This window comes from Triticum urartu, chromosome 7 (assembly GCF_003073215.2).
Source record: "Triticum urartu cultivar G1812 chromosome 7, Tu2.1, whole genome shotgun sequence".
In the NCBI taxonomy this organism is placed as follows: domain Eukaryota; kingdom Viridiplantae; phylum Streptophyta; class Magnoliopsida; order Poales; family Poaceae; genus Triticum; species Triticum urartu.
Window position 1 is genome coordinate 26,587,454 of NC_053028.1, and position 144,179 is coordinate 26,731,632.

Consider the following 144,179-nt stretch of genomic DNA (forward strand, 5'->3'; position numbering starts at 1 on the left):
GGGTTGGTCATGTTCTTCGGTGCATGACTAACATCGGTTACCGAGTACCGTTGATATGCATTGTTCCTTTGCTGTTAGTTGGTCAAGTGTTTACTCGTTTATGTTATTGATGTGTTCTTGCATGGTACTTATTGTTGATGCTAATGGTTATGTCATGCTATGAGTAGTGTTGTAATTGTAATATTCATGCTCGTCATTATGCCATGCTTAGTTGGATATGATTCATTGTTGATATGATTGATAGTTATGTTGTACCCTCATGCTTATGTTGATATCATGCTCATGCATTGTAATTGCATCATGTTATTTTATCATGGCTCAGCATATTGCATTCAAGTTTAACCAGATTAAATTGAACTTGAACAACTGTTGGCTGAGTCATGGTGCCACCATATCGAGCTGACCAGTGTAACCACATTTACCTTTTATGGGAAGGTCCTAACTGGGTCTATTGGTGTGCCTCTCGCCGGTGCCTCCAACGAGGGAAGGTTATGCGCGGGCGCTACCTTGGCTAGGTAGGATGGCATAAGCCTTGTGAGCCCGAGTTTGGTTATGTGCACATGTCCCCGTTTGGGACCGTTTATTGTTTTTGCCAAGACGGTGGCCGTTGGTGTCTTTGGTAGGCACGTGGCCACCCAGGACTTAGCCAAGTGGGGAGTGAGTTGGAGTGGCCGGGAGAGTGTCATGGCAGTAGGACGGTTTTGTCGGAATGCCGTTAGTCCACCCGAATGGGAGTGCGAGGCCATGGGTTCCGTGGTGTGGGTACAGTGCACTACCTCTGCAGAGTGTATACTAAATCTATCGATAGCCGTGCCCGCGGATAAGGGCCTAGTTCGTAGTTGGTCACACTATGGGTCAATAATAATAATAACGATGTGCTTAATAACAACCCCGGTTCGATGATGAGATAAGTTGGTTATAAGATCCGTGAATGATCACCGTTTGGTTACGAGGTAACCCGTTGAGCCCAGAGTGGTTCCGTTTGTGATCCGTGATTGATCACCGAGGTATCGAGGATACCGAGCTGTTGGATATTCGTGATGTTGTGCGAGAATCATGGGTAAAGATCAAGCTCCTTGTGGTCATTTAATGATTACTACGGTATTGTTTATACCAAGCTTGATTTGATCCTGAGATGATCGTGTGATGTCCGAGGTTGGTAAGTGATGCATGTGATGGTTACGAGATAACCTGAGCAGAGTAAGTGTTGCATATAGTGTCATCATGTTGCAAGTTCGTATCGTCAGATTTATATGTTCATGCCATGCTCGTATTGTTCTAGCTGTACCATGTTCATATTGTTCATGCCATGTTATCCTGATGATCTCATGATAATTCTTTCTTAACCTGTAATTGCTATGCTGTTGTTTGTCTTGATTGCTTCTGGTTATTGTGAGATTGCAAGTACATTCAATGTACGGACCTGGCGTGTCATGCCAGTTTGCAGGTCATGCCGGATTTTATAGCTTGTTTGCTTGTCGTGGTTTCTATTCGTGCGAGCTAGGATAAGCGTTCTAGCCAGAATCCCGGCGGAGTGGAGTTCATCACCGTCATCGTTGTTCCGCTGCCAGTAGATTTTCCGCTGCTTCGAGTTGTTCTGCTGCTTGCATAGAGCTACCGCGGCAGGCATAGTGTGGCCGTGCCGATGTAACCCTGCAAATAGATTGTAATAAAGAGCTGATTTGTTCTATGCTAAGCAGTGCCGTATTCCAGAAGCCTTCATCTCGATCTCTGGGCTGGAATACGGGGCGTTCCGGTTTCTCTGAGCCGGGGTGCCACAGGCTTGGTATCAGAGCAGGTCTGCCTGTAGGACGCCCTAGTCAGCGTGAGCAGTAGAAACCGGTAGAAATCAGTAGTTTAAAGTCCGGCTTGTTTATTGCATTTGGTTGCTGAATAGCATGCATATAGCCTTTGTAGTTGTTGCTAACAGTTTATCTGGTGAGTGTAGCTGGCATCGGTTCGGATCCACTACAGCTTAGCCTTTGCATTTCTCCAATTTTATTTTCTTGCTCGTTCTTCGGTGTTTGGTGCCATTTCTATCCTAGCAGAGTGATGCCAAGTGATCCCGACACTATTTGTGAAAATGGTGCTCAGGTATCTCACCGATATCCTCCTTTCAGCCCGCCTATTGTTTCAGTGATGGACATGCTTCTATCCCGAATCGCTCTTTCATTTTGTCATGTTGGCAACCCTTAATGATCTTAGTTATCAAGAAAGGGCAATGTCAGCAGCCTCAGTTTTTCCCCGCTATCCTATTTCTTGGGTGAGTACGGTATTTTTTTCTGTCCACTTGATAATAATGTGGTTGCGACCTTCATGTCCCACTGCATGATTACCGAGTGCGTCCTAGCCTCCGAGCTAGTCCAGGCTGCTACCTGGCTAAGCTAGCACTTGGTGTAGCGCTGTTTACATAAATTCTTCCACACATTTATTCGTCCTTGTGCACATCGTCACAACATGCTAGATCGTTGAACCGGAGATCATGTGAGATTTTTGTGCTTAAGTAGGCATGCATATTGTGTGACTAGCAGTACTATGTGACTTTGTTTGAGTGTGTATTGATTGTTGTTGTGTGCTTTGGTTTTGTTGAGTTTTCTTTTTGCTACTTTCTTTTTGGGCCCCGGTGTTACATAATTTTTCGCCTATAAAGAGTTGCTCATCAACTGACACCGGACTCGAAGAAGTAATAAGGAGTTCAGATATTTGGAAACTCAGCTAAACAGAATGGAATTCTCAGCCGACTGCAGTGAAATGGGGAATATCTGGTTTTGAGGCTGATAATCAATTATGCATTAGTGTGCACTCCTCACAACAGTACTGATAACTCAAGTCTACATCAGTATAAAATCCTCACAGCAGTAATGATCAAGTCAGCAGCAAGGCAAGTCAGGTACAAGAGCAACGGTATATTTTCAGTCAAAGGTATGGATCATATAATAAATTTTGGCTCAGGAATGCATGATGCTTGAAATATTTTATCATCCCAAATAAAGTCGGAATGTGATATGCTCAAGGAAGACAGTCAAACAAATTTTCTCATGCAAATAATCAGCCACAAAATAGTATGGGCATGTGTGTAGATTTCAGTCTGCATATTAATATGAAGCTTCGGATGTAAGAAACTCAGTCTTCTACCACACGTTATCGGAAGAAATTTATGATGCAAGGCTCCCCAATTTTCCTCAGCATGACATGTGAACAATTTCCGGTCCAAGATACCTGGTCTTTCTTAGAAAGATACCTCGGTAAAAGCTTGTGATAGAGGAAAATGAATTTTTCTCAACAAGCAAACCCGAGGATAAGCTTCTCAAGTACAGAACTCAGGCTTATATAGTACAATAATCAGACTAAGTTTCGTGTGTAAGCTATAGAGCCTTCTTCTGCACGATACCTAGACAAAAGATTTGAGCAGAAGTTAACAAGTCTTCCTCAGCAAGCTACTCGGATGGCTTCTCTCGACCGCTCAAGAATCGGACTCGCAACATTTTTGTCAGAAGCCCAAATCATTCAGGGCATGTGTCTTCTTCAAGAATCAAGTGTTTGGTCGCATATGGTTCTTATATATGGTGAGCATGCATTCCTAGCCATATCAGCCACTCATACGAGATGCGGCAAGGATCCAGCAGATATACCTAAGGAAAGTAAGGATCCCACAACCTCATGAGTCAGGAAAAGGAAAATAAGAAGAGATACATCTCATGAATTACAAGGATCGACAAGATCTGGGGATGACATCACAGAATCAACAGTCTTGACAATGGCAATCAAGGTCATTATTCCCGCAACTGACAAGGAGATGTCCTAAAACCTTGTCACCTTCTTGTACGATTGGCCTCAACAATGAGCTCCGTACAGCTACAAACCCCGGGTACATGTCATATGTGTGCAGACCCAAGTCAGAAAACATGCACAAGGAATAATGTCAAAAATATTGCACTAATCACGTCCCTGGTCATACGATGAATCAAGGACAGGTGTGGCCAAGTTATTTTAGTAAGGTATCCTAACAAAGAAAATCATGACCGTTAAAGGGTGAGACAGATAGCAAATGTATGATGATTTTTGCACAACCATTAGGTCCGGATACCCAAATCAGTTGGAGGTCGTAATTCCATATGGATCCACAAAGGCATACTCTCAGCAGCCTACTCTGTTTCACAAGGATTCATATCCCGCTGACCCCCTTGGAATGGTTAGCGTGGAAAATCTAAATGGGTATACCGACAAAATGAGAAAGCCAAAAGCCGAAGGATCATCTTAGACACGGTATACTTACCGAGAAATCAAGTACACGGTAAGTCTGTCAGGAAAAAGCAATTGTCCGTCAGCCCCCTGTTAGGCCAGTCTCAAGATGTGAAGGTTTGAGGTATGACACAGCTATAACTCCATACCCCGTTATATTGCTCCCAACAAAAGGCAGTCGAATCTTTGGTACATATGTCATGCTCGAGCCAAAGGAATAAATCAAAATAAATCAGTACCACCTATGAGCAGTCAGATCCCGTCAAAAGATGGCCATGATTAATTCTCAGCATTTATTGAAACCAGAAGGCCTCCATTTATTTGAAGCAACCTCATGACAGAAGTAAAAGGGTTTTTCATGAACAAAAGAAAATTTATGCTCATATCCATTAGATATCTCCACAGGTATGGAGAATCAACGTCAGTAAAAAGGAATCAGTATATGAGCAAAGGCCTGTCAGAATCTGGGGAAAGGTGAAGCAAGCCACCCCAGAGCAAGGAAGTTAATCATCTGAAATTCTTGGGGGAACAATAACTAAAGGAAAAAGGAAAAATTGATCACCGTGGTATCGAGGATACTGAGTTGTTGGATATTCGTGATGTTGTGTGAGAATCATGGGTAAAGATCAAGCTCCTTGTGGTCATTTAATGATTACTACGGTATTGTTTATACCAAGCTTGATTTGACCCTGAGATGATCGTGTGATGTTTGAGGTTGGTAAGTGATGCATGTGATGGTTACGAGATAACTCGAGCAGAATAAGTGTTGCATATTGTCAGGACCCCGATTCCAAGTCACATCGATCTAGCCAGTAAGACCTCATATCACTTTGCGGCCTCACATACGGTATTCCCACGGGTGTCGCCTTACCATGGCCCGGGACCGTTTGCGCCTTTTGGCTCACGTATATGATAGTGTCGCTAGCATCCATATGACAGAGAACCCGGGCCAACATGACTAGTCGTGAACCCAAAGTGGCACTAACTTACGGGGACAGGCATACATGAATCAACATCGAGCATGTCGGTCAGCAGCGTGCGAATCCGGGCTGTAGCACTGGGCTAACAGGACTCCGGTGAACCGGGCTGTAGCAGGCTAGGCAGGACTCCGGATGTCACCGCGTGACATTTCCCCGAAGGGACAGACACATGAACGAAGTGAATCACATGCCAGCCAGTCAAGTGTTCCGGAGCAGTAGTGCTGGGCTAGCACGACTCCGGTGAACCGGGCTGTAGCGGACTACTATGGCTCATGGAAGCACAAGACTATATTTCACCATAATAGAGGCTACCAAGGATAAACAACTAGGTTGTCGGATCCCACACATACCAAGCATTTCAATCATACACACAATATGCTCGATATGTGTAAATACAACATGGCATCACAACAAAACTCTACGACTCAAAGTATTTATTCATTAGGCCCCAAGGAGCGAGATATTACAAAGATGGGTCTCATGACCCAACATACAGAGCATACCAACAACAAGCACATGCGGAAGCTTAACTTGTATGAGTACAGACAACTACAAATGAAAAAGGCTGAGAAGCCTGACTATCTACCAGATCCTGCCGAGGGCACAAGATCGTAGCTGAGGTATCAAGCTAAACGTTGAAGTCCACACGGAGCTACTAGCGAGACTGATGTCTCTCTGCAAAACATAAAATAGGCAAACATGAGTACAAATGTACCCAGCAAGACTTACATCAGAACTAGTTACATATGCATCAGTATCAACAAAGGGGGTGGTGGAGTTTGACTGCAGCAAGCCTGCTTTGACTCAGTGGCTATCCTAAACAATGACTGCAAGTAACTCTTTTGAGGTGGCGCACACGAGTCCACATATTCACCATATCAATACACCACTATGGATCCGCTCCCGTCTCCCTATGAGAACGCCATCCAAAGCACTCACTCTTATCTTGCGCATTTTAGAGTATCCACTTTCACTTGTCTATGAACTGTACGGGCAACCCAGAAGTCCTTTACCGCGAACACGACTATTCGAATAGATGATGTTAACCCTGCAGGGGTGTACTTCTTCACACACGCTCTCGCCACTTACCACCATGTACACGTCGTGTATCTCGGCAACCTTCAAGCGGAAGCCTGGCGAGGGAGTCGGCCGTGACCTGACTAACCACACAAGTCTCTAGTCCAGATTTATCGCCTATTCGGGTTCCATCCGCAAGGAGATCCGGCCGGGGTGTCGCTCACGGCCCCAAACGATGTGAGCAGGGTTCCCAAGCCCACCATCCGGGTGCCACTTGGTACACCATGCCACTGTGCCTAGTCTGTCCCAAGCCCACCTGTACCGGGTGCCACTTGGTAGACTACTAGCACTACCTACAAACACCAGAAACTAGTTGCAACTCCTGGACAGAGATCGAGTTGATTAATAAGTCGAGAGGGGCACTTAAGCATTCCAATGTGTGGTAGTAGCTGTTCATGGATCACAAACACAGAACTCAGTTCCTGAGGACGGTTTCAATGAGACAACCCACCATGTAATCCTACATGGCCTCTCACCGCTAACTTTACCAAATCACGTTCACACACTTAGCTCTCAACAGTAGGACATGTTCACCACATTCCAATTCATCCCCGATGAATCAGACCTGACTCAACTCTAAGCAGTAGCAGGCATGACAAACAAGCATGAATGAGTAGGCACATCAGGGCTCAAACAACTCCTACTCATGCTAGTGGGTTTCATCTATTTACTGTGGCAATGACAGGTCATGCAGAGGAAAGAGGTTCACCTAGCGCAGCATGTAACAGTTGAATCGTTGTTGTCCTAATGCAGTAAAAGAGAGCAGGAGCGAGAGAGTGGGATTGTATCGGAATGAACAAGGGGGTTTTGCTTGCCTGGCACTTCTCAAGATAATATAGCTCTTCATCGGTGTCATCGATCTCATCGTCGGAACCACGTCCAATGAGAGGGGACAAATACCGGCAACAGAGAAGAAACACAATCAATGCAATGCAACAATATGATGCATGATCATGACATGGCAATATGATGTGATTTAGGCTAATGCAACAAGAACAGAAAGGTTTGAGCTTATTTGAACCAAGGGTTCAAATTCAAACTCAAGTTATGGATTCAAATAGTGCATTATCATGTTTTGAACTAAACAGCAAGGTTAAGTTGCTTAGTCATGCATGAAACAAGTACAGATGGAAAGGTTGGATTTTTTTGATCATTTTTCATATATAAATCACTGCATTTGGAGTTACAGATTAATTTCTATGATTTTTAGAAGTTTAGGGCATTTTCTGGAATTCCTGAATAAGAATAAATCCCGAAAAAGCCATTACTGCATCAGCATTGCGTCAGCAGGTCAACTGCGCTGACCCAGGTCAAACCTGACCTGTGGGTCCCCCATGTCAGTGTTACAGTGCATGTTAGGGTCACTAACAGGTGGGGTCGGGTCAACAGGTGACGTGGCCAGGTCAAACTGACCTATGGGGCCTGGGGGTTTTAGTTTAATCTAATCAAAACTAACCATGGTTAATTTGGTAGTGGGGCCTGGCTGTCAGTGGCTCTAGGAAGGGTTACCTGGCCGTGATTAGCGCTAATCATGCGGCCACGTCGGCTCTCGGCGGTGTTCAGCCGATGGCGACCTCGAACCACGGCGGAGCCCGCTCGGAACTCTCCAGAGGCCACGGGTCGACGCGCCAGGGGCACCAGAAGGAAGCCCGTGCCCGTGCACATCCGGGGAGACCAAGGGGAGGGCGCAGGGTGGCCGGAGTTCGCCGGAAGCGAGCTCCTGGCGGCGGCCGGAGCTACGGGCGTGCTCGGGTTGGAGCTAGGGGGCATGTGGGGAGGAGCTGGTGGTGGCTACGGGCTCCTGGGCTGCGTTGAACACTCTGGCGTGCTCAGCTTTGAGCTTCCGTGGGTCTAGCCACGTCGGCGACAAGGCACGGCGGCGGCAAGCTTCGGCCACGGTGGTCAGCAGGGCTAGAGGAAGAAAACGACGGCGGGGAGAGAGGGGTTCGGTAGAGGAGCTCACGGCGAGGTCGATGAGTAGATCAGCGTGCTCGGGGACACTCGGGGTCGGCGAATCGACGACGACGATCTTCGGTGGCCGACGAGGGAAACGGCAGCAGTGGCGGCGTTGCAGCACGTCCGGGGCCTCGTGGCTCGTCGAGGAGGTCGGGGACGTCGAGACGGAGCTCGCAGGCATGGCGAGGGGTCGAGGGTGAGGCGCTGGACGCGGTGGTGCTCGTCGGCGACGGCGGGTGTGTTCGATGGTGCCGCGCGAAGAGAGCAGAGGGAGGGGGAAGGGGTCCAGAGAGAGAGGGGAGAGGTGCAGAGGGGTCAAGGCGGTCCAGGGCAGTGGATCAGGTCGAGGGGAGCAGCTGTGTGGCTAGCAGGAGGTGGCCGCGGCTCGGCTGTGCGCGCGCCACGCACAGTGCCAGTAGGCGCGGGGAAGACGACGCACAAGGAGGTGGGCTGGGCCGTCCGGATGGGCTGCACAGGACCTGGGCCAGCTAGGTAGGTTTCCTTTCTCTCTCTCTCTTTTTCCTTTTGTTTCTGTTTTTCTATTTCTTTTATTCTGTTTTTTTATTTAGCAAAAATACTAAACCATTTCCAAAATTCCTGAAAATATTTGTGGGCACTGTTAAAAATTATTCCCAACAGCCCTCAACTAGTTTTAGAATTATTAGAGCATTTAAAATATTAATAGCATTTAAATGCCCCAATTCAAATACTTTATGATTTAATCCAATGATCCAAAATATTCCCCAAAAATGTTCACTATTTTTGGTTTGGAATCAAAGCCTTGCCAAAATTATCAAACATTGATGAAGGCATTTTGGGTTCATTGAATGCATTTGAATTTGACCCTAGTTGAATTCATTTGGTGCTAGGGTTTGATCATCCCCATTTCAAGTTTAAAAAGAATTTAAACATGATGCAACAAACAAGTGCTAGCCTAGTGCAAGGTAGAGCTAGGGCTGTGACACATATAGTGTCATCATGTTGCATGCTAGTATTGTCAGATTTATATGTTCATGCCATGCTCGTATTGCTCTAGCTATACCATGTTCATGTTGTTCATGCCATGTTATCTTGATGATCTCATGATAATTCCGACTTAACCTGTAATTGCCATGTTGTTGTTTGTCTTGAATGCTTCTGGTTATTGTGAGCTTGCAAGTACATTCAATGTACTGACCTGGCGTGTCATGCCAGTTTGCAGGTCATGCCGGATTTGATTGCTTGTCATGGTTTCCGTCCGTGTGAGCTAGGATAAGCGTTCCAGCCAGAATCCCTGCGGAGTGGAGTTCACCACCGTCGTCGCTGTTCCGCTGCCAGTAGATTTTCCGTTGCTTCGAGTTGTTCTGCTGCTTGCATGGAGCAACCACGGTAGGCATAGTGTCACCGTGCCAATGTAACCCTTGTATCCAAATAGATTGTAATAAAGAGCTGATTTGTTCTATGCTAAGTAGTGCCATATTCCAGAAGACTTCATCTCGATCTCTGGGCTGGAATACGGGGCGTTCCGGTTTCTCTGAGCCGGGGTGCCACAGAATAAGTTTGAAAGTTGGTCGTTGGATGAAGCCAATCCGACGGTAGAGAGATGGCAAATCCGAGCACTACTGGCCGTTGGATATCATCTACATTCCACTAGATTTTGCCACATGTACAATCTAGAAGACTCCATGTTAAACTTAAGCATAATGCAAAAACCTCAAAACACAAGCACTTCTCCTTTGTTCTAGAATCTTCCATATCTTAATTGCCCAAACTTTTTTCCTAAATGAATTGTCACTATTTATTTTTACTTTATGCTTAACAATGCACAATTTCATGAATCTTAAAATAGATTTTTTATAAAACTAATTGATTTGAATGAGATGAACTATAAGAATTAAACGGACATCTATATCATGCATATATGACTCAAAGCTTACATGCTATAGTGTGGTATTTATTCATAATTTGGTTACCAAATCTCTTGCGTGCAATGCACGTGTACCTTACTAGTATCAATAGGAAACCATCATGGTCAAACCCTTCTCGTTGTTGGGTCAAAGGGATAGATTGTGTGGGCCTCCATCGTTATCGCTAAAGGATAATATATATACCTCGGGGAGCCCACAAATATGTGCAGCGTCTATAAATCGCACAAGGGAGACATGCTCGATCAGAACACCATGCCCCCTATACCCTGCATGCGACCTGAAAAAGTTATATATAATCGCCATGACATGCCACTATAGAGTCAATCATTCTTTAATTATTTTAGAGCAAAAAATAATCAATAAAAACATAGTCTACAAATTAGCAAAACAAAGATCCCAAGGTTTATATAATCGCCATAACACAGTCATTATAGAGATAAATGAAGCTTGAGATATGCAATTTCCCACCGGGTCACCCATCCTTAGACTACTCCAGCACGAGCACGCTTAACTTCTGCGTTCTATTCGACTAGGCTAGCGGATGGGAAGCAGCCCCTTGCTGATAGGAATTGCCTCCTTGCCTTTAAGGCGTTTCACACTGGTCACCCTATGGGACCTACTCCCTCCTATCACGCACATTTATGCTTTTAGAAACTGTGTGCGATATTTACCTGGCCAGTGTGTCACCGCCTAGCCTTCAATGAGTAGTGACACTAGTAGCGAGAAAACGATGGGAGAAGAGACGGGAAACCGATGAGAGGAGTGGCGGGAAATGGTAGCCTGTTTAGAAAACATAGTAGAGAAGGAAGCATGAGCTAGCACGACGCTTGCGCACAATGCTTACCCATGTACTGTATGTGCTGTCGAAAGGGCTGAGGGTTGCCGTTCGATCTGGGACCATCCAATGGTGCAGACGTATGATCTGTGGGGTTTGGGTTCTGGCCAATCAGAACGCACGACTCAGATCGCGTGCACAGCAGGGTGGGGGGCATCGGCCACGGTTTGGTAGGCACACGGCTTTCGTGAGTGAATCGTGTGCTATTTGAAAACATTTCGTGAGAAGAATATCAATTTTTAAATCCCCGTAAATCGAAAACTCACCCGAAAATCTTGAAACTTGGCATGGTGTCACGACATGCCACATATATGTCGAGGATTTGTTCTTGTCCATTTTGGTGCAAGTTTTATTACAAGCCTCTTACAAACCGGAGCTTCTCTCAAAGAAGCCTCGTGGTTCCGATAGGGAAGCGTGTCCCCCTAGTGGGCGAAACGTAATCACTGTCTCTTTTCGCCTTGTATTTTCTTCTACACGCAACATGGAACGACAGGATATATGTGCTGAAATTTAAACTTATTCAGGGTTCGTTTGGCCTTTTTATACACTAATTGAATTTCCTAGGCATTTAATGTCCATAATTCAAATCTGAACATCAAATACATGCTCCAGTTCATCAAAATGGCTAGAAAAATTATACATGTGTCCTTGGGTGCATGTTTAGGTCCCATGCTAGGAAAGGGAACGAATTACAACCGTACCGGCATCCTGGCTCGTCCTCAAACATTTGGAATCTCGATTTTAAATCCCAGTAAATCCTAAACTCACCAAAATGTCATCAAAGGTGGCATGGTGTCACGTCATGGCACATATAAGTCGTGGTAAAAACATTGTCCAATTTGGGCCAAGCTTTATTACAAACCTCTTACAAACCGGAGCTTCTCTCAAAGAAGCCTCGTGGTTCTTATAGGGAATCGTGTTCCCCTTGTGGGCGAGACGTAATCACTGCCTATTTTCGCCTTGTATTTTCTTCTACGGGCAACATGGAATGACAGGATATCCGTGCTGAAATTTAAACTTATTCAGGGTTCGTTTGGCCTTTTTATACATTAATTGAGTTTCCTAAGCATTTAATGTCCATAATTCAAATCTAAACTACGAATACATGCTCCAGTTCACCAAAATGACTAGAAAAATTATACATGTGTCCTTTGGTGCATGTTTAGGTCCCATGCCAGGAATGGGAATGAATTACAATCGTACCTGCGTCCTGGCTCGTTCTCAAACATTTGGAATCTCGTTTCTTAAATCCCCGTAAATCCAAAACTCACCAGAAAGTCATCAAAGGTGGCATGGTGTCACGTCATGGCACATATATGTCGTAGTAAAAACATTGCCAATTTGGGCCAAGCTTTATTACAAACCTCTTACAAACCGGAGCCCGTCGCAAGAACCTCGTGGTTTCAAAAGGGAAGCGTGTCCCTTGTGGGCCAAACGATAATCGCTCCCTCTTCTAGCCTCGTATTTTCTTCTACACGCAACACGGAACATCAGGAGATTCGTGCTGAACTTTGAAATTTTTTAGTGTTCGTTTGACCTATTTTATTCATTAATTGAGTTTTCTAGGCATTTAATGTCCATAATTCAAATCCGAACTACAAATACATGCTCCAGTGCACCAAAATGGCAAAAAAATGTACATGTGTCCTTGGGGTGCATGTTTAAAATTTTCATGTGGTTTATCCACAAGCGGGTGATCCTTACCAAAGAAAATCTGCTAAAGCAACGATTTGTAGGTAGTGCAAGATGTTGTTTTTGTGATCGAAAATAAACAATACAACACCTTTTCATAGATTGCCCTCTCACGAAATTACTTTGGCGAATCATCCATATAGCCGTTAACATTACTCCTCCAGCTAGCATTGATGCGTTGTTTGGGACGTGGCTAACTGGAGTGCAACATGATATTGTGTCACGTACTCGGATTGGAATATATGCATTACTTTGGGCTATATGGACCTGCAGGAACGATATGATATTTATCAGACAATATACTTTAAATTTGTTGCAGGCTATTTTCAGAGCTACGGCATGCATCTGTATGTGGTTGTTACTCACTCCTATAGACTCCAGGGAGCATTTGGTTACTGGGTGCAACCAATGGGAGATGATAGCACAGGCTATCTTCAACCGGTTTGGATGGCGGTCTCATAATAGGGTAGGTGGTTAGTCACTTTGTCCTATTTTCCAGCCGGTTGTGGCTATGAGTTTACTATGTTTTCATTTTTTTCTCTTTGCTTCGTTTGCGAGTTGTACTTTGATATCATACATTGTTATTTGTTTCCTCTTTCTTAATAATATGACCGCATGTATCTTGCGGATGCAAAGGCCATAGGTAATCCTCCTTTCATAAAAAAAGTGGAGCAAGCTCTGATTCGATGGTCTGGATTTCCAACCTCACTTGCCACCTGGGAAGACTTGGTGCCACTTCAAGCACGTTTTCCCAAATCGATGGTTGGGGTCAAGCCAAACATAAACGGCAAGGAAATGGCAAGGAAATGTTACGCAAACTAAGGCCCTGTTTGGTTATAGGGACTAGATTGGAAAAAGGCCCTTTTAGTCCCTATGTAACCAAACATGAGGGACTTTTTTTTTAGGGACTAGAAAAATACTATACTAGAGGGTCTTTTTTCTTTAGTCCATGTGACTAAAAAAAGTCTAGTCCCTTGTAACCAAACACCCTCTAAATCGGACCTCGACCAGAAGACAGCTCAGGACGGGCGACCAAGACCAAGAGTGAGACGAGGCCTAACCCACACTACCAAGGCCCAGATTGGGTCGAGTGAAGTCAGATAAGTATGTGAGGCAGCAAGTGAGGGCAAGAAAAAAAAGAACTACCTTGTTATAGATAATTCCAGTGCTTGCAGAATATACCTTGCTGAAAACCGCTTGTCATTTCCTTCTGCTCCTTGTTCGGACACTCTTAGTTATCGAAAAGACTACGATTGATCCCTTATAGTTGTGGGTCATCACACACACATAGGCAAGGTGACGGTTTAAAACTTCTTCGCGAAAAGGGGTGAAAACCTTTTGTGCAGTAGCTCGCTGTACTAGTGGCCCTTCCTAATTTTTTTATTTGCTTATAGAAATCAGGGGCAATTATATGCCAACAATTCTTAACGAAGGCCCCATTGAATCCATCTGGACTTGGAGCTTTATCAGAGGAGAGATGTTTAACTACCTCATCTATTTCTTGCTTAGAGAAAGATCCTGCAAGCCATCAAGTCTTTGGATGAGAGAAGACACATCCATATGATTGCTGGTTTCTGTGGTTTGCCCAATCTTGTCTTTAAGTGCTCTCCAGGGTAAAGCATCCTAAGAGAAATGCTCAGTATGTTCATTGCCATATTCATCCTGTAGCATTTGGATGATCTTGTGCCCGTATTTGATGGTGGCTTTGGCTTGGAACAAAATTTGAATTTTCACCTCCAAAATTAACCCGTCTAATTGGTGCTCTTTGTCTCAAATAGATCGTTTGAAAAGGCAGTATCTTCAGCAAATGGTCCTTTGGAATATCTTTGGCATTAGTTTCAATATTGGAAAGCTTTCTAGATTCTCCAAATAAATCCCACATTAAGATCACCTCATTACTTGCTTTGATAATCCCAGACATATTGGATAAATTCTTGCTCCAAATTTTTAAGCCTTTCCCGAGTCTCTCGAATTTTGCAGTAATGAGTTTGGCCCTATTTGATTCTCGAATATGTTGGGACCAGATGTTCTGCACTTCTTCTTTGAAATTTTGGTGTTCCAAGCAGAAGTTCTCGAATCTAGAAGTTTGTGATTTGGGGATGCTAGTGCCAATAGAAATGGCAAAAGGAATATGATCTAACACTGACTTTGGAAGGACCATGGTGTTTGGATAATTGGTAGACCAGCATTCAGAGGTAAAAACCTAGTGTATTTTTTCTAGTAAAGGTGCTTGGTACATATTGCTCCAAGTGAAGTTTGTGCCCTTGAGAAAATTTCTACAAGGGCCAAGGTACTGATACTTGGGGGATATGCGTATTCCCGCATATCGGGCATATCATCGATGTTTTATACGCGGACACGGCAGACTTGGCCGTATCGGTGGTTCAGAGCTCTCAGTTCTCAAAGGATCCACCTGGCTCCAGTGGACGGACTTGGGCTTGGGTGCCACAACGGAAGCCACGCGACGAGCCGATCCCGAGTAACAGAGTGACTGCCAACAGGGCCGGGCTTGGGCGGCCGCCATAGCTACTCCTTGCATATGTTGTTGGCATGTGTCTCCCTTGTCATTTTTTTAACTTTTGCCGCACCTGATCATGTAGTGTCGGTGGTTTTCTCGGTATTTATTGGCTGAATGCAGTAGGATGCGAGAAGGAGAACTCAAGTCATACAAACACCACGAAATGTTCCTCCTTTCCTAGTTTTGGTGTAATTCGTTTCATAGATCTACTTTTAGTTTTATTTAAATCTCAGTCATCAATTTTTGTGTTAACATAAAATCAACGGATATAAATGAGTGACTGAAGGATTACGTAAAGAAATGGAAGTAAGACCTGTGAGATTCTAGATACGAATACGAATGTGCATATCCTGGTCACAAATAGAAGTGAATACTAACGGCAATCTGTTAGGAAGGATGTTTAGCGGTTGATATGTGAAGAGTGAAAGAATACATATCACATATCTAAAGATAATTCTTAAACTCTTAACCTTAACTAATTACTAAATCTTACTAGCTTTCCAAAGTCAAAGGTCACTCGAATGATTACAGTTAATGTAGCTTTACAATATTTTATTTGTGCGGGTCACTTTGCTAGTTCGTATGAACAAACAATCAGAGTGGACGGAAGATAGAAAAAAAAGGCAGAGGATTGAATCAGTATTTTTTATCCGGTGCTCGTCGGTCATTCTTCTGTCTTCCAAGGACCCGAGACATCTGCAGGCCTCTACTGAATGCCTGGTTGAAGAGCATCCTGGTCTGGAACTCCGAAACAAACGGGAACCAAGCGAGGAACGCAACGGGGGTAAACAAGAGTAGGCCCATGACAATGTCATATCGCCGTGCAGTTATCCTGGTCAATCGCCAAATCCAATGACGAAAAATGACTGGCTTGATAGCCTGTGCGACCTGAACCAACAGCAATACAACATACATGTAATAAATTACTTCTATCATTGGCAGGCTTAATAAATTTAAAATAGCAAGTTGGAAACACAGGAGACAGGCTACATATTATTACTTACCAAAAGTAAACCCCATCCCGTTGGCACGAAGGCAAGGATGCAAATGAACAAATCTTGAACTGTCAGATGGGCGATTACTATTAAGATGATCACGATGCAGATAATAGGGATATATATTAGCCCCTTAAACAACCGGAAGACAAGATAGAAGTTCCCACTTAACATCCGTCTCCCAACTGCTACAGTCTATGAAGAAGAGAAGTGTTAGCACGGCAGGACGTCCAATTTCTAATACAGTACATGCAAACAAAATAATTTCTAGTTACAAGCTCGAGAAAAATAATTATGACATTAAGCAACAGCGGGCACAACAGTAGGGGTTTTGCCAGATCTCCGGAGAGAGTAAAGACAAGGAATTGGAATCTGGAGCCATACAAATATACAAAGAAAAGTATTATCTCACAAAATTCAATAATAGGGTAGTACAGCGGCATACCCAAAGTTATAACAATAGCCCGATATAGCTTTTGGAGGCATTCATGCTAAAACTATGCAGTTTTAGCGCTAAATTGAGATAATAGCTTGCTAAATGACTAAAAGTTAAGCGCCGCTAAGCCATTACTGCTAGAGGAGGGACCCAAGTGAGTTCCACAGAGCCGCTATCTGCCTTATTCTTCCTTCTTGTCTTTGATCTTTTAGGATAGAGGATCTGCTAGCTTAGACCCTAAAGCCGACGCCCTAGATGCAATCGACCTCAATGCGGGCGCCCTAGCTACACACCTTAGATAAGCGGCTGCCATCTACCAGAATTGTAAGGCAAGCCTGACAACATAACTTTAGAGCGGGTGCCCATCGAGAAGGAAAGCAGCACCTTAAAAACCATGCTGCCAAGAACCGCTCGTGTCACCTCCAGGGGGTGACTCGGGCGCCCTAGCCGCCGCCGCACTCGACCTCCCTCCTCCCCTGCTTGCCCACCACCGCCGGAGCAGGCCGGTGAGCGAAGCTCGCCCGGCGGACGGCGGACGGTGGGCCCTCCTCCTTTCTTCACGAGGGGATCTTCTGGCTGAGATGTGATGGCGCCCCTGGGCGTACGGCATGGAGGCGGAGTTGGCGCGCTGGAGCGGCGGCCCGATGGGATCCCGGCGGCGCCGCGGGGGCTGGTGGTGGTGGATCTGGGGTTTCCCACCCCAGATGGGTTCTCCTCCGAGTTGTCGGGCTCGGGCGCCGTTCGGCGACCCTAAGCGGTGGTGGGCGCGCGGATTGGCTGTCCTCCTTCACCGATGAGATTTGGGGTGGCCGGAGGCGTTGGCATGGTGCCGGATCCGAACACGGTGGTGGTGCTGTCTGCTTCATCACGGATGATGGCCAGGTAGTGGGTCCTTGTGGCGGCACCAGTGGCGGCGGATCATGGGATCCCACTCCTGGGGATGTCGTAGGACGCGGTGGCCCGTGCACGAGACATTGAATTTCTTCGAACAGATCTGGGTGAAAGCATGCTTTCGGCTACTGCCAAGGCCGGCGGTAGCGGCGCTGTCTACGTCATTCCCTTAATGAAGGCAACGCCGTGGGGAAGTTCAAGGCCACTCTCTGCTACCTCCGGGGGAGACCCTAGATTAGTACATCGGATGATGGCAGCGCTCTGGTGTCGCTTCCCTCTTGGGGGCGTCATTCATGGAGGTACACACGGGCTCGAGGGAACAAAGGACAGCTTCTTTGGTGGAGCGGTGATTCATCTTACACATTGATGGCGGTAGATCTCGACGGCGTGGCGTTGTGGAGACTCGGAGTCCGATGCGCAGAGATGGACTCTCGTAGGAGGAGGATGATGTCTGGTGTCATGGTGGCGTCGATGGCAGAGAGGCTGGCAAGGTTGGTGCATTAGTTTCTGCTCTGAAAATGGATTGGTGGAAGCTGGCGATGACGACACAGAGAATGCATCAGACAAGTTTGCCCCAAACCCAATATCTGGCTTGGTTGGGGCCTCTGTTTTTAGATGTTAGGCATTTGTGCAATGTATGTTTGGTATTAGGCTCGGACTATCGGCACCCCTTTATCAGGTGGATAGGAGTAGCTACAGTTGTTGCTAAGATAGTGGCTTCAGACTACCTAATGTATTACTTTGTAAGGTCTTTCTGAATAATTAATAAAATGGCTGCATGCATCCTCCAGATGCAATGCAGAGGCCGCGGGTAATCGTCCTTTTCAAGAAAAAAAAACTGCAATGCTGCCATCTGCCTAAAAAAAGTGAACCTTGCGCTATCTATCCCGAGTGCTATTCATGCGCATCAAAATTGACGAGTAAGCATTATAGTAATGGGTGATAGTGCTTACCATAATCACCAGCAAAATTACAAAGACAACAATCCACGACATGCAATAAACCTGAAAAGAGCGTTAAATATGATTTTAAGTTCATAACATCCTTTGAATGAATTGTTAATATGCACTAATCAGTCAAATATGGAATAAAAAAATGAGATTAACATATTACCAGGACACCATTTCTGTTTTTGGCAATGTTCAAATGATAAACAAGACCATACTGGTAGATAAAAAACCGTAACGCAAGCAGTATTTCAAGGACAGTGCCGCGCTTTCCTGAATGTCTAAGAGGCTCCTGCTCTATCTCCCACCACGACTCCCAACTTTTCTCCGGTGGTACACCAACACCACCACGGTTGGATATCCACTTATTCCAGTCGGTCCAGTCATCCTTAATCTTCTGCCACTCGAACCCAGAAGGATTAAATAGGAATGGTGCAAATAGCCAGGTGAAAACCATAAACCACATGGAAAATGTGATGAAGATGTTTGCTTTGTCTCTTTGATATGACTGCCCAAAGATTCCATACACAATAAGCAAGATCGTCAACTCAAGACCCTTGACAAAATGGCTTCGGGAGTATAGTCGATAATGCTCAGAGAATTTGGTATGGAACACAACTAATCCACGTCCAGTGGCTTGATATGCCGCTCCTCCATGAAGCAGCGTCATTCCATAGTAGTGACCTCTGGTCCCAAGTGAGAATGTGAAGAAAACAGATGCGAACTGAAGCTGCATAAGTATAAATTCTATGACTGCAGTTCCGAATCCTCTTTCTAAACCAATTTCCATCATCATGGGCAGTAGCACTAAGAACCCAAGATGCACAAAAGACTGTGAAGCAAGAGCAGCCTGGAGCGGTCCACTGAGTGTAAACCTTAGTGCTTTATTATCAAGGCCACTGAGGACAAGATACAAACGTCCATAGAGGAATACATATACTGTACATATTGTTATCTAGGAAGGTACAAAAGAAAGATAAATATTAGGACTAACACATGACTTAGAAAGTTGAGAATAATAGTGCAAGATCATTACCACTGTGTTAAAGTAAAAACCAATTGTTGTACAATAGAAGGACAACATTCTGAAGAAATCAAAATGATGTCCTAGTCGGTATACGTCGCGGCTCAGTGTTTGTTCCCCATTCCCACGAGCTATTTTCGCCTCAAATAGTGAAATTTGATTGAAACCGACATCCCTTCCCTTGCCAACTTGCATGTATTCGTGATGTGTAACATGTCCGTCCCGCAATGTTGAATTATATCCTATCGAAGAAACATGTATTAGCGTCAATACTTGCAGGTATCTAAGAAGGAAGCAACAACTGGAATGTTTGTTTTGCGCTTTTCCATTTAACGGGAAATATTCACTAACATACCAGCAAAAATGTCGTCATCAAGGTTGATACATCTAGATGCTTTGCTTATTCCACCCCTTGTGAGGTGGAAAAGTCGATCAAAGATATCAGGGTGCCCATAATGAAATCGAACTCTGCACATATAGATGATCAGGGGATAACATAACAAATGGCAAAATTGTATTTAAAAATGAGTATTACGTTGAGAATCCAGAAACATTTTTGTCCAGTGTGAATTTAAGAAATTATACTGATTACATGGAAACAATCATGAGAAAATTGACCAAATTAAACCCATTAAACATGAAGTTCCACCAAATATATGCCAATAGTTATACGGCCAGTGCAAGAGGTGCGGACCTGAGAATGTGTTGACTGTGGCATAGTAAGATCAACCCTAATCGTTCTTGGGAAGGCCTTTGACCTGCAACTCAGTGATGTGGATTGAAGCTTGTTCTTCGAATCCACCAACATGAATGTGGGGCACAGAGCTACATTTTGTCTTCCAGAATGACAGCTGGATTAATGGGCTTGAAGTGAGAGAAATTGTGCATGTGGATTATTTTATTTTTGAAATTTGAACACGCAGGACAATTGTGTATCATTATATTAGAGAAGAAGATAAGGTAGAAAGCCTGAGTACACTGACATCCCATACGCTCTATAGGCTACAAAAGTTCGTTCATGTCATGCCACAACAATAACAGACAACTACAAACAACCTAGGCCTTGGGTGCTCAAGAGGGAAGCGCTTCAGTTTATGAGGAGGGACAACAAAGAAAAGTAATTCAGAAGTCAAATACCTTTTCACATCCTCTACAAACTTCTACTTACTTCTAGATAAGTTTGTTTTTAAGCCATATGTTGTTGTAGTAATTTTCTTAAGTTTTATGCAATGATTTTTAGTCTCTATTTATAAGTAGAAACTAAGAGGTCTTAACATATAAGAAATGTTTCCTAGAGTCTGCTAGCTACGGGTAGGCTGAGACGTGAAGTGGGCCCTAACCTTGACTCTTGCGTTGTTCATTTTATAGCAGCAAGTGAATGAAATATGCCCTAGAGGCAATAATAAAGTTATTATTTATTTCCTTATATCATGATAAATGTTTATTATTCATGCTAGAATTGTATTAACCGGGAACATAATACATGTGTGAATACATAGACAAACTTAGTGTCACTAGTATGCCTCTACTTGACTAGCTCGTTAATCAAAGATGGTTATGTTTCCTAACCATGAACAAAGTGTTGTTATTTGATTGACGAGGTCACATCATTAGTTGAATGATCTGATTGACATGACCCATTCCATTAGCTTAGCACCCGATCGTTTAGTATGTTGCTATTGCTTTCTTCATGACTTATACATGTTCCTATGACTATGAGATTGTGCAACTCCCGTTTGCCGGAGGAACACTTTGTGTGCTACCAAACGTCACAACGTTACTGGGTGATTATAAAGGAGCTCTACAGGTGTCTCCAATGGTAGATGTTGGGTTGGCGTATTTCGAGATTAGGATTTGTCACTCCGATTGTCGGAGAGGTATCTCTGGGCCCTCTCGGTAATGCACATCACATAAGCCTTGCAAGCATTGCAACTAATGAGTTAGTTGCGAGATGATGTATTACGGAACGAGTAAAGAGACTTGCCGGTAACGAGATTGAACTAGGTATTGGATACCGACGATCGAATCTCGGGCAAGTAACATATCGATGACAAAGGGAACAACGTATGTTGTTATGCGGTCTGACCGATAATGATCTTTGTAGAATATGTAGGAGCCAATATGGGCATCCAGGTCCCGCTATTGGTTATTGACCAGAGATGTGTCTCAGTCATGTCTGCATTGTTTTCGAACCGTAGGGTCCGCACGCTTAACGTTACGATGACAGTTATTATGAGTTTATGCATTTTGATGTACGGAAGTTAGTTCGGAGTCCCGGATGTGATCACGGACATGACGAGGAGTCTCGAAATGGTCGAGACATAAAGGTTGATATATTGGATGACTATATTCGGACACCGGAAGTGTTCCGGGTGATTTCGGAGAAAACCAGAGAGCCGGAGGGTTACCGGAACCCTACCGGGAGAAGTAATGGGCCATATGGGCTTTAGTAGAGAGAGAGAAGGGCTGCCAGAGGTGGGCCGCGCGCCACCTCCTCCCTGGTCCGAATTGGACTAGGGGAGGGGGGCGGCGCCCCCCCTTTCCTTCTCCCACTCCACCTCTTTCCCCCTCCTAGTAGGAGTCCTACTCCTACTAGGAGGAGGACTCCTCCTTGGCGCGCCACACCTGGCCGGCCGGCCTCCTCCCCTTGCTCCTTTATATACGGGGGCAGGGGGCACCCCAAGACACACAAGTTGATCCACGTGATCGTTCCTTAGCCGTGTGCGGTGCCCCCTGCCACCATATTCCACCTCGATCATATCGTTGTAGTGCTTAGGCGAAGCCCTGCATCGGTAGAGCATCATCATCGTCACCACGCCGTTGTGCTGACGGAACTCATCCCCCCAGCTTTGCTGGATCGGAGCCCGGGGAGCGTCATCGAGCTGTACGTGTGCTAAGAACTCGGAGGTGCCGGAGTAACGGTGCTTGGATCGGTCGGATCAGGAAGACGTACGACTACTTCCTCTACGTTGCGTCAATGCTTCCGTTGCGATCTACGAGGGTACGTAGATAACACTCTCCCCTCTCATTGCTATGCATCACCATGATCTTGCGTGTGCGTAGGAATTTTTTTGAAATTACTGCGTTCCCCAACAGCAAGGTAGTTCAAGTAGTTCTTTTGACTCTTGCGTTGTTCATTTTATAGCAGCAAGGTAGAGTTGCTCCTGCACAACACTATGATGCTTTAGCTGATATCAAAGCCCTTTTGATTCATTCAATTGTCGGTGTCATGTTGGAGAGTGAGGGTTGTTGCACAAAAAAGGAGGGGGGTGTATACTTGAAAAACCTTCATGGAACATGCTAGATATACCGCTATGATGGGATGTGCCAGCGTTCGACGATATCTCGAGGGGCAGATTTTGAGGATTCCCATTCCAGGTTAGGATATTTCACCACCACCCAAGTTCTTAATAGCCAACTGTTCCTCTATTAAGATGCCAAGCACATAGGTTCATGTCTTTCTCGGTCCATGAAGTACTTTTTTGCCTTGGGACATGACCCCTTCATTGATAAGGTTTTCCTTCTACTCATTTGGTGCCATGTCTTGGAAATTAGAAGGAACTCGCAGACTGATGGTCCCACATCCAATAGTGAAGTAAGTGGGAAAAGTTTTATAAGGGGAGATGTAGGCGATATTTCCAAGTACTTTTCCCTTGAGAGAGCATGATGGTCCTGCTTCGAATTTGTGTACTGGCGTGGGGTTTTGGCGATCACATGCCTCTATTCCTTCTCCTGAGTAGACACTCGTAAGGGATATGTGTTGGCATGCTATTTCGAGGATTGTATGGTTACGAGCGAAACGTTCCCCATAACAACAGAGACTCCTTATCATATCTTATTACCATTGTGGTAGCCAAAAGGAACCACCAAGGTCAACCTATACGACAAGGCGAACATAGTTCATTGGACCCATGGTTTATCTCAAGGAAAAACATTTGAAAGGAGACTATTGTAATTCAGTAGACAAGCAACTAATAAATCATAATTTTCATGCGCAGGAGCACTTGCACCCGGGAGTCAAATTGGATATTGCCGTCTCCACGCACTTCTTCGAGACTAGAAAGAATAAGGGAGCACTATTTGTCAATAGGGAACTTGCCAATTTTACACTTTTTCGATAAAAGGGCATTTTTATTGACTTAAAATATAGCATCAAGTGGATACAAAGCATGATAAGCAACACCCAGCCTATGCATAACTAAGATGCACACAGCCAAATACTAAAAAGCTGACAGTAGATAAAGAAGACGACATATCATCAATAGTAGTCATACAGGACCTGCCCTATGCCTTTGTTATGGACCAATCCGAGATTATGCTGCCACCCATGTTGGGCAAATTAAGACCTCCCTAGCCACCCATTCGAACCCCATATACACAGTCCTGAACAATGATTGGTACTCTATTCGGTGTATTGTAGTCCTCAAAAACCAAATCGTTTCTACATAGCTGAAGGCCCATAATAAGGCATATACCCCCACCCTTATTAACGTTCTGAACCTATTTGGAATTATGTCCACGGAATGACCAAAAATATAGTCAACACTTGTTGGCGGATATAAATTGTATCAGGGATTGTCTGAATCCTCGATGTCATGGCTCAAACTGTAAGTCCATCAAGTGCCCCCTTAGGGGTTCTGGAGTATTGAAGACAAATGGGTTGAGGAACTAATGTATTTGTGAGTGTACGCAGGAGTTATAGTCCCTGAAGATTTGTTTTAACCCATGGAAGATGACCCTTAAAAATGTACTTTTTCAAGTGAAGAAATTGTTATGGACTTTGAAGAAGTTGATGTGAAGATTGAAGCTTGAAGACTTTTGTTTTAATAGTTTTTTTTCTTTTGATTTTTGTGTCATAGGAAAAACAGTACCATTAAAGGGGGTCTAGGTGAATCATAGTTCACATTTCCAAAGTGATGCTCAAACCTATACATACACAAGCCTCTTCTAGTGAAGCCTTTGGAAAACACCGGAAAAGCTAACAAATAGCGACAGTGACAAAGTTCATCTGGTTGCTAAAGAATTTGGTCAAGCCGAGGAGTTAGGATTTCGCCAGTGCGATCTGCCTATCGTGAGGAAATTGAGTGCCCCGACGAAATTGAGAGTTAAATTTCCTACCATTGTTGCGCCGTGTACCAGTTGTCGAGTGAATCCTTATCATGACAATGATCATGTCTGATAAGGGATTTATGAAAATTCATGTCGGGTCGCCCCCTGACTATAAATAGCCGCCCCCCACAACCACTTGTTGTTTGGCTAATCTAGAGAGAACTTAACACTTGTCATTTGAGAGCAATTCATCCTCTAATGACTTTGAGAGAATCCTAAGTGAGGAAAAAGCCAACTAGAGCCTAAGTAATTGAGCATCACTAAAGAGATTGATCTGTGTGATCTGACGCCTGTTACCTTTGAAGATAGTCATTCTTCCAAACAGTGAGGCGTCATGTTCTGAGCAACCAAGAGTCATTGTGGTGTGCTGGTGAACAAGTCTGTAAAGGTTTTGGAAGTCTACCTTGAAGACATACCACGAGTGATTGGGCGAGGTCTAAGTGACCTTGGCTCAAGAGGAATACGTCTAAGTGTCCTCACAGTTCAACTCAAACGCCTCAATCGGACATACAGTTGATAAAACAACTGGAACTCGTCTACAAAATCGATGTTTCTTCACCAAGCCTAGCTGGATTCAAATTCCTCACCTTTACCTTTACATTATTCCGCTGTTGAAGAATTTGTGATCTACCTTGTGAAGAATTTGAACTAAAGACTTTCATCACGACGTTTTTATTTCTTCGGCTCATCTTTCTCATGATTGTATGCTTGTATTGTCACATGTTTTTCACTCATTTGTATCTTGTATGCATGCTTTCCATTAATGTGATCTTCGTCCAATTCATCAGAGTTTAATGAATTTCGAGAAATCTCCTATTCACCCCCTCCCCCTCTGGGAGCAAACCCGCGCTTTCCTAAACCGATAAAGATCTATGTTGAATATGTGGGAGTTAGTATGGGCATCCATGTCCCGCTATTGATTATTGATTAAAGAGGTGTCTCGGTCATGCTGCATGTTCTCAAACCCGTAAGGTCACACACTTAATGTTCGGTAATGCTAGGGTAGTATTGGGATATTCATAATGGTGATCCTGAAGATAGTTCAGGGCCCCAGATGGGATCCGAGACATCACGAGGAGGTTCAGAATAGTCTGGAGATAAAGATTAATATAAGGGAGTGTTTTTCGGGGTTCCGGGAAAGTGCGGGGATTTACCGGTAGTCCATAAGGGATCCAGGGGATCACTAGTTGGTCCCACCTGCCCCTGAGGGACCACACGCACTCTAAGGGTGGTGCATCATCCTCAGATGGGCCAGGCGCTACACCCCCCAAGGCTCATGCGGCTAGGGGGGAAACCTAAGGGGTGGGGGCACCTCCACTTGGCTTGGAGGGCAAGCCTCCCACCTGGGCACCGCTCCCACTCCTTGGAGGAGGGGTCAGGGCTGGACGGACCCCTCCACCCCCTATATAAATAGAAGGGATGGGATGAGATCCTCCACACAACAAGCCTGGCTGCCACCACCTCCCTGTCCTTCCACATCCTCGTCCGGTACGCACCTGGCGAAGCCCCACCAGATTTCCGCTGCCACCACCACCACGCCGATGTGCTGGCCCAGATCCCATCTACATCTCCACCATCGCTTGCTGGATCAAGAGGGAGGATACGTCACCGAGCCGTACGTGTGCACATCTCGGAGGTGTCGTTCGTGCGATGCTGGATCGGATTGGATCTAGAAGGGATTATGACTTTGCCAACCATGTTCATTAGAATGTTAACACTTTTGGTCTACAAGGGTATGTAGCCTCTCCTCTCGTTGCTGTCATCTCTTAGATTATAACTTGGGTGAGACCGTAGGGAAAAAATTGTTTTCCATGCAATGTTCCCCATCTGTGGCATCATGAGCTTGGTCTATGCGTAGATGTTATGCACAAGTAGAACACACATAGTTTGTGGATGTTGATGTTCAGATTGCTTATCTCTTTTCTTATTTTGGATATGGCGGTATTGTGGGATGAAGCTGCCCAAACCAACTTTACTTGTCCACCCACAAGAGACTGCTTCCGCGACCGACATGCAACTTGTATTGTATAAAACTAATGGCGAGTGTCTGTCTCTCCCACTTTAATTAAATTTATTTGACAACGGCGGTCCTTGTAGAAGGTTAAAAAGGCAACTTTTATATCACTATTGTGGCTTTGTGTAGGTAAGAACGGTTCTAATATGTTGCCCCTAGAAGCCACGTAAAATTTGCAACAACAAAGTAGATGACGTCGACCTTATTTTTGCAGGGCATGTGAAGTGATGTGGTATGGCCAACATGTGATTCGATATATGTGATTTATGAGATGATCATGTTTTGTAACAGTTCACGACTTGCATGTCGATGAGTATGGCAATCGCATGAGCCACAGGGTTTTCTTAATATGATTGTATGACGTGTGTCCATCATTAAACGATGATATGTAATTTCTTTACTTTATTGTTATGAGATAGCAATAGTTGTAGAATCGATAGTTGGCAGAGACAACTACATGGCGGCACCTTGAAGATGATGGAGATTATGGTGTCCTGGCAGAGGTGATGGAGATCATGTCGGTGCTTTGGAGATGGAAATCAACAGCACAAGAAGACAAAGGCCATATCATGTCACATATTGATTGCATGTGATGTTTGTCTTTTATGAATCTTATTTTTCTTGGATCACGAGGTAGCATTATAAGATGATCCCTCACAATTAATATCAAGATAAAAGTGTTCTTCCTTAATATGCACCATTGCAATAGTTCATCATTTCAAAGCATCTCATGATGATCGGGTGTGATATACTCTAGGTTCACATACAACGGGTGTAAGCCAGTTTTACACACGCAAAAATACTTTGGTTAACTTGATGAGCCTAGCATGTATAGACACGGCCTCGGAACAAGGAGAACCGAAAGGTTAAACATGAGTCATGTGAATGATATGGCCAACATGTAGATGTTGACAATTCAACTACTCCATCTCACGTGATGACCGGACTCTGTTTATTGAATTTGTGTCATGTGTCACTTAAGAACTTGAGGGATGTTGATTTAAGTGAGAGTCCATTAGTAATTTGATTAGTGGAATTGATTATCCTGAACATAGTTAATATGTCTTTGCAAATATATTTTAGATCAGTGGCTCGTGTTGTAGCTCTCCTCAATTTTAATGCATTCTTAGAGACAGAAAAGCTAAAAGATGATGGAAGTAACTTTGCGGACTGGATCCGTAATTTGAGAATTATCCTCATTGTGGCACAGAAGGCTTATGTCCATGATGGACTGCTAGGTGCGCCAGCCGCTCCCTCGAATATAGATGCCATGAACGTCTAGCAGAATCAAGTTGATGACTACTTGATAGTTTAGTGCGCCATGTTTTACGTCTTAGAACAAAAGATCCAAAAACGTTTTGAGCACCATGGGGCATATTAGATGATTGAGGAGCTGAAAATGGTGTTCCAGGATTACAACCTTGTGGCGAGGTATGAAGCCTCGGACAATTTCTTTACGTGTAAGATAGAGGAGAACAGCTGTGTTAGCGAGCACATACTCAAAATGTCTTGGTATGTCAATCGTCTCAATCAATTGGGAGTTTCAATTCCTGATGAAGTAGCGATTGACATGGTTATCGAGTCATTGCAAGGGATGGAGAAGTTAGTCTCTGAGCTTTTCGCAATGCTTAAAACCGCGGACGTGGAAATCAAGAAAGATAATCAAGTGTTGATGGTCAAAAGACCACCGGTTTCAAGAAAGCTAAGGGAAAGAAAGGAAATTTCAAGAAGAATGACAAGCAAGTTGTCGATCCCATGAAGAAACCCAAGGCTGGACCTAAACCTGACACTGAGTATTTCTACTGCAAGGAGAATGTCCACTAGATGAACTACCCCAAGTATTTGACAGATAGGAAGGCTGGCAACATTAACAAAGGTATATTTGATATAGATGTTATTGATGTGTACCTTACTAGTTCTTTTAGTAGCACCTGAGTATTTGATACCGGTTCAGTTGCTAATATTTGTAATTTAAAATAGGAGCTGCGGAATAAACAAAGACTAGCTAACGACGAGGTGACGATGCCCATTGGAAAATGCTCCAAGGTCTATGTGATCACCATCGCACGCTTCCTCTACGTCAAGCTTCGGGATTAGTTTTAAACCTCAATAGTTGTTATTTGGTGCCTGCATTAAGCATGAACATTATATCTAGATCTTGTTTATTGCCACAAAGTTATTCATTTAAATCCGAGAATAAGGGTTCTTCTATTTATATGAGTAATATCTTTTTTTATCATGCACTGAATGTGAATGGTTTATTTTTGTTTAATCTTGATAGTATTCATAATCTCGATGTCAGAAGATGCAAACTGAATAATGATAGTACTACATACTTGTGGCACTGCCGCTTAGGTCATATATTGGTGTAAAGCGCGTAAAGATACTCCATACTGATGTACTTTTGAAATCACTTGATTTGAACCATTTATAACATGTGAAATCATGCCTCATGGGCAAGATGACTAAAACCCTGTTTTTCGGAATAATAGAGTGGGCAAGTGACTTGTTAGAAATAATACATAATGATGTATGCGGTTCAATGAGTGTCGAAGCACGCTGTGGATATCTTTATTTCCTAACCTTGAACAATGATTTAAGTAGATATGGCAATATATACTTAATGATAAAGAAGTTTGAAACATTTCAAAAGCTTAAGGTCTTTCAGAGTGAAGTATAGAATCATCGTAGCCAGAAGAAAAAAATTCTATGATCTGATCTTGAAGGCAAATATCTGAGTTACGAGTTGGGTATGCATTTAAGATAATGTGTAATTGTTTCACAACTCTCGCCACCTGGAACACCACAGTGCAATGATTTCTTCGGACGTCGTAATCATACTCTATTAGATATGTTGCGTTCTATGATGTCTCTTACCGATTGGCCACTATCGTTCTCTATTTGAAACCATATGAAATATTTTTGTTTTCCAAGCAATGTTTCCCGTCACAATTTTAGTATTGGGTCGGCTAGACTAGGCATTGCTCTCTTTGGTGAGGTGGCAATCTGTGGTGGTGTGCTCCCGCATCAGTGTTGCTCCTTGGTGACCTTCGGCTTGTGGCGGTGGCCTCCCTCCAGATTGAGGCGGGTATCAAAAGGTCTATATGAGGGTTCCTCTGTCTAAATCTAGTGGTTGACTTCAACCGTGAGATGCAAACTGTCGACGATGGCTTCCGTAGAGGTGTGTTTGTGTAGCAAAGGAGGTCATGAATTGTGCACACTTGTAGCTGCTCGGATCACGGAAAAGTGGTGGCAACAACTCATGACTGACTTTGATGGTTGTTCTACTTCAGCACATGCTCTCGAGCTCTAGGGTGAAATCCTCGGTCTGACCCGATTTGGTTGTTCCTGGCAATGACAATGTTTTACATCATTATCTTGTTGAAGGAATTGCTCGGATATCTCCAGATTGTTTATTCGGGTCAAAACCTAGATTCTAACTTTGAGTTGTTGGATCAGGTGAAGGGAACACTTGAGCGTTGCTCCCTTCTTAAAGGTGTAACTGTTGAAGAATCTCATCGTCAGTGTGGTTTCAACAGATGTCCGGTGCAGATATGGTCATTAATATGGTTTGCTGATAGAGTATTTTATCGCTTTGTGGTTTCTTTTTTCATTTTTGCTCGCATATGCATAGCTTCGTTCTTAGATCACTATGTTATTTGCTGGCGTATTTTTATGTGTGTGCGTTGGTGTTGGTTGTGTGCATTCTAACTATGCAGAGCTACGTGCATGCTCATTGTGTTTCTATCCTCTTGATGCTTTATTTTGAGCCAATTAATTCCACCCTTTGTCGAAAAATGAACTAACTCCAAGATGACTTTTTTAGTCTGTTATCCAATAATTTTGTAATAATATTAATTTTGCAGCTTAACAGAGAGATAAGTCTGTTGTCATTAACACAGCTTGCTCCATCCTTCCCGGGAATCAAAAAGATAAATGAGCTATTTATACATGTGGAAGCTGTGACGTAGATTATAGAAATCCTTCTTAGGCTACTCATAGTGGGAATTATCATATACTAATATGATACAAGTGTATGATACTATCTTCACAGTGCATAGTATTATAGAGTAGTATCATAGGTGATCATATTTATTGTCATGCATGACAAAAAGTAGCATATGATTTAACGGACGAGGATTTGAAGCACTCGGGTGCTCCACACCCTTTACGAACAATTCAAGAAAATACCGAGAAATTTGAAAAAAAATCTGGAATTTTGGGATATCAGACGTGGGTTCCCGATATACTCCCGTGTGAAATTTCATGAAAAAATACCAGGAAATGTATTCGTGGCTAAAAAAACAAAAAATTCCTATGTACAGAAAAAACTGTTTAGGTAGATTTTTGTTCGGACAGTATTTCCTTCGCCACGGATACGTTTTTGGGAAATTTTTCACAAAATTTCACACGGGAGTAGATTGGGAAACCATGTTTGATATCCCCAAATTTCAGGTTTTTTTGATTTTTTGGGTATTTTTTACGGTTATTTTTCATATAGGGGTGTGGAGCACCCCGGAGCTCCTGCGTATTTTCCGCTTTGGAAGCAGATTTATAGCACCCGGGTGCTCCACACCCCTATATGAACATTAAATTTAAAAAATACCGAGAAGTTTAAGAAAAATAATCTGAGATTTTGGGATATCAAACCTGGGTTCCTGCTCTACTCCCGTGTGAAATTTTGTGAAAAATACCAGAAAACGTATTCATGGCAAAAAAGACAAAAGTTTGATATGTATAGAAAAAACTATTTCGATGAATTTTGTTCGGACAACATTTCTTTCACCGTGGATACATTTCCTGCTATTATTTTTTACGAAATTTCACAGGGGAGTAGATTGAGAACCCAGGTTAGATATCCAAAAATTTCATACTTTTTTGAATTTTTTGATATTTTTTATGTTTAATATTTGTATAGTGGTGTGGAGCACCAAGGAGCTCCTGTGTATTTTCCAGGAGTTAACATGATACGGTATGTACCTATGTTCCTCTAACCCTCTCTTCTTTAATTCTCTGCCACATCAGCATATTTGTTATTTTCGTGTGTATGATACCGGCTAAGATACCGCCACTATGGCCATCCTTAATAATATGCAAACATTTCTTAATGAAGTCACTGGTAATGCCATCATGGCTAGGAAATTTGGCGAATCTGAGATTACGTCAATCATTTTTTGCCTCGGTAAAAGGACATCATGGTTGGCAAGCAGGTGGAATGCCGAGAACATTTGCTACCGCTTCTCTACATGACATGTGGTAGTGGTACATGACATTCAAGAAAGCCTCGCCCTGTTACCTCTGAACCGCTATTGGCCGATTGAAGCCATTTGAGAATCTAGATGGCTTGATTTTGTACTGGAGCTCCAAAACACTCAAATGCTTACACTGAAATTGTCCTAGAGAATTAATTATAAGTCCTGGGCACCGCCGATAGAGCAATTCTTTTCTGGCTCAGTTGCCTGGAGCTCCAATAGATTCTCTTTCTGTGGCCTCTCTCGTGAGTCTGGTCGTCTTTTCTGCGATCAGCAACAAGAAGCAAATGCAATACTTGCTTGTTGCCTTCATCTTATTGCAGGAAGTTATGTGCGTGGCTCTTTCTTGGGTAAGCGCAGCCTACCGACCGTCGGTGCCGGAGATGGTTATTTTTTTCATTCTGCGCACCGAAGGATGCTTAAGCCACATGGCAAGGGATGTCCGGCATTACCGTGGTATCTGCTAGTTGCCATGGAAGCAACACAATGAATGCACTTTCGAACAAGCGATCAAACACTCCCTTGGCGCTAGCAAGAATTTATGGAGGAAGCAATGGCCTATGCCATATCATGGGGTAATGGCTTAATAGTTCTTCGGACGACCATTAATAGTCCTAGTTCTTGGGACGTCCACTGATTTTATTTTATTTTTATGTTGACGCTTTGTTTTAAATTATGTGCGTTGTACCATCCCCAGTCCATGGCTTGTGAACTTTCTTCTGCCTTTCCAATGATAAGAATTGCACCCAAAAAAATGTTTCCCAGAAAAAAAAGGTATGCCCTCCCCTCCCCGCCAGATCCCAATCCTCTCTGCCTCCCCTCCCCTCCCCTCCACCTCCCCTCCCCTACAGATCCCGATCCCCTCCGCCTCACCTCCCCTCCAGATCCCGAACCCCTCCGCCTCCCATCCGCCTCCCCTCCCCTCCCCTCCAGATCCTGATCCCCTCCGCCTCCCATTCACCTCCCCTCCCCTCCACTCCAGATCCTGATCTCATCCGCCCCCCTCCCCCGTCCACCTCCCCTCCACTCCCCTCTGCCTTCCCTCCCGCCGCCACCGGATCCCGGCTAGGCATGGCCCGTGCAGGGGGGTGATGGCAGCGGCGGGGCATCCCACTATTGTAGCTTGGAGGCGTGGCGGTGATGGTGGATCTTGAGCGGGCGCCTTGGGACGATGTGTGTGTGGCCATGGCACCTGTCACGCGGTGATGTGACCTCCTCAACCTTTGGTTGTCTTTATCATCGGTCCAAAGGGATATGGTCGGTGGGTATTGTTGGAAATATGCCCTAGAGGCAATAATAAAATGGTTATTATAGTATTTCCTTGTTCACGATAATTGTCTATTGTTCATGCTATAATTGTATTAACTGGAAACCGTAATACATGTGTGAATACATAGACTACAACATGTCCCTAGTAAGCCTCTAGTTGACTAGCTCGTTGATCAATAGATGGTTATGGTTTCCTGACCATGGACATTGGATGTCATTGATAACGGGATCACATCATTAGGAGAATGATGTGATGGACAAGACCCAATCCCAAGCATAGCACAAGATCGTGTAGTTCGTTTTGCTAGAGCTTTTCTAATGTCAAGTATCGTTTCTTTAGACCATGAGATTGTGCAACTCCCGGATACTGTAGGAATGCTTTGGGTGTACCAAACGTCACAACGTAACTGGGTGGCTATAAAGGTGCACTACATGTATCTCCGAAAGTGTCTGTTGGGTTGGCACGAATCGAGACTAGGGTTTGTCACTCCGTATGACGGAGAGGTATCTCTGGGCCCACTCGGTAATGCATCATCATAATGAGCTCAATGTGACTAATGAGTTAGCCACGGGATCATGCGTTACGGAACTAGTAAAGAGACTTGCCGGTAACGAGATTGAACGAGGTATTGGGATACCGACGATCGAATCTCGGGCAAGTAACATACCGGTGGACAAATGGAATTGTATGCGGGATTAAGTGAATCCCCGACATCGTGGTTCATCCGATGAGATCATCGTGGAACATGTGGGAGCCAACATGGGTTTCCAGATCCCGCTGTTGGTTATTGGCCGGAGAACGTCTCGGTCATGTCTACATGGTTCCCGAACCCGTAGGGTCTACACACTTAAGGTTCGGTGACGCTAGAGTTGTTATGGCAAATAGTATGTGGTTACCGAAGGTTGTTCGGAGTCCCGGATGAGATCCCGGAAGTGACGAGGAACTCCGGAATGGTCCAGAGGTGAAGATCGATATATTGGACGAAGGGTATTGGAGTCCTGAATTGTTCTGGGAGTACCGGGTGAGGACCAGCGTGACCGATAGGTGTTTCGGAGGCCCCGGCAAGCTTTGGGGGGCCTTATGGGCCAAGGGGAGGGGGCACATCAGCCCACTAAGGGGTTGTGCGCCCCTCCCATGCCATCTCACGTAACGTGGAGAGGTGGGGCCGCCTCCCCTAGGGCAGCCACCCCTCCCGGCTTGGGGGGCAAGTTTCCTAGGGGTGGGGGCGCCCAAACCCATCTAGGGTTTCCCCTATGGCCGCCGCCCCTCCCCTAGGGAACCCTAGGGCGCCTCCTCCACCCGCCTTCCCCCTATATATAGTGAGGGAGATAGAGGGCAGCCGCACCCCTTCCCTGGCGCAGCCCCTCCCTCCTCCAACTCTTCCTTCTCCGTAGAGCTTGGCGAAGCTCTGCAGGAATACCACAAGCTCCACCACCATGCCGCCGTGCTGCCGGAGTATTCCCTCAACTTCTCCTCTCCCCTTGCTGGATCAAGAAGGAGGAGACGTCCCCGGGCTGTACGTGTGTTGAACGCGGAGGCGCCGTCCGTTCGGCGCTAGATCGGATCTTCCGCGATTTGAATCGCCGCGAGTACGACTCCATCAACCGCGTTCTTGTAACGCTTCCGCTTAGCGATCTTCAAGGGTATGAAGATGCACTCCCTCTCTCTCGTTGCTAGCATCTCCTAGATTGATCTTGGTGACACGTAGGAAAATTTTGAATTATTGCTACGTTCCCCAACAGTGGCATCATGAGCTAGGTCTATGCGTAGATTCTATGCACGAATAGAACACAAAGTAGTTGTGGGCGATGATTTGTTCAATTTGCTTGCCATTACTAGTATTATCTTGATTTGGCGGCATTGCGGGATGAAGCGGCCCGGACCGACCTTACACGTACACTTACGTGAGACAGGTTCCACTGACTGACATGCACTTGATGCATAAGGTGGCTAGTGGGTGTCTGTCTCTCCAACTTTAGTCGGATCGGATTCGATGAAGAGGGTCCTTATGAAGGGTGAATAGCAATTGGCATATCACCGTTGTGGCTTTTGCGTAGGTAAAAAACGTTCTTGCTAGAAATCCGTAGCAGCCACGTAAAACATGCAACAACAATTAGAGGACGTCTAACTTGTTTTTGCAGGGTATATGCTATGTGATGTGATATGGCCAAAAGGATGTGACGAAATATATATATATATATATATATATATATATATGATGTATGAGATTGATCATGTTCTTGTAATAGGAATCACGACTTGCATGTCGATGAGTATGACAACCGGCAGGAGCTATAGGAGTTGTCTTAATTTATTGTATGACATGCGTGTCTATAAAAAAATGCCATGTAATTACTTTACTTTATTGCTAACCGTTAGCCATAGTAGTAGAAGTAATAGTTGGCGAGAGAACTTCATGAAGACACGATGATGGAGATCATGATGATGGAGATCATGGTGTCATGCCGGTGACGAAGGTGATCATGCCGCGCCTCGAAGATGGAGATCAAATGGCGCAAGATGATATTGTCCATATCATGTCACTTTATGATTTGCATGTGATTTTTGTCATTTTTACATCTTATTTTCTTAGAACGACGGTAGCACAAATAAGATGATCCATCGCTAAAATTTCAAGTGTTCCCCCTAACTGTGCACCATTGCGAAGGTTCGTTGTTTCGAAGCACCACATGACGATCGGGTGTGATAGATTCTAACGTTCGCATACAACGGGTGTAAGCCAGATTTACACATGCGAAACACTTAGGTTGACTTGACGAGCCTAGCATGTACAGACATGGCCTCGGAACACAAGAGACCGAAAGGTCAAACATGAGTCGTATAGCAGATACGATCAACACGAAGATGTTCACCAATGATGACTAGTCCGTCTCACGTGATGATCGGACACGGCCTAGTTGACTCGGATCATGTATCACTTAGATGACTAGAGGGATGTCTATCTAAGTGGGAGTTCATTAAATAATTAGATGAACTTAATTATCATGAACATAGTCAAAAGGTCCTTGCAAATTATGTCGTAGCTTACGCTTTAGTTCTACTGTTTAAGATATGTTCCTAGAGAAAATTTAGTTGAAAGTTGATAGTAGAAATTATGCGGGCTGGGTCAGTCAACTGAGGATTATCCTCATTGCTGCGCAGAAGGCTTATGTCCTTAATGCACCACTCGGTGTGCTGAATCTCGAGCGTCGTCTGTAGATGTTGCAAAACATCTGACATACACGTTTTGATGACTACGTGATAGTTCAGAGCATAATGCTAACGGTTTAGAATTGTGGCACCAAAGACGGTTTTGAAACGTCGCAGAACATATGAGATGTTCCAAAGACTGAACTTGGGATTTCAGACTAGTGCCCACGTCAAGAGGTATGAGACCTCTGACAAGTTTCTTAAGCCTGGAAACTAAGGGAGAAAAGCTCAATCGTTGAGCATGTGCTCAGATTGTCTGAGTACTACAATCGCTTGAATCGAGTGGGAGTTAATCTTCCAGATGAGATAGTGATGGTTCTCCATAGTCACTGCCACCAAGCTATTAGAGCTTCATGATGAACTATAACATCTCAGGGATAGACATGACGATCCTTGAGCAATTCGCGATGTTTGACACCGCGAAAGTAGAAATCAAGTAGGAGCATCAATTGTCGATGGTTAGTAAAACCACTAGTTTCAAGAAGGGCAAGGGAAAGAAGGGATACTTCATGAAACGGCAAATTAGTTGCTGCTCTAGTGAAGAAACCCAAGGTTGAACCCAAACCCAAGACTAAGTGCTTCTGTAATGAGGGTAACGGTCACTGAAGCAGAACTACCCTAGATACTTGGTAGATGAGAAGGCTGGCAAGGTCGACAGAAGTATTTTGAATATACGTTATATTATTGTGTACTTTACTAGTACTCCTAGTAGCACCAGGGTAATAAATACCGGTTCGGTTGCTAAGTGTTAGTAACTCGAAATAAAAGGCTACGACGACTAGCTAAAGGAGAGATGACAATATGTGTTGGAAGTGTTTCCAAGGTTGATGTGATCAAACATCGCACGCTCCCTCTACCATCGGGATTGGTGTTAAACCTAAATAATTGTTATTTGGTGTTTGTGTTGAGCATAGACATGATTGGATTATGTTTATCGCAATACGGTTATTCATTTAAGGAGAATAATGGTTACTTTGTTTATTTGAATAATACCTTCAATGGTCTTGCACCTAAAATGAATGGTTTATTGAATCTCGATCGTAGTGATACACATGTTCATGCCAAAAGATATAAGATAGTAATGATAGTACCACATACTTGTGGCACTGCCATTTGAGTCATATTGGTATAAAACGCATGAAGAAGATCCATGTTGGTGGATCTTTGGACTCACTCGTTTTTGAAAAGATTGAGACATGCGAACCATGTCTATTGGTATATATGCATGAAGAAACTCCATACAGATGGATCGTTTGGACTCAATTAATTTTGAATCACTTGAGACATGCAAATCATACCACATGGGCAAGACGACTGAAAGGCCTCGTTTTCAGTAAGATGGAACAAGAAAGCAACTTGTTGGAAGAAATACATTTTAATGTGTGCAGTCCAATAAGTGCTGAGGCACGCAATGGATATTGTTATGTTCTTACTTCACAGATGATTTGAGTAGATGTTGAGTATATTTACTTGATGAAACACAAGTCTGAATTATTGAAAGGTTTAAGTAATTTCAGAGTGAAGTTGAAGATCGTCGTGACAAGAGGATAAAATGTCTATGATATGATCATACAGATGAATATCTGAGTTACGAGTTTGGCACACAGTTAAGACATTGTGGAAATTGTTTCACAACTAATACCGCCTGGAACACCATAGTGTGATGGTGTGTCCGAACATCATAACTGCACCCTATTGGATATGGTGCATACCATGATGTCTCTTATCGAATTACCACTATCGTTTATGGGTTAGGCATTAGAGACAACCGCATTCACTTTAAATAGGGCACCATGCAATTCCGTTGAGAGGACACCGTATGAACTATGGTTTAGAGAAACCTAAGCTGTCGTTTCTTAAAAGTATGGGGCTGCGATGCTTATGTGAAAAAGTTTCAGGCTGATAAGCTCGAACCCAAAGCGGATAAATGCATCTTCATAGAATACCCAAAACAGTTGGGTATACCTCCTATTTCAGATCCAGAAGCAAAGTGATTGTTTCTAGAAACAGGTCCTTTCTCAAGGAAAAGTTTCTCTCAAAAGAATTGAGTGGGAGGATGGTGGAGACTTGATGAGGTTATCGAACCGTCACTTCAACTAGTGTGTAGCAGGGCACAGGAAGTTGTTCCTGTGGCACCTACACCAATTGAAGTGGAAGCTTACGATAGTGATCATGAAACTTCGGATCAAGTCACTACCAAACCTCATAGGTCGACAAGGATGTGTACTACTTCAGAGTGGTACGTAATCCTGTCTTGGAAGTCATGTTGCTAGACAACAATGAACCTACGAGCTACGGAGAAGCGATGGTGGGCCCGGATTCGGACGAATGGCTCGAGGCCATAAAATTTGAGAGAGGATCCATGTATAAAATAAAGTATAGACTTTGGAAGAACTACTTGATGGTCGTAAGGCTATTGGGTGCAGATGGATTTTAAAAGGAAGACGGACAATGATGGTAAGTGTCACCATTAAGAAAGCTCGACTTGTCATTAAGATATTTTCCGACAAGTTCAAGGAGTTGACTACGATGATACTTTCTCACTCGTAGCGATACTAAGAGTCTGTTGGAATTAGATTAGCAGTTGCTGCATTATTTATGAAATCTTGCAGATAGGATGTCAAAACATTGTTTCCTCGATGATTTTCTTGAGGAAAGGTTGTATGTGATAGAACCAGAAGGTTTTGTCAATCCTGAAAGATGCTAACAAGTACGCAAAGCTCCAGCAATCCTTCTAAGGACTGGAGTAAGCATGTCGGAGTTGGAATGTACGCTTTGATGAGATGATCAAAGATTTTGGGCTTATACAAAGTTTATGAGAAACTTGTATTTCCAAAGAAGTGAGTGGGAGCACTATAGAATTTTTGATGAGTATATGTTGTTAACATATTGTTGATCAGAAATGATGTAGAATTTCTGGAAAGCATACAGGGTTATTTGAAAAGTGTTTTTCAATGGAAAACCTGCATAAGCTACTTGAACATTGAGCATCAAGATCTATAAGGATAGATCAAAAATGCTTAATAGTACTTTCAAATGAATACATACCGTGACAAGATTTTGAAGGAGTTCAAAATAGATCAGCAAAGAAGGAGTCCTTGGCTGTGTTACAAGGTGTGAGTATTGAGTAAGACTCAAGACCTGACCACGGCAAAAGAGAGAGAAAGGACGAAGGTCGTCCCCTATGCTTTAGACGTAGACTCTACAGTATGCTATGCTGTGTACCGCACCTGAAGTGTGTCTTGCCATGAGTCAGTCAAGGGGTACAAGAGTGATCCAGGAATGGATCACATGACAGCGGTCGAATTTATCCTTAGTAACTAGTGGACTAAGGAATTTTCTCGATTATGGAGGTGGTAAAAGAGTTCGTCGTAAAGGGTTACGTCGATGCAAACTTTGACACTAATCCGGATGACTATGAGTAGTAAACCGGATTCGTACAGTAGAGCAGTTATTTGGAATAGCTCCAAGTAGCGCGTGGTAGCTGCATCTACAAGATGACATAGAGATTTGTAAAGCACACACGGATCTGAAAGGTTCAGACCCGTTGACTAATAACCTCTCTCACAAGCGAGATATGAACAAACCCCATGGGTGTTGGATTCATTACAATCACATAGTGATGTGAACTAGATTATTGACTCTAGTGCAAGTGGGAGACTGTTGGAAATATGCCCTAGAGGCAATAATAAAATGGTTATTATTGTATTTCCTTGTTCATGATAATTGTCTATTGTTCATGCTATAATTGTATTAATTGGAAACCGTAATACATGTGTGAATACATAGACCACAACATGTCCCTAGTAAGCCTCTAGTTGACTAGCTCATTGATCAATAGATGGTTATGGTTTCCTGACCATGGACATTGGATGCCATTGATAACGGGATCACATCATTAGGAGAATGATGTGATGGACAAGACCCAATCCCAAGCATAGCACAAGATCGTGTAGTTCGTTTTGCTAGAGGTTTTCTAATGTCAAGTATCGTTTCCTTAGACCATGAGATTGTGCAACTTCCGGATACCGTAGGAATGCGACGTAACTGGGTGGCTATAAAGGTGCACTACATGTATCTCCGAAAGTGTCTGTTGGGTTGGCATGAATCGAGACTGGGATTTGTCACTCCGTATGACGGAGAGGTATCTCTGGGCCCACTCGGTAATGCATCATCATAATGAGCTCAATGTGACTAATGAGTTAGCCACGGGATCATGCGTTACGGAACTAGTAAAGAGACTTGCCGGTAAGGAGATTGAATGAGGTATTGGGATACCGACGATCGAATCTCGGGCAAGTAACATGCCGGTGGACAAAGGAAATTGTATACGGGGTTAATTGAATCCCCGACATCGTGGTTCATCCGATGAGATCATCGTGGAACATGTGGGAGCCAACATGGGAATCCAGATCCCGCTGTTGGTTATTGGCCGGAGAACGTCTCGGTCATGTCTACATGGTTCCCGAACCCATAGGGTCTACACACTTAAGGTTCGGTGACGCTAGAGTTGTTATGGGAAATAGTATGTGGTTACCTAAGGTTGTTCGGAGTCCCGGATGAGATCCCGTATGTGACGAGGAACTCCGGAATGGTCCGGAGGTGAAGATCGATATATTGGACGAAGGGTATTGGAGTCCGGAATTGTTCTGCGAGTACCGGGTGACGACCAGCATGACGGAAAGGTGTTTCGGAGGCCCTGGCAAGCGTTGGGGGGCCTTATGGGCCAAGGGGAGGGGGCACATCAGCCCACTAAGGGGCTGTGCGCCCCTCCCACCCCATCTCACGTAACGTGGAGAGGTGGGGGCGCCTCCCCTAGGGCAGCCACCCCTCCCGGCTTGGGGGGCAAGTTTCCTAGGGGTGTGGGCGAGTCCCCTATATATAGTGAGGGAGATAGAGGGCAGCCGCACCCCTTCCCTGGCGCAGCCCCTCCCTCCTCCAACTCTTCCTTGTCCTCCGTAGAGCTTGGCGAAGCCCTGCAGGAATACCACAAGCTCCACCACCACGCCGTCGTGCTGCCAGAGTACTCCCTCAACTTCTCCTCTCCTCTTGCTGGATCAAGAAGGAGGAGACATCCCCGGGCTGTACGTGTGTTGAACGCGGAGGCGCCGTCCGTTCGGCGCTAGATCCGATCTTCCGCGATTTGAATCGCCGCGAGTACGACTCCATCAACCGCGTTCTTGTAACGCTTCCGCTTAGCGATCTTCAAGGGTATGAAGATGCACTCCCTCTCTCTCTCATTGCTAGCATCTCCTGGATTGATCTTGGTGAGACGTAGGAAAATTTTGAATTATTGCTACGTTCCCCAACAGGTATTGCCTCGCGGTAGCTTCCCGGCAGCGGATCAACTGGAGGAGGAGATGGTGGCCTAGCTGCTGATGTGGGTGAGGATGCCACCATCGTCGGCGGCACCCGCGGGTGTCGTTTTCCTCGTTGGAGGCGATGGTGGGGTGTCCCTCGCTCCATTGTTTCCTGGGAAAACCTCAGATCTGGAGGAGGCTACCATTGACGGCAGCGCCCGTGGGCGTCGTAGCCCTCGCCGGAGGCATTGAGGGGCCTACTAGATTGGATGATGGCGATGTCTTTATCGTCACCCCCATGGGTGTATCATCTTTCCAGACATTCATCGACTAGAAGGACATGTGGACGGCTTGGTGGTTGGGCGTCGGTAGGTTGTGGAGCGGTGCTTCATCCTACACATTGATGGTGGCGGATCTCGGCGGCGTGGCGCATTGGAGACTCGGCATCCGATGGGTGGCGATGGACTCACGCAGGAGGATGACGCTGTCTGGCGTCATGGTGGTGTCGATGGCAGAAAGGCCTGGCAAGGTCGATGCATCAGTATCTGATCTAAGATGGATCGATGATGAAGGAGGTGACGGCCCTTGCAGCGTGCGCATGTGGTGACCACAGAAAGTGCGTCGGCCCGGTTTGTAACCCAGTCCAAGTATTATGGCTTCGAAGGGGCATCCGGCATTAGATGTTAGGTGTTGGTGCGATGTCTGTTTGGTATTAGGCTCGGACAATCGGCACCCCTTCATCATGGGGACAGAAGTAGCGACAGGTGTTGCCAAGATGGTGGCTTCAGGCTTATTGATGCATTACCTTGCAAGGACCTTGTGAATAATTAATAAAATGGCTGCATGCATCGCCCATATGCAGAGGCCGGGGGTACATCCTCCTTTTCAAAAAAAAAAACAAAGTATAATCATAGTAAGATGAATCACCTCAAAGGATTGGCGAGTACACGTTGTCCAATGGTGGCAAAACTACTATGTTGGTTTGACATGAACCACGCAAGAGAAGAAACACTGCAAAAGCAACCATGTCATAATAGACCAGGTAAAATGCGACCATGGCACAATTTCACAATATGTTCACAAATTTAACGAGGAAACAGAAATTCAGGGCATTTACCTGCCAGTGAATATATGTTCTCTTATACCAAGTATTGATGGATACCTCAATCCATCAGGTTTGTCCAGAAACTCTTGGAGCAAATTTCGTATTTTTAAAGTCTCCTCAATGTAATGCTCCTGTTATGGTAGGATTGTGCAACAAAGTGGAATAATCACGACTAAGAATTATCCTAGATTAATAAAAGGTGCAAAAATGCATGCCTGATTCATGTCTATAGTTTGTAGGCCTTCACCACGAGTAAAAATTATTCCATTGTTCTTGTTTTCTGCTTTTATTTCACCTAGTCCTGCATCACCTGGAAGTTTTATCCGGTATATTTCCTGCATAGCAAAATGACACAAGGTAAATACCGTTGATCACTGGCAATACGTAATAAAAACCTCTGTACTCCATACGTGCCTATAAAATAGGACACCACTATGCCACGACGGAAGGTCTCACTGGCCAAGTCAATGAGTCCCACCTCAACTTCCACCATGGCATCGCAGGCGTTCACAGTCATGATGTTAATCACACGGCATGATGCACTGTCATCTTGTATGCTATATGCACGTACGCGCGATTGGCCATAACAATACAGTAAAACTATGCAGTGATTTTTACTTCTCCACAAGTCAAACTATCTTAGCTTTGAAAAAATGTCAACTTAAGAAACACCAAATAAGTACATTATGACTTTATTTGGATGAATCTAATGATACTAATTTGGCATCATAGAAGTTGGTTCTTTATTCTATATGTTTGGTCAAATCTGGACTTGCGACAAAACTGGAAATGACTACATTATGGGATGCAGAGTATACGTGCAATGCTCCTTCTTTAAACTCGTGATGGGTGAACTGGAAAATTTGTAGAGAGAAAAAATATGATGTGTTCAGGTCTTTCTCTACGTGAAAGGGTTTGTCCATTAAAGCACTGAAGGCATTGTTAAGGTAGCGAAAGCAGACAATTGAGTGGGCCAAAGAAAAGAAAAGGAGAAACAAGAGATGCCAGCGGTTCAGCTTTGCTGAAAGACCACATCCACACTTGGGCATGTAAAACTAGGCTGAACCAGAACGTTAAGGGTAACATGTGGAACTATGTGAGTTGAACAAAACCATATTGTCCAAATACCCTTTTTGTTGTTGATGTTGTTGATGTTATTGATGATGATAACGATGTAGAAATTTCTATGAATATAAGTCTTGTATTGCCATTATATATTAAAAGTAATTGATGATCTAATAAAAAAGATATATATGCTAGAAATCTGAGAAGAAAACAGACATATTAGACTATCAATCTCTACACCTAAAGGGGGAGTTGGTAGCGCCACCTCACCTCCCACCAACTCTATATTGCACCCGTGAGCATTTTTCAGACGACTTTTCACTCAAGTGTAGCAAATTTGGGATGTCCCATTTGATGTGTGCATTAACTCAATCAAATCGGCACTTTCCCGAAACATCATTCATTAACTCACTCAAACCAAATCTTAAGAAATTCTCCATTAAATATAAACTTTCCGTGCCTTCCATTACTCATATCCAAATCAAATCAAATCTTAACAGAACATCAACAATAACCAAAGTTGGCCGGCCCAATAGATGCGTGCACGTGTTTTCATTTTTTGTTTCTTATGTTTTTTTTGGTTTTGTTTTTTCTGTTTCATTTTTGTGCTAGGCATACTAACAGAACCAACAGAGACCTGTATGCCATAGTGAGTTCGTATCGTCGCCTCCATTCCGGTTAAACTTCCCCAACGATTTTTTTCTATCACAACAATTTATTTTAACGGGTTATTAGACCACTGATCTTTGCTACAATTAGAGGTGAATGTGTAAGTAGTCATTCACACACAACCATTAATGCAAAAGAATAGAAACATAGCATGAATCAATTTAAAAATCAAGCCATTAATGCAAGTAATTAGGCCTAAAGATAATTAATTTGAAATCAAGATTTTAAAAAATATTGTCCTTTTTTGTGTTTTAAAAAACACTCTTAAATTTTTTTTGCCTATTCAAACTCTATCCAATGGTTTATCATAAGCTCTATTCCGATAATCGGGTAAAAATTATATCATTCTAAACTAGTATTACTATATACAAAAATTCTTTAAGCCGTTGCAAATTTGGAAAAAAAACATCCTCAACAAGAGAAAGTTGGGCCTTTTCAAAAGCTTCCTAAAGTTGTATCATTTACCCTATTCCGAGGAACAATTGAGGAGTTACGAACAAAATACTAGAGCACGGTCCGAATTGAAAACATCAAGCAGTACGACCACTGCACGGATTGCGTTTTCAGATGAGAATAAAAGAAAAAATTCTTGTGTGAGAAGTCCATTGTTCATTTATATAATCAAAAAACAAAAAAGGTGTAGTTTGGTCATTTTAAAAAATGCTAATAAACGAAGAAAAATCTGAAAACATTCTAATAAAAAAGTTGCTGCTATTGATTAGCTTTCTAATGATATATCACATGCATTGTTTCGTTAAATGGTTTAAACAATTTGTGTATTTCATTTTGAACAAGTTTTACCGTATTGACAAAACGCTCTTGAATAGTCTTGAATTTGAAAAATGCCCAACATAGAAAAGTTGCCCCTTTTTTTATTGGTATAGATGTTAATATGCCTGTACTGCCTTCTGTTTTCTTAATCTGCATGCATAAATGTAACCACGATTCTGTGAGGACAATTATCCCTTTTTGAAGATGTTGTTGAGATAGAAGTTGACTTAGTCCTAGGTGTTTACTTCATATCTTGTAATGATCCGTTCATTTTTACTTTTGTTCCGTATTCTGCTTCAGATCTCCTTTTTGGAAGAAAAAATTTGATAGCCAGATTCTTGGGAAATAGTGAAAATTCAAGTACTCGTTTTAACGAAGTGTTGATTAGTCCATCGGCTTCTATGTAAGTGTGCTTTTCAACTTTTAGCATTTTCTAAGATGCCTTCAAGATACTTCTCTAGGAATATGCAAGTATAAGAATACCATGAAAAAACGAATATCCAGGTTGGACCATGATGGATGAACCGATGGATCTACAATGTCATCAACCATACCTGGTCAAGATTCTGCCCAAAGGCCCCTGCCGCTTTCACCAATACTGAGTAGTAAACTTTCTCTATCTTTGCATTCGGATCTTTGCTTGTCTCTTCAACTTCATCGACATAGGCAACACGAAGTGGAGGATAACTGTGAAAACAAATATTCATTTGCAATCACAGAGTAAGTAAGCAGAACGAATACCACTATACACTCTTTACTATAAAGGTCCCAGCTTCGAGGAAACTCCATTTCAATTAATATGTCTATCCATTGAGAAAATCAAGGTTTTAGTCCAAGTTGCCAGTTCCATTATATTTCATGTTTAAATGTTTCAAGGTGTAGAGATTGTACTATGACGTTTATTAAGAATATGCATTATATATTACAAATTACAAAATCTTATACTTGGTGCTTCATTGTCTGTACACATGGTAGGCGAGAAACAGATATATTGAAATAGAAGAAGCAGAACGGTTACAAATGGTCAATATTACTAGTGCAAGTATGTTAAGTAGATTAGAACAAAGCGAACAGATGGACTAAAGCATGCAAACATAGCTGTTCGATTTAGAAATGACAATATATGCAAAATACTATTTGTATCCGTGAAATGCATCCTATATTATACTGTTTGAACAGATATCAAGCCACTGTTCTGTGTTGTACTTGTACGCCATCAAATGTTCACATCCAGTTGTGATGTGAAGTGCAAATGCCCATTGATCTTCAATATAAGAGTAAAGATGTAGACTACGACCACCTTGTTCAGAATGAAGTGCAGAACAATAAACTGGAAAATTTTGACTTAATTGACAGATTCATAGGAAAATCCAGTATTGTCATATACCCGGTATAGACTATTAACATCGAATATCAGAATCAAGACTTACGTTGTCATCAGTCTTAAAATATCATGTATACGACAGTCACCAGAACGTTTCTGGATACCATACCGCTCGCATGAAATGACGTATGTAAATTTCATGTCAGCTATAGCATGGCATTGAGGAAATGCATCAGATGGAAGGCCTTCCATCGGATCTAAAAAAAGAAAGTAAATTAGTGATTTAGTCGTGAAGCACGAAGAATCACGTCATCATGAAAAAGGCAACCGGTCACAAAGAATTACCTCCATCTCTGCCCATATCAAGGTAAGATTGATGCACGAGAGCTTCCCTGTAGTACATGATCCCTCTTACTGTGAGGTTGCACAGATACTATTATATCAATCAAGCTTCCAAACACGATATTATGCCATCTTTCTCTTGAAAGATGTATAGCAGGTTGAAACCATGATAGGGAGAGGGCTTACCAGTTCGTGTTAACGTTTGCCCTCTATACGATGCCCAATGCCGAAGCTCCACTTCCAAATCTTTAGTTGCATACAGATCCTCTTCGCCTAAGCATTGCATCCTTTCGAGAAAATTTTTCCATTCATCTGCGAGGGGATACGAGAGTAAAAGCATTATTGTTCTGTTCAGAAGGCTACAATTATTACTAGATGTTTACCTGGATGAATTTGTTGCAGGTAAAACAGGATAGAAATCCTGTCCTCGTTCTGGAGCTCTAGGTCTTGTGTGGAGAAAAGAACGTCTTCAGAGTAATAAGGAGTCAACACACTGCAGAACACAAGTTGCCCAAGTAAGGGGCATCAACCCATCTGTTAGTTTAATTTTAATTATGTGAAAAGATAGTAGGAAATGCTCCGACAGTACTCAACATTTTGGAAAAATGTTGCAGTTAAACCCAGGTTCAGCTTAGCTGTCATGACAGCGTTTTGACTGCCATGACAGCGTATTGAGGTACCATGGCAGAGGTTTGCACAATCATTGCCACGTGTCTTAGTTGTATAGGTGCCTTAGCCATCAGTTTTCGGGTGATCCAATCGTTGGATATCGTAATGCAATGCATAAGCTCGACCTCGAGGTTATGGCGGAGGGCACACCCGCACCATCTGGCACATGGGATGGAATGAGCCCCAAGGATCGCCGTAGACGTTTCGCATCAGCCATCAGGGCCTTCCTCTCTATTCTCTGCATAAAGGGAATCAAAACAGAAAATGTTGTGCGACATTACATAGCACAAAAAAGTCTCCATGGCTCTCTTTCTTCTCTCCCTCCTATCCAATTTCGATGATCGCCAGCGTAAAACGGTGTAGTTCATCAGACATTTGGTATCAGAGCCTCGTCACTAGGAGGACTTCGGAGATAACGGGGCCCATCAGCCTGCAGGAGAAGTCAACCAGAGACGACAAACAGCTGCGGCGCGCTAGTCGTGCAACGCATGATGTGCGATACCGGTGGTGCATGACCTATGATTACTCACACGAACTACGCCGACTGGGCTCTCATGATGAAGATCATGCTGGATGCATGCTAGCTATGGGTCATGTTTAATGACGGAATGCTTGAACGGGAGACTGATCGCACGGCAATGGAGTGCATGCTATGGTCTGTTCCGCTGGAGATGCTGCCCACTCTCACACCGTGAAAGCCATGACCAAAGGACGCCTGGCAGAGAATCAAGACAATGCGGCTCGGAGTGAGCCGTGTGTGCAAGGCCAAGGCGACATGATTCACTGGCAGTACGTAGCGATCAGACACAACAATGATGAAAGCATCAACGATTTTGGTGAGCCTGCCATCATCCATATGTACCTCTCGCTCATGCCTAAGGCGTACTTCCAGATGGCATGTGCGATCAAGATGCTGGTCACCTCAACATCCTAGCTCTCAGTGAGCTAATCCGGCGTCTCAAGACCATTGAGGAGTGGTACGAGCTGGACCAGCACCTTGTGCATGGATGCAGCAGCATCAAGCTAGTACCCACGAAGGAGTAGTGGTCTGTGCGAATGAAACAGTGGGACGACAACGGCTCGACTAAGAGCAGTGATCATGGACGACATGGCAAGCTCCGTTGGTCTGGTCATGGAGGACGGTCTTCAGGCGGTAGTGATCGCACTGTCAACTGCGACGACAAGTCAAAAGACACATGCCATTACTACGGCAAGGTTGGCCACTCGGCACGGGAGTGCCCAAAAACGCAACGAGATGAGGCACACATCGCTCAGGCCGGTGGCCAATAAGTAGGCTTGCTGATGCACAAGTTTGAGGGCTCACCAAGACTGCCACCGGCAAGACGCCGACAATAGTGTCCGCTACGTCGACGATGCAACACGGTACACCGGCAAGACTTCCTTGTGCTCATGAACGATGCTGTTATGATGCAACTTGTATTATCAGGAGGCCAAAGCCAACATATATACACATGCATGAGGATGCCAAAAGGCTACAAGAGAATTCCGAAAGACTAGAATGCAAAAGGCCAAAAGACATCATTAATATAACTCTAGCATACCCCCCCCCCCCCCTCAAACTCATGGTAGATCTATAACACTGAGTTTGGGAAGGTGAAATCCATGTTGCGCTCTGGTCTGGGCCTTCGTGAAGAAGTCTGCTAGCTGTAACTCAGAAGGCACATACTGAAGAGCAACAACATGTCCTGCACAACAGCACGCACATAAGAAGCATCAACACCAATATGCTTGGTAAGCTCATGCTTCACGGGATCCCGTGCAATACTGATAGCACCTGTATTGTATGACAAGTGGGTGGTAGGTGTAGTAACATAAACACCAAAATCCTCCATCCTCCAGTAAACATTGTAACCAAGTCACCTCTGCCGTCAGAAGAGACATAGCTCGTATCTCAGCCTCTGCAGTCTGTTTCTTCATCTTCCAGGCAATGAGAGAACCACCAAGAAAAACACAGTAAACAGAAAGTGAACGGCGATCCATAGGATCACTAGCCCATGTAGCATCCAAATAGGCCTGGAGCTGTAATGAGTTGGAGCGGGGAAAGAAAGGACGGTGAGAGATCGTGCCACGAAGATATCGAAAAACACGAACAAGGTGACTATAGTGTACCGAAGTGGGAGAAGAAATAAACTGACTCAAGATATGGACAAGATAGCAGATATTCGGACGAGTGACAGCGAGATAGACAAGACTGCCAACAAGTTGACATTAACGTGTCGGATCAGATAGGGGCTCACTATCAGAAGCGCGAAGGTGAACATTGAGCCCCATAGGAGTCTCATGAGTGCGCTCATCACTAAGAGTCGCACGAGTAAGAAGATCATGGATATACTTTTCTTGAGAAATAAAAAAGGCATCAGAGGTGGAGGAAACCTCAATCCCAAGAAAATGATGAAGAGGACAAAGATCGGACATAAGAAACTGCTCACTGAGACGGGCCTTGACAAAGGTAATGTACTCAGGGTCGTTCCCAGTGATGATCATGTCATCAATATATAGAACAAGAAGAGTCCGGCCACGAGATGAAAGGTGAACAAACAGCGCCGGATCATGAGAACTCGCTGAAAAACCAGCGGCTGTCACCACATAGGCAAAACGCACAAACCAGGCGCGAGGGGCTTGCTTAAGGCCATAAAGAGAGTGACGAAGACAGCATACCATGCCATTAGGAACAGAATACCCGGATGGCGGCTGAATAAAACCTCCTCACACAACTCACCATTAAGAAAATCATTCTTAACATCAAGCTGAGGAACTAACCAATGACGAATAGAGGCCACAACGAGAAGTGTGCGGATAGTGGTCATATGGGCCACATGAGCAAATGTTTCATCATAATCACGACCATGCTCCTGCTGAAAGCCACGAGCCACAAGACGAGCTTTGTAACGCTCAAGAGAACCATCGAAGCGAGTCTTAACCTTGTAGACCCACTTACAAGTGATGGGACGAACACCGGGAGGAAGAGAAACAAGATCCCACGTACCGGTGCGCTCGAGAGCAGCAAGCTCCTCTGCCATCGCAAACTGCCATTCAGGATGAATAACAGCATCGCGATAAGAGGTAGGCTCAAGTACAGCAGCGAGACCATATCGACAAGGAAAATAGCGGTTAGGGGGAGGGCAAGGCCGAGCCGGAAGACCATAAGTCGACTGGGATGAGGAGGACGACGCACCAGAATTAGATGGCACGTCAGTGGATTTACCACAACACGTGGATGACGAGTATAATGGAAAGGAATGGAGGGAAGTGGTGGAGTCACTTGAGGTGGAGACGAGGAATGTATCGATGATGAAGGTGGAGAAGGGGAAGGTATCAATGATCAAGGTGGAGAAGGGGAAGATATCGGTGATGAAGGTGGAGAGTCATGGGATGGAGGAGAAGAATCCGTATGAGAGGACAGCGTCGGATTTGCAACAGCAGGACGAGAAATAGGAATACTAGGCACAGAGGGGGGTGTATCCGAAAACGTAAGAAAAGAGATGTCCTCCGCTGAAAAAGCCACGGAGGATGGACGCGGGTAGAAGGGACGAGACTCATCAAAAGTTACATCCCGGAAAATACGCATTCGGCGATTGAGATGATCCCAACACCGAGCCCTTAGGCTCATCACTGTATCCAAAAAAGACACACTCAACAGACTGAACGGTCAGTTTGGTGCGTTCACAAGGAGCAAGCAAAACATAGCAAACACAACCAAACAAACAAAGCGCTGAATAATCAGGAGGATGACCAAAAAGCTCGAGAGCAATACCACCCTGTAGAGCAGTAGAAGGCTGAATGTTGATGAGATAGGTGAAAGTGGTAACAGCCTCAGCCCAAAAGTGAGGCGGAAGAGAGGCGGCGATCATCATCGCACGCGCCGTCTCAAGGTGACGATCCTTGCGCTCAGCCACACCATTCTTAGCATGAGCACCAGGGCAAGAGAACCGAGTTATAGTACCCTGCTCAGCAAGAAATCCTCGCAGCGCATGAGAGATATACTCACCAGCTGAATCTGCGCGATAAACATGAATAGGAGTGGAAAACTGGGTATGGACCATGGCAGTAAATTTTTTGTATATAGATAGAACTTGACTACGAGAAGACATGAAATAGATCCAAGTCTACCGAAAAAAAACGTCTATAAAGATAATGTAGTAGTGATGACCCCTTTCGAAGCGCATGGAGCCGGACCCCAAACATCAGAGTGAACGAGATCAAAAGGACACTCAGACACTGACTCACTGTGAGGGTAGGGCAGCTGAATCTGCTTACCAAGTGTACAACCTAGACAATCCAACGAAGCGTTACCGGAGACGGACCCCAGAACGTTGCTATGAACCAAAGACGAGAGGCGAGAACCACATAAATGGACAAGACGATGATGCCAATGTTGAAAAGAGCTGGTAGATGCAGCAATAGGGGCTGTGAGACTGGCGGCGGCGGCAACGGAGGGAAGACGAAGCCAGTCAAGCTCCCAGAGACCATCAGAGCGTCGAGGGCCAGCACCAAGCAGAGCGCCCGTACTACGATCCTGAACAGAACACGAATCAAAGTCGAGAATGACCCTACAACTAGAGTCAACAATCTGACCACCAGATATGAGCTACATGGTAAGTCGAGGAACATGAGCTACAGAGGGAACATGCATGAAGAAGTGCTAAGAGTGCCTGGACTAGCTACAGGGAGGGGAGTGCCATCAGCTGTAAGAACATGAATGGGAGACTCGACGAGTCGAATGGAGGTCAAAGTAGAAGAATCATAAGTCAATGGAAACATGCTCCAATATCAATAATCCATGGTTTCTCAGTGCCAAAAGAGTCAGTCACGAAACATGCAGAACCTCTCGGTGAAGAATCCCAAGCAGCAAGCAGGCATCGTAGCTGCGCAAGCTCATGCGCAGACAGGGACACGACAGAAGAGGCCGACGATGAGCAGTCGCCACCACCCGTGGAAGCCGTGTGTAGAGTCGATCGAGAGAAACGAGTCGACGTAGAGCGGTCACCGTCATGCGCGGAAGACATGAGGAGTCGACATAGAGCTGTCACTATCGCGCGTGGAGGCCGCGAAAGGAGTCGATGTAGAGCGGTCACCGCCGCGTGAGGAAGCCGCGAGAGGACTCAACGTACAACGGTCATCGCCGTGCGCGGAAGGAGGAGTCGACATAGAGCGGCCACCGCCGTGCATGGAAGCCACACTCAATGCACTGAGCGACGGAGAGTGGCATGTGAGTGAAAGCCACCGGCAGAGTCGACGAAGAGTAACCACCACCACATACGGCCGCCGCCGTAAGAGACGATGTAAAGCGCCCATAATCATGTGCGGAAGTCATCAAACGAGTCAACGGAGAGCGACCATAGGCGCGGTCGGAAGCTGCGAGCGGAGTTGTGGAAGAGCAACCATCACAGCGGCATTTTTTTTTCAGAGTACGTAATTGGACAAAGGAGCTCAGCCAAAACGAACGAACTGACAAAAGGCAGCCCACGCGAACTTAGCCCAGCCGAACAGACAAAACTAGCCTTAAAAAGCAGATTTGGTGGGCGGCTCGATTGAATCGGCAGGGAGAGCAGCACGCGCTGGTTCGAACTCGAGCGCACGCGCACACGCAAGAAGCAGCGGCCGGCGGAGCAGCTGGACGGGAGTAGGCAGCGCCCAGGATCTGGTTGGCCGGGGCCGGGCGGCGCGGTTGGCCGGATGGCGACCCGGGCGGCGCGGACGACCGGAGAGCGCCCGGATGGCCGGATGGCAGCGCGGACGACCGGAGAGCGGCCAGATGGCCGGAGACCTTGGAGAGAAGCCGATCCGGCGAGTAGCACGTCCTGAAGGGCGTCGGCCAGGGACTGGTCCGGCTACCAGCAACGTCATGGAGACTGCTGCGGAAGACCAGCAGGCGGAGAAAGGCTGCTGGAGTCCAGATGAGCAGCGGCAGCAGCAAGAGAAGACGAACAGACGGGAAAAAAATCCGATCAGAATGACAGACGAGTTGCGGCGTCACGGGATGATCTAAAACCTAGGCAATGATACCATGTTATGATGCAACTTGTATTATCACAAGGTTAAAGCCAACATATATACATATACATGAGGATGTGAAAAGGCTACAGGAGAATGCCAAAAGACTAGAATGCAAAAAGCCAAAAGACATCATTAATATAACTCTAACAGATGCAACACGGTATGTGGGGATCACATTTCTGGGGTCGAAGGACAAACTTATGACAGTGATCATGCAAATTTGGGCTGGAGCTGAATCGGAGTCTGGCAAGTTGAATGTGCTGCTGACGGACTGCGGCGGCAAGTTCCCAACTTGTTCATTAACAGCGTACATCGTCGAGATAGGCATCAGGAGGCATTGCATTGTGATGTACTGGCCCCAGCAGAACGGTATCCCGTAGCGCCCTAACATTGTATAATTGATTGAGGGAAGGTGATGACCTTCCTAAGGGCTATATATCTCTAGCCGGTCTCGTTTTAGAGGAGTAAATGGCCGAATAAAACGTTGTCCAAACTCAAAGTTCCACCGACCGTTGGCGCTGTGCAGGTGCACGGTCCGGGGCGTCTCAAGAAATTGGTGGCCCCGGGCGAAAACCAAAATGTGGCCCAAAATTTCAAACAATTCACATAACAGAAGAACTAATATGTGTAAAGCTTACACTCACTTTATTATATAATTTCAGGTATGTTATATTTGTACCTTGCTTAGGCATTTTATCGAATACTAATGCTAAAAAGGTAAAGGGATAGCAAAGCAATAAGCTAGCCTCCCGTTCTACCAAAAAGGAGCATCCGTCTAGTATTTCATAGTTGGGAGTCTCTCACCAAATATCTATCAAGGGCACCCATTAGAGATCGAGCCTCGACTTCTGGTCTTTGTTTTTTTTCCTAATTCTAGTAGACATGATGAAGATTCAGAAACAAAATATCAGAAATTATAAGTGATCATCGATCAGATGGAGTCTAATTAGTTTTAAATAGTAAAGATTGCTACAATGACACGATCATTCAAATACAAATAACAAAATTTTTATAAGGAACCTTGCTCATGTGGAGATTAAAACACACTCCATAGTCTAGCGTCGATGTATTCCTCAATATTGATCAAAGCAACGAACGGAACCATGGTCCTCAGCTGTTCCGTCTTCGTGGTAGCAAGACGATCAGTCAATGGGATTGGATGGGAGGCAACCGGTTTGGTGCTTCCTCAATCAATAATACTACACGTACAGCATATTCATACAAAGCTTTACAGGATGACAACGTGGCCTAATCTAATTGCTCCCCCCTGATTTTCAGGGTGGGGTCATCCCCCTTAATCAGATTCCAACCAATCAGTATCCACTCTTTCGATCGTGCCATTGGGCCTCTAACCTTCTTTGTTGTAAGTCTGCTATTTGGGTTTCTAGCAGCCCAGACGCCCAGTATAATAAGCAGCAAAGAAACCATGTAGTCACGACTCATGTACACGTACGTTTCCCTCAACAACAAAAAAATGTAATCCGCTCGTGACGGCTGTCTCGCTGGTTCTGGCGACTTCTTGGCGTCTCTGTACGCGACCTCGTCGGCAACTCTTGCCGTTCAATCCCCATCCAATCTTCCACAAAATAAACACACAACAATCCTAATTCCTTTTCCTCCCATCTAGAGTCTAATTCCAGTCCTATTCTAGCGACTGTGAGAGCTCTGAACAGATCTGAGTTGGAATAAGTGAGTGAGGAACAGAAAGGATTTCAGGAGCAAGATCTGGTGTGTGTGGCGGCGGCGGCGGATTTGGGGGTGTAGAGGGGACTGCTCGGGAGTGGTGAACCCAGCTGCTCCCAGCTGCAATGGGGGACCTGAAGGCAGTATACCTTGGAGGAGTGGAGGGCAAGCTCAAGAATCTGCAGCTATCCGAAGCGGAGAAGAAGGGGATCAAGATTGGCAGGAAGCAGGCATGTTCCTCACAGGTGAGCAAGCTACAGGCAGTAGGTAAACTAATTTCAGAGAGACCTGCTAGGGCAGAACATGTGGGAAGAACCTTAGGGGGAGTCTGGAGTCCATTATTTGGAGTGGAATGCAAAGACCTGGGCAGAAATCGATTTTTGTTTATTTTCCAACAAAGAGCTGACAAGGAAAAAGCACTAGATGCTGGACCATGGAGATTTAACAACGACCTGTTGATGATGGAAGATTTCATGCCTAGTAAAACAATAGATGAATATGAATTCAGGACAATACCGATATGGGTCAGAGCGTATGGCATCCCAATGGGGATGATGAGCAAAGAAACAGGAGATTTGATAGGAGAACAAATTGGAAAAGTCATTGATGTAGACCCAGAAATTTGTGGTGATTCTATGGGAGCATTTATGCGGATCAAAGTGAGAATAGATATCACCGTGCCAATTATGAGGTTTGTAACATCTTTTATTGACGATGAGGAAGAACAAGAGCAGGAAAATGTAATGATACCTGTGGGAGATGATGAGGAGATAGAACTAAGGAGAAAGAAGAGAGAAATGGAGGAAAAAATTGTCTCCTTCACATACGAGTATCTTCCTGACTTCTGCTACAGCTGTGGAATTATTGGACATACTGAGAAATCATGCCCAACTAGATCTAGAAGAACAGGGTCCAGACAGTTTGGGCCATGGTTGCGTGCAAATATTTACATGGGGAGCTCGAGTGAAGAAAGAAGTAGGGGTTCGAATGATAAAGGGAAATTTTGGCCAAGCAATAGTGCAGGAAATAAGGGGAGCGGACAAGGTAGTGATGGGCCGTCGTGGCGAAGGAATGTACCAAGTGGAGATGACGAGGAAGGGGCAGGAAGGAATGAAGGAAAAGAAGTGACAAACCCTTTCACGTTAAAGGAGTGTGAGGACCAAGGAGCAGGGGAGAGAAAGAGATTGGATTCCAACGAAAAAGTGGTAGAAGAGCCCTCTAGAAAGGAACAAACACTTGCAATAGAATCGAGTAAGGCTGAAGAGGAAAATAACACTACCACAAAAGCAAATCGTGTTTCAAAAGGATGCGGTCAAACGGAGATCAATCAACAAGAAAGCAACGAAATAACAAATCAAGTAGAAACGAGGACAGGGATGAAGATGAAGGAATTACAGAAATATGCCAATGAAGGTGACATACTAATGGAAAAGAAGAAGGGAAGAACAGTCAAAATTATGAGACAGGATAGAGCGAATAAAACACAAACTCAAGTGAATATGGCCACAGAAGCAAAGAAGCGTGGTGCAGATGATATGGAAATTGACATGGAGCCAGTCACTGAGAAAAAGATGAAAATGGAAGTAGAGATAAATGCCACGACCGATGAAGGGAGAACTGGGGAAGCAAATACCAAGGCCGCAGAACCCAAATTTGATGTGAAAGCGGGATTGGCGAACCAATCCCGCGAGGCCAAATGAGGATCACGGCTTGGAACTGCCGGGGGTTGGGGAACGGCCCGACAGTGAGAGGGCTTCTGGATCTGCAGAAGCAGGAGGACCCTGATATTCTTTTCTTGTCAGAAACCAAACTGAATGGAAGGAAAATGGAAAATCTGAAATGGCGATTGGGAATGAATAACCTAGTGACGAGGGACTGTGAAGGAAAAAGTGGAGGCCTTGCACTCTTATGGAAGAAAGATATTCAAGTGGAACTCCATAACTACTCCAGATATCATATAGATGTGGTGATAACTGAAGGAGATGGTTTCAGATGGAGATTTACAGGAATTTATGGTGAACCTACTACTGAAAAGAAGAACATAACTTGGAAATTACTGAGTATTCTGAATCAACAGCTCAACCTACCGTGGCTTTGCGTAGGTGACTTTAATGAAATCCTTTACACTCATGACCACAATCAGCGATGGAGAAATTCAGACTAGCACTTGCTGAATGTGGTTTAAGGGATCTTGGCTATATAGGAGACAAGTTCACCTGGTGAAACAACAACCATATAGCTAGTCAGTATATAAAGGAGAGGTTAGACAGAGCAGTGGGTGATCAAAACTGGTGCAACCGATTTCCCTCATATACGGTGGTGAATGGAGACCCAAGGCATTCAGACCATCGCCCAGTCACTGTTCGGGTAGATAGCAGGAATAACCACTTGAGACCAAGGAGCTACGGGAACAACTTCAGATTTGAGGCAAGGTGGCTAGAGGAAGAAGAATGTGAAGCTGTGGTAAACAAAGCATGGAACAATGCGAGTAGAATGGGTGATGTCGGTACAACAAGCAAGTTACACGCAGTGGCAAGAGACTTAAAATATTGGGATCACAATGTTCTCGGTGATCTTGAGAAAAGAATCAAGCAAATGAAATCTGAGTTAGAGAAAGTGAGAAAAGGAGATATAAATCAGGAAAAAGTCTCAAGAGAGCATTTGTTGAAGGGAAAGCTAGAGAGAATGGAAATCAAAAAGACATACACCGGAAACAGAGGGCACATGTTAAATGGCTACAATTTGGAGACAAGAATACAAAGTTCTTCCATGCCTTTGCTTCCGAGAGGAAAAGGAAGAACACAATTCAAAAATTGAAAAGAGAGGATGATAGATGGATGGAGGACGAAGACTCTATGAAAGAACACATTTCAGGCTACTTTTATAGCCTTTTCTCCTCCACGGCTGAGCATAATAATACATGCATCCTAGAAGCAATTACTCCAAGAGTACACGAAGGCATAAATGATATGTTGTGTGCCCAATACACAGAGGAAGAAGTGAAGAAGGCACTTCTCGACATTGGGGATCTCAAAGCACCTGGACCTGATGGAATGCCTGCTATATTTTTCAAAAAGTTTTGGCATATCATGGGTGACCAAATAACGAGGGAGGTGTTGAATGTACTTAATGGGGGAGAGATGCCAGAGGAATGGAATAATACGATGGTGGTGCTTATACCAAAAACACCAAGGCCGGAAAAAATAAATGACTATAGGCCGATCAGCCTTTGCAATGTCCTCTACAAGATGGTGTCCAAGGTAATAACAAATAGATTAAAGTATATCTTACCAGACATCATAGGACCCAATCAAAGCGCATTTGTACCAGGTCGTATTATCACTGATAATATTTTATTGGCCTATGAACTAACACATTTTTTACAGAGGAAAAGGAATAGTGCAAATGCCTATGCAGCCATAAAGCTGGACATGAGCAAAGCATATGACAGGGTCGAATGGAGGTTCCTGCATGACATGATGACAAAGATGGGCTTCAACAAAAACTGGGTCAAACTGATTATGAAGTGCGTCACCACTGTGAAGTACCAGATTAAGGTGAATAGGGGAGTCACGGATGTAATTATCCCACAAAGAGGACTGCGTCAGGGAGACCCTCTTTCCCCATATCTATTTCTGATATGCGCAGAAGGTTTCTCCGCCCTACTTAACGAAGCTGAAGCTAATGGAAGACTAAAGGGGATACAAATATGTAGACGAGCCCCAAGTGTGAGTCACCTTCTGTTCGCTGATGATTCACTTCTGTTGATGGAGGCAAATGCAAATGCAGCGCGGGAAGTGAATAATATCCTACGCACTTATGAAGCATGTTCTGGGCAAATGATCAATAAAGAGAAGTCAGCCATTCTATTTAGCAAAAACACTATTAGAAGCAAGAGGAATGAGATGAAGAGAATTCTGGGGATAAATCTTGAAGGGTTTAGAGGGAAGTATTTAGGCCTGCCGGTATATATTGGGAAGAACAAAGCAAGGGCTTTCAATTACATAAAAGAGAAAGTATGGAAAATAATACATGGATGGAAAGAAAAGCTCTTATCAAAGGCTGGCAAGGAAGTATTGATCAAAGCTGTAGCACAGGCTATACCAGTATACGCAATGGCCTATTTTGACTTGACAAAATCCTTTTGTGAAGAGTTAAGTGCAATAATCGGGAGGTACTGGTGGAGTCAGATGGATAAAACAAATAAGATACATTGGGTGAGTTGGGACATAATATCAAAACCAAAGGCAGAAGGTGGATTAGGATTCAGGAACCTGCACTACTTTAACATGGCCATGTTGGCCAGGAAAGCATGGCGGATATTGCAAATTCCTTTCTCATTATGCACACAAGTTCTTGCTGCTAAATACTTTCCAGATGGTTCAATACTAGAAGCGAAGCCAATGAAGGGTATTTCGTATTCATGGCGAAGTATCCTCGAAGGGGTACAGTTGCTCAAAAATGGAATCATTTGGCGAGTAGGAAATGGAGAAAACATTCGTGTATGGGAGGACCCATGGATCCCAAGGGGAAGTACAAGGAGGATCAGTTCGCCAAAAGGAAGAAACTTAATAGGAAGGGTCTCTGAATTGATAAATCCTATAACAAATCAATGGGATGCTGACCTAATAAAGCAAACATTTTGGCCAGAGGATGCAAATATCATCCTTCAGATACCTATTCAAGAACAAACAGGTGACTTCCTTGCTTGGCATTATGATAAAAAGGGTCTCTTCTCGGTAAAGTCGGCGTACAAGGGTTGCTGTAGATAATGTAGTAAGAGAATCATCTTCAGGACTAACTTCAACTTCTAATGCAGAAACAGAGAATTCAGATTTTGACTGGAAGAAGTTATGGGCGCTTCCCCTACCAAGCAAAGTGAGGCACTTTCTATGGAGAATTGCAACATACAGCCTGCCTCTAAGGACAAAGCAAAAAGGAAAGGTATGCCTATTGATACTAGATGCCCAGTATGTTTTAGATTCGATGAAGATGGTGGACATATATTTTTGAAATGCAAAAAAGTAAGAGAATTGTGGAGAACATCCATGTTAGAACACATTAGAACTAAACTTCTTGATTGTCCTGATTCAAAAAAGGTTCTTGAGGAAATTTTTAAACTAGAACCGGGTGAATGTCTCAAAGTCTGCTTCTTAATGTGGTTGTGGTGGAATGAGAGAAATAAAGCCAATAATGGCGACCAAATTAGATCCATAGGGGAAGTTTCATCTTTTGCGGAATATCATCTTTTCAACTGTATGAAGGATAAGACTCAAGAAAAAGAGAAGAGCAACAGGAAAATGCAGAAGTGGAAACCACCTCCAGAGGGAAACCTGAAGATTAATATAGATGGGGCTTTCATCGAGGCATCAAAAATAGGAGGCTGGGGTTTCACGTTGAGAAATGATCAAGGAGTTTTATTGGCTGCTGGTGCGGGTAAGCTGAAGCATGTATCTGACCCGCTACAGTGAAGCCTTGCCCTGGAACTGCTACAAATATTGCGATCAAATGGGATGCCAGCAGGTAATTTTCGAAACGATTCCATGATGCTGAAGCAGGCAATCACAGTACAGAGTATGATTTATCAAAGTTGGGATCCTTATTCCAAGATGTAAAATTTCAGATGCGTAGGTTTGATTGTTGTAAGCTTTGAACATTGTAATAGAGAGTGTAACGGAGCAGCACACATTTTAGCTATGCATGGTCTAGGCAGTCTAGGCATGGAAAATGACTGCTCTGAGACTTGGCTTGGTAATTTCCCAGAATTTGTACTCGATGCTGTTGTTGGCGACATGCCAAATGTTCTAATGTAATGGAATACAATGTGTTCCTTTCAAAAAAAAAATGTACATGTACGTTGGTTTCTTGTTCTAAAAAATACGTACGTTGGTTTCCTGGTTTTTATAGCAATCTTTCAGCGGAAGGGAGGCATCGAAAGAAGCGGGTTTTCTCTCGACGGGGGCCCCACGATTTTGGGGGCCCTGTGCACGGACCAAATGTCGTACTCCCAGGTGTGGCCTGGTCGGCGGAGTAGAAGCTCCCTAGCCAGATCCTGTTGTGGTGTGCCGGTCCGTTATTTCGGCCACCGATGTTCCCCAGGCCTGCTGCCGCACGCTGTCGTACGGCCTTTGTGAGGGCGGCGGTGGAGGGAGCTTAGGGAAGCCGGGAAGGCGGCTACGGGAGGCAAATGGGGCGGCGCCCATGAAGGAAGACTTGTCGCGGCCGCGAGAGGAAGAAGTGGTGGCGCGGCGATTGTGGTGGCGCCGATCTGTGTTGCGGATGGGCGGCGGGGAGCAGTGGCGGTGGGATATGTCCATATGGGCGCAAGTGTTGGTGCGGGAGTGATGTGGAGCTCGTGTGCAAGTTTTTTTTACTCAGGAGCAGAGCGGACGAATAATTTTAAGAGCTTGGCACTACTTGAAGTATTTGTTTTACTCCTATAACACTTTTTGGCTTTCGGCTAAGTGTTGATTGGGGGAGAAAGACCAGAATTTTACATCTCTAACCTGTTTTAGGAATCATAAGCCTAGATAAAAAGAAACACTCGCTAAAAATACCGATGGATGAAGCCATATGCACGAAATCCTAACAGCACCCAAATTCAACCATAAGGTAAGCAATGTGTGAAACCGTCACATGACAGACAACCTACGCTAGACTCGTTCATGGTAATACTCTAGAGAACCCCCTAAACTGTTGTTGTGGTGCACTGGTCCTATAGTGTCTTAGCACGACGACTTTTCGACTGTTTAATATAAAAAGGTTTGCCCTTTTTAACGAGGGAGGGGGTGACAGTGGCGCGTCTTCGGCACATCTCAGTGCTTGTATTGGTTGCTAGGTGGTCTACAGACCTGCATGTATTTATTTACATCTAGTGTTATTTGTCCTATCTTCATTGATGAATAGATTGGAAGTTTTTTTCCAAAAAAAAGTGACCACTAAGACCACTGCAACGAAGGTTGGATAAGGTTTGCTATTGGAATGTTCGAACTTTAGAATTTTAGAGAGAACGCGAACTTACGAGAAGGGTAGCATCTGGCGTACTTTTGGGGCATTTGGCATATCCATAAAAAGAGATCTAACAAAGAACAAAAGACGTCTTCTCGCATCCAAGTTTGTAGGAACATCCAGAGCAGAGTCCTTTACAGTTAGTAGAAGGTAAAGTCTCTTTATCTGAAACGAGCATAAAAAGGGCAATAACAAAACAACAAAGGTAAGTACTCATAAGCATAACTTAATTATCAAGCGCCTGCTTCAAATATAACAAGAAAACTGCAGGTCAGAAATTAGACCTTTTCAATCCATGCGTCCGATCCCTCCACGGGGAAATTAATAGCTTTAATGAACATCTGATCACCTAACACATCAACCGGTGCATTTCCTTCATGTATTATATCATTTTGACTGTTTAGTGATGATGTTAAAACTCTGCGCAACATCAACGAAGCCATTAGTTAGGGTAAGGTGAAACTCAACAAAATTTATCATATTGTCCTCTCCACGGGTGATGTAGCGTTAGGTTGTCGTGCCACACAGAAGGCTGCTTTGTTAGTTCATGAATCTGCAAGTGGTGAGACTTTTTTTTTTCTGCTGGGAAGCTTTCAATTGTGCCTCTGCAAAATATATATATATATATATATATATATATATATATATATATATATATATATATATATATACACTATATCCAATTGCGCTAATCTTTTCTAGTTCTTGGAGATGACCTTACACTGCAACATCACGACAAGTGGGACTTAGGCAAGTACTCACTCTGTTTTTAAATATAAATTCTTCTAGAGATTTTAACATGAACTACATACAGAGCAAAATGAGTGAATCTATACTTTAAAATATGTCTATATACATACATATATAATACGTATTAAAATCATTTAAAAGACATATATTTAGAAACGGAGGCAGTACTTGCCTAAGAAACAATAACCTGTGAGTGCGCCACCTCTCTAAATATCGCATCAGGCTCAGCACTCGCAATGTGTCTCCTAAGAATGGTTTGGCAGCGCTTGAGCTGCGGTGCAGCGTTTGGCATGAACGGTCAGTACAGTCTCGCATGGATTTGTCATGTGAATGAAGTAGTACTTAATGTGTCGCTAATCAAATACAAGCATAGTGGTAATCCGAACTCCACATGTGGCCCTTGACAAGTGTTCAAAAGTAGTACTTAATGTGTCTAATTTGGATTTTGGTTTTTTCGAAAAGGAGGTTGAAACCCCCGGCTCTGCATCAATAGATGCATACAACCATCTTTATTAATTATTATTTAATAAAAGTTTGACAAAAACATACATCAAACAACCTGAAGCCACCACTCACACCTATAAACTTGATTATGTGGAATGTTGTCACTCCTCATCACCTAGAACCGGGATCACCGCCGACCCGCCCGCATGACGTATCAGGAGGCTATACCCGGTGCAGCAAACATAAAGAGTACACCGCATGCACATGTTTTAGAAGCCGCCACCACCATCGTTGATCCATCTCCTGGAAAGAGATATGGATCATCCTTGCCAGGCCGGCCATCAATCGACGCCACCACGGCGTCAAGAAGCGCCACTGCCCTGCGCTTGTCCATCCAAACGCAGATGTCACCGAGACACAGGTGCACAATGCCGCCAAGATCCGTTGTCATTGATGCGGTACATGTGACATTGCTCCGCCTGCCAAAGTCCACACCACCGTCGCCGCTGGAGCCCTTTCCACAAGGATCCCACTGCCCACAGCAACCCTCCCCCGAACACCCAAGCCTCCCAAAATGGCGCCTCCATGGAGCGTATAACGCGCATGGCACCGCCGCCGACCAATCGAAGGCAGATTTTGGACTTCCGTCCGGGAGGGGTTCGGGGGTGGATAAATGTACTTCTAGCTCATTGTTGATTGCTATAATAGGAATATATGGTTAATTTTGTTGAAGAGCAAAGAACAAGAACTATACCCTTTGAAGAAAGTCAGAATTGCATTCGACGTTGAACCCGAACAAAAATTGAAAGCATCGAGGACTTGTCGAGGAGGGGAGTTTACCTCTAATAAGTTCAATGTATTCTGCGAAAATTAGGCGATCAAGCGATACTTGAAGGCTCCCAATACTTCACTACAAAACAATGTCGTTTAGAGGAGAAACCAAACCATCATCGTGGCAATGATAGAAGCATGTTCAAAACAAAGAAGTTGTCGAGGACATTTTGGGAGAATCCTTGGCTACTGCCACCGCCTTAGATCTAGTTAATAGAGTTGCGACAAAGTGTGTTGTCGGTATGACATCGTAGGAAGCCCGGTGCCTTAGAAACCCTCGGTTGATCACCTCTGCACTTTTGGTGGCATTGCTCATATCAAGGTGATAGGGACACACAATTGGAAGTTGGCCGACCTGAGCATTCCCATGAATTTTATCGGGTTATGTGCAGTGATCAAAGATTGTGTCTAGTCTACAATCCGGCAACAGGGAAGGTGCAAGTGTTGCATGATGTAATCTTCACTGAAGAGAAACCACATAATTGGGATGACACAATTGTCATAGACAACAATACTAACGATGATGACACGTTCATCCTGACATACCACATTTACCCTAAAGGGCACAATCACAACGACGACATGCAAAATGCTGGCACGACGTCGATGACGACCATGGACACGAAGATGGTCATCTAGGACCCGGCAATGCATCGGAACCACCCTCAGCATGGAACCATAGCCACGGTTCCACTAGTTCGGCTTCAACCTCCAGTGATGCACTGGTGCAGACGATGATGAGGATGCGGGAACAATGGCGGGCATCGGTCCAGATGTGTCGGAAGACGCCGCCAGAGGGACAACTGTTGCCATGGTATCCGGAAAATGTTGCCATGCACGCAAATCCTCCATTATTGCTGGAATGGCAGACAAAATAGTTGGGCGAGCTGCTGAAGATGTGTGATCTAGGCTGCTAAGATATTACCTTAGGATTGAGGTAAATGAAAGTAAAGATGGGACCACATTGTGCTAGGAGGCATACATCAGGAATTTTTTGGTGAATTTTGGCATGGATGATTACAATCCTTTTGAGACACCTCTGGCCGCTATGCTCAAATTGAGCAAAAAGTGTGGCACTGGTCGTGCACTCAACAAATTATAGAGGCGTTGTGGGAAGCCTAAGATACTTGGTGATCACAAGGGCTGACATGACCTGCTCTTTTCAAATCATTAATAGATAAATACGGAACCCTACAACTGAACACTTGGTCTGTGGAGAACAATTTTGAGGTATGAAAAAGTGAATCTAAAGTATGGTTGCAAAGACACAATAAAGAAAGAAGGAAGATCCCCATTAGTGGGGTATAGAGATAGTCATAGGGCGAGAGATGTTGAAGACAAAAAGTACTACTGACATTACATATTTCTTATGACAAAACTTGGTCTCTTGGCTGTCAAAGAAGTAGAAGATAGTTGAACTCATCTGGATCAATATATTGAAGAAGCATCAACCGCATGTCAAGGGATTGTATCGGGTCTATTGCAACAACTCATCCGGAATCATGCACCAATCACTTGCTCGAACAACCGATATGCAGTCCTTTCTCATGTGTCGTCCTTCCATACATAGATGGCACCCTTCTTATCATCAAGAAAACCCCGGACGATGCAAAAATATCTTAAGCAAATACTCGATATATACCAGCTACCAATGGCCTAGCCATAAACTACTTAAAAACCTCTTCCACGTCCCCTACCCCCTCAATCTAGTGTTGAACCTAACAATGATATTATCCTCTAACCTAGCAACCACCATCTGCTCCTTCGCACAAACTTTACAAGCTCTACCTATCTCACAACACAAACTACCACCCAAATAACTTTCAACCGATCCTAGACCGTTGTGACGTCTACTTCTCTGGTAGGGCTGTTTTCCTGCACACGTGAGTTGGCAAACTATTTTTTTCTTTGCTTGACTGACAGTATTCCAACACACTTCATGCTTTGTGTCACCCTCCCAATGAACATCATTGTAGTGATGGACTAGAAAAGATAATCTTTCTTCTGGTCAAATGAACACACTTTGTTGAGTGCGAGTTCCCTAGTGGTCTGGGACAAGTTTTGCTAATAGCTTGTTGCTAATTTTGTTCTTTTCACTTTTTATATATTTGATATCTAGTGATGCAAGATCCAAGTCATGTCTTCATATAACAAACATGAATTTGATTATCGAAAGTTAAATAAAAACAAAGAATAGAGAATACAAGTCAGCCTCATATAGAAAGCTATGGATACGTTTATTATAAAAGAATCACCATTGTCCAATGATAACCGGTCGTTTGCTCAAGGCATGTACTTGATAATAATGCCAACAATGATTCTAGTCCCTAGAGATGGTTAGTCAGAGACATAAAATACTGTTGAGTTTGAAGAAAATATGGTCAGCTTGCTGCAAATTATGAACTATGCATTATTACGATTATATCTTTCCATAAGTTTGGCCCCATTTTAGAGTTTGATTAAGGTCCATATTTTACCGGCTCAGCCCTGTCCCTATGCAACAATGTCATCTTATTCCTATTATTGGGTTGGTTCACAAAACAATTATGATAAAGAGTGGATCAAGTTTGGAGCTACTTTGCGACATGATGTTCTTCATCATCATGTTGACAAGAAGAGTGAGATAATTCATGAGACTATGCAACATAATGGAAGATTAATACGGTCGAGTTTTTGAGCTGATGGTGATATGGAATGATATTGAGAGGGCAGGAATTGAAAGATGGCAACAAAATGTTGTTCTAAATGCTTGAAGGAAAGAGCAAATAATAGTAGTTTTTTTGGTTTTGTTAGGCAACATATTCATATAGCCAATGATGGATCCAACATTGTGGTGATCATCGGTATACATTAGAATCTGGACGTTAATGTGGTATGGGTCCTCTAGGGGCTTCCCTCAGGAACATAGTGTGGACTTTGGTGAGACATTCAACCTTTTTGTCAAATATGGTATGATACACATCCTGCTCTCCAGCCTTTACATCATCTGGAAGGTCTGGAAGCTACTTCTTCAGAACATTTTCATACATGCCACTCTCTCGGATCTGGCCTTGTCTCAACAACTCATGGGCTTCATTGACTGATGGCGACTTCTTACCATGATGTTGGTCATCAAGGTAATGAGACCCGGCCACAAGGTGATGTTGACTCATGGCGAGACATTTTGAAAATGAAGCGAATTATATAGAAAGCCAACTCTAATCGTTAAGGCTACATGTTTGGTTTCTATAATGGACCAATAATTAAGCCTTTTCCCCTAAAACCTTTTAATCCCATAGAAAAAAGTATGTTTACGGAACTAACCCCCACCTAGCCCTTCCCCTAAAACCTTACTCAACCAATAATATAGTTTCTCGACGGAGAATATTGTCGTTGGTTCCTCCTCCACACCCTCCCCACGCTCCAATGTAGTGCCTAACTGCCCACACTCTGAGCCATGCAGTAAGCATGAGAGCCACCAGGCAGAAGAGGCCATGGAGGTCATAGTGAGGAAAAAAAGACCATCAAGGCTCCACCCTCCCCATTCCTCCATGCTGGTAGCTCCAGTCATCGCTGCCTCGATGTCCTCCGCCGTCGTCTAGTGATGTTGATGGCGAGGAGTGAGAGCCAGTATGAGGTGCCTGACATAGTGCCAGAGAGGTAAAACACTATTTTTTCTCCATGTTTATTTTGAAATGCTTCAATTGGGTTATAAATCATTCGACATTCATTTCTAGTAATGTTTGTTGCTATGCCATAGTTCATCATGCAATTACATGAAAGCCACAATCTCGGCCTCAAAGACATTGACATGTCCATGGCAGATGATTACCATGAAATGGTAGGGAGTCCCGGCGTCGAGGAGGTCCATGCACAAACAATGAAGAAGTCGTAATCGAGGTTAGCCAACTACAAACTAAGGAGGTTGTGCCTTTATGCGTACATGGATGAATGTTCCTCTTGATGTGTTGGTCGGACATTTTGGAGAAGGATTGGGGAGTACTATGGAAGCCATGTGTTCATTCCTTACAAAACGCACACATGATAACTTAATCATCATTAGAAGGCCATCCAAGATCAATGGAATCGGTGGTCTGGTTGTGATGATCAAGTGAACCTAGCACCATCAAGTTGAGTCCCAGTAGGCCAATATTAATCAGTCATCCAAGAGCTTTCCAAGAAAAGAAATAATAGGGGTGGTGACAAGGTCTTCACTTTACATCACTGTTACATGTTTCTTGTGGTAAATAAGAAGCGGGGAATGGGGGACTATGAAACTACACTGAGGAATGCAAGAGTTAGCATATTTCTTCAGATGGAGAGTTGGTACAAAATCCGTCAACTCCTATCTTTCATTCAGATGGAGAAGAATTCCCAAAAGAAGAGATAGAAGAACGCTATTTGAAGAATTGTATTTGTGGTTGAAGTATTAGGTGGGATGCATTTGAATTGGTAAACTTTCTGTCAAAATGTGATGCATTTGTTTTGAATGGCTGTGCAAATGTTTGGATGAAATAGGACAATAAGTTTTTTAGGGGATTGAGGTTTAAGGAGGCTTGGTGCGCCCAGTTTTCAGTGCCTCGTATTTACGTAATTCAGGTACAGGCTAAACTTTAGAGGATTAAATGATAAGGGAAAGACTAGAGATGCTCTTACTCAGTGGGTTCCTCATCCATTATATCCCTTGTAACCACTTCTAACATATCCTGGAACAGAATGATGACCTGGCCCTTGTCTTCTGCCTTATTCTTTTGCTGCAATGAAGGAATAAGACTTAGGTGCTATTAACATTCAATATAACCACAATCATTTTTAATAATTTTGTACCAGTAAATTAAGCAGATCAACAAAATTCGAGCTCAGGACAGGAAGACTTCTCATGTTCAGTTCCTTTATGATAGTGCCCTTTCTTATATGATTGTCCATCACAGTGAAAATATCTTCTACGAAACTGAAATGGAGGTCATATCGTCTTTTCAGTATAAATTAAGTAACTTATGAGTTATGACTGAATCTAATCTTTAAGAAGGAAAATTCAGAACATACGCTCTCTCTTGTTCACCAACCACTAAAGTGTATATGATGCTTTTGACTGAAGCATAGCATTCCCTGATAGCATAATTAAAGTATGGATCACAATCCATCCTCTTCTGTAGATGATCGCCTTCTCTTCCGCAATCTGCTGCCATATCCAATGCTATTGGAATCTGAAATCCAGTCAATAAAAGAAATGAGACATGACTCATTTCACCAAAATAATATGTAGTGAAACAGGAGTTTACTGAGAGTACATACCTTACTGGCCAGCAGAAATGGTGGCCATTGGGTTATATCCATTTCTGGATCTTTGTAATATGGAACACGTAGCATGTCCATCTCTCTGTACAAAAAAGAAACAGAGAATAGTTTGTTAAGACTGTAAAGACAAGTAATCATATGTAAGTTTGCACATCGGATGGCACACCTGTTATTTATCAGATCTTCCTTACGGAAGCTTGTTATAATTAGATTCCAAATGTGAGCAAACCTTGCAGATATTTTGTCTCTCTCGGCTGTCTAAAGTAACTTAAGTGTATCAGGATGAGAAGGACTAAGGAAAAATAAGGAATAATTACTTGATCATGGCAAGGATCACATAGTATTCTGCCAAATAAGAGGTTGGAGAGAACAAATCCACACCTTAGATGGATTAAGAGAGAAAGCTGCATCTCTCGTCTTGTTAGATTCAGATGGAAACAATGTCCGACTGAAAACCCAAGGCAATGATTGGAAACGAGATCTAAACATTCCAAATGTTGCAAACTGATTCAATAGAGAAAAAACAGTGCTTACTGTTACTTCGAATACCATTAAGTCCAAAAAACACCATGTGTACGAAGCAGGCAAGCATCACTAAAAACGTGAAACTCTAACAGGGTATTAACAAGAAAACAACTTCGCATACTGAGTCAGCCCTTGAAGTCTGCTCAGTGAGAGGCATTTGTTATCGTCACTAACCTCGCCAAGACGACCAAATAAGCCGTTTATACCACCAGTTAATGATGAAAAAATTGCGTACCAAATCTGAATATCCATGAAGTAGACCTGAACCATTGATGAAAGTGAAAATAGGAATTCCATCTCTCTTTTGTTTTGCGGAAAAAAATGTAATATCTTCAAGACAACAGACAAAGCAGAGAAAGCATACGAGAATAATAGGAGCCCAAAGTGCAATGATCACACCAACATTGTTATTTTCTGCAGTTAGATAAACAAAAATAAGAATGTGTTTATAATACGTATTATTGAAATATTTCCAGAATGATACCGTGTGGGAAAAACTCATGCGACTGAAATGTATTGGATTCCCTCATTATATCTTCTGTTAGCTGCACAAGTGGCTTGATCTGCAGGTGGCATAGGTCGGGTAACCTTATATGTTAGTTTGGTAACCAAATTTTGACATATTACTTGCACAAGTGGCTTCAATATATCTTCTGTTAGCTACTCATGGCAATTTCATCTGTTGGAATTATTGGGCCAATCCCATTTCTCAATTTCCAACAAATCCTGGATAAATAACAGAGGCCTATGTGGGCATTCATGCATGGCAAGTACTCCTAGTGTGGAAAGTTTGGTCCCACCCCTAGTGAGGGGTGTGTTGGACCAACATATAAGGTTGGTTACTCCAAACATCATTAAGAGCTGGTTTAGGAGAGAGAATAAATACATGCGCACTCCTCCACTGGTCCTCCCATGAACGAGATGGGCTAGCACGTAGCCGATGTTGTATGTGTGTCATTTTTCTTTGGGCCACGGGTGACAGAAGTTGAGACTGGTATACACACTAACAAACACATATCAGACTGCCTCGTGGCTCCAGAGCACTGGACCACCTATGTCCTTCCATCCCTCTTCCTGGTGTGCACATCTCGCTTCTTGCGATCCTAAATAGGTAGTTTTTTGGGGAGGGCTCTAGCGCATCTGCTGGCATCTTCTCCAACATGGCTGTAAACGACTGCTTCAACAAAGAAGAGTACTTCCCCGATGACGAGGATCTCCACAGCGACATGGCTATTGTCTCAACTGCGAACTCATCTTTTTCAGGGCAGAGTAGGTGCTCTTATCCTTTCTGTTAGTGATTATATTTAGATAGCTACTATTTGCTATCGACATGGACATGGTGTTTTTTGCCGGACCTGCCAGATCACATGCCTGGACTTATTAGTATATTCTCTACACCAATAATCTTGACTATAATCATCATCATGTTTTCTTTAATGTCTTGGGGATTAAACTTATTGGAAAATTACTCATATGTTCAACATTATCGGTGCATTTACCAGAAAGTGTTTTTACATGTCGGGGGAAATCGACACCTATGGAATCACTGGGATTCCTTCTACCGTTCGGGCGCTGGGTTGTACAAAGAGCGGGTCTGACAGGAAGCACACAGATTGTTTACCCAGTTTCGGGACGCGAAGGTGTGTCATACCCTAGTCCTGCTTTGGTGGATGTATTTGTGTGTTCTTGTGTTTTTGAGCTAGCTACAGGGTGTAACTTGCCCAAAAGATCTGAATCCCTCTCCTGGACAGGAGGTGGAAAGGTGTACAATGAATGAGTCTATCCTCTGGCACCGTCGAGCAAACACATTTAATGCGCTGCCGACGTGCCCCTCTCGCTTTATCGGGGATGGCAAGGAAGCACGTCCCAGCTGTCGCCGCCTCGCTTGGCTTTGACACGCGTCTGAGCTGACGAGGCGTCGTGGCGCCACGTTGGCTGGCTACTGGGCTGGCGCGGTGGTGGAGCCTTCACGAAGGTCTGCATGCCACCACGCAGGTGCCTGCTGGGTCGGCGTAGAGGCCGCTCGTCGCCACGCAGGTGCCTATGAGAAATAGCGGCGGTCCTCCAAATCAGTGCGGGCTCGTTATAGCAGGGCTATGGCAGGCTACTGAAAACTGTGGTATTAACGCATTATGACCTTTACATGGAATTCTAGATGGCAATTCCACCGGAATATATTGATACAATCTCCTCTATTAAGTAATCCTTGTCGGCCTAGGCAACTGTGCTAATGACGAGCATAAACTTGATGGACGTCGGTGATAGGAATAGCCCCTCACCCTCCGTAGCGGCAACCTTGATGGAACCCTAGGCGGGGCACACCTTTGACTTGATAATGTACTAGTCACCCGCCTAGGGTGCAACTTTGATGGTACCCTTTGCACTGCGCATACCACTGACATGCCGTGCACGTCGCCCATGTATCATAGCGCACAATCCTAGATGATACCCACGATGTTGGGCATACCCTTGACTTGTTGTGCCCGCATCGCATGAAATATCTTGTATCGCATCTTCGTGAGGTAGCACAAGAACCCTTCTACAACAGATTCACTTGATAAGGGTGCATAGGCACATGGGACTACACCTGTATTTTACCGAAAAGTAGGATCCATCCACAATGCAACAGCAGAGCTATGGCTCCTCTCCCAATCTTCTCCCCCTTTTATACTACTTGCTCCCATGCTTGCATTTGAGAAAACTTGCAACTCAACTACCACAAACGGAACACTAAACATAGTTTAGTGGTCGTGATTTTCGATAAGTCATGGTGCTAAATTATCAACCTAAGATATAGGAGTATCCTGTACCTTGCGCTATTCCACTCTGGTGCATAATAAATATTCTGAGATGTTATGCCTAGCGCTTTATAGAAAAAGGATGTCATGCCTAACAGAAAGTGGTGGAATTAGTAAAGAATAATACCTCAATGTAGTAGCTTATAACCAGTTTTGTTGCCAAAAGAAGGACCCAAAACATTGTATACCTAGAAGAACAACAGCGCTTAAATAGAATGGGTGCAATGATAAACACAAATAAATGCTGGATAAACAAACAAACAAACATACTTGAAAATGGAATATCGGCCTGCATGCATTCCTTTGCCAACAAATAATGGAGGCTATAAACAAAAGAGTACATTATGTTGAAAATTACACATACAAGGACATCTAGAGTTTAGTGTAATAGAACTGGGAATAAGAAACATACCTGGGACCACCACATCATCAACCTTATGACTCTGATACTTGAATTCTCAAGAAACCTTCCGAATTCAGGGGAAAATAGTAATATAGCGGCCAACATATTTGGTGCCAAATATATCATGACAGCATGAACGTATAATGTTGGATGCTTGCGTCCGTCACTGAGCCTTGCTGTTAGTTTTCTACCAAGACCAGTAGGATTCTCCCAGATGTATGCATAAGTTACTGTTAGAATTATTACCCACGCAGCGGATGATAGTAACTTCAAGATGTAGCGCAGTTTAACAGCAAAAGCCATGCTTCTTCTTGCTTTCCAGCTCAACACAATACCCAGTATTGCTGCATTGGAATATACTTAATGTACTAATGACAAAATAAGGTGTAATATGCACAAAAAGGTTTTGCATCACATACGAACAGCATAATCCACTGATTTCATGCTAAGTAAATTATGAGGATAAAAAAATAAAAATATTTAGTAGAGTAGAAAAAACTGAGGTGTGGGGATAATAAATTAAGATCATGTGTGATACATTTATGTTTATATGGAGAGAGAGAGAGAGAGAGGGGGGGGGGGAGAGAAGAATCCTGGATTGCATGGGCTAGACCACCCATAAGAAAACGGGAAACTGAACCAAGCAACAAAATGTTTCTAAATTATAATGTCTTACTTTTTTAGATAAAGGGTAGTATGTTACTATCTAGAAGATACAAATTACACCTGGGTCTGCCTAATGTCCTCCTTTTCAAGAGTAGGGGGGAACGTCAACATACATTGGAATAATTTCAGTATTGCATCAGTTGTAAATATACTCGAAATTTGTTTGAATGTTCCTGCATCAAAGATATCACTTGGCCTGCCACCATTCCTAGCAATTATAATCATGGCCTGCATGAAAGAGAAAGGTAATAGAAAAAAATCATCTCAAACAACGAAAACAAATGAAAAATGTTGAAACAAATTACCTGAGCAACATGAATGCATGACATCATAACTAACCTGTAAGGATAAAATTAAGAAGCTCCACATCCTGTCAAAGCTACGGAAGATGTGCCATAATGACCGTATCTCGGCAAAATTGACTTTTCCCATCCAGTGGTGTCCATTCTCCTAGAGAATAAGCAACATAACGGCATCAGTACAAATAGGACCTTACGATGACATAAACTGCAAGCTTTATTTTGCTTTGTACCAAGACAAACCAATATGTCCTGCCTATTTAACCAACATAACTCTATTCTTCATGCAGGTCTAAGGATTTTCCTATGTATATAGTAGTTCTAGAAATGTCTTTGCACTTGAAAATCAGAAAGCAGATAATGTAAATATGTTTGTTCTGTCAGTTTACATACTACATTCATCTTGTTCAGAGGAGCATCATGTGGAACTTGGAAAAAATCTGCATCATCTCTCATAGGCCACCCTAATAGAAAACAATCCCTTGACCTGAGAAGCAATGCAGAAATAATTCATAAGTTCCATCAAAAACTGGCTTGCAAAATCACAAGGTGTAACAAAGCAGGTCAATATTTACCAAAAATACTCATTCACATCATCATAATTTCTCCAATCCGAGTGCCCTGACTTTATTGTTTTGCTCCTTAAAGCTTCCTATGTTTAAAATTCAAAGGGTAAAAATAAATGGTTCTTGAAATCTCAAGGGAATAAAAATATATTAAAAACTGTACCTTTTCTATAACCTTGTATATTGGGGTCACAACTTTGTTTAAGAAGGCTTCTTCTTGGCTACCATATGCTGGTTTAACATTTTCACCAGTTGTTGGGATGAGATTTCCAGCCAATATACCATACAATTCGAAAGCCATCTGCATTAAAACAAAATAATTATCACTGTCATCACTAATAAGTCGACGATAATCGACTCCCAAGAACAGCTTTGAACTAGAAAATCAGTGCCTCAGATCTAATCTATAATCTAACAAACAACTAGCCGTGATATTTAACCATCTTTTACCTATCATATCAATCAACACAACTTAAAAATCATTTTCAATATACCATACAACACAGACAATCTTTTACATGTCATAAGAACAATCCATACCACATAGTTACTCCATTTTGAAATAATTACAGTTTAAGCTTTGTCTGTCTCGTATGACTCTCACTCTCTCCTTCCTAGCACTCCACTAGCCTCTGCCTCCCAACGTAACTCCAGACCACGAACCCACTAGAGAGCCCTCCTCCATTTCCGTTTTTCTGGCCAGCCATTCCACTCTCCCACGACACTTCGGTCAGTCATCACTCACCACTGCAGTACGCGTGAACAACATTCGATGGGGTCTAAGAATATCTCCAACAGCTGCCCTATATTAGGTAGTTAGTTTGGAGGGCAAAACAACCCGTCCAGCATCTGTGCAAAAACTCAAACTTGACAAAACTGTTATTCGGTAGCCCAAAAAGAGGGCACCCTCCTGCTTGATACAATGGGGGCATGGACACGTGTGCCCAAAAAATCGGCCACATGCAACACCCCAACCGCCTCCTTTATTTCCCGCGCCAGCAATGTCCTGCTCGCCGCTGCAACAATTTGCCCAGCCATCCACACCACCGCCGGTCTACATCCCACCCACGCCCCCGACCCGTATCCATGACACATCTCCGCTTTTCTCCATCGTACCGCCAAAGCCTGGACGAGCAACTGATTCGCAATCCGGCGCCGTGTCCTCTGTCGACCGTTTTGGTTCATTGCCGTCCTACTGTCGTCTTAATAGCTTCCGGTGGTCATCTAAGAACTAGATTCATCGGCTAGTAGCCCCCGCTGATGCCCAGTCGCCCACACATGTCCGCCGACGCTTTGGAAGGTGGATGGTTGCCCGTCGGTGAAGTTTCGGAAGAAGGTCGACCCACCATCGTCTACGAGGCCCTCCACGGCCTATTCGATTCAGCGTGGTGACATTCAGCCCCGGTGACCAATTTGGGTCCGGAAAAAACCTCACCTGGCGCAATGAAGGTGTTCGACCAATTGCATACAAGGTAAAAACAGAATTGGACATTTCTTATCTTTTTTTTGCAGCACAAGTAGATTGTGATGGACAATTTGGTATTGTAGACTAGTTCATCGGTTGATTCATCTTCACTGTGGGGTGATTCCTCGTCGGACGAGGAAGCGGACATCACTGAAGAGGAATACCTTGCGGTGATCTTCAATATGCACACCAACAAGATGTCAAAGCACGTGGTGCTATTTTCAGTCGTGACTTCATGCATGGGCTGGCAAGAGGCTCATGAGAGATTACCGCACAACTATTTATGCAGCCCAAACTGGTGTACCCCGAGAAGTACATCTCACGCCGGTTTAGGATGTCTACGGAGTTGTTCCCCACATTGCTAAATGTGTGAAGGAACATTATTATTCATTCCTGTAGAAGATGAATTGCACTGGTAGCCATGGACATAGCACTGAGAAAAAGTTGACTGTTGCATTGCCCATGATGGCCTATTGTGTTCCGGCATATTTCATACATGATAATCTGGTAATGGGAGAGAGCACTTCAATCTTTTATGTCAAATGATTCGCAATGGCGGTGGTTGAAGTGTTCGAGCAAGTGTATTTGAGAGCAGCCAATGCTCAGGAGACTCAAAGGCTTTTGGAGATGACCAAAGCTCGTGGGTTGCAGGTATGCTTTGCTCCACTGCTTGTATGCATTGGAGTTGGAAGAACTGCCCAGTGGCTTGGCATGGATAGTTCAGGGGACGTAAGAAGGGTGCCACCATTGTTCTTGAACCCGTGGCCGATAAGGAGACATGGATTTGGCATTCATATTTTGGGATATCAAGGTTTTGTATTGACAACAATGTGCTACATCGATCAACTCCCATTGCAAAGCTAGCAATGAATAATTATTATCATTGGAGTTCCAAGCAAATGGACGCACATACAACAAGGGGTACAATCTTCCGGACGGGACATATCTGAAGTGGGCTAGTTTTTTCATGGCAGTTTCAAAGCCCTCAGGTAAGAAAGAAATTCACTCCCATAATGCTCAAGTGGCCGCTAGGAAAGATGTTGAGAGGGCCTTTGGGATTTTCCCAGCATAATTTGCTATTGCGCGAGGACCGACTAGGTTTTGGGATCAATAGATCCTTTGGTACATCACGACCACTTGTGTGATCATGTATAACATGATCATTAAGAATGAGCTTCGAAAAGATTTGGACTACACCTTCCATGAGCTCATGGGAAAACTAGTGCAGCCGCGTAGAAGGAAAAACCGAGTCTGATACATTCTTGATGCGTACCATGATATGAGAGATGTCAATGCCTGGTTCCACCTTTATGTTTTTATTCATATGAACTTTGTTGGATTATTTGATGGACAATTTGTGTTGAAATTGATAAACTATGTAATAATTTGTTGGTGTGGAATGTGATTAAATTTTTGACTAAGTTATTGTTGAATTGATATGAGTTTTCTATATATTTGTTGCAATGTGTTTGCATATTGTGGCCAAATTTTTTGGTGCAGCTGCAGTTTCTTGGAAGGTTGCTGGAGCGGCTACTGTTTGTTGAGCGGTTGCTAGAGCAGTCATGCCGTAAAATAGGGCAGATGTTGGAGACATCACTTTTCGTGCCCGGAAAATACACTTTTTCATGTGGTGAATTATACTCCAACAACTTTTTCGTGCCCTAAAATTGGGAATCCCTTGGAGGTGATCTGAGTACGACTCCGTGGGTCCTCCTCTCAGCTTATCTGGAACGATGTCGTGGCTCAAAAAAATGAGCTTGGCCCCCGCGTTGGTTCTGAGCACGCGACACAGGTGGCATCCTAGAACCGCACCACCTCCAACCTCCTTGTGACCTTCTCCCCTCTACCGCCCCAGAGGATGTAGTGTGGTGAAGCCGGCGTGTTTGATAGCTGTAGCGGAGCCCATGCTAAAGGAGCATCTCCCCACTCCATCTCCTTCCTCTGTACCCTTTCTCGTAACACTACCTCCCGCCAGCAGCCACTTCTCTGTTGTTGCACAATCGTTGGTGGTCGTCGTCTATGGGTGGGGTGGCCTTGACCTTAAGGCTATCTCGTCTGGCCATGGCATGGGCGTGTGGCTTGATGCCAGCCCAACCTAGACCTGGTCTCGCCAGGCGCCGCTGCTGGTGGTCGCCAGTGTCGAGCGGAGTAGCCATGGCTAGGAGGGTCACTGGCCATTGAGTGCAAGCTTGCGAGACCAATTCTCAGTTTTTTAATCAAAGGAGAAATGTTGCGGGCTTGTTGGGTTTTAGCGCATATCAAAAAATCTCGGCAGCTATCCTGGTGATTGCATACAACATTCCGGCTGACTATACTGAAGAATATCTTTGCATTGGCGAAGATAATACAATTGAGTCAGTGCATAGGTTCGCCAAAGTGATCATCCGCGTCTTTGGTCCCGTATGTCTTCGTGCAACCAACAAGGAAGACACAAAAACTTTGATGGCAACAAGGGAGAGGCAAGGTTGGCCCGGCATGCTAGGAAACGTTGATTGCATGCATTGGACTTGGAAAAACTGCGTGAAAGCATGGCATCGGCAGTACCATGGCAAGTCTTGTGATGCAACAATTGTGCTAGAGGCCCTAGCATCAAATGATTGATGTATTGGACATTGCTTTTCTGGTACGCTGGGTACTCTCAGTGATATAAATGTGTTGCAATAGTCTCATTTGTTTGTTAGACTTGCTAGTGGTGATGCTCTTGTTTGCAACCACATGGTGAGTGGGCGTGAGTATGAGTACATGATACGTCTCCAACATATCTATAATTTTTTATTGTTCCATGCTATTATATTATTTATTTTGGATGTTCTGTACGCATTAATATGCTATTTTATATTATTTTTGGGACTAACTTATTAACCCAGAGCGCAGTGTCAGTTTCTGTTTTTTCCTTGTTTTTGAGTTTTACAGAAAACACATATCAAACGGAGTCCAAACGGAACAAAACATTACCGTGATTTTTCTTGGACCAGAAGACACCCAGGAGACTTGGAGAGGAGGCCAGAAGACCTACGGGGAGGCCACAAGCCCTAGGGGCGCGCCCCTAGGCTTGTGGGCCCCCCGTAGACCTCCTAACCCTAATCTTCGCTTCATAAATACCCAAATATTCCCCCAACACCAGAAGCATCCACCAAAATACTTTTCAGCCGCCGCAAGCCTCTGTTCCCGTGAGATCCCATCTTGGGGCCTTTTCTGGCACCCTGCCGGAGGGGGATTCGATCATGGAGGGCATCTAAATCAACTATATTGCCCTTCCGATGAAGCGTGAGTAGTTTACCACAGACCTATGAGTCAATAGCTAGTAGCTAGATGGCTTCTTCTCTCTCTATGATCTTCAATACCACGTTCTCTTCGATGTTCTTGGAGTTCTATCCGATGTAATATTCTTTTCCGGTGTGTTTGTCTTGATCCGATGAATTGTTGATTTATGATCAGATTATCTATGAATATTATGTGAGTCTTTTCTGAATTCTTATATGCATGACCAAATATCTTTATATTTCTCTTCGAATTATCGGTTTGGTTTAGCCAACTAGATTGGTTCTTCTTGCAATGGGAGATGTGCTTAGTTTTGAGTTCAATCTAGCGGTGGTCCTCACCAAGTGACATAGTAGGGGTAGCGAGGCACATGTTGTATTGCTCCCATCAAGGGTAAAAAGATGTGGTTTTCATCATATTTCTTGAGTTTATCCCTCTACATCACGTCATCTTACTTGAGGCGTTACTCCGTTCTTATGAACTTAATACTCTAGATGCATGCTGGATAGCGGTCGATGTATGGAGTAATAGTAGTAGATGTAGGCAGGAGTTGGTCTACTTGACACGGATGTGATGCCTATATTCATGATCATTGCCTTGGATATCTTCATAATTTTGCGCTTTTCTATCAATTGCTAGACCGTAATTTGTTCACCCATCGTATTATTTTCTTTCAAGAGAGAAGCCTCTGGTGAAACCTATGGCCCATTCCCCTTCTTGCTTCTACTATAGTATATGTAACCCTAAATTCAAACTAGATCGAGAGAGAAGCCCGAATCATATCCTAGTTGTTAGACTTCATATCTTATTGCAAAATCCTCACCACCCACTTCCATCCTAGACCGAGTGCGCACCTATAGCCTCAAAACAATCATGGCGGAATTGGATGTGCAGAAGTAGATGATGGCACAGGCGACGGAGTGTGGGACTATAGCCAAGGCGCTCTTCGCATCGCACCGACAGAGAAGTCTCTGGATAAGATGGAGCCGATGTTCACATTGCTTGAGCACACGGCGAATGACCTAGCGGCGTGGCGGCCAGGGGTGGATCACGTTGTGTACAAGTTGGAGGCAGATCTGGGCGAGATCCATGCAGAGCTCGCGGGCAGCCCGTTTGTGTCTGGTGTGGAGGCTCCCACTAACCCTACTAATGATGTTGCTCCTTCGGCGGATGCGCCTTCATCTGGGCTTGCTCTCGGTGGCGATGGCCACAGGCTAATCATCCACGACGTTTCACCAGCACTCGGGTTTTAGTCCTCGGGAGGCTTGCGCCCCAGACACTGATCCAGCCAATGGTGTGATTCGTTCCCCTTTCCCTACTAGTCCATCGTTTGGTTCTTGTGATAGCAGTACTTCTTCTAGGAGCAATAGAGTTGCTTCTTCTTGATTTGATTGCCCTGATTTTGATGGGGACAATCCCACGGGTTGACATAACAGTCATCCATTTCATGGGCGCGGCCGCGTTGTGGTTAGTCGTTTAAAGCACACATCAAATTTCTAGTATGGGAGTATTTTGTTGCCGCTGTCTTGGAAATGTTTGGTAGATCATTGTTTCAAGTTTCAACACTTGCTCCGTAAATTTTTCACAATTAAAACAAACTAGCATTGTCCTCGAGTGTGCAGAACAGTTCAATGTTGATAACTCCTACTGGTGCTCAAGAAAGATGGAGCATGTCGCTTCTAAGTGGATTATCGCCACCTTAAGGCCTTCACGGTGAATGACTGGTTTCCCATGACAATCATTGATGAATTATTGGATGATTTGGCAGGAGCAGCTTGGTTTACGAGGGCAAAAACGCCCTGAACAACCAGTTTTACAGGGGGGCTGGGGGCGTTCGGGGGGGGGGGGGGGGATGTGCAGGCGTGTAGAAATAAGGATCCACTCATCGAGTGGAGGGGGCTACGGTACACAAACAAAGGATAGTTAAGCAACACTAAGCACACCTAGCCAGACATCCACATGCGCCCGGTGACCCTCCTTGAACCTTGACCACCAGAGCCCAGCGTTGTCACGACAGTCCTTGGGGGTGGCGGCCAGGGACGGCGAGCTCTCCCTGAACACAATGGCGTTGTACCTCTTCCAAAGACGCCAGCAGTGCATGAGAACGAACGCCGATGGCAATGCAGCGCCAACCGCGGGGGAGGCGTCGAAGAGATGAAGGGACCAGACTGAGGTGCCTTCCGGCCACAGTCCAACACTTCGCCAGAACTCCCGCGCGAACAGTCATTCGAAGACGAGATGATCAGCAGTCTCCAACTCCGTCGTGCAGCACGGCCACCCCGCCTCCGCCGTCGTGAGGATGGTCTTTCGCAGCAGGACGTCTCGCGTGTGGATGCGCGCCAAGGTGTGCAACCAGCCAAAGAATTTCACACGCGAGGGGGCCGGGGAGGACCAGACGAAGCCACCATTGGGCTCCTCCACTCCCCCAAGGAGGACGAGGGCGTAGGACGCACGAGCGGAGAACCTGCCCTTGGAGGGAGAATAAAGAGCAGCGAGCCGCACATCCGGCAGCGCGGACCCCATGTCGTCCCCCACGAGATTCTGGACGACGACACACTCCCTAGCAGCGATTGGGGTAAGGTGTCAAAGCCCTTTATTTTGGAATCCGATGCTTCCTATCGTGGCATTGGAGCCGTTCTCATGGAAGGGCACCACCCCCTAGCCTTCGTGAATAAAGCTATGGGTCGTAAGTTGCACGCACTGTCGATGGACGTGGATTTTTAGAGCACCTGCATCCCGGCCCTACTATCCTAATTCTTCAATATCGCTTTAAAATCCATGCGACACAACTCACTTTCTATATGAAATTTTCTTTTTTTTTCTCTCATATAAAACATACCTTGAAGTTTAAATTGTAGTGTGACAAAGTTTTCTAACTAGAATCTAGGTTAAATCTTTCAGAATTTTTTGTCCGACATAAATACTAAAAATATGAGTTTTTTTAATCAAACAAAATGTATTTTATATATTTATGTTTGACAAAAAAATCTAAAAGATTTATCCTAGATTCTACTTAGAAATTTATCCTAGATTCTACTTAGAAAGCTTTGTCATGCCGCATAAGTTTGCATGAATCGCGATGCGGAAAATTGATGGCTAGATAAAGAGGACCTGGGTGCAGGTGCTCTATTATATATTTTCCCACTGTAGACTTACAAGAAGGAATGTATGGCCATTCTAATGGCCGTGAATCGTTGGCGTTCGTCTCTGCTCCTCCCAGTGTTCACCATTAGAACTTATCATCGGATTTTGGCCTTCTTGGATGAACAACGATTGACAATATCTTGGCGACAGAAGGCCTTGAAAAAATTGCTTGGACTTCAGTACACCATTGAATATCGCAAAGGAGGCACCAACCAGGCTGCAGATGCTGTGTCGGATCAGGCAGAACGTGGAGAGCAGATTCTTGTTGTCTCTATGGGCGTACTCACCTTGCTCGAGGCAGTCAAACAAGGATACCACCAAGACCCGCAATGCGGCCGCCGCCCCCGTCTCCCTTCTCCTCCTTCCACCCCGCTGCCACCGGAGGAAGCCGACGGGTAAATCCCGATCAGTGGATGGCGGTGGCGGGCTCTCGTCCTCTTCCGCTGAGGGGACGTCCGTCCTAGCGCAGGGTGCGACCCTAGACGGCCTTGCGTTTGGCGGAGATCGGAATCGGGACGGCGGTCCCGGGACTTTTTGGTGTGAGCTTCGCTTCGGCGGCTTCAAGGTCAGGCCAGCGGCTGCCTATGGATCTAAGCAGCGGTGGTCGCGGCAACATGTGCAGTGGTGGTTGAAGAATCGAAACGGAGATGTCATCCATGGCGGCGGCTGTCACTTGTGGTTCAACTCTTCCGTGATTCGAAACAGAAGACTACAGATCACGATAGTGTGTGGCCACGGGTGTAGCTGGACAACTGAAGGGGATTCATTTTCGCAAGCTTGTCATCAGCTAATGGCAAGGACGGTATGGGCCTGCTGGAGGGGCCCTTGACATGGGTTTCGGCGGTGCTTGGCAGTCGTGTCGTCGCCTGTCAGTAAGCTCATATGAGGATAGCTTTGGTCGCATTGATCAACCGTGCGCGTGAGCAATGGTTGGAAAGCCCAACAATCAAGCTAAAGACATTATGAGATGTCATGTTCCATATGGTCCTCGTGCACGAGATGCATACTCATTGCCGACTGGTCTGGGCGGCCTTATCAAGGACAAAAGGAATGAAGGTGGTTGTCAAGTGGATGCAACAAAACATCATGCCTGTGTTTTGGGGTGCTAATTCAGTATCGGGACTTGAGTTTCAGGGTGAAAACCCATGGTGTGACCTTCGTTGGTCATACCTGGCAATGGCGATGTTTCGACATCGTTACCTTGTTGTAGGCATTGCATGGAATTTCTCCCAGTTCTACTCTCAGGGTGAAAACTCAGGATTTAGTCTTTGATTGAATCCGGCAACAGTGACACTTGTGTGTCCTTATCTTTTCCCGAAGACGTTGCTTTTGGAGAACCTTCTCGCAGCCTGTGTGCTGTCATGGAAGTGGTTGATGTTGCTGCTTGTTACTGCGTGCCTTAGATCTTAGTTTTTTTTCTTTCTTTCTTTTGTTCTTGTTTTATTTTTTGGCTATGTACATCCTCGATACCTCAACTTGATCGCGACATTGTGTTGTTGCAGAGGCCGGGTGTACTTGATATCGTCTTGATATTAATATATTACCCTTTATCGGAAAAAGACCCACAATGCACTCGCTTACTCGCAGCAGCCGCAGTGCAAGCACCAGTGTACAGTACCCCTTCTCTGTCCGAGAGGGACTCGTTCGTTACAAAGGGAGAGTTTAGATTGGATCCAATACTACCGTACAACAACAGCTTTTGCAGCAATTTCATGCAAGTGCCTTGGGTGGGCACTCTGGGGTGCATGCCCCTTACAGCACCATTACGAAACTGTTTGGGTGGTCGCGTCTGAAACAGACAGTGAAGCAGTTCATTGGTCAATGTGGAGTGTGCAAACAAGCGAAGGCTGAGCATGTCTGTTAACCTGGGATGTTGCAACCCTTATCCATGCCAGAGCAAGCCTGGCAGATGGTCACCCTCGACTTCATGGAAGGGCGCCCAATGTCCCACGACTTTACCGCTATCCTTGTCGTGGTTGACAAGCTAACATGGTACGATCACTTTATACCCCTGGGACACACTTTGTCAGCTTTGCAAGTGGTGAAAAGCTATATGGTCTATGGATAATGTATTTAAGCAGCATGCACCACCTGATGCTATGGTTTCTGACCGAGACCGTATCTTCACAAGCAAGGTCTGGTGGGAGTTATGCAGGTTGACCCACAGCTCACTTACGAACTCAACAGTCACAACTATTGGAATGCATCGTCGCACAACATATGCCACCTTTACCTCTAGTGTTGTTCCTGACTTACTTCGTAAATTAGCTAAATTTGACAGCACACATATTTATTACTAGCAAACATGTCTGTGCGTTGCAATGAGAGAAAAATATATTACACACCTTAGCCTAATAAACATGGCTCAAGATCCACATAGGTCCACGTCCTTTATTTCAAACATGACACCCCATTTTGTTTTCTAATCAAGTTTCATACATGACATGATAGATTTGGGGTTAAAAATTTGAAGATATGAATTATTCATCCTACCACCCAGGGATAATTACCATTTGGTAGTATGTTCATATACTATAGCTAAGATATTTCAAAGCAAGCTATAGAAAAGAATTGCATGCGAGTCCATAATTTTTGGTATATTTTGAAAATACCTTTATATTTGTATGTACAAAACAATATACTAAAAAATGAGTACATACTACCTAAAAAAGTAGGATATATGCAATCCAAATATACTTATATACTAGTACATAGTACTACACGTACATATTCTCAGTTTTGATATATCCTACATACAACATACAGAACTCAGATGCGGGTAACTACTACTGGTGATAGGAAACATTTGTCTGTCTAGATATATGTATCTATGTATGTATGTATGTATGTATGTATGTATGTATGTATAGATATGGCTATTTGTCGGATTAGCCGTAATTGCAAACATACTTGACTTGCAACCCATCCTCTCCCATATAGTTATTTTATTTGGATGCTTAAATTAAGGATAAGAAAGAAATTGATCGTACATGATGATAGATGTAGCAAAGACACTCCGGCATGAATCTCAGGTTAGCTGCCTCACCCCATACGAGCAGATAAAGGCCCAAATACAGAAGCTTGCGTTGTTGTACGCCCTGTGGAATAATTGGTAACCTACATAAGCAATGACCAAATAATTAGTTAGCCAAAGAGTTTTAAATACCGTAAAATCTCTCTTTGAATACTATATCACGCAATCATGGTTACTGACTTTGTGACCCGAATTAGGACCAGCGTGTAGGCTCTTGAGTTATGACACCAATGCATTATAAACTTGAGTTATGTGCTTCTAGTATTACAGGAACTGGTTCGTGAATAATTATTCTGCGTATGTGTCTATGCTGTTTTTCTGATAAGGTTTTAGCAAGTTAAATCAGTGCCTCTTAATTTTTCATCTTTAATTATCTTTTTTTGAAATGGCAGGATTTCTATATTCATTAATAAGAAAATAATTGCTCGATTAATTAGAAAAATTCAAGCCAAAATCAGATTGCCGAATTAATTATGAAAAACCGAGCAAAAAACTGTGACAACCGCTGAGGGGCACACAAAAGATACCCACACAAACCACTCCAAAGTGGGCTTTGCCCAGACAACACGAAAGCATCATCGTCATCACCCCTCCCTAGAGGCGTCATCGCCATCCCCGAACACTGTGTAAATGACTCCTACTTCGCCGTGGACGATCGTCGACTCAACCCACACTACAGAGGTCATATGTAGCTATATGAAGATTTGCTCTAGGACCAAGCCACCTCTGACCAGGCAGTGCAGCTCCGACACTAACAAATGACTGTGAAGAAGAACTAGGCATGGCTGGGGCCAAAAAAGATAACCGAACAAACCATCTGCTTCCAAGGTTGGAAAAAGCGCTAGGCGTTAGCGAGGCGGTTGGCCTTTGCATAGCGTCTAGGTGGCGCTTCAAAGCCCTAGGCGTAGCCTAGGCCAACGTATATTTGGAAATCATGTTGTATTTGGGTTTTATGTTGCATACCTGTATTGATTTAAAGCATGCGAGTGAGTAAACTACCATGTAATTCCATTGGAATATGACCCTTTTGGCATGTTTGTGCAATAACGTATAATTTCTCATTTGAGCGGACAATTTCTTGCTTGTACTGCCTAGAGATTCGCTTATGCCCTAGGCGAGGGGTTAGGTCATTGCCTAGTGCCCAGTGTGCCTAAGCGCATCCTAGGCACTGCCTTTTTCAGCAGAGCCTGCTTCTCGTCATTGTACGCCACCAGGTCCCGCGACCGCAGCTTCGACTTCGTAGCAATAATTTAGCTGAGGCAATCCCGCGAACATGCCGGAGAAGAGGTGGCTACCACAACCATTGTCGCATCTCCGACATCGCTCCGCCATCATCGTTGGCACAGAAGCCTGGACGCCAACACCGATGTCGAGAGCAACCTCATTGCCCGCACGACATTAGGTCAAACACCTTAGGTGTCGTAAAAATTTCGAGGCTGCCGCCCCGACCTTCATGTGTCACGTCATGCCATGCGCAACCCACCAACACCACCTTCCGGGGCTACCGCCCGCACTCGAGTTGGAACTTCGCTCGAACCTGATGCCCGCAGCGCACATTGCTGAGGGAACCACATGAAGACCACGAACGCTGCACGCCTGCACCACATCTAGGGCAGCCACCCCGACGTACCGTCCAACCACCCCCGCTGTGGCGTGTTGAACAAGTCTACAAACCTGTCAGCCAAGTGGTCCAAGATTGACACCCAAGCGAACGCCCAACTGCCGCCCCACCCATGGAGCTACCTCGAGCATCGCTTCAAGAGGCCGCTACCTCGGTACACATTAGTCGTCCGGGGCCGATGCTGTGGCATCCACCAAACTAGAAGCAGGAGAACACGAATCGCAGCACCCACAAGCTAGCTCTCCCAAATGACACCCCGAAGAGGAAACCACAAAGACGCCGTCGTCTCCTGCTTTGGAAATATTAGGAGCTTAGGTTTTCACTTGGAGAGCCAAGGCCCCTCATAGGTGAAGGACAGTCCCATGATGACGCCTATGAGGGAACGACGACCGAGAGCGTCGTCGACGGCACCCACAAGGTCGGGAGAAAGCATTCCCTCAGAACTTTTCCGTCCCACCATGAGCCGCCTACGGGTCAAAACCAAAGCTTCAAGTTGATTCTGCTGCGCCCAACACCCTCTGTCTTTAACCAAAGAACCCTATGTAGCACCTCCAACAGGAACATGCCCCCGCACCAGCACCATAGCCCGTCACCACCATGAGCCAAACCAAGCATGTCGGCCGCCAAAGCTTGCCATTGTCGCCGCCCACCTTGTAGTAGTCGCAAGGAGCGAATAGCCGCCGTGCCTGGGACACCAGATCTGGCCAGATCCAGCCGTCTCCCACTCCTCCAGCCTCCAGCCACTGTGCCAAGGAGGCCGCACCATGGCCACACCCAGACTATACGAGTCTCTAGCACGCCACCCGCGAGATCCAAGGCCACTAGCCAGTAGCCGCTGTTCTTTCAGCGTTGAAAGCCGTCAGCCCCTTGGCTATTTTAAGATCAGTACGCCATATTTTTACATCCAGTAAAGTTTGCCTTACGTCAGGAAGTCAAATGAAAACATAAGAAAACTATATATCTATCTAGGACGTGGCTAGGGAGCGCCCAAGCGCTCGTTCGTGTGATCGGGCACACTTCCATTTTTAGGAAGGAAATCACCTGATCTGTCGCATGACCATGTGGTTTTGTAATAAACATCGAAAAGGAAACCAGCCAAGATCTTTATGACGTGCATTTGTTTGGCCTTAAATCTTTTAGAGAAAGCCATAACTTTTGATTCAAGCATCAAAATTCAGATCCGTTTTCACCGTTGGGTTTTTCACGACGAGTTCTTCAAAACTAGATCCCATATGGGTAGGTTTCGTTGAACTTTTTTTATGAGAAACTTTAGGTGCAATGGAGGCAACTTTAGTGTTATAGTAAAGCAACTTCTTCTTTTTGGCGTAGTAGAAATGCCTATTAGGTTGGTTTATGTAAAAACGAGAAAAAATAGATAGAACATGAGGCGCCTTTAGTGCCACATACAAGCAACTTCACTACACTATGTGAACTTGTGAATTTTCCCAACTTTCCTATCATAGCTGCTCAGTTGCCTATTGTTGATGCTTAGTTGCCTATAAATACTATGAAATTGCCTACCATTGATGCTTAGTTGCCTGCTATTGGTAACTAGTTGCCTATCATTATTGCTCAGTTGCCTAACTTTATAAAATAGTTGCCTGCAACATTGTGAAGTTTCTTATCACTGATTTCTATAAGTTGCCTACAAACACTCAGAAGTTGCCTGCCGGTGGTGCTTCGTTGCCTGCCATTGCTATTTCAGTTGCCTACAATACATTGAAAGTTGCACATAGTGTTACTAAGTTGCTTATTTATGAAACTAAGTTGCTTATCATACCGAAAAGTATTGTATGCAACTAAGGATGATATTAAACTACTCGCTAGTCATGGCAGGCGACTTAGGATAAAGTTAGCCTCCCTCAGAAACTAGGTTAGCTACAATACTATCAAGTTGGAGGCGAAACTAGTTACAGTAGAATACTTGCTAGCTATGGTGGAACTTAGAGGTGAAACTAGTTAAATTGGTATTCTTTGTAGCCAACTTCAAATTTATTTTCAATGATAGGAAGTCATACTACGCACGCTAACAAAAATTTGGTTTCCCATAGCACTAAAGATGTATCCGTAGCACCCAAAGTTGAGTCCAAATATACTCATATGAGATATACTTTTGAAGAACTCATTGCGAGAAACACGACCGTGAAAGCGGATTTGTATTCGACGCTCAAATCAGAAGTTATGGATTTTCAAAAAAATTGAAACCTCAAATAAATGCATGCACGTGGGATTTTGCTGAGAAATCACGGGATGAAGACGCGTGGGGGACCAGGTGCTTTTCCTGCACATTAATTCCTGTATGTGAGCCCTACAAATGGATTGGTTTTAATTCAGTCTCCTCGATCAGATGGCTAACACAGCGTGCGCTTGCAACGACGGGAAAGCGCAGCTGCACTTTCTAGAATTTAGGATCTATCTATACCTACTTTAATCTATATCTATACATATACCTACTATACTAACTAGTAGTCACCCCATGCACCCGCACGGGCTAGAAATTTTAATTTTAGATTACAAATATTTGAAAAACAGAAATATCAAACAATATTTTGAATATGTTGATATAGGTTATTATTGTTACACATGCACATAAGGTCTAATGAGGTTACATTGCCTTGACTATTTTTCTAATTACATTGTTTAAGTCCAATTGTGTCACAACGTTATATACACTATCGATGTGTGATGGCGAACCACCTCAGATTTATAGAAGATATGTGAAAGTGTTGTATTACTTTGGTAGACAACACGATTACAATCGCATAAGTTATTGCATGTATCATATACTCGTGACCTATACGTTTCTAAATGGTACTAAAGATCAAGTGCCCTATTGTAGCATATATCTTGCTTTCTTAATCAACCAAAAAAAAAACATAAATCTTACTTTTTGCCACGGAAGCATGGTAGAATTATGGAGAACTTTTTGTCTATACAGAATAATGGACACATGCATGCACGGCTTTCTATCAACATACGTGATATCGTAGCAGATAATATATGTATTTTAAAAAGTGGTAGTTGTATACTATAAACACCGTTGATTATTCAGAATCGAAATTCTTATCTCTACCAACAAATTCTTTCAAATAAATGTATTTGCATGAGCCCTGAAATTTTAAATTTTCTATCCATACTACACATATCTAGTATATCATATAGACAATCATGTGTTTATATCAGCTTTTTGTGGCGCAGGATACATCTTGATTCTTTTTTTTGTTAATGCAGGAATTTATATGTATATAAAGATGTTTTAATTGCTAATTTTTCTCTTTGTTAAAAGTATAAAAAACTAAATGCATAGACATACTATATATGCATATACGTATTAGCAATCGGTACCCCCAAAGAATCATGTTAGAGGGAGAGGTATCTTTCCTTTCTTGCGTGAGTCTTTTCTTTTCTTTTGATTGGTGGAGTTTTTATAGAAGGATGAACCAATGGATGCTTTGCTTCTTTTGTCTCACCAACATTACGTGTCACCGGCAGCTAAAAAAACATTATGTGTCAGATTTATTTTCTGGATGGGACAGTCTATATGTTACGTACGTATGTTTCAGGGGCCAGGATCGAGGCATAGATGTTTTTCCTTTTCTTGCGTGAATGTTTTTTTGCTATTTCAGTCGGGAGAGATTTTATTTACCGACGTTCAAGGCTCATCAAATGGATTTTTTTTTCATTTCTTTGATGGAGTTTTTATGGGAGTAGGCTATCGTTTTTTAAGGAACCGTTGATGCTTTCCTTCTTTTCACCAACATTAAACGTGTCATATGCAATCTGTTATGTATTTCCTTTTCATCCGCGGAGTTTATATGGCAGGAGGCTGTTGACGTATAATGTGCTGCCTAGTCTTTTCCATCGGATTGGTCTTTTGGTTCCGTGGCTAGAGCATGCACTTCTACATGGTATCAGTGCCAAGAGATCTTGAGTTCAACACCCGGCTGGCGCAACTAAATTGCAGCCCACTTTCGGTCCACGTTTAGGCCCGAGGGAGCCACACGGTAGGGAGAGTGTTGACGTATAATGTGCTTCCTAATCTCTTCCATCAAATCGGTCTTTTGGTTGTATTGGCTAGAGCATGCACTTCTACAGAGGCTATTTCTTTTTAAAAAATGGAAGAGGCTATGCATTAAAAAGGAACCATGCATGCTTTCTTGTTTTGTTTCAGCAACATTGAAGTTGAGCGTCTCAATTGCTATCTGTGATTTTCTTTTTCCATTTCATCCATCAATTTTTTTGGAAGGAGGCTAAACTTTTTTATGGAATCGGGGATGCTTTCCACTGCCAAGCAGCTCGACTGGCAGTCCCCAGGCTCCGCCGTTGATCACGAGTTGTATTGCGTTGACGTCAAAGCGGCATCGCTCAATTTCACCGATTCAACGTCACCGCAACTTACCTGGTTGCGGATGCTAATCATGGATAATCTTGGTGCCCGTTGTCTATTCCCTGGTATGTCTCAACCGGGCGAGACGGTGTATGCCGACACATATAGGAGGTTATTGGAGATGATCCATGAAGGAGGTTGGGGCAAAGAATGATGTGAGTACTAGCAAGTCGACAACTCGGAGCCGAAGGTCCACACCAGCAGCTAGACACATACACCCAGTCTAGCACCCAGCCTGGCACACAGCGGGACAGATATACCTAGCTATCAGGTTATTATACCGGCTATCCGACATAGCATGGTGACAACGACCTTTATCAAGAGAAATGGTCGACTAATCCAAAGAAGAGGGGGGGGGGGAGAGTTTCAACACAATGGAGGACAAATTATTGTGCCGAGCATCGTTGGCCAGTAGCATTGATTCGATGCATGGCACGGAGCAAAAGGGTGCAACATTTTGGACCAAAATTCATACTTGGTTCAATAAGCACAAGATTTTTGAGCCCTACCACAATGAACTCACATGCAAATGTGGAAGGAAGTCACTCGAGCACAATTGGTACACCATCCAAGAGGTCATGAGCAAGTATTGCAAACATTTGAAACAAGTAATCATCTGTTGGCCAAGTGGTGCACTAATCACCGAGCAAGTAAGTTGTTATTTGTGTTAGTGATTGCCAGATATGCAACTTGTTGATAATCTTTTCCTTTCTAGCTATCCCATGCATGGATCTTGTTCTTGAATGTGGCTTAGAGGAACTTCGTCCTCATGCATTGTTGGTTAAACTTGATCAGGGCACCAAAGTGGCAACTACCCATTGTGAACTCTATCAAGACTGTCGACATCAGCACCTAGGAAGAAGAGAGTGATCCAACATAGCAACTAATGAGCCCCCACAGAATGTTAGAAGAGGGTTCTGCATGAAGAAGTGGCAGGAGGAGAAGGAGAAGCCAGAAGGGGTAGCTGCCATGATGATGAAGGGTTTCGAGGACATCTCGGCGAAGAAGAAGGAGGCATGTGTGAAGTGCTCCGACGTGAAGGAGGAAAAGAAGGACAAGAAGTTCAACATCTTGATGGTGGCGACCGAGAAGAAGTTAAAGCTTTAAGAGAAGATGGTTGAGTTCACAATTAATCGCTTCAGAGGATACCAAAATGTTGACCACGAGAATGGACGAGTTGGATGACGAAGCGGCAATGATCATGCACGCCATCCGTGTCAAGATGTTGAAGCGCTTGGTGGCCGAGATGGAGTCATCTGAGAAGGAGGCGGATGGTGAGGAGGAGGCGGCGCGGCAAAGTGAGCGAGGAGGCGCAGATATCCACTCTGGCTAGCAAAAATACCATTTTTTTGTACGGACTAATACTTATGTGATTGGGCACATATAGAAACTATGAACATCAGCCTCTTTTTGGTTGTGATAAGAAATTGTGTGAATGCCACAGTTCAGCTTGCTCTCATATTGCTATGCATTTGAAATGGAAATTGGTTGAACCTGAGTTGTCATTTAGGGGATGCCGTTGGATGGTCGGCTCCCATATCCATGTCGGTTGATCAGTCCACAGACAAATAGTATGTCCATTCTAGGAGGTGGTGTTGAGATGCCCTTACACCGTTACACCCACCTTTCATGGGGTTTGGAGCATCCGTGACAAGCTTTTATTTTGTTTTATTTTATTTATCTCGTGCTGCAATTAATGAAAAAAATAGTACGCTATTTTGTGGTTCGGGTTCTCCTGCTGGAGTCCTGCACGCACTATGCTGCAGAGCCAACCGGTGGCCAACACCTGTCATCGTAGGTCCCACCGGTTACTAAACCATGTTTTTTTTCTTAATTTATTTACTGAAAATTCTCCTCTCGACCGCGTCCAGATGTGCCGCGGGTACCTCAACTCCATCGTCTTCAAGGTCGTGTACTGACTGTGTCAGTTGACTACCGCCTCGCGCCGGAGCAGTCGGTCCCGGTAGCCTATGAGGATTCCTGGATGGCGCTCAGCTGGGCCGCGTCGAGGGGTGACCCATGGCTGTCGAAGCACGGTGATGCCGGCCGCATCTTCCTGGCCGGCGATAGTGGTGGCGCCAACATCGATCACAACATGAAAATCATGACCGACACACTGATCAGTAAGGTTTGCCCTAAGGGGCGCTTGTAGAGTGGGCGATCCTGCTTCACCCTATGTAAGGATGGAAGGCGGAGCCAGTTGACGACGAAAGCTCCTGTCCTGCCGCCGGGCATGGCCACGATCACAGGCTGCGGTCCTCACCTCGGGGAATTCTCTCTCTTGGAAGATCAAAGTCAGAAGAATAATGGCGGCTTATTAGAAGAGTCGGCCGGTGGGATAAGGAAAGTGATAGAGTTTCCAGTAAATTAAGGCTGGTTGTAATGGGGAGTATCATATACTAGTATCATGCATATGATACTAGTGTATGATACTACCTCCCTAATGCATAGTATCATATATTAGGATCATGTTGTACTCTATTTATTGCCATGCATGACACAAAGTAGCATAGCATTTAATATGATACGGTATCATGATATGATACTACACCATCTCTTTCTTCATTTAATGCTATGACATATCATCAAAATTGCCTAGTTGGCATGCATGATACTAGCTATGATACTACCATTACGACCAGCCTAAGAACAACGAAAATAAAGTTTCGGTCCGGCTCTCCTGCTGGGAACCTGCACGGAGTCTTGTGCAGGGCCAACCAATGGATAACACATGTACTGATAGACCCACATCTCAAAATGCCTTTTCTTTTCCTTACTTACCCTAATTTCCTTATCTCCTTCCCCACGGACTCTTTGAGCAGGCATTAGTGCCTCCATGAGAGGATTCGTGGGAGGTCGTAGCGTACATCGCGTGGGTCAGTGTCCACAGCCGGCAGCTATAGCGGCCGGCGTTGCTCGTACCTGCACCGATGATTCCCGTGGACAAAAAGAGACTGGATGCTCTGCATCTCCTTGGTAGGAATGGGCGTCATGGGCCAGTCCATGTATAGCCTAGTAGGGCCTGTGTACCGCCGCAGCCGTCGCCGGTGTCATCGTGTGCTTCCCGACTCCCGTTCGACATCCTCTCCGTCATAGATACATCCACTGGCGTTTGCTGGTTTCGCCCTAGTGTTAGGATTAATCTTGATTATGTATCTGAATTGTATTTTGTTTAGGGATGTAGTATAGGCGATTTGTTGGTCGGCAAAGGTTCAGCGGAGGCATGCGAAGAAGGCGAGATGCCAAGCTGCCGTGCGAAACGGCAAGCACGGCGAGATGCCGATGGCGGCGAGAGGCTGCAAAGCTGCGCGAGGCGGCACGGCCGTGTGATGCGGCAAGCACGTGAGGCTGGAGCCTGACCGGCTAGATGAGGTGGTTAGAGCTGAGAGAATTAGCGAGTTTGTTAGCCCGCCTGGCCGGGTCGTGTGCTGCTGAGAAGGAGCTACTCGAGGGGTGTACGTGGGCATGCATGTAGTGCATGTAGTTAGTTCAGTTAGTGGCAGGGTGATGCCTGAGTGCATGGGTTAGTGGCCGGTGTGGCCGCTGGGTTTGTGCGTGCGTGAGTCTATTTAAGATGTAAAATCTTGTTGATTGAAGAAAAGCCGTGAGGGCTGGGTAAGAAACATGTAGCCATTGTGTGCTTACCTACGAAGTCTCTTTGGCAAAGCCAATGCGTTCCTCTTCCTTGGTGAAGTGTGTGTGTACGTGTGTGTTTTCTGCGTAGTGTGTGTTCTTGTGTGAGACAAGAGAAGGAGAGAGAGGGAGAGAGTTGTGCGTGCACGCTGGCCACACACAAGGTCAGGCTAGACGCGGAAAAATGGTTCGCCCGGCAGCATAGTGCGTGCAGAGCTCAGCAGGAGAGAGCCCGACCCCTGTTTTGGAGTTATAGCATCATTGTAGCGTATTAGGAGAGCCGGCGCTACGTTTTAGCAAATATGGCCCCTAAGGTAGTAGTGTTTGACTTTGCGCTAAACCTTGAATCCAGCGAGACTTTTGTTTTGTTTAGGCTCTGTTACTGTATTTCATTTGTGATTATGTGGTCTGCGAACTTAACATTTAAGTTGTTTGTTGCATTTTCTTTAATCAGATTTCGACCGTGAAGATAAATCCAGCCAACAAGTCGATGCTATGGACTTACTAATTATCTTAGAATTACTTCCCAGGTTTTGTATGCATTTTAGATGAATTGTTATTTCTTTTTCATTCAGGGATACATTCAACATGCTTGTGAGGTACTCCGTCCATAAACTAATATAAGCGTGTTTAGATCATTAAAGTAGTGATCTAAGCGCTCTTATATTGGTTTACAGAGGGAGTACGTGTTTTTCAGGTCCAGTTATAAAGCATTTGCGTATTCTGTTGCTGAGGTTGCATAGTCAAATGATGCTCATTTACTTCAATACAACGTTGGCACGTAAGATGAGTGGCTGTGCAAATTTTCATGCACAAGTAGAAGAAAAGCTTGGGTCATCTTCTGCACGTTTCCAAGGAATTAAGTCTGATCTATCATTTGATGAATGAATGATTATTTCGTCATCTTATTATTTCTTATCATGCTATACATTAGTTTCTATACCAAAATATAACACATACAGAGGGCCATTTATCATTGAAACAAAATGATACCAAAATGTATGTTCAGTTTGTGAATCATGTACCGCTGTCGTTCTCTCAATTTATTTACGTTGACAAGAGGGCTGAAACCTGAAGTCGTGGAACATGGTTGTGTATTATTTTGGATCCCATATTACCTTGCATTGATGGATGGCATGAGGGCTGAATTAGTCAACGTTAGGTTCTCAAAAAAAAAAAATTTAGTCAACGCATCCTGCCTCTGACCTTTTCTTACGTTGGCTTCCGTTTTACTTACACCCATGGCTCCAAATTTTATTAGAATATTCTGCATTTTCTTGGGAACACTTTCCATTTTTTCCATTGCGGTCGGTGGCCTACGATTGGCAGCAGGCCGAGCAGTCGTGGTTATCCTCGGCGTCAGGTTTCGTTGACCGTTGGCTTACATATGTTGATGCAGTCTGCATCTCCTCCCACCAAGTCTGTCGGCAACCAAGTCTTCGCAGCTGGAGCTCTACAGTATTACCCCGTCTCGAATCGAAAGGCCATTGGCCGATCATTTATTAGATAAAAAAGAGAGTACAACAAGGACAGTCTAGGAAAGATAGACTGAACCCAGAGATTACAAACAGCCCTGCCAAGGGTCGGCCTCCTAGAACAGAGGCGCCCCTATTACACAGAAACGATCTCAGGCCACCCAGGAGAGTGCCGGTCGTGCAAAACATGAACCCCCCACAGCAACTAAGTTGGCAGATCAACGATGCAACTGGCAGCCCTCCACATGGCTACATCCTCAACTACCCTCTCCAGGACGCCGGACGGCGAAGTTGCCACCTGGTCAAAGATCCTGGAGTTACGTTCTTTCCATATCCTCCAATGCATCAAGATCACCATCGTATCAAAATTTCTTCGGATGTGCTTTGGAATGACGGCCCTAGCCTGCAACCACCAGTCCCGAGTGGAGGCAAAGGTGTTTCCAGGGATAAGGAAATCGGCGCCGGTCCAGGATCTGAAGCGCGCCCAGACTTGTTGCGTAAAACGGCAGTGGAGAAACAAGTGAGTGCATTCTTCCGGCGCTTGAAGACACAAGGGGCAGACTCCGCTGTTAGGCCAATTCCTTTTCTGCAGATTGTCCGCCGTAAGGCAACGTCGGTGCACCACGAGCCACATGAAGAATTTGCCGCGAGGGGGGGGGCGCCTTGGATTTCCAAATAGACGTTGCCCATAAAGAACAGACGGTACGCACTTTGGACAGAGAATTGCTGGCTTTCCGTCAGTAGCCCTCGCGGCGTGTCTCTCGCCTCAGGATTTAGCATAGTGGCGTGTGCAATATCCCAGACCAAGAGGTACTGAGCAATGGCAGGGAGGGAGAGCCCACCTGCGATGTCCTGTATCCAAGCCTGCCCGGTCAGCGCCTCCTTGACAGATCTACTCTTGTCCTTGACAAAGGAGTAGAGCTGCGGTGCTGTTTGAGCAATTGAGCAGTCGGTGTCCAACCATTTATCAGTCCAGAACTTGGCTACCTCGCCTGACCCGAGCTTGATGCGGCAGGCTGGATTGAAGATTGCATTGACCTCCTTCTCTGTGGTATCAGGCAGGCCATGCCACGGCCTCTCCTCTGCACTCCAACGTAACCAAGACCATCTGCAGCGCAGAGCGAATCCGAACCATTTGATATTCAAAACGCCCAATCCTCCGAGCTCCCGCGGCATGCACACCCTGTTCCAAGGCATCAGGAAATGGCCACCACTAGTCTCCTCCTCCCCTTTCCAGATAAATCCACGGCAGCGGCGATTGATAGTTTTGATAGCCCAGGCCGGCAGCGGGAGCGCTGCCATGATGTGCATGGGCAGTGCCATGAGGACCGAAGAGGTTAGCGTGAGCCGGCCTGCAACTGCCAGCATCTTCGGTTTCCAGCCCTTCATCTTGTTAGAGAGCTTATCAACCAAGGGCAGCAACTCATGCCGCTTGAGCATGTATATTGATAGAGGTATACCGAGGTATAAGATAGGGAAGGCCTGTTGCCTGCACTGGAAGTGTCCAGCTACCTCTGCAGCCTGCGCCTCATCACATCGTATGCAAGTAATGGTGCTCTTGTGCATATTGATCCGAAGCCCCGACGCCTCCCCAAGAAGCTGCAGAAGGGTTGATATCAGCAGGAGATCGTTACGCTCTGGCTTTAAGAACAAAACCGCGTCATCGGCGAACATAGATGCCCGCGGCACCCCTCTGTTGCAGCCAAGATCGGAGAGGAGATGACGCTGTCTTGCCCATTCCAACATGCCGTGAAGGGCGTCCATAGCCAGGATGAATAAGGCCGGGGAGACGGGGTCGCCCTGGCGGACGCCTTGGCCGATGGCGAAGGGGGGGCCAAGCTCCCCGTTGATGAGGACAGAGGTGGAGGCAGTGGATAGCAGCCCACAGATCCAGGAACGCCACCTCTGACCGAATCCCCGAGCAGACAGCACCTCCAGCAGAAATTCCCATGACAGAGTATCAAAGGCCTTGGATATGTCAATTTTCATTAGCACCGAGGAGCAGCACCGTCTGTGCAGCCATCTAGCTTTGTTCCTCACAAACTTGAAGTTCTCGTGGATATTACGGCTGGTCACAAAAGCACTTTGAGCTTTCGAAATCAGGCTTGGCAGAAGCGGAGCCAGATGGGGAGCGAGGACCTTAGCAAATATCTTGGCTACCCCATGTATGAGGTTGATGGGTCTGAAGTCAACGATCTCCAGCGAGTTGGCTTTCTTGGGCAGAAGGGTGAGAATCGAGGTGTTAAGACCTCCAAAGGAGTAGAAGCGTCCGTCGTGTAGAGCCTTCATCACCGCCATCAGATCAGCAGCTATGACGTCCCAGCATGATTTGAAGAAGAGCCCTGAGAAGCCGTCCGGCCCTGGTGCCCTGTCCGGGGGCATGTCCATGACCACTCGCTTAACCTCCTCGATCGTGAACTCAGATTCGAGCCTGTCGGCCATCTCAGGTGACAGCATCCTTAAGCCCAATTCTTCCAGGCGCAGGCAGGCTCTGGAGAGGTTCTGATCCGGAGCGCCCATCAACCTGCTAAAGAACTCGCTGGCCATACTCAATTTGTCTTCCATGGCAGTAGCTGTTCTGTCCCCGTGTTTGAGATATGGTATGAGGTGTTTACGGCGTCGCCCATTGGCCTTCATACGAAAGTATCTGGAGTTGGCATCCCCTTCCTGAAGATCCCGGATCCTGGCCCTTTGCCGCAGCCGCACCCGCTCAAGGGATGCGAACGCCAGGCACTTCCCCCTGAGAAAAGCGCGCAGCTTCTTCTCCTCACTGGACAGAGGACGTCTTTCTTGCGCGCTATCCAGACGTAAGATCACCTCGCTGGCCACCTGGAACTGAAGCGTCAGATGACTCATGCTCCTTTGGCCCCAGCTGCGCAGGGCCTTAGCAGTTCTGTGGAGTTTAGTGTTGAAGATTTTCATGGGGTCACTCCCCGGAACCTCTGGAGCCCAGGCGTCTTTCACGATATCCAAAAAGCCAGGCATCTTGCACCAATAATTCTTGAAGCGAAACCTAAAGGCCCTTGGTCGTATGGATGAACAGGTGAGCAGCAGAGGGGTGTGATCTGAGATGCTGGAGCTAAGAGGTAGCAAATCACTGATGGGGTACAAGTCTTCCCATGCATTGTTGAAAAGCACTCGGTCCAATCTTGCCAGGATGGCATTCTCCTGTTGATTACACCACGAGAAGCGACGCCCAATCAGAGGCATGTCATGAAGCCCCAACCTGTTGATCGTGTGCCAAAATTTATTCATCAGTCTCCTGTTCACTCTCCCAGTGCTGCGCTCCTCTGGACTGCACACAATGTTGAAATCACCATTCAGGATCCACGGCAAACTCACGCTGTCTCCAAACTGCACAATAGCCTCAAGGAATCTGGCTTTGTCTGTGTCTTCTTGCGGCCCATATACCGAAGAAACCAACCACTCTTTGCCCTCTGCTAGAGAAAGAACTTGTGCCGATATCATGAACTCATCTATCTGGATGTTAGTCACCCGCAGCCTATCCGACCTCCAAGCCAACAATATGCCACCGCGAGTTCCTTCAGCCGGCAGGAAATCAAAACCATCGAAGGCAGGCCCCAGGGTTTCCCGAACCACAGTGTCATTCACCAGTGCCAACTTGGACTCTTGAAAGCAAACTAGGGATACATTGAGAGATTGCACGAAAAGCCTTACTGCGTTCCTCCAAGCAGGGTTATTGAGCCCCCTTACATTCCATACCATGACATCTAAAGACATACTCATGATGATGAATGCAGAACCATTGATAAAACGGAGCAGCATTAGGCGCCACACGGCTCAACCATCTCCGGCAGGGAGAAGGCATCAAAGCCCGCCCGAGGAGGCTCGTCGAAGTCGACCTCCCCGGGGGCGAAGATCGCGGTGATTGCCTTGACGTGGTGTGGAGCAAGCGGCTTGTCGAATAACTTGAGGTACTCGTCTAGAGCTTCTAAAGAGACCTGTTCTTCAGCTTGAATCACCCCCATCCGTTTCAGGAGCACCGATTGCGCCCGCTGCACAGGCCCCGTGTTGTGGGCTGGCGCATTTTTGCACAGCCTTTCGCTCCTCCTGGGCGTAAAATTGGGCGGGAGAGCCTTCCTGTGCCTGACAGGGGCCGACGCCGCCGGCCTGGGGCCAAGGATGGATGGCGCCGGGGACGCCACCAGGCCGAGCCGCAGAGTCTCCGATGCCGTCATAGGCCCCTGCACGGAGGCCGTTCCAACCCCAGCCGATGCCGGCGGCAGCAGCATGTGTTGAGGCAGAGGAACGGCGAAGGGGGTCTGGACTGGGCTGGTGCTGTCACTGCGAGTCGGCGCGATCCGCACGGATAAGCCCACCTCCTGGAGCACGTCGGAGCTGTCCCCTTGATTGGCATGTGTGTGCCCCAGGCTTCCCTGAGCCTCCACCTCCTCTTCCCCAGCCAGGCCGGCGTGTATCCTCCCGGCCATCACCTGAGTGCCTTCCTCCACCTGCCTTTTAGACGCCGGGCTGAAGGACAGTCTTTGATGCGGCGGCGTGCCCCAGAAGGCGGAATTCCGAACGACAGTCTTCCAAAAGTATTACCCCGTCTCTATAAATAAGCTGGAGTATGTGTTCATTTTAGTAAAGAAATTTAGTTATGTGAATCTTTTTAACATTTATATGAGCACGTCCTCATTCGTACAGAACTTAGGAACGCCTCGGCTACACAGTTCCTAAAATTACGACGGCATCATTTTTTCTCTCTAAATTGTGACTTTGATCCGCCATATTGGATGCACACATGCATCTTAAATTACTCAAATTCACGTTGTAAGATTAGCTCTTTTTATTTGACGAAATGGAGACCGGGTACCTTTTTAGGCTATAATCTTGCCTCAAGTGTTTTTGTTTCTTACGTTTTGAAGTTGTGATAATCAATATGGGTTGGGGCAAGGAATAAAAGTTCCTCATTCCAGGGCGATGAATAGTCTAATACTAGGACAAATGTTTCCTACCGCCTTGTGGTAGTTACCTAGAAACAATGTCGTAATTTGTGAATAAATCAGAAGTTGCAATAATAATTCATATAATGGTCACAATTTCATATTTCAATAAAACTTTATTGTTTGTATTCTAGTTTTGCTAAAAATATTTTTTGATACTGATATAAAAGTTGCCATCCTTTCTTTTTGGAAAGGTAGACTCATGTGATACTATTGAGTGAAGATATGGAAACATTTCTTTTTTTGGAAAAGGAGGCTTGCCCCCGGCCTCTGTATCTAAACGATTCATGCAGCCATATTATTAAAAGTCTCAAAGTAGTGAAGATATGGAAACATATCATACTTTTGTAAATAAGTTTAATTAAAAGTAAGTTTCCACACCATATACTAGGATAATGCCAAAGACTATAAAAATCCTTAGCCCGTACAGATGCACGGGTTGATGACTAGTCATACCATAAGCTGGATGTGCGGCCAAGGTAGTTGCACCATCTCTTGTAGTTGCTAAAGAGCTTCTTCATAACAATATCCAGTGCACGGTCATCTAGCTGAATATATTATTGAAAAGGGGGGGGAAATGTCATCATGATAGAAGAATCTATATGTGCACGCCTCATGCATGTGTATGTTAGGAAAGGGCACCTTTGGTTGTTGGTCAGGTTTGGTATTCCACCTTGTGTGTATGCCGGCAAGCAAAAGTATGAGATGTTCTCTTTGGTTGGATACATTATCTTTCTGCAAGTTCGTGTTGAAGTTAAAACAACATCTGAGTATGTATGGAGAGCTAAAAAACAAATTATCAACAGCCATAGACCCAGCTGTGTGATTACCTGAAATCCAAACGTAGCCTGAAGCCAACTAAAAAGATCTGAATCAGGCGTCTTTTGATGTTCCTTGGGCCATGGCAAACCTCTTATATTACGAAAAGCATGAAAAGCAGCTTGAATCTTCAAATAATAATAACACCAACATAAGCCACGAATATTATAATTGTCTCGATGAAGTACGATACACTCTTAGCAATTTAGCATGGAACTCGAGATAGATGGCAACCTCTGGGTATTGCATGATAGTCTGATTGGCACTGTCACAGTCAAGTGGGAGGATATTGTACGGAAGATATAACCTTTTCTTCCGCTCGACTTGGTTGTGTGTCTCCAAAATCTGTAAAAATTGAGAGTTGGTTTTTAGAGGTCGAGCTCCATTAGGACCTCCTATCGTACGTGTTCATTCTACCTAGCGATCTGAGCCTTGCTTTGAAATGACGCAGTTTCGTCAGACAGACGCTTATTAGGCTAATTCCAACACGCTGGCCCAAATGAATGATTAATTTATCTGCTTTTTAGCTGTTTGGTTCGGCTAAGTGGACACCAATGTCCGTTTTCTCCGCTAGGTCAGCACAATGCGGCCAGACGCATTTTGTGGACGGGCAGATTTTAAAACTAAAAGAAAATAAACACAATAAAATAGCCAGCATAACTCAAATTTACACTAATTAGAACTTAAAACATTAAATATGAACTTCAAAAGTAAAAATAGGTGACGGCGGGCGTGGATCTATTTGTCAGCGTCAGGGTCCACCTCGGTCAGGTTGACATACACCGACACTTCTATCCATGGGAAAGCCGCCAGAAGCGAAATAGGAGGGCGTTGACGCTTTTTTTTTAAATGATCATGCACAAACATAAATTTGCCATGAAGATGTTAAATCACACAAAACGTTTATTGCCATCCATGACAATGCACCAATTTTTATTCCATGTGCTTGTATGACCAACACAAGCATCCATGCCATGTGGTTCTAGTTTTCAACAAGTTTTTGCATTTTTTTGAATTACTTCGATGAAAAAATGCCTATAAGTGGACACACGTGTTGCAACTTGCAAAAGGTGTTGTTTAAACATGGCATGGATGGCTACCATGTGAATGCTCCCTTGGTGCCAAAAGTAGGGGTCATTCCTCAGGGGTCCAAAAAAATATGTTCAAAAGACGGTAGCATGTGGTATTTTCCGTCATCCTAGAATTGGTCCTAATTTTTTTTCCATGACCCAGTATGACTATTGTGAGACAGGAGAACCGCAATTTATATATCTCTAATTGCTGTAAATACTACCTCCGAACCTTTTTTTCCTTTGCGTATATGGTCGAGCCCGCATACCAAAGAGAGAAACTTTCTGCTCTATCTGAACCAAACTGCCCTTGGTTTGCCATAAATAAAACGCTGGGTAGTTATGATCTACATGCGATTGATTGTTTTGACTCCTTAATCCCCTGCACACTACTGTAGTACTCCCTACATTCCTTCTTACTCCGCATATAAGATTTGTGTAGAGTCAAACTTCACCAACTTTGACCAAATTTGTATAAAAAAATATCAACATTTACAATATCAAATATACATAACATGAAACTACATTCCATAATGAATCTAAAGATATCCCTTTGCCGTTGTAAATATTGATATTTTTTTCTATAACTTTGGTCAAAGTAAAGATACTTTAAATTCAGACGAAAGTTATATGCGGACTAGAAAAAAACGGATGGAGTACTCTCTTTCTCTGTGCATGCGTTTCTCTCTCTCCTTTCCCTCTGCATGCACACACGGAGAGGAATTAATTATCACGCATGCATGCGAGAACAATGGGAAGCGGGGGAGTTTTGGAACTAAGGCATAAAATGGGCATCACAGACCATATAGGGAAAAATCAAAAGAATTATGCGCAGACTATTGAGGATCGGAGGAGTATTTATTGGCTCTGCGATGTATTTCATGTCGATGGACGAATACAGTATTACTCATGATATACCACAACTTTCTCAGAAAGAGCAAGCTATCTTGACAGCTCCTTTCACGGAAAAAGAGGTACTCGAGGCTACGTCCAATTTGAAAAGTAATAAAGCATCGGGGATAGATGGTTCCCTGCTTAATTTTTTTTAGTGATGTTGGTAGGTCATCAAAGGAGGTCTTACACCTTTGTTCGAGGATTTATTTACTAGGGAACTACAATTCTTTCAGCTCGCCTTTGGAATGATGCATTTTTTTCCTAAGGCTGATTGTAATGGTAGTATCGTAGATAAGTGACGAGGTATCGTAGAATTAAATGAAGATAGAGATGGTTGAGTATCATATCATGATACCATATCATAATAAATGCTATGCTACTATATGTGTCATGTATGACAATAAATAAAGTATTACATGATATTAATATATGATACTATGCATTAGGGAGATAATATCATATACTATTATCATATGCATGATACTAGTATATGATAATCTCCACTACAACCAGCCTAAGAGTGTACGTTTGGGTTTAAAATTTGTCCACAAAAGAGTGTATTTCTATCTTCCAAATGCAATTTAAAGTATTTTTCTCTCATCACACGGTAATCAAGACCAATAGCATTCTATACATAGACTTTTTAATTTCTACATGCACTTAGCTCATTGGGGTTGGATAATTAAAGAGGAGAGAGATGGTGGCTTGCATTTTCCCAATGCATTTTTTACTCTACTTCATAATTTGCCCTAAAATTTCTAAATGTACACTTTTCACCGGACGTAGGGAGTAACATAGTGCAGTCCAAGGTAAATTTGCTTATGTGACATGTGCTTAATGAGGAGAGATGTGTTTAGAGTAACACAATATGTTACTGTAACATAGCGCTTTCCAAAAAAAGATGAGCCTACAAGTTAATAAATAAAGACAACTATACTACTACCTCCGTTTCAGTTTACAAGTCTTGCGCGTATACCTAGTTTGCCAATTTTATCACCCTAATATAAACTATATAACACAAAAATTATACCTTTTGAAAGTAGAAACTCCAAAGTTTATGTTGGTATATATTTTTGTAATATATGACTTGTATTAGGTTGGTCAAATTGACGACCTAGGGGTACGCGCACGCCCTGTAAACTGAGAGAGAGGTAGTACTATGACCGGCCTAACAAGGATGCGGTACATACTGATAATTTGAGGAGTATTTATCTAATTAATGTTCGCAATTTTTTTTACCATGATGGGTACAAGTAGGCTAACTGCGATTGCACACGCGGTGGTGCTCTCAACTCAGATGGTGTTTATGCAAGGACGACATATTCTAGGAGTGATTTTCTTGCATGAAGTTATTCATGCCGTAATAATAATAACTGAGATATGCACACGGGTTTTGGTGTCCTGGTTGTTCACATTGCATGTTCACGCTTTCTTTTTTGTTGAGAAATTCTGGGCGTTCACGTTCAATGTCCAATAATTGAAATATGCATACGGGTCATGGTGTCCTGCTTTTCCCGTTGCTTATTTAGGCTTTCCAAATTTAAATTTATTTTATTTTGGGAAATTCTGGTCGCTCACGTTCAAGCTCCATCGGGTCCACATGTCAGACATAGTGCTGATGGATGTGGGACGATTACACAAATCTAATGGCTATATTTTTTAGATTTAGAGGGGACCACCAGATTAATGCGCGGATGTTTCCAATTAATGTGGGATTTTCTACCTAATTCCTCTATTTTCCATCTTTAATTTCCTTTTTGTATATAATAATAGAGACAGAAAACTGTTTCGGTCTTTCTTGTACTCACCATGAACTTGAAGGTGTGTTAATAGATGTATTTAGTAACCTTAGTGCATTTCTGTGTTACTTGTTTGTATAAAGGCTTTTCTACATATACGCATGTGCCTCTACTGTATATTTACATAAGACCTAATGGCAATATAGGACACCTATTCTGGAAGGTTGAATAAGCCAAAATTCACTGTATGAGCAAAACTGATGACTTGAATGTAGTTAAAGTTTTACCACTTGATCAACTTCAATGCTATGTGAAGCATTAACCTCTTTGAGGACTTCAAACAAGACAGCTGCAGTTTGATATGCTTTTGTAAGTTGAGAGCTGAACATAACAAAAGAAAGCGGCGTCAGGAGCAAGGAAGTAATGAGTCAGCACTTAGTAGCATGTTGCACAAAACAAACTTGCTCACCGGTCATCTTTATCAACAACATTTTGAAGTGCATGGATGTACTTCTCGTAGTAGTCCTGGTAAAAACTCTTCATTTCTTGAGCATCACTCGGTTTGACCCTTGACTCCAACGTGAAAGCATTTTCCTTAGAAAACCAGTGGTAAGGAAGTTAAGCAAGTGAAATTTGTATGTCTTTGTGTTGGGTGGTTCAGGGCATTCATTCGATAAACCTACTTGGATGAACAAAAGAATTCTATGCACTACATGTTATGCAGTTGCCAGTTTAAAGTAAAACAGAGTACACAGTTAATTTTAAGTTCATAGGAATATAATATGGTAGACAGAGTATTACAAATTACAATATTTGTACAGATATGTCCAGTACAATCTGGGTCATTACTTAGCAGTAACTGTAACAGTTTCAATCTGAAGAACTAATACACTGAGCAGAAACTATAAAATGCAACAGTTTCAATCTGAAGAACTAATATACTGAGCAAAACTAAAAAATGCAATATTTGCAGCAAGAGGCATACTGGGTTTTAAACTAGAAACGGATGGGCATGCAGATAAATTTTAAAAATGAAAAATGGCGATAGTGTATGAGAGCGGAGCAGCTTACATACCTTTTGTAGCCTCAGCATGAGCGTAGTTTTGAATTTACGAATGCCTCGACCAGTTGAGGCCGGGTCCTGGCGGCAGGCCTTCTTGTATGTGTAAGAGCGACCTAGCGCAAGGCAAAGGGCATCCCATCCGACGAGGCCGACAAGAAAAGGTGTAGAAGGTTAGCATGTATTTAAGGTGATCCAGCTTGGAAGCAGGGATGCAAGCAGGCATCCCGCATAAGCCCTCAAAAAGAGAAATTTAGTTCAAATTGAACTAAATCTGAACCGGCAGGATTATAAGTAACTTGATCTACTTTTACTACGAACATGGCGGATTTTCTTTTTTTTTAGGTGATGGCTCCTTGGATGTCATTTGAGCCTGAAACTTTGCAAAAAGGTCGAATGTTTGATCATGTTTGATGTTCCAAAGTTTCAGTTTACTTTTACTTTTTTCATATTTTTAAAATTTACTGTTCATGAGGGTGCAGGGGCCCTGGGAGCTGTCACACCTTTCTCACATGATCAACACTGAAATTTTACTTGAGAAGGGAGTCAGGGGCAATGATATTAATGAGAGGTAAGTTGTGAGCTAGAATACTGTGAAGGAATTAAGAAAAGAAACTTATATTTGAATGTGCGCTTGCTGCACAGATCTGTGAAGTACTTTCTGCTTCCATCATTTCTGTAAATAAATCTCATTCTTTCCATGATGTTTGTGATTGTTGAATTGATTATTAACATAGTTTTAAATAGTCGGCTATAGCCCCGCTATAGCTGCACTATAGCTGTTTGAGCATGTTATCGCTATTTGATTTCATGTACAATTTGTCGCTATAGCCTCCTATAGCCCGCTATAGCCCTGCTATAGCTGTTTTTAAGGGCTGCCGCTATATACCATAGCCCGCTATTTAAAACATTGATTATTAATCGTCATTTAGTCAGGAATATTATTTTTGCTGCTCATCTCTGGAGACTTTGTATCTTATCAGGGTAGAACTAGAAGATGGGAGGAGCATGAGGCTCATCTGGCCGGATCCAGATTTGCTCGCTGCTGTACCAATGCGAGGAGCAGTGCAAGCCTTGGGGAACTGCTCCCCATGAGCTGGGTTCGACCCTTCCATAGGAAGCTTCGGACAAAGAAGGGCGTCTGATACTGCTAACTAACCCCAACTGGTTACACAAGGAGGTATTCGTAGCGGTGTGTTGTTTAGCGTTCATTTTCGCCTTCTGCTTGTGGCTGAACTTGAACCACTCTGACCCGGTTGTTTCACTGATGCCATAGAACAGGGAGCAATGTGCTCCTATTTTCCAGGAAGAAGACAAGACATAGATGGAGCGAGCATAGGATGGTATAGGTCGGAAGGGCACTCACAAAGGTAGGCGACGCGGGGGTTCATGGCCCCGACCTCGTTAGCGACACGGAGGATGGGTGCTATTCCGACGAGCGAGGAGGGCACCACCTCACTGTCGAAACCAGGCTCGCTCGACATCTGCGTGCGGAGGGGCCACGGCCCCGAGGACGACGCCATCGGGACGGCTCGTCCTCCGGGATGCAGATCTGCACTAGCCCTGTAGTAAGAACAGTGTCACGAATGGGCAGCGAACTTGGGGAACTGGGATCTAGCGGTGGCTTGCCTTGCCTCAAAGAGGGGATTCCCAGGGAAGTTGGGGAACTGAGATCTAGCGGTGGCTTGCCTTGCCTCAAGAGGGGCGCGTGCAAGACTAGAGTTGAGGAGCAAGTTGGTGGTGAAGACAGCGGAGCTGGGTTGGAATACTAGTACCACTACTGAGTACTAGAGTCAGAGCACCAGCAGGCCTTCTTTGGTTTATAGGGAAACAAAAAAAAAAGAAATAGAAAAACCATATAAAATGAGATGACATGTATCTCAATTCATATAGAGAGATGTTCGAACATATTCATATTGAGTCAATGCTAATATTTTTCTTTTAAAATGTAAAGATAGTCCAAAGAACTTTTTTGTATGAAATTCATATCCTTTATGATATCCCTCTAAACCAAAGGAGGCATAAGACAAATCAGTAGTCACATAAAACTATACTACTCTGTCAGCAGCACTTCCCCTTTGCATGTTATTTTCTGTTACATGCACTCATTTTGTACGTGGTCTACACTTTGTATAACGGAATACCAATAGTTGTTCAACTTGATATGTATGCGGTTGGAGCAGGTAGCGATTAAGATTTTCACGCACCATTGATGACATCATAATCTCCGGATCTGACCATCAACTCCGTAGGCATAGTGTCTGTTCTATATGGTTGTACTGTTGCTGATATGACTTTTTCCGTACTATTAATATTTGGCTATGAGCATTTTAGTTATGCAAAGGCTAGTTGTTTCTCATTATATTATGTATCGGTTTGATGTTACATTTCAAATTAATAGAAAGGCGCTTTATGGAAAAACTAAAAGAGCAGCACTAGCTCTGTCATGTCTAGTGGGGCAGTGTGTGTCACCTTTTGATGTCTAGTGGTTGAACGCACGCCGTACTCTCTCACCTTGGCTTGGGCAATAAATAAGTACATTTGGTTTGGTGCATGGTCCAGTTACATAGGAGTGTGCGCGCGTGGTTTGAACGCACGCCGTTACCCACCTTGGTTTGAGTAATAAATAGATACATTTGTTCTCATGTGTGCCCCCCTTTGCTTGATTTACTCGCTTACTGACTGCTCATCCGGCTCATGTAAGATCATGATTAATTACTCATATCATAGTGATGATTATAAGGTAGGCTATAAGATCATAACATTTTCTCACATTTTCTTTATCTATTTCCCATCGTTAAACAATTTGACCAAGGAGCACGCGTAGAGGCGAGCTCTTTCACAATAGCCCATTCCTTCAGTTTTTCCATGTCTCTCACCTCCACACAGCTAAAAGTGTGATATAAGCAGGCTTATAGCCGACTATTGTACTTGATCTAAGTAGAGTACGTCTTGAGTGATTTTACTGTGCTCAAAGCATCTCCAACACCAGTTCTATTGTTGGCTTGAAAAAGGGCGAAGTCCAAAAATTTTAGACACGGAAACTGGTTTTTTTGGCACGAACATGTGGCGTCTCAATAAATGGCGTCTCCATAAAATAGGGCGTCCAGATCAACCAAATAAACTTTTTTTTGAACTGACATTTGAACTACTTCGACTATATTTCATATTTCAAACAACGTTCCACCGAAATTTAAACATGACTAATAACATAGTCCAAATACTACATGCCACTTAACTAAAAACTTAAATTACGACAAGCACAACTACGAACACAACATATTGTCTCAGTAGATATCATCTGACGCATGAATGTCGATGTCGACCACACCTAAGCCTCTTGCATTTTTGTTTTTCTTGCCATGTAACGTGATGTCTACTATACAACATTTCTTCTTGTAGACTCGTGTTGGGCCTTCAAGTGCAGAGTTTTATAGGACAGTAGCAAGTTTCCCTGAAGTGGATGGCATATGGTTTATAAATCCGTGGGAGGCGTAGGATGAACATGGTCTCTCTCAAACAACCCTCAATCAAATACAAGAAATCTTTTGTGTCCCCAACACACCAAATACAATGATAAATTGTATAGGTGCACTAGTTTGCCGAAGAGATGGTGATACAAATGTAGTACAAATAGTAGATATAGGTTTTTGTATCTGAAAATAAAAAAACAGCAAGGTAGCAAATGATAAAATGGAACACAAACGGTATTGCAATGCTTAGAAACAAGGCCTAGGGTTCATACTTTCACTAGTGCAATCTCTCAACAGTGCTAACATAATTAAATCATATGGCAATCCCTCAACGTGCGACAAAGAGTCACTCCAAAGTTCTTATCTAGCAGAGAACATAAGAAGAAATTGTTCGTAGGGTACGAAACCACCTCAAAGTTATTCTTTCCGATCAATCTTTCGAGTTATTCCTATAAGTGTTACAAACAGCCCTAGAGTTCGTACTAAAATAACACCATATGAAAACACATCAATCAACCCTAATGTCACCTAGATACTCCAATGTCACCACCGGTATCGGTGGGTCAGTTATATGATATGCATCAAACGACTTTAGATTCGTAATATTCAATCCAACACAAAGAATATCAAAGAGTGCCCCAAGATTTCTACTGGAGAAACAATACGAAAACGTGCATCTCCAGGTGTAGTAAAGAGGTTTCGCCCCTCAAACTGCGGAGGTAGGTGACTTTGGTGCATCCTTCGAAGAACAACGTTTGACGCATTCTGATCCAAGTTTAACCGGAAAGCTTCTGCTTGAATCTGTTGTGCCTCGGCCTCCAACGCTTCCCGCTCCGTTGCCATCCTGACATTCTCCGGATTGAGCTCCTCTCTAGCTTGGGCTATCTCATCCCGCAGTTTCGCAGCCTCCACATTATGTTGTGCTTGAGTCGCCGGGGTTACCTCTTCGGCTAACAGAATCGCCAAAGCATCCAAGGGCTCAGACAAGACCTGAGCCGACGGGTGCGTAGAGCCGCTCGCCCAGGCCGTCGCAGCAGCCGTTGAATCGGAGGTCATAGCCGCGGCAGTCGATGAATTCACCATCTGTTGCGTACCGGTCATGAAGATAGCAGCCCTGCTCGGCGGCTCATAGGAGTCCTGAATACTGTTACCATCGGAGTAACCCACAAGCCTGTCGTCTTGCAGTTGGTAGATCGATTCGGTTTTGCCGGTTGAGGACTCATCACCTGAGTAGATGGATGTCTCTCCACCTGGCATTGAACCTTCCTCGAGATCCACCCCATGAACAAAGCCAACAAAAGCTCGCCTCCGGCCAGGTTGAGCCCTGGTGGGTTGCGTGCGCTGGGCCATCTCAATGGCGTCAGCACAGGAATCTGGCTCAGGCTCTGATTCGCCGATCTTGCCGATGAAGACATGAATTCCACCGAAGGGGACCCGGTACCCGTACTGGATTGAGTCGACCTCGGGGCCCCAGCCGGCATCATCGATGTAGATCTTGCCCCGACGACTCTTGGTCATCCGGCCCATAGCGTATCCCTTGATCCCCGAGAAGCTGCCCTTCAAGAACTCGAAACCACCGTGCTCTGGCCCCACGGTGGGCGCCAACTGTCATGGATTTGTCACGGCAGAAGTCCTAGCAAAAGGACTTAGGTGCGGAGCCATCGTAACGTAGTTAGCTTGAAGGGGTTGAACGGGACAAAAATACCCTGGTTCGTCCCCTCACGATGGAGGTCGTCCCGCTTCTAGTTGTATTGCTAGAGTTTCGATTACAAGGGAGTGAATACGCTTGACCTAGTTCTCGATTGCTTGTTTTGTGACCTAACCCGCCGCCGGGTCTCACCTTTATATTAACAGGTCAAGACCCGGAGGCTTACAGAGTTCCGGCCGGCTCACACAATGTGGCCGGCTCGGTTTCTAACTAATTATACCTTACAAGGCAAGTCATCATACAACGGTTCATATGCCCGGGTCTTGTGCTTTCACCAGGCCTGCTTCCATGAGTCGCCGTCTTCACACTTTGGGCCTCCTTGGACCTTCTTCATATTAAACCGCCAACAGTGTAACCCAGCCCCTCCTAGGCGGGTCACACCTCGAAGCTATATCCCCAACAGGTGGCGTGTGCCGTACTGCTAGACGTGAATGCTAGTTATGGCCCATGCCACCCCACTATATCATGGCGCTGGTTACGTAGAGGGAACACATTATCTCTCCAGGAGTACGGTACACCACTAGTACTACTCACATTGTCGCGAAATTTCCTAGGGATCGTGCTCAGCCCTCCTCTCTCTCTCTTCTCAGCCAGCCAGCAGACGCGTGGAGTGTGCCCATCGTCTCTTTGCTCACATGGTCCCACATGTCAGTGAAAACGCAAAGACGACCCACTGAACCTGCACATCTTTCACCTCAATGTGCTGGTGATGAAAAACAAATCCAATAAAGATCTTCGGTGGCCGCTTTTGGAGTTACTCCAGAGTAAGATTCCATTTACAGTTTAACCCAAGATGCACATCACGTGGCTTCAACTAGCACTCCATTTTCTTGCATGACACGACCTGGATGCTGGATGTCCCACATGTCGGCAAAAGGAGGAAGAACTCGACCAAATCTTCTCAACATTTAGATCGGATGAGTTGGAAACAAGGCAAGCCCTGTGCCTACATCATACTACGTAGTGTACAAGCCCACCTCACGCTATCACCATACTTCTGAGCCTCTGTGCGACACCTAGCTCTAGTTGATGGTATACTACTACTAGGACTAACTATTGCACTACTAGCATACTATTAGGTTGGCTCTATGTGATGTGGCAACTTCATATAACCGGATGTTGGCTATACTACTACGATACTCACACTCCAAGAAGTGACTCGAAAACCATTCATACACTGAGTTTATCACATGGATATGCAAATGTACCATTCATTAGATACAACAAGTCATCAACACACAATGACAACGAGGATACATGTTGGATTATAGATTATTTCCAACAAAACATTCTAGTAAATACTAAAGTTTTTATCACACAACAAATAACAAGAAATGAAATGAACTTCAGCTCAACCAATCCTCGGCGTTGGAAACGCTTGATTTGAACCATAAGTAAGCCTCTGTGAAGGGCCAACTATTGTCAATATCGAAACCAACGCAGGACTCATCACCCAGGCTGAAGCGGCCTATATCAGGACGCATATTGTGATAGCCAGGGTAGGGAAGCATCACAATGTCCAATGTATAGATACAATTTCTTCTCGTAAATGGTAGTAACATTGTGCCAACAACAGCTGGATCGCCTTTCACCGTCATTGGATAGTTTAGTCCAAAGAAGAGTGAGTTTTCTCCAAGACTATTAATATTGAACCAGGGAGAAGGTGTTGGCGCTAGCACACGAGTATCCACCCCAAATACCCTGCAACACATGTTGGAATAGGTCTGGAGAGTGCGACCATGGAAGACAACACCAGCTTCCGTAGTAACATCAGCAGTGCCATGTATACATACAAGACGAGGTAATCCATCAGAATAAGTTGCCAGGCTCCACTGTGTTGGGGAACGTAGTAATTCAAAAAAAAATATCTACGATCACGCAAGGTCTATCTAGGAGATGCATAGCAACGAGAGGGGAGAGTGTGTCTACGTACCCTCGTAGACCGAAAGCGGAAGCGTTAGTAACGCGGTTGATGTAGTTGAACGTCTTCACGATCCAACCGATCCAAGTACCGAACGTACGACATCTAACACACGTTCAGCAGATGATGTCCCTCGAGCTCTTGATCCAGTTGAGGACGAGGGAGAGTTCCGTAAGCACGACAGTGTGGCAATGCTACCTCTTGAGCATGCGTTGGTTTTCCCTTGAAGAGGAAAGGATGATGTAGGAAAGTAGCGTAAGTATTTCCCTCTGTTTTTGAGAACCAAGGTATCAATCCAGTAGGATACTACACGCAAATCGCCTAGTACCTGCACAAACAATCAAGAACCTTGCAACCAACGCGATAAAGGGGTTGTCAATCCCTTCATGGCCACATGCAAAAGTGAGATCTGATAAAGATAATAAGATAAATATTTTTGGTATTTTTGTTGTATAGATTGGAAAATAAAGATTGCAAAATAAATAGTAAACTAGAATTATAGATCGGAAACTTATAAGATGTAAAGTAGACCCGGGGGCCATAGGTTTCACTAGTGGCTTCTCTCAAGATAGCATATAATACGGTGGTCGAACAAATTACTGCCGAGCAATTGATAGAAAAGCGCATAGTTATGAGAATATCTAGGCATGATCATGAACATAGGCATCACGTCCGTGTCAAGTAGACCGAAACGATTCTGCATCTACTACTATTACTCCACACATCGACCGCTATCCAGCATGCATCTAGAGTATTAAGTTCATAAGAATGGAGTAACGCATTAAGAAAGATGACATAATGTAGAGGGATAAACTCAAGCAATATGATATAAACCCCATCTTTTTATCCTCGATGGCAACAATACAATACGTGTCGGTTCCCTTTCTGTCACTGGGATTGAGCACCGCAAGATTGAACCCAAAGCTAAGCACTTCTCCCATTGCAACAAAGATCAATCTAGTAGGCCAAACCAAACTGATAATTCGAAGAGACTTGCAAAGATATTAAATCATGCATATAAGAATTCATAGAAGAATCAAATATTCACTACTAGGGAAAAGCATGGCAGTAGCACGGGTTTTAGGTATATCAGTAGCGCGGGGACCCGCGCTACTGATACGGCGCTACAACTAACCTGTAGCAGCAGCGCATGTGCACCCGCGCTACTGCTATACAAGCGTAGCAGCAGCGAGCTCTAGGAAAGCGCGCTACTGCTAATAGCTCTAGCGCACTTTGTTAGAACGCGCTACTGCTAGGGCACGCTACTGCTAACTTTTCTCCACTCGCTACTGCTAAATTTATTAGTTTTTGTTTTTTTCTGCATATTTGTTTTGTATTTGATCAGGCTTTATACAAGAATCTTTAGCACATACAAATTTCATCATCATATACATACAAATGGCTGCGAGACCACAAATGTAATCATAGCATATAAATACAAATAGTCCCATCATAATCATCATCCAACACAAAGTGGTCTCTCGTCATCATCTCGAAAATACCAATACATGCAGGTCTCGAATACTTGCAACTATAACATCATCCATCTAAATAAAGATATAGGCGAGAAGTGCTATCACTATGAGTGATAGCGGAACTATGCAGTACATGAGTTCGTATATATCCCTCTCTCGCATTAGCGTGAACCTAGCTAAACTAAGTACATGAGTTCGTATATATCCCTCTCTCGCATTAGCGTGAACCTAGCTAAACTAACGACTGGCTGACGCCCGGAAACCGAAAACCGGTACACTTGCGCCTGACACTCCGGCCACTCGTCGTATACTCCTGGCGTAGCACTTCTTAGCCATCGATGATCTATGCACCTGCATCGTCACATGTGTCGATGATATGCAACATATATAGTTAAGCAACAGAAAGAGACAGACTTGGCAAAAATAGAAGCAACATATCATAAGCATAAATAACAAAGTTCATCGTACCCAAAATGCCCTAACTAGAGTGATCTTCCACTACTAGGGAAAACCCTAGCAGTAGCGCGTGTTTAAAGCCTACCAGTAGCACGGGGTGCGGCGCTACTAGTAAGGTGCTACAGCTAAAGGTTAGCAGCAGCGTGGGTTGGACCACGCTACTGCTATATCGACTTAGTAGCAGCGCTTTGTACTATGAGTGCTATTGGTAATTAGTAGTAGCGCTTCTCCTAGCACGCGCTACTACTATTATTACCTATTTATTTTTTATTTTATGTTGTATTCATACACCTTTATACAAGTTTTCATACCGCAGCAATTTAGAGAATGATTTTGCATCATAATGAGTTATTACATCACTGGGAGAAAGAACCGTAGACTAGTTTCAAGTGGATGGACATCCACTTGAAACTAATCCGCGGTTCTTTCACCCACTTATATAATATATCGTCATCATCATCATCATCATCATCATCATCATCATCATCATCATCATATCATTAACAACTTATCATCATAATACATCATTGTCATATAACACCCTCATGATCATCGTTTTCATCAATGAGACATCACATACAAGTTGGTCACTAGACATAATCACAACTACTCATTATCATCAACTCTCGTAAACATATTGTACCTCATAGGGCCTACTACATTCTCTTAGGACCTACTATATTATCTTAGGTAAAATAGCATAAAACAAGATAGCCCCTGACTCTCCATTATGGAGAATGGAGATTATCCTGTCTCCAATTCTTGCCTTTCGCACAATGTTGCTTCCAAGAACCTCCTTACGACTGTCCATACATTTTTTCCATTCTTTGATTATCATGTGTTCACCGGTTTTAGAAATATGGACAGGTGAGATTCGTAGGACCCTGGCTGTATGTTCAAAACATCAAGGCGACCATTCTGATACATCAAATGAGGCACACAATCCATCGGGATTTTCTGTTGAAAAACATAGTAATAACTTCGTAGTTAGCAATGTAGTTCAGTTTTAGAAGTATGCAAAAGATGCACGGATGTCGTAATAGTAAAAAATCTTACCAAGATATCTCCATGGAAGTTATCGTGGTTCAACACGTGCACTAGTGGCACGCATTAACCATAATTTGGAGGAGTTCGATAAAAGGCATTGTAATTCTCAAGATCGGTACAATATGCGACCAGATGACTTTTCTCCTGATAAGTTAACTCAGAGCCATCGGTGTAGTTGGTTCTGTCTACCATCTTCCCCACATTCTTTGAAAAATGAAAGTAAGCTATCAATGGAAATAAGCTGTCAACTATTTTGAAATAAAAAATATAAATTACTTAATAACTATGTTTGAGGAACTCACATAGCGGCAGAATTGGAAGCGTATCAACAAGGACCCAAATGTCCAAATTGTCTTGGTCGATGTGAGGATCACCAAGATCCATGGTGACAAACATACCCTCTTAAAAATCATACATCTTGCAAAGTGCTTCCCAACCCGGGCAACCAAAATTGCATACGCTCTCAGAATTGTATAGATTTACATCAAAATCCATACCATGATGGGTCCTTAGGTTAATTTTCTTTGTTTCATTCCTCTCATGATCTTCAAAACCCATCCTCTCCAAGACATAGCGTCTTGCATGGCATGGGATAAGCCAGTCGAATTGTATAAGACGAAAATTACACGTTGAAGTAGTAGAAGTCGAGCTTAATTATCTTTCTAGAAAATCCAGGCCACCGTATCACAATCGAAGGCCTCCTCGAGCTTAATGCTGAAGCGCTGATCTTTGTCCAGGTGAGGCCTGTCGCAGAAAGCCCGGTTGTCGCCGCACCAGGAGCACTCCCCGGGACCTTCTTCGTCCGACGACATTTCCTATGTTCATAATTCAAAGATTAAACTTGTACAATTAAAACTCTCAGCTTGTTCATTATTCATCACGAGTTGACTATCGGTCTGTCGAGTCTTTTCTTGAAAACTCTGAGCTCACGTGGTGTATATATTCGACTGTCGGTGATGGTAGCTCCTCCTTTCGTTCCCGAGGCATTACACCAAATTGTCTAGCACACGGGAACGAAGGAGAAGCTACCCCCACGACAACAGTCGGGATTCTTCGTCCTCTCATATATGGTGGAGACTCTCCCTCACTGATTCCTCTCTGACATTTGCGACTGTCGGTGATAGTCGTTACTCCTCCTTCCCCTAGTGCATAACAAAGGTCTAGCACCCGGAGAAGAAGGAGAAACGACCCCCACGACAACAGTCAGGATTCTTCAGCCTCGACAGACTTAAAGTCAACCCGAAATATCGTTTAATTATCTTTCTAGAAAATCTAGACCACTCGATATTTCCTACATATTCTAGCACAAGTCATGCCAAAATTCACGGAAAATTCCGGCATGAGCTTTGCTAAAACAGGACATATCGAGCGCCTGAAATTTGCCGGAACGGAAATTAATCAACACTCCGGCAAAACATAGGCCACTCGGAGGTGTAACCTGAACATGGCCGGCCACTTGGGCAACCACATATCCTATTTGAGCAACACAAGATATACATGTTTTTATCTACATTAGATCTTATAGGACTCATATTGACTTGGAGATTTGGCTGGTCTCACCTCGAGGTCGGAGGGGGTCGATGACGGGGACGACGGCGGGGATGATGGAGGGGCTCCTTGATTTCTGCAAAAACAAAAACCCTATAAGTTATCACTAATACATCCCGAATAGTATCATACATATAACATCACTAATACAACAAAAAGCCTAGCGAACGACGGGTATCGGCGACGAGGATGCGGGATAGGCATCGTCGACGTTGATGCGGGAATAATTGCTTAAACTAAAAATATAAAAATAAATGTGACATGTTCAACTAGTTCTATTAATTCAACTAGTTCTTACTAAATATAAACTTACTATAAATAGAAATAAACTAGTTCTTTCTAGAAATAAACTAGTTCAACTAGTTATATTAATTTTCTTACTAAAAATACATTAGTTCTATTAATTCAACTAGTTCTTACTAAAACTAAACTAGTTCAACTAGTTTATTAATTTACTTACTAATTATTTTAAACACTTACTAAAAACAGTAAAACAAACTACATTATACAATAGTAAAAAACTACAGTGAAAAACAGAAAAAAAGAGATGGAGGGAGGAGGGGAAGGGAGGAGGAAGGAGAGAGGAGGAGGGGGAGGAGGCCGGTGGGATCGGAGGAGGGACGCGGGCCGGCCGGAGGAGGAGGAGGGGCGGGGGTGGAGGGGGAGGGGCGGCCGGAGGAGGAGGAGGGAGAGGGGCGGTGGGAGGAGGGCGGCCGGAGGAGGATGGGGGAGGATGGAGGGGAGGAGGGAGTACCTCGGCGAGGAGCAGCACGGCGGCGGCGAACGATGTACGGTTTCGGCGCGGGCGAGAGTGACTGAGAGGGAGTGAGTGTGAGAGGGTGAACCGCTCGAGGATAAGGTAAGTAAGTAGTAGCGCGTTTCAGAGAAACGCGCTACTGCTACGGGCCGTAGCAGTAGTGCTGGTCAGTGGTACGCGCTACTGCTAAGTGGGGCTAGCCATCTGTGCCCAGTACAACTATAGCAGAAGCGCAGTTTCGCCGAACGCACTACTGCTAAAGTAGTAGCAGTAGTGCGGTTTATTCGAAAACGCTACTACTAAGTGGCAGTAGCGCCCTGTTTTGTCCAGCGCTACTGCTAAGATGTTGTGTATAAGGTTTTTCCTAGTAGTGTTCGCTAGTCGAGGAGGACGGTTTAATTACATCACAAATAAAGTTTCGTCGTGCATAACTCAAAGTTTCGTCATACAGAATGTATGGACTAAATGGACACATTGTCATATATTGACAATCATGCCAACATGTCTTGCGATCCATCCAAGTCAAGGAGATAGTCCCCGAGCTTAGTGAAAGGCTTTAGGTCGAGAAGCTGAGCGGCTGCGCGTGTTCGGACGTCTTCCCGCGACATTTGTCCTTCTTCATAGAACATCCCTGTTTTTTTGAGGACCTCCTTCATGATGATTTGGGCAAGTTCGCCCTGGATGTGATAGAACTCAGCTCGAAGTCGATGATCCTCGATATCTCCTAAGTTCTTTGCCCATTGCAGAATATGGGCATCGCCGGATCTAGGTGACATGCGAAGGTTCTGGTGATCCCATCTGTACTCCAGCATGTGGTGTAGGACATAGAATCCATCATTAAGAGAATCACTCGGTTGCTGGATGCAGTAGAAGTCGGTCTTATGGCCAAAGGCGGGCCTGCCGTCCCTTTTCTTCTTGTCCTTGACCTCTCCACCCCGTGCACTATAGTGAAACATAGTACTATCGAGAACAGACTTGATGTGGGTGTAATCCTTTTTGTTAATGTTCTTCGATGAGTCCAAGTAAGAGCGTGGGAGTATCGAGGGTAGAGGATGATGAGGACGGCGCGCCCGCCGCTGCGCAAATTAAGTACACCTCAAATTAATTAGCCTCCACCGTGCAAATGAATGATTGAATTCGAAGGAAGGATATCCACGCGGATGACTTACAGGGGATGATAAGGCACGAGAATCGCCTCCTTTTCCTTATTGGCGAGCATGAAATTGACGATGTATTCCCACGCGTATTCACGGTGCTTTGCGCAGACTTCCAAGAAGCCCCCGTGCATGAAGAACGGGTCAGCGACACAAATATGAGGTATCTGCTCAACCCCGATGAGGTAGTTCATGTGCAAGGCATTAAGGTGGACAAATGTAAAATCTAGCTTCTTCTAGTGCATGTCGAAAATGTAATCGAATCGAAGGAAGAACTTCTCCGCGGGGAATGTGTCGACGTACGACAATTGCCGCGGCACGTTAACCACGTAGAGTGGGTATCCTGGATTTTTCGCGGAGATGATGCCTTTCTCTATCCGCAGCACACCGTCATGAAGTCTACTTAGATCGCCTAATCTGGCCCCTAGCATTGCTTTAGGTAGGATTGGTTCACCGGGGATATGCCATTTTGCCGCACCGGGGATATCTATATGGTCTTGAACCCAAGGCTGCTGAGGCGTCTGGATCATAGAAGCAGCTTTGTTGCCTTTCCTCGGTCTCTTCCTAGGCTTCTTTGCTACCGGAAGGTCGTTGAGGGAGTCATGGATTAGGGGGTGTCTGGACAGGCGGACTATAAACTTTGGCCGGATTGTTGGACTATGAAGATACAAGATTGAAGACTTCCTCCCGTGTCCGGATGGGACTTTCCTTGGCATGGAAGGCAAGCTTGGCAATACGGATATGTAGATCTCCTCCCATTGTAACCGACTCTGTGTAACCCTAGCCCTCTTCGGTGTCTATATAAACCGGAGGGTTTTAGTCCGTAGGACAACATACAATCATACCATAGGCTAGCTTCTAGGGTTTAGCCTCTCTGATCTCGTGGTAGATCTACTCTTGTACTACCCATATCATCAATATTAATCAAGCAGGAGTAGGGTTTTACCTCCATCGAGAGGGCCCGAACCTGGGTAAAAACATCGTGTCCCTTGTCTCCTGTTACCATCTGCCTAGACGCACAGTTTGGGACCCCCTACCTGAGATCCGTCGGTTTTGACACCGACATTGGTGCTTTCATTGAGAGTTCATCTGTGTCATCATCATCAGGCTTGATGGCTCCTTCGATCATCGTTACCGATGCCGTCCAGGGTGAGACTTTTCTCCCCGGACAGATTTTTGTATTCGACGGCTTTGCACTGCGGGCCAATTTGCTTGGCCATCTGGAGCAGATTGAAAGCTACGCCCCTGGCCATCAGGTCAGGTTTGGAAGCTTAAACTACACGGCCGATATCCGCGGAGACTTGATCTTCGACGGACTCCACCCCCTGTCGAGTGCGCCGCACTGTCATGATGGGCATGATTTTGCTCTGCCGTCGAACAGTGTCCTGGAGGCCGCACCCACATCCGCTCCGACCTTTAATTCGGAGCCTACTGCGCTGATCGAGGGCGGGTGGCTAGACCCTGCCATGGAGGCTGCAGCCTCAATGGCGATCGAGCCAAACACCAACCTTATCCTTCGCGAGGCTCGTGACTCCACATTACCGGACTCTCCTCCGAACTCTGAACCCTCCGCGCCCCTGCCAATCGAATCCGATTGGGCGCCGATCATGGAGTTCGCCGCCACAGATATCTTTCAGCACTCGCCCTTCGGCGGCATACTGAATTCACTAAGGTCTCTCTCTTTGTCAGAAGAGTCCTGGCCAGATTACGACCAGCAGGATTGGGATGCGGACGACGAAGAAATTCGACGCCCACCCACCACCCACTTCATAGCCACTGTCGATGACTTGACCGACATGCCCGATTTCGACTCCGAAGACATCGATGGTATGGACGACGATGTAGGAGACGAACAGGCACCAACGCCTACAGGGCACTGGCAAGCCACCTCATCCTACGATGTATACATGGTGGACACACCCAAAGGAAATGGTGACGAGGAACGGGAGGACGCAAGGAAGGATCGTTCCTTCGAAAAGCAGTCAAAGCGGCGGCGTAAGCGGCGCTCCAAACCCCGCCTTGACAAAAACAGCGGTCATACAGACCCTGCCATAGAGCAGGGCGAGCCGGCGGACGATGAACATGGCATTGAGCAACCGTCCGAACAAGGCAACTTGGATAACCAAACCGAACAACCCACCCCCGGCGAAGATAACAGTCTAGATGACCTCAAGCCGGACAAGTTCCTGGAGAAGAAGAACCTCCATAAAAGGCTTGTCGCCACTGCGCGTAGCCTGAAAAAGTAGAAGCGGAAGCTCAAGACTGCCGAAGTTGCACTCAGAATCAGATGGAGCAAAGTACTCAACACCGTAGACAAATATGGCGGCAGTCGCCACACAAAGAGCTACCCGAAGCGAAAGCTACTCCCGAATTTGATGAGGAGGCGTTAGAGCCCCCACAATCAAAAAACAAAGCAGCCACCCGGTCGGATAGACGACCTCATGACCAACATAAAGCGGCAAACGGCGCCGCACACAAACCAGCACGTGATCCACACGAGGATTCGCATCAAAAAGATGGCCCAGCCAGATCTATCTACAGGCCGAGAAAGCAAGCTCTAGCAAGCAATGCAACACAACAAATATTCGAACACCACGGCACACCCAAATACAGGGGTGCCGCACACCCCCTATGTTTCATCGATGAGGTGCTGGACCATGAATTCCCAGCGGGATTCAAACCCTTAAACATAGAGGCATATGACGGAACTACAGACCCGGGGGTCTGGATTGAGGACTATATCCTCAACATCCACATGGCCCGAGGAGATGACCTCCACGCCATCAAATACTTACCCCTCAAGCTCAAAGGGCTAGCCCGGCACTGGCTTAAAGGCCTTCCCGAAAACACCATTGGAAGTTGGGAAGATCTCGTGGACGCTTTTCGGGCAAGTTTTCAAGGGACCTATGTCCGACCACCGGATGCAGACGACTTAAGTCATATAACTCAACAACCCGGAGAGTTATCCCGGAAGCTCTGGAACAGATTTCTTACTAAAAATAACCAGATAGTCGACTATCCGGACGCCGAAGCCTTAGCAGCTTTCAAACATAGCGTTCGAGATGAATGGCTCGCCAGACACCTCGGCCAAGAAAAGCCAAGAACAATGGCCGCATTAACAAGCCTCATGACCCGCTTCTGCGCAGGAGAGGACAGCTAGTTGGCAAGGTGCGGCACCAGCGACCCAAGTACATCTGAAGTCAGGGATTGAAATGGGAAGCCACGACGCAGCAAAGACCAGTGCCGGAATAAGGGAAACATCCCGAAGAGCGCGGCAGTTAACGCCGGATTCAAAAGCTCTCGGCAGGGTCAACAAAAGCTACCCCTCAAAGATAACAGGGACGAACTGTCTAACCTAAACAAAATCCTGGACAAGATATGTGAAATCCACAACACCCCTGGGAAGCCTGCAAATCATACCCATAGAGAATGTTGGGTCTTCAAGCAATCCGGCAAACTCAACACCGAACATAAGGGGCTGGATACACCAAGTGAAGACGATGATGAACCCCACAAACAAAGCACTGGGGAACAAAAGAAATTCCCACAAGAAGTCAAAACATTAAACGTACTACACGTGACAAAAGGGAAAAACGAAGTGGCACCCACAGAGATACGTGCCATGCGGCCTATCACCAAGGAGTTTCGCCACTGGTTGTCAAAACTGATCACCTTCAACCATCGGGATTACTCCGGAAGTATCCGGCACGCAGGCTGGGCTGCCTTGGTGTTAGACCCGATAATTGACGGACTCCACTTTACACGACTCCTGATGGACGGCGGCAGTAGTTTAAGCCTGATATATCAGGACACAGTCCGCAAAATGGGGATGGACCCAAAAAAAATTAGCCATAGCAATACTTCCTTTATAGGAGTAACGCCAGGCCCAGAAACCCATTGCACGGGCTCCCTCCTACTAGAAGTTATGTTCGGCTCCCCCGATAACTTCCGTAGCGAAAAGCTAACCTTCCACATCGCTCCGTTTCAAAGTGGTTATCAAGCACTACTGGGACGCGAAGCTTTCGCCCGCCTTAACGCAATACCGCATTATGTGTCTCTCACACTTAAGATGCCCGGCCCACGAGGCATCATGTCGTTCAAGGGAAATATTGAGCGCTCCTCGCGCGCGGAAGACTGTGCGGCTGCCTTGGCAGCCACACACTAAAACGGCTTCACCAACCAAAGATTTTAACAGGTCGTTAAGACCACGGACACGGCTAGACGAGTCCGGCGTCAACATATAATTGATAAAGGTTTAAAAGCCGTATACCCCTATACAAGGGGCTCCGCGCATGTAAAACAATTGGCAATAAGGCTCAATTTTACCCATCTTGAATTATACTTTGCTTATTTAGTATAACATACATTTCGCACGACTACTTTTTCAACTAAGTTCCTCTCTTTTACAAATAAACACCATGCTACACCCGTCCAGGACACGGCACAACGGAGACATAGGCACCGACGTGCATCAGGGACCCGTTCCAAGGATTCTTTTTAGATTAAGACCCTGCGTAAACCTTTTTTACTCTCTCTTGTTGACACACATCCCCCGGATTCTTAGTATAACCGAGAAGGGGGCTGACGTCTTGGCATGTGGCCACGTCAGAATATTGCACGTACCTGGACACTAGGGGCTTATTACTAAGGGCATTATTCATCCCGTTTAAAATCATAAAGACCGAATACCTTAGGGAGTGTTCGGCGTCGCGAGTTTGGCCTTATATGCATCAGCTCCGAATAATGTCTTCGGTCAAATGTTGGGTTTGCCCGGCTCCTGTGTTTTGCTGCCTTACGTTCCGCTCTATCGGCTAAGGCGGCACCAGGAGAACTACTGCGATTGTGCCCCGGTTCAGCCAGGCGAGCACCTCAGTAGAGAAAGCCGAAAACTGATTGTCATGATATAGCGTGAGACTGGTAAACCACTCGATGACCTATCGGAGTTCCAAGGATTCTTTTTAGATTAAGACCCTGCGTAAACCTTTTTTACTGTCTCTTGTTGATACACATCCCCCGGATTCTCAGTATAACCGAGAAGGGGGCTGACATCTTGGCATGTGGCCACGTCATAATATTGCACGTAGCTGGACACTAGGGGCTTATTACTAAGGGCATTATTCATCCCGTTTAAAATCATAAAGACCGAATACCTTAGGGAGTGTTCGGCGTTGCGAGTTTGGCCTTATATGCATCAGCTCTGAATCATGTCTTTGGTAAAATGTTTGGTTTGCCCGGCTCCTGTGTTTTGTTGCCTTACGTTCCGCTCTATCGGCTAAGGCGGCACCAGGAGAACTACTTCGATTGTGCCCCGGTTCAGCCAGACGAGCACCTCAGTAGAGAAAGCCAAAAACTATCTGTCATGACATAGCGTGAGACTGGTCAACCACTCAATGACCTAACGGAATCTTCGGGATTCCTCTGCATTAACGAAGGGCCGTTTCCCGGCCAGGCACACACGCGCCCCGAATTCGGGTGAGCGCGGCGCCACCAGGGGCTATATAGTAGCCCCACTATCAAACTCCTATGGCTAAGTGAAAGTGATAAAGCATTATAGTCCGATTGCCTAGTTCGTTGCGCTATCACCTCCTTAAATGGACCAAGACGTTGGAAGTGTGAAAATGCGTCTTCTGCGAACACCCCTGCATTATATGCGTGGGGGCTGAAGCCGACGACTGCCATCTTTCAAGTTATATATATATATATATACATTAATGGCCGCGCAGGAGGTATTATAATTCTTGCAGGCGCAAGTATAAAAAGCTTCTAGATTTCAGCAAAATATTGTTTTCAACAAAAATACATGTTATTCGAACATAATATCCTTCGAGCACTGCGTCTCTATTGCACGAGCGCCTTCCTGAACTTCTTGAAAGTAGTGCTCGCCAGGTACTCGGCTTTCGTGCGAATCTTGGGATGCAACAGCGGTGGCCTCCATCTCCGCCCAGTATATCTTGACACGGGCAAGGGCCATCCGCGCACCCTCCACGCATGCTGTCCGCTCCACCCGATCTTCCATTTCAAGAAGCTTGCAGCGGTCAGCAGCGTTCTTTAATTTCACAGCCATCTCGGCCATTTCCTCCTTGCTTTGGTAGTGAGCAGCCTGTTCGGCTTTCAGCTCCTCAACCGCCTTTAGGGTAGCCGCATCGCTTTTTCTGGCTTGCTCTTTGGCTCGGGCAAGCTCTGCCCGATGGTCCTCCACAGCGGCAGCCCCATCTGCATCAAGCGCACATGTTGTAAGATACTGGCATCAAGCTCCTCTTACCAGGTGTCCCCGGAGAAATTACATACCTTGTGCCTCGTCAAGCCGCTTGTTGACAAGCGTGATGTCGGCATCTGCCACGTCAAGTAGCCGCTTTAGCTCGGAAAATTCATCAGTCCGGCTGGCCACCGGACACTTCGCCACCTACATATGACGGCGGCAAAATTATACCTGGCACTATAATCCTCCACGTGCCGTCGTCTTTGACAGCACCTAGAGTCTCAGGGGCTACTATCTATACAGGACGCATCTTAGAGTATGAGGTACTGAAGGTACATCATTACACGTACCTCAAAACCTGTCGGTAAACTCATGACAGCTTCATGCAACCCGCTCTCCGCAGACGAAATCCTTTCAATTACCGTGCCCATCAACGCACGGTGCTCCTCTGAGATAGACGCCCGCCCTAGCAAATCCTTCAGTACCTCCGACTGTGCACCAGGCGGTGCCGGACTCATTCGATTGCTTCTCTCAGAAGCCGGACACAGAAGGCTTCGGGTGGCCATATGACTACCTTCCGGCCTTACCGGATCGGGAGAAACCCTTTGCGACGACACCTCGGGGTCGCCCGCCTCATGAGGAGGGATGGCAAGGGGAGGCGTTCCGATCTCCATCATCCCTGGAAGAAGATCCCCCGAAGACGAGCTCTGCTGAGAAGGGCTAAGATCCGAACTACAAGGTAAATTTTTGGTTATCTTCCTCAAAAGTGAAGCAAGGATTTCTATTATTATTAAACACCCTTTTACTTACGGCTCGGTGGAGGGCTGATCCCCTTGAGGGCATAGTACGGCCGGGACATCCCCTGTCGCAGGACCCTCTAGTAAAGATTTCTTCCCCTGCTTTGAGACCGCTGTCTCCGGGTCTTCAGAGGCGGTCCTCTTCTTCCCCTGAGGAGAGGAATTTTTGATTCCTCCCTTCCGGACAACCTCCTCCGCGGAGGCAGTAGCTCCCTTGTTCCCCCCTTTGTTTTCTTCCGAAGGCGCGATCTCCAGCATCCTGGTTAACACGGGATCTGGCGAGGTCTCGGGAAGGGGGGCCGGACACCTGATTAACTTCGCCTTCGCTATCCACTCCTGTTTCAAGAACAGCTCTGTTAAGGGCGATGTTGTGATAAACAAATAGATGGCATGTCCGGGCACAGGGCAACTTACTTGGGTATCCGGACGATTGCACCTCAGACCTGCATCCTCAGTAGAGTCTGGACACATTACTTGTGGTCCGAAGAACAATTTGTACATCTCCATGGGCATCATGCCAAAAAGAAGTTGGAGAGCTCGCGGTCCCTCCGGATTGAACTGCCACGGGCGGAGGGGGCGAAGTTTGCAGGGCAGGACTCGGCGAATTAACATGACCTGCGTCACCACGACCAGACTGATGTCTCTCTCCAGGAGATCTCGGATGCGGCTCTGCAACAGGGGCACATCCTTTGCTGGCCCCTAGTCCAGCCCCTTATTAACCCATGACGCTAGTCGGGGCGGGGGACCCGAGCGAAAAGCAGGTGACGCCACCCATTTGGTACCCCTGGGAGCTTTGATATAAAACCACTCTTGTTGCCATAGGCTTGACTCCTCTTGAAAAGAGCCCTCGGGCCACGGAGCATTAGCATCCTTGCTTATTACAGCACCTCCGCACTCTGCATGCTCTCCCTCTATCGTCTTCGGCTCCACTTTGAAGGTCTTAAGCCACAGTCCGAAGTGACGAGTAATACGGAGGAAAGCACACGGGATGAACGATGAGATGTGGAGGATGGACTCCGGAGCTAAGTCGCGGAATTCTAGTCCATAATAGAACATGAGCCCCCTCACGAAGGGATCCGGCGCGAAGCCTACCCCTCGGAGGAAGTGAGACACGAATACAACGCTCTCACCAGGCTTGGGAGTGGGAATAACCTGTCCTTGAGCAGGCAGCCCATGCGGGATTTCGCCGGTCAAGTACCGGGCCTCCCTTAGCTTTAGTACGTCTTCCTCCCTGACGGAGGAAGGCACCCATTGGCCTCGAAGGTTGGGTCCGGACATCATCGAAGGTCCGAAGCGCCTGAATCTGGAACCTTGGGTGTTGGAACTCAAGGCGGGATGCGGATTCGATTGAGATCGAGAGAAAGGAGTTAGGCCTTGGTCTCTTTATAAGAGGTTGAATACCAAGAGCCCCCCTGTGACCGTTTGGGACTTACCTTTGGTCGGGGGGACATACCGACGGGCACGATTGGGTTACCCACGTCCGTGTTGATGAGAATCCCGTAAAAAAAGGAGACACGATCTCTGCTTCGACAAGACCGGCCAAAGGAATTGCCTCGTGAAATGCGCTGAGGTGGGGGGTAAAAAACGATTCAAATAAAGGCTTGGCTGTGCTGTGATGTCATACCGCAGAATACGTCAGCGGGATAGATCTATGGAAATATAATTCTCTCCACGGTGGTATGTGGAACTTGTTTTGCACAACCGGACACGATCCTCGTGTTCAAAATCTTTTAGGAAATATTCGGAGGAGGAACCTGCCTTGCAATGCCGAAGACAATTTGCGCGCCGGACTCATCGTCATTGAAGCCTGGTTCAGGGGCTACTGAGGGAGTCCTGGATTAGGGGGTGTCCGGACAGCCGGACTATAACCTTTGGCCGGACTGTTGGACTATGAAGAAACAAGATTGAAGACTTCGTCCCGTGTCCGGATGGGACTTTCCTTGGCGTGGATGGCAAGCTTGGAAATACGGATATGTAGATCTCCTCCCATTGTAACCGATTCTGTGTAACCCTAGCCCTCTTCGGTGTCTATATAAACCAGAGGGTTTTAGTCCGTAGGATAACATACAATCATACCATAGGCTAGCTTCCAGGGTTTAGCCACTCTGATCTCGTGGTAGATCTACTCTTGTACTACTCATATCATCAATATTAATCAAGCAGGAGTAGGGTTTTACCTCCGTCGAGAGGGCCCGAACCTGGGTAAAAACATCGTGTCCCTTGTCTCCTGTTACCATCCGCCTAGACGCACAGTTCGGGACACCCTACCCGAGATCCGCCGGTTCTGACACCGACACTCATCCTCACCGCCGCCGCCCGAGGCCGCCCTCGACCTCACCACCGCCCGAGCCCGCCCAGGATCGCCGCTGCCCGAGCCCGAGGCCGCCCTCGACCTCACCGCCATCGTCTCTCCCCTCTCTGTAAGCCCCCACCCCTCCTCTCTCTCTGCATTTTAGAGCAAAAATTAGTTTAGAGCAAAAGTTAGTTTATCGCAAAAAATTTAGTTTAGAGCAAAAGATGTTAAGTAGTAGATGTTAGAGAAAACATTAGTTTAGAGCAAAAAATTTGGTTTACAGCAAAAGTTAGTTAGGGCGGTAGGGTTTAACTAGGGTTTTTGTTTTCATAGATGTTTTTTAAAAGAAAAAAATGAAGAAAATGTTGTAGCAGTGCTGCTAGTAGTATATAGTGATACTAGTAGATGTTAAATAGGTTAGGGCAGTAGTGGTACCAGTAGATGTTAATTAGATGTTTTTTAGTTAGGGCAGTAGGGTTTTGCTAGGTTAATTAGGTTAGTAGTGCTGCTAGTAGTAGTTGTACAGTAGGTTAATTAGGTGAAGCTAAATGAATAACCTAAATGAATGAAATTACTAGTTAACTGAATTTTTTCCTTTCATCATTATAGAGCACTAAAGTTAACTGAATTTTGTTCTATAATAGTTAAATGAATTTTCTTCTACACTTAGTTTTTGAATTAGCTTGTGAAATTTGGACATGTATATTTGGACATGTGGTTGCTCGTGTATATTTGGACATGTGTTGCGGTGTCGAGGATGGATATTTGAACACTGTTTCCAGGGAATGAAGCCGAGTGGCCTATGTTTTGCCGGAATGTTGATTCATTTCTGTTCCGGCAAATTTCAGGTGCTCGATTTGTCCACTTTTTAGCAAAGGTCATGCCGAAATTTTCCGTGAATTTCGGCATGGCATGTGCTACAAACTAGGACATATCAAGTGCCCAGGATTTGCGGCACCGGGAAGGAGTCAACGTTCCTGCAAAGCATAGGCCTTTTTTATGTCATTATTCATTTTATTAGGTCTAGAATTAATTGACTAGATTTAATCGTAGGAAACATGGCTAGCAACGATGAAGGACAGGGTTCTGTTGATTGCGACGACGTCTACTTGGCGGCAGACGAATTTTTGAGGGAAGCCGACGATCAACGGATGTTTTTGCTAGGCCCACCTGTCGCATCGGGGACTGATACCGAGATGCAGACCGGCGATGAGACTCACATCGGCACCGAGACCGGCACCGACACCGGCGCCGAGACTAGCGGAGCCGGTCTACAACCGAAATCAAAGAGGCCACGACGCCCAAACCAGCTCATGACTACTAGACTGGTGGTCACGGAGATGGACGACGGCATTTTTGAGCTAAAAGTGCCCGAGGAAGCGCGGTCGTGCTATGGTGATCAAATAAGCTGCATCGTACGGACAACCGCCACCATCAACGATGAGAAACTACAGAAGATAGATAATATGTGGCCCTCCCTCCTAAAGAAGCTGCACCAGATATTCTTGTTCCTGGGCCGGAATGAAAAGGATTATAAAGATCCAGATAAGGACCCAGCAATGAAGAAGATAAACATACACGCCATGACCAAGTTCAGCGACACGTTGGCCGCGTGGAAAGAAAGGGTGAAACATCGTATCATCAACAAAAAGGAACCCTATTCCGAGATTGTAAAGGATAATCCGAGAATCACGGAAGAGCGCTTTGAAATATTCAAGGCGGCTTGCGAGGCCGAAGCTGCCAAAAAAAGTCGAAGTAGATGAAGGGGCTTCAACAGAGGAACATGGGGTGCCACCACCTCGGAAGCCGTGGTTACGGCGGGAAGAAGTCCATATGGGCCAAGGAGGACGCGGAACGCAAGAGTCTGGGCATCCCAGACCCCTTGGCGGACTTCACCGTCCCGCAGGAGCGTGGCATCCTCAGGGCATATCACCATTGGGACTCAGTCAAGAAGGTTTTCGAGATGGACCCAGTCACGACGGAGTTCATGGGACTGCTGGTAATTTTAGTTTTTGATCAATTCGACTGCACGTTAGTCATATTTGTAAACGATCCTTCTCCCTTTTGCAGAGAGAGCAACACAGGATTGCGGCCGAAAGCGACTCGCCATCTGAGGCATTGGCGAGGCCCAAGTGGGACACTCCATTCAACCAGGCATTGAACATATTGAAAGGACTCCCGGTGGAGACTCAGTCGTCGTATGGACGCGTGCACGGTGTCGGAGACGGCGCCACGTGGAAGAAAGAATACCGTGAGACCACGGAGGAGAGAAAGGAAAGATGGAGATTAACTGAAGAAAACATTGAGAAGAAGGTTGAGATTGCGGTTGAGAAGAAATCATCTGAGACAGTCGCAACAGCAGTAGCTTTCGCAAAATAGGTGGTTGCAGATATGTCTACTGTCTTGGTTCCGTTTGTTTTCAATTGGAGCAGGCAAAATCCAGAAAAAAAATGTAGCAGACTTTCCCCTTGCTGACTTCTTTGGGAGCCGCTCGACTAGTGTTGCACCAGCACCTGCACCTGCTCCCGCACCGGCTCCCGCACCGGACTTACTCGGTGGTGCTTCGTCTTTGGCTGAGCTCGACGCCCTCACGGTATCTGTCACACCAGCCCACTTCAATAAATGTATAATCTCCTGTTCCCGTTGCCTTTCGGATGTCTCATGTCGCAGACATGTCTTTGCAGGCCGACGTAACCGCGTGCACCATATTGTACACCATCGGCAACAAGAAGGTGGACGTGGGGAAGGCGACGATAATGAAGCCGAAGGAACCATTGTTCCACGGCCAGCCGATCCCCCCGGACGTCTTCAAGGTTTCCGTGGCCAGTGTCAAACCGGGCCACGAGAATTTGGCTCCTCTGGTACTAGGGGGATGAAGAAGAGACCCTGCGGCAGCTTGGTGATTGCAATGGGTGGATCCTATTGTGGCCAAAGTGTCTGCTTTGTCTGGAGGCGGCCGGGAGCACAACCATGAGCACACAGTTAGGTACAAACATCAACACCACACCTACCCAATTAGCGTCGGCTGTCATGCTGGGTGATAGCGGACGGGGTGAGGAAGAGGCTCCATTAGTTGCTGGTGACGGCGTCATAGATAAGGATGAGGATGAGGATGACACTCAACAGTATTTTAATACTAGCGCCTACTCAGGGTTTGAGCGTCATGAGTCGGTGCCTGAATTGCCGCCTCCGGAGGCTGAACATATTATAGACGACTGTCGTTATCAAAACCGGTGGATCTTGGGTAGGGGGTCCCGAACTGTGCGTCTAGGCGGACGGTAACAGGAGACAAGGGACACGATGTTTTTACCTAGGTTCGGGCCCTCTCGATGGAGGTAAAACCCTACTCCTGCTTGATTCATATTGATGATATGGGTAGTACAAGAGTAGATCTACCACGAGATCAAAGAGGCTAAACCCTAGAAGCTAGCCTATGGTATGATTGTATGTTGTCCTATGGACTAAAACCCTCTGGTTTATATAGACACCGAAGAGGGCCAGGGTTACAAAGAGTCGGTCACAATGGGAGGAGATCTACATATCCGTATTGCCAAGCTTGCCTTCCACGCCAAGGAAAGTCCCATCCGGACACGGGACAAAGTCTTCAATCTTGTATCTTCATAGTCCAACAGTCCGGCCAAAGGTTATAGTCCGGTTGTCCGGACACCCCCTAATCCAGGACTCCCTCAGTAGCCCCTGAACCAGGCTTCAATGACGACGAGTCCGGCGCACAAATTGTCTTCGGCATTGCAAGGCGGGTTCCTCCTCCGAATATTTCCTAAAAGATTTTGAACACGAGGATCATGTCCGGTTCTGCAAAACAAGTTCCACATACCACCGTGGAGAGAATTATATTTCCATAGATCTATCCCGCTGACATATTCTGCGGTATGACGTCACACACCAGCCAAGCCTTTATTTGAATCGTTTTTTACCCCCCACCTCAGCGCGTTTCGCGAGGCGGTTTCTTTGGTCGGTCTTGTCGAAGCAGAGATCGTGTCCCCTTTATTTACGGGATTCTCATCAACACGGACATGGGTAACCCAATCGTGCCCGTCGGTATGTCCCCCCGACCAAAGGTAAGTCCCAAACGGTCACAGGGGGGGCTCTTGGTATTCAACCTCTTATAAAGAGACCAAGGTCTTACTCCTTTCTCTCGATCTCAATCGAATCCGCATCCCGCCTTGAGTTCCAACACCCAAGGTTCCAGATTCAGGCGCTTCGGACCTTCAATGATGTCCGGACCCAACCTTCGAGGCCGATGGGTGCCTTCCTCCGTCACGGAGGAAGACGTACTAAAGCTAAGGGAGGCCCGGTACTTGACCGGCGAAATCCCGCATAGGCTGCCTGCTCAAGGGCAAGTTATTCCCACTCCCAAACCTGGTGAGAGTGTTGTATTCATGTCTCACTTCCTCTGAGGGCTAGGCTTCGCGCGGGATCCCTTCGTGATGGGGCTCATGTTCTATTATGGACTGGAATTCCACGGCTTAGCTCCGGAGTCCATCCTCCACATCTCATCGTTCATCGTCGTGTGCGAAGCTTTCCTCCGTATTACTCCTCACTTCGGACTGTGGCTTAAGACCTTCAAAGTGCAGCCCCTTGTAGAGTGCGGAGGTGCTGTAATAAGCAAGGATGCTAATGCTCCATGGCCCGAGGGCTCTTTTCAAGAGGAGTCCAGCCTATGGCAACAAGAGTGGTTTTATATCACAGCTCCCAAGGGTACCAAATGGGTGGCGCCGCCTGCTTTTTCGCTCGGGTCCCCCGCCCCTACTAGCGTCATGGGTTAATAAGGGGCTGGACTGGGGACCAGCAAAGGATGTGCCCCTGTTGCAGAGCTGCATCCAAGATCTCCTAGAAAGAGACATCAGTTTGGTCGTGGTGACGCAGGTCATGTTAATTCGCCGAGTCCTGCCCTGCAAATGTCGCCCCCTCCGCCTGTGGGAGTTCAATCCGGAGGGACCACGAGCTCTCCAACATCTTTTTGGCATGATGCCCGTGGAGATGTACAAATTGTTCTTCGGACCACAAGTAATGTGTCCAGACTCTACTGAGGATGCAGGTCTGAGCTGCAATCGTCCGGATACCCAAGTAAGTTGCCCTGTGCCCGGACATGCCATCTGTTCGTTTATCACAACATCGCCCTTAACAGAGCTGTTCTTGAAACAGGAGTGGATAGCGAAGGCGAAGTTAATCAGGTGTTCGGCCCCCCTTCCCAAGACTTCGCCAGATCCCGTGTTAACCAGGATGCTGGAGATCGCGCCTTTGGAAGAAAACGAAGGGGGGAACAAGGGAGCTACTGCCTCCGTGGAGGAGGTTGTCCGGAAGGGAGGAATCTAAAATTCCTCTCCTCAGGGGAAGAAGAGGACCGCCTCTGAAGACCCGGAGACAGCGGTCTCAAAGCGGGGGAAGAAATCTTTACTAGAGGGTCCTGCGACAGGGGATGTCCCGGCCGTACTATGCCCTCAAGGGGATCATCCCTCCACCGAGCCATACGTAAAAGCGTGTTTAATAATAATAGAAATCCTTGCTTCACTTCTGAGGAAGATAACCAAAAATTTACCTTGTAGTTCGGATCTTAGCCCTTCTCAGCAGAGCTCGTCTTCGGGGGATCTTCTTCCAGAGATGATGGAGAGCGGAACGCCTCCCCTTGCCATCCCGCCTCATGAAACGGGCGACCCCGAGGTGTCGTCGCAGAGGGTTTCTCCCGATCCGGTAAGGCCGGAAGGTAGTCATATGGCCACACGAGGCCTTCCGTGTCCAGCTTCTGAGAGAAGCAATCGAACGAGTCCGGTACCGCCTGGTGCATGGTCGGAGGTACTGAAGGATCTGCTAGGGCGGGCATCTATCTCAGAGGAGCATCATGCGTTGATGGGCACGGTAATTGAAAGGATTTCGTCCGCGGAGAGCGGGTTGCATAGAGCTGTCATGAGTTTACTGACGGGTTTTGAGGTACGTGAAATGATGTACCTTCAGTATCGCATACTCTAAGATGCGTCCTGTATAGATAGTAGCCCCTGAGACTCTAGGTGCTGTCGAAGACGACGGCACGTGGAGGATCATAGTCCAAGGTATAATTTTGCCGCCGTCATATGTAGGTGGCGAAGTGTCCGGTGGCCAGCCGGACTGATGAATTTGCCGAGCTAAAGCGGCAACTTGACGTGGTAGATGCCGACATCACGCTTGTCAACAAGCGGCTTGATGAGGCACAAGGTATGTAATTTCTCCGGGGACACCTGGTAAGAGGAGCTTGATGCCAGTATCTTACAACGTGTGCGCTTGATGCAGATGGGGCTGCCGCTGTGGAGGACCTTCGGGCAGAGCTTGCCCGAGCCAAAGAGCAAGCCAGAAAAAGCGATGCGGCTACCCTAAAGGCGGTTGAGGAGCTGAAAGCCGAACGGGCTGCTCACTGCCGAAGCAAGGAGGAAATGGCCGAGCTGGCTGTGAAACTAAAGAACGCTGCTGACCGCTGCAAGCTTCTTGAAAAGGAAGATTGGGTGGAGCGGACAGACCTAGAGAAGGCCACTACGGCGGCCAAGGATGCTCGTTCTGCGATGAGAGCGATGAAGGAGGAGCTGCGTCAAGCCGGAGATATCGCGGCTGGGAAGCCCTTTATGCTACGGATGAAGTTCGGAGATCCTAAATATGCTCCGTTGGACCGGATGTGGAGTTCGGCGGACGCATATCTGGATTTAGCGGCGAGTGCCTCTAATGCGGCCGAACACTTCCGAGATCAGAAAGATCGTGAAGTGGAAAAGCTATTCTGGTCATAGTTCAACAATCTAGAGCGTCCGCTTCCACTGACCGATCGTTTGGCCGAATGGGCCAAGCTGAATAGGTTGTCCGGACATGCCATGAGGTATGTCGTGGATCATCTGTGGCCGGAAAGGCCAAAGACAAACAATTATTTTAGCTTGGTGCAGCAGCTCCTTGGTGCAGTGCCGTATATCAACGCGATGAAGAGGTCAGCATGCGTGGAGGGTGCCCGGATGGCCCTTGCCCATGTCAAGACATACTGGGCAGAGATGGAGGCCACCGCCGTTGCATCCCAAGATTCGCACGAAAGCCGAGTACCTGCCGAGCACTACTTTCAAGAAGTTCTGGAAGGCGCTCGTGCAATAGAGACGCAGTGCTCGATGGATATTATGTTTGAATAACATGTATTTTTGTTGAAAACAATATTTTGCTGAAATCTAGAAGCTTTTTATACTTGTGCCTGCAAGAATTATAATACCTCCTACGAGGCCGTTAATATATATATATATATATATAACTTGAAAGATGGCAGTCGTCGGCTTCAGCCCCCACGCATGTAATGCGGGGGTGTTCGCAGAAGACGCATTTTCACACTTGATCCAACGTCTTGGTCCATTTATGGAGGTGATAGCGCAGTGAACTAGGCAATCGGACTATAATGCTTTATCACTTTCACTTAGCCATAGGAGTTTGACAGTGGGGCTACTATATAGCCCCTGGTGGCGCCGCGCTCACCCGAATTCGGGGCGCGTGTGTGCCTGGCCGGGAAACGGCCCTTCGTTAATGCAGAGGAATCCCGAAGATTCCGTTAGGTCATTGAGTGGTTGACCAGTCTCACGCTATGTCATGACAGATAGTTTTTGGCTTTCTCTACTGAGGTGCTCGTCTGGCTGAACCGGGGCACAATCGAAGTAGTTCTCCTGGTGCCGCCTTAGCCGATAGAGCGGAACGTAAGGCAACAAAACACAGGAGCCGGGCAAACCAAACATTTTACCAAAGACATGATTCAGAGCTGATGCATATAAGGCCAAACTCGCAACGCCGAACACTCCCTAAGGTATTCGGTCTTTATGATTTTAAACGGGATGAATAATGCCCTTAGTAATAAGCCCCTAGTGTCCAGCTACGTGCAATATTATGACGTGGCCACATGCCAAGATGTCAGCCCCCTTCTCGGTTATACTGAGAATCCGGGGGATGTGTATCAACAAGAGACAGTAAAAAAGGTTTACGCAGGGTCTTAATCTAAAAAGAATCCTTGGAACAGGTCCCTGTTGCACGTCTGCGCCTGTGTCTCCGTTGTGCCGTGTCCTAGATGGGTGTAGCACGGTGTTTATCTGTAAAAGAGAGGAACTTAGTTGAAAAATTAGTCGTGCGAAATGTATGTTATACTAAATAAGCAAAGTATAATTCAAGATGGGTAAAATTGAGCCTTATTGCCGCTTGTTTTACATGCGCGGAGCACCTTGTATAGGGGTATACGGCTTTTAAACCTTTATCAATTATATGTTGACGCCGGACTCGTCTAGCCGTGTCCGTGGTCTTAACGACCTGTTAAATTCTTTGGTTGGTGAAGCTGTTTTAGTGTGTGGCTGCCAAGGCAGCCGCACAGTCTTCCGCGCGCGAGGAGCGCTCAATATTTCCCTTTAACGACATGATGCCTCGTGGGCAGGGCATCTTAAGCGTGAGAGATGCATAATGCGGTATTGCGTTAAAGCGGGCGAAAGCTTCGCGTCCCAGTAGTGCTTGATAACCACTTTGAAATGGAGCAATGTGGAAGGTTAGCTTTTTGCTACGGAAGTTATCGGGGGAGCCGAACATAACTTCTAGTAGGAGGGAGCCCGTGCAATGGGCTTCTGGGCCTGGCGTTACTCCTATAAAGGAAGTATTGCTATGGCTAATTTTTGTTGGGTCCATCCCCATTTTACGGACTGTGCCCTGATATATCAGGTTTAAACTACTTCCGCCGTCCATCGGGACTCGTGTAAAGTGGAGTCCGTCAATTATCGGGTCTAACACCAAGGCAGCCCATCCTGCGTGCCGGATACTTCCGGAGTAATCCCGATGGTTGAAGGTGATGGGTTATGACAACCAGTGGCAAAACTCCTTGGTGATAGGCCGCATGGCACGTATCTCTGTGGGCGCCACTTTGTTTCTCCCTTTTGTCACGTGTAGTACGTTTACTGTTTTGACTTCTTGTGGGAATTTCTTTTGTTCCCCAGTGCTTTGTTTGTGGGGTTCATCATCGTCTTCTTTTGGTGTATCCAGCCCCTTGTGTTCGGCGTTGAGTTTGCCGGATTGCTTGAAGACCCAACATTCTCTGTGGGTATGATTTGCAGGCTTCCCAGGGGTGATGTGGATTTGACATATCTTGTCCAGGATTTTGTTTAGGTTAGACAGTTCGTCCCTGTTATCTTTGAGGGGCTGCTTTTGCTGACCCTGCCGAGAGCTTTTGAATCCGGCGTTAACTGCCGAGCTCTTCATGATGTTTCCCTTATTCCGGCGCTGGTCTTTGATGCGTCGTGGCTTCCCATTTCCATCCCTCACTTCGGATGTACTTGGGTCGCTGGTGCTGCACCTTGCCAACCAGCTGTCCTCTCTTGTGCAGAAGCGGGTCATGAGGCTTGTTAATGCGGCCATTGTTCTTGGCTTTTCTTGGCCGAGGTGTCTGGCGAGGCATTCGTCTCGAACGCTATGTTTGAAAGCTGCTAAGGCTTCAGCGTCCGGACAGTCGACTATCTGGTTCTTTTTAGTAAGAAATCTGTTCCAGAGCTTCCAGGCTGACTCTCCGGGTTGTTGAGTTATATGACTTAAGTCGTCTGCATCCGGTGGTCGGACATAGGTCCCTTGAAAATTTACCCGAAAAGCGTCCTCGAGCTCTTCCCAACTTCCAATGGTGTTTTCGGGAAGGCCTTTAAGCCAGTGCCGGGCTGGCCCTTTGAGCTTGAGGGGTAAGTATTTGATGGCGTGGAGGTCATCTCCTCGGGCCATGTGGATGTGGAGGATATAGTCCTCAATCCAGACCCCTGGGTCTGTAGTTCCGTCATATGCCTCTATGTTTACGGGTTTGAATCTCGCTGGGAATTCATGGTCCAACGCCTCATCGGTGAAACATAGGGGGTGTGCGGCACCCCTGTATTTGGGTGTGCCGTGGTGTTCGGATATTTGTTGTGTTGCAGAGCTTGCTTTCTCGGCCCGTAGATAGATCTGGCTGGGCCATCTTTTTGATGTGAATCCTCGTGTGGATCGCGTGCTGGTTTGTGTGCGACGCCGTTTGCCGCTTTATGTTGGCCGTGAGGTCGTCTATCCGACCAGGTGGCTGGTTTGTTTTTTGATTGTGGGGGCTCTAACGCCTCCTCATCAAATTCGAGCAGTAGCTTTCGCTTCGGGTAGCTCTTTGTGTGGCGACTGCCGGCATATTTGTCTGCGGTGTTGAGTACTTCGCTCCATTTGATTCTGAGTGCATCTTCCGCAGTCTTGAGCTTCCGCTTCTGCTTTTTCAGGCTACGCGCAGTGGCGTCGAGCCTTTTTTGGAGGTTCTTCTGCTCCAGGAACTTGTCTGGCGTGAGGTCATCCGGACTGTTATGTTCGCCGGGGGCGGGTTTTTCGGTTTGGTTATCCAAGTTGCCTTGTTCGGACGGTTGATCGATGCCATGTTCATCGTTCGCCGGCTCGCCCTGCTCTGTGGCTGGGTCTGTATGACCGCTGTTTTTGTCGACGCGGGGTTTGGAGCGGCGCTTACGCCGCCGCTTTGACTACTTTTTGAAGGAATGATCCTTCGTTGCATCCTCCCGTTCCTCGTCATCGTTTCCTTTGGGTGTGTCCACCATGTATACATCATAGGATGAGCTGGCTTGCCAGTGCCCTGTAGGCATTGCCGCCTGTTCGTCTCCTACATCGTCGTCCATACCATCGATGTCTTCGGAGTCTAAATCGGGCATGTCGGTCAAGTCATCGACAGTGGCTATGAAGTGGGTGGTGGGTGGGCGTCGAATTTCTTTGTCGTCTGCATCCCAATCCTGCCGGTCGTAATCCGGCCAGGACTCTTCTGACAAAGAGAGAGACCTTAGTGAATTCAGTATGCCGGCGAAGGGCGAGTGCTGAAAGATATCCGTGGCGGCGAACTCCATGATCGGCGCCCACTCGGATTCGATTGCCAGGGGCGCGGAGGTTTCAGAGTTCGGAGGAGAGTCCGGTAATGTGGAGTCACGAGCCTCGCGAAGGATAAGGTTGGTGTTTGGCTCGATCGCTGTTGAGGATGCAGCCTCCGTGGCGGGGTCTAGCCACCCGCCCGAGGTCGGTGCAGTAGGCTCCGAATTAAAGGTCGGAGCGGATGTGGGTGCGGCCTCCAGGACACTGTTCGACGACAGAGCCAAATCATGCCCATCGTGGTAGTGCGGCACACTCGGCAGGGGTTCGAATCCGTCGAAGATCAAGTCTCCGCGGATATCGGCCATGTAGTTTAAGCTTCCAAACCTGACCTGATGGCCAGGGGCGTAGCTTTCAATCTGCTCCAGATGGCCAAGCGAATTGGCCCGCAGTGCAAAGCCGCCGAATACAAAAATCTGTCCAGGGAGAAAAGTCTCACCCTGGACTGCATCGCTAACGATGATCGAAGGAGCCATCAAGCCTGATGATGACGACACAGAGGAACTCTCAATGAAAGCACCAATGTCGGTGTCAAAACTGGCGGATCTCGGGTAAGGGGTCCCGAACTATGCGTCTAGGCGGATGGTAACAGGAGACAAGGGACACGATGTTTTTACCCAGGTTCGGGCCCTCTCGATGGAGGTAAAACCCTACTCCTGCTTGATTAATATTGATGATATGGGTAGTACAAGATTAGATCTACCAGGAGATCAGAGAGGCTAAACCCTAGAAGCTAGCCTATGGTATGGTTGTATGTTGTCCTACGGACTAAAACCCTCCGGTTTATATAGACACCGAAGAGGGCTAGGGTTACACAGAGTCGCTTACAATGGGAGGAGATCTACATATCCGTATTGCCAAGCTTGCCTTCCACGCCAAGGAAAGTCCCATCCGGACACGGGATGAAGTCTTCAATCTTGTATCTTCATAGTCCCACAGTCCGGCCAAAGGTTATAGTCCGGCTGTCCGGACACCCCCTACTCCAGGACACCCTCAATGAGGGCAGCCTCGGGGGGGAGACAGTGAGGTTGCGGGTCTCGACGTCGGCAGGAGACGGCGGCGAAGTGGGGCAGCGGTGAATTGGGAAGACGACGGCGAAGTGGGGCGAGGGATTTGGGGGAGCAGGGGGGGCCGGGGGAGGGAAACTGCTGGGTAAGTGAAACATAACGGTAGCGCGTTACTGAACACGCGCTACACCCACCTCCTTTTTTCCCTTTTTCATTTCTTTTTCTTTACATTTTATTTTTTTCCATTCTCCTTATTCTATCTCTTTCATTTTCATTTACTTTTCTATTTGTTTTTCATTTTATTTTCTTCTCGTTAGCAGTGCCGCCTTACACCTAAACGTGCTGCTACAACAGTATTAGCGGTAGCGCGGTTTCTGAAAGACCGTTACTACTATGTGTAGCCGATCGGCTTAGTGGTGGAAATTTTAGTAGTAGCGCTTTTCCAGTGAGACGAGCTACTGCTATATTTGTATCTGCAGCGTGCTTATTCTGCACGCGCTATTGCTGTGTAGCAGTGGCGCGTTTTTTTAACAAGCCCTACTGCTAAAGTTCTGTGTATAAGGTTTTCCCTAGTAGTGATTGTTCATAGATAATCTTGATCATAAACCTACAATTTATTAGATCTCGGCAAACAAACCGAAAAAAGTATTACATCAAATAGATCTCCAAGAACATCAAGGAGAACTTTGTATTGAGAACCAAAGAGAGAGAAGAAGCCATCTAGCTAATAACTATGGACCCGAAGGTCTCTGGTAAACTACTCACACATCATCGGAGAGGCTATGGTGTTGATGTAGAAGCCTTCCGTGATCGCATCCCCCTCCGATAGATCGTCGGAAAAGGCCCCAAGACGGGATCTCATGGGTACAGAAGGTTGCGGCGGTGGAAAAGTGGTTTCATGGCTCTCCTGGATGTTTTCAGGGTATAAGAGTATATATAGGCGAAAGAAGTAGGTTAGTGGAGCTACGAGGGGCCCACGAGGGTGGGGGCGCACCTACCCCCTGGGCGCACCCTCCTGCCTCATGGCCGCCTCGTTGCATCTCTGACTTCCACTCCAAGTCTCCTCGATTGCGTTTGTTCGAAGAAAGATCCTCGCGAAGGTTTCGTTCCATTTGGATTCCGTTTGATATTCCTTTTGTGCGAAACACTGAAATAGGCAAAAAAACTACAATTTGCACTGGGCCTTCGCTTAGTAGGTTAGTCCCAAAAATAATATAAAAGAGTGTATTAAAGCCCATTAAACATCCAAAACAGATAATATAATAGCATGGAAAAATAAAAAATTATAGATAAGTTGGACATGTATCAAGCATCCCCAAGCTTAATTCCTGCTCGTCCTCGAGTAGGTAAATGGTAAAAACAGAATTTTTGATGTGGAATGCTACCTAACATAATTTTCAATGTAATTTCCTTTATTGTGGCATGAATGTTCAGATCCAAAAGATTCAAGACAAAAGTTTAATATTCACATGAAAATAATAATACTTTAAGCATACTAACCAAGCAATTATGTCTTATCAAAATAACATAGCCAAAAGAAAGATCGTCCCTACAAAATCATATAGTTTGGCTATGCTCCATCTTCGTCACATAAAATGCTCCAATCATGCACAACCCCGGTTTCAGCCAAGCAATTGTTTCATACTTATCCTTTTCAAACTTTTTCAACTTTCACCCAATATATGAGCGCGAGCCATGGACATAGCACTATAGGTGGAATAGAGTGGTGGTTGTGGAGAAGACAAAAAGGAGAAGATAGTCTCACATCAACTAGGCGTATCAATGGGCTATGGAGATTCCCATCAATAGATATCAATGTGAGTGAGTAGGGATTTCCATGCAACGGATGCACTAGAGCTATAAGTATATGAAAGCTCAACAAAAGAAACTAAGTGGGTGTGCATCCAACATTCTTGCTCACGAAGACCTAGGGCAATTTGAGGAAGCCCATTATAGGAATATACAAGCCAAGTTCTATAATGAAAAATTCCCACTAGTATATGAA

The 144,179-nt window shown here is 45.2% G+C and overlaps 2 protein-coding genes across 5 annotated transcripts; one reads left to right on the plus strand and one right to left on the minus strand.

The window, feature by feature from the left end:
* Positions 1 to 15,563: 15,563 nt before the first annotated feature.
* Positions 15,564 to 109,158, minus strand: LOC125520498 (callose synthase 3-like). 4 transcript variants are annotated; one of them, XM_048685446.1, is made up of 42 exons: positions 108,804 to 109,158; positions 107,453 to 107,553; positions 106,847 to 106,971; positions 106,665 to 106,758; positions 102,909 to 103,019; positions 102,686 to 102,802; positions 102,498 to 102,590; positions 102,312 to 102,403; positions 85,729 to 85,855; positions 75,032 to 75,169; positions 74,878 to 74,954; positions 74,696 to 74,789; positions 74,343 to 74,453; positions 74,117 to 74,231; positions 73,347 to 73,681; positions 73,205 to 73,257; positions 73,062 to 73,122; positions 70,621 to 70,699; positions 70,501 to 70,550; positions 70,311 to 70,397; positions 69,993 to 70,115; positions 69,778 to 69,869; positions 69,609 to 69,693; positions 69,360 to 69,520; positions 69,141 to 69,264; positions 68,970 to 69,067; positions 62,594 to 62,729; positions 62,323 to 62,474; positions 47,315 to 47,424; positions 47,118 to 47,243; positions 46,935 to 47,003; positions 46,696 to 46,846; positions 45,820 to 45,952; positions 42,976 to 43,095; positions 42,773 to 42,891; positions 42,583 to 42,666; positions 19,856 to 19,968; positions 19,513 to 19,742; positions 18,643 to 19,431; positions 18,483 to 18,533; positions 16,212 to 16,397; positions 15,565 to 16,095 (listed from the first exon to the last, which is right to left on the minus strand). In XM_048685446.1, the coding sequence occupies exons 1-42, from the start codon at positions 108,958 to 108,960 to the stop codon at positions 15,844 to 15,846; spliced, it is 5,721 nt and encodes a 1,906-aa protein (XP_048541403.1). In that variant the 5' UTR covers positions 108,961 to 109,158; the 3' UTR covers positions 15,565 to 15,843. The 4 variants fall into 4 exon arrangements, 2 of the variants coding, with proteins under 2 accessions (XP_048541404.1, XP_048541403.1); XM_048685447.1 differs by lacking the exons at positions 62,323 to 62,474; positions 62,594 to 62,729 and having other exon boundaries at positions 15,564 to 16,095; XR_007288693.1 differs by lacking the exons at positions 15,565 to 16,095; positions 16,212 to 16,397; positions 18,483 to 18,533; positions 18,643 to 19,431 and adding an exon at positions 20,195 to 20,336 and having other exon boundaries at positions 19,601 to 19,742.
* LOC125520500 lies at positions 47,732 to 57,418 on the plus strand. Its single transcript, XM_048685448.1, has one exon. It carries the CDS (start codon positions 55,427 to 55,429, stop codon positions 56,999 to 57,001), a length of 1,575 nt encoding a protein of 524 aa, XP_048541405.1. The 5' UTR covers positions 47,732 to 55,426; the 3' UTR covers positions 57,002 to 57,418.
* Positions 109,159 to 144,179: the final 35,021 nt, after the last annotated feature.

Excerpts from the sequence above, each read along its gene's own strand:
- LOC125520498 (XM_048685446.1), bottom strand. The coding sequence starts at position 108,960 with ATGGCGTCGTCCTCGGGGCCGTGGCCCCTCCGCACGCAGATGTCGAGC. Across the intron at positions 102,404-102,497 it reads AACCTGACCAACAACCAAAG|CTAGATGACCGTGCACTGGA; the intron begins GTGCCCTTTCCT and ends TAATATATTCAG. Across the intron at positions 19,969-42,582 it reads GTACTCGCCAATCCTTTGAG|AGTTCGATTTCATTATGGGC; the intron begins GTGATTCATCTT and ends CTATATGTGCAG.
- LOC125520500 (XM_048685448.1), top strand. The coding sequence starts at position 55,427 with ATGGGGGACCTGAAGGCAGTATACCTTGGAGGAGTGGAGGGCAAGCTC.